Here is a 144,179-nt window from a genome sequence, read left to right as displayed (position 1 = left end):
AATATCACTGATAATGTAGTTATCTGAACTTGATGTATTTTTGATGAGTTCTGCCGCGCTTTTGGAATCGGTAAGTATGACTGCATTAGTAATGTTTGCTTTTATTAAATGGTCTATTGCTTTTGATATTGCTATCAATTCTGCGTTCATAATTGTTATTTGACTTTTCAGTCTTCCACTGTACGAAGTTTTTTCTTGTGTTATATATATATTCCATAGCCTGTTTTTTCTTCGATCTTTGATCCATCAGTATATATACTATACATTCCCGCATACGTTGTATTAAGCAGTTCGTGTACCATTTGTCTTTGTGTATTAGTATTAACTTTAGTTTTAGTTAGTCCTTCAATTTCTGAGTTTACTTTGATTTTGGTGTTTTTCTGGAGTTCAACAAATTTACCCATTTGAAGTATGTGGTAATTATTCAAGTTAGTGATTCTTTCAATAAAAGAGGTGTGCTTTGGTATTTCTTCGCAAAGTAGAATTTCGTGTAGTATGTCAATTATGGGCGTATTCTGGTGAAAGAAGGCTTTCACAATTTCTTTAAACGCCGGATATTCAGCTCTATCTTTTAGAGGTAGTTCACCTGATTCAGCTAGTATAACGTGGTTTGGGGTTGATTTCAAGTACCTCATTGCGATCCTTATATATAAGTGTTGTACCGTTTCTAGTTTAGCAAAGGTCGATTTAGAGGTAGCTGCAATAACTGTCAGTCCATAATCTAAGTGGGGTTGTATAATAGATTTTGATATTTTCATCATAGTTTTTGGATGTACTCCATTCTTCTTTTTGCCTAGCATTTTAAGTATGTTAATTTTACTTTTGCATTTACCAACTGTTGTTTCAATATGTTTGTTGTAGTTTAATTTATAGTCTATGCTTACTCCAAGAAATTTATGGTATGGCTTATTTTCGATTAGGTGGTTGTTAATTGAGATGTTGGTAGTGGGTTGAAATTTATTAGTGAAGACCATTGTTGCACATTTATCTGGATTAATTGCCATTTTTAATAATTGAAAATAACTGTCTATTTGTGACAAAAAGCAATTCATTTCTTGATAGGCTAGTTGTAAATTCGTACTCCTAATTAAAACTGTGAAATCGTCTGCAAACTGTATGAGTATTCTTTTACCGTTGGTTAATGAATGAATGTTTTTAGTATACAAATTGAATAAGATGGGGGAGAGTGGACAGCCTTGAGGTAAACCTTTGTTGGTTGATCTAGTGATTGTTGTTCCGTTATTCATTTCGATAATTATGTTTCGTTGTTTTAGGTAATAGTATATCCAGTTGACTATTACAGATGGAATATTGTTTTCTTTTAGATTTTGTAACAGTATGTTTAAATCAACATTGTCAAAGGCCTTCGATAAGTCAAGAAATGTTGCAACAATTACTTCGCCTTCTCTTTTGGAGTGATGAACATGTGAAATAAGTGTATTGACACAATTAATGGAGGAGATCTTCTTTCTAAAACCAAATGAGTATATAGGAATGAGCTTTGTTCTTTCTAAATAGTCTGATAATCTACATTTTACTGCAAAGTTTATTAGTTTCAGTATGACACTAAGCATGGATAATGGTCGGTAAGATGTTGTTAGGTTGGGGTTTTTTGCTGGTTTTAATGTAGGTATAAGTTTGATGTTTCTCCATTCGTCTGGAATTGATCCATTGTTTACTACCGTGTTAATAATTTCAACAATTTTTATAGTTAGATTAGTATTTATATTTTTGAGAATATAAAAGGATATACCGTCTATTCCTGGTGAAGAGTGATCTTTCTTTGAATGTATTAGTTTATGGATTTCTTCAAATGTAATTTCAATTGTTTGTGTTGTTTCAGTCGGTCTAAATTGAATTAGGTCAATATTTTGAGGGAAGTTATTGTCCATGAACTCGTTAGCCATCTGGTCATCGTTCAGTAACAATAAATTGTTTTTTGACGGAAAGCCTCCGCTGATTCTTTTAACGGTATTCCAAAGTTGTTTCTGATCCATTTCCGGATTTATTGTGTCTACAAGTTTATTCCAGCTGATTCTAGATTGTTTACGGATCATTTGTTTAAGCTTTGCTCTAGATTTTCTGAATTGCAGGTAGTTTTCAACTGTTTGGTTTCTAAAGTAAGCAGTGAGGTATTTGTTTTTTGTTTTCCATTGTTGATGGATTTCTGCAGTCCACCATGGTTTGGGAACATGTTTCTTATTTTTAATTGTATATTTACAACTATCTATTTTTTGTGTTAAGAGTGGTAGTATGTCATGTTGTGTTCTTATTATGTGTGGTGGGATTTCATTTATTTTTTCTATTGCTTTTGTTTTATTTAGGTATATAGTACGTGTTTCAAATTTTGCGGCCGTGTTCTGAATTTCAAATTGTATTAGTTTATGGTTGCTACATATTTCCTCGTTGATTACTTTCCAGTCTACTTTGTGAGATATATCTTTTGATATGAGAGTAAGATCAATTGCTGACGGAATTGTGTTAGGCGCTTTGATAAGTGTTGGACAACCGTCATTCATGATTACAAATTCTGTGTTCTCTATAAGTTTTTCAATCAGTTCTCCTCTGGGACAGTTAGAATGAGATGGGTTCCAGATTAAATTGTGTGCATTGAAGTCTCCGGCCAAAACGGTTGGTAAGTTGGATTTTTCTATAATCTCTAATAATTTAATTAATGGTTCTTTGATGTCTTGATTTCTAATAGGGGAAGGTGGTATGTAAATAGATATAATCAATAGTTCTTTCTCTGTATTTAGGGTCTTGATTGCTATTGTTTCTAATGGGCTTAGTTTTGGGAGCACGAAATCGTCAAATTTAATTCCATTTTTTACTAGTATTCCGACTCCACCGTATCCAGTTGGTCGAAGAGATTTTTGAAATTTGTATCCAGGGAAGCTATAGTGTTCGTTGGATTTAATCCATATTTCCTGTAAGAGTGCAATGTCTATTTGGTTGGTATTAAGGAAGTGATTGAGCATTTTTCGTGTATCAGATGGTCTGAGGCTGGTTATGTTTTGTTGTATGAATTTTAGTGTCCTGTACTTGTTCATGTTAGTTTAGTGTTTTTGGAGGTGGTCGGGATTATTTGGACTTCCGGTTCTATGATAGCTTTAATTTGATCGCTAATATTAATCAAGAGTATATCCGAGTCTATTGAATTTTTTTTGTTTTTATGTTGATTTGCGTGTTTGATTATACTGTTTTGTATTCCTTTGATTTTGTTTATTAGCGTGTCCAGGTTGAGTTGTTGAATAAGTTCGTTTTTTACTGTTTGAATAATTTTATCAATTTCGAACTGTTTCAGATTAGGCGGTTGAGTAAGTAGACTTTTATTGTATGTTGTTTGTGTTTTAATGTTTATATTGTTATCGGTAGTTTCTGGTTTATAAGTTTCAGGAACTGTGTTGTTTTCATTTACTGCTGGTAGGCTCGGAAAGTCTCTGGCTGAATTAATTCGGTACTGAACCGAGTTGTTTCTTGGAAAGCGGGTAGCGGCTTCTAGGAATGTCAGTTTTTCTTCTGCCATTAAGTAGCGTATTTTGTCTTGTCTAACACGTTCTGGGCATTGTCTGTCAGTGATTTTATGTGGACCATGGCAATGGATACATTTTGTAGGGTTCGTACAGTCTTTATTGTCGTGTTCTGATGAGCAGTTTTCACAGCGGTTGGTTGTACTCTTGCATGTTTTTATTTTGTGACCGTATCTCCAACATTTCGTGCAGATTTTGAGCGGGAAAATATAATTATCGACTTTAGCATAAACTCCATATATAGAAATGAAATACGGTAATCTCTGCCCGTCTATAAAAATTTTTATTGTATTTGTGGGTGTAAGTATGTTATTGACCATCCTATTAATTCGTTCTATTTTTGTAACTTTGCTGTTGTTGTCGGGTTTAATATTTTGTAAAATTTCATTTTCTGTTAGAGAGGTTGGCACTCTGCGGACAACTCCGATTGATTCTTTGAGCATGTTGGGTACATAAACTTTGTGTTTGAATTCTTCTGTTAATAGTTTAGAGTTAATCAATAATTCCGCATCTTTTGGACGATTGAAAGTAATTCGATATCTTCCTTGACCTGCTGGTTTTAAATCTTTGTAGTCTTTGATGCCAATGTTCATGAGGATTTTAGCCAATTCCATTGGATGTAGAATTTTTTGTTCATTGTTTTGTCTTTCAATGAAAAAAACAGAATGTGTTGTGTTTTTAGTCCATTCATCGGTCTTTGGTCTCTTGGTTTTCGGTGATTGTGTATTCTTGTTGTTGGTAGATGAAGGTTCATTCCTGTCTGTACTTGTCTGTACCTGTTTTCGTTTGTCTCTACTTGTCTGTTTGTTAGTCGTATCACTCAATGTGTTCGAGTATTGCGTCATATTTTTTTCTGTAATGGCGTCCTCCATGTAACAATCACTCAACTCACCTGATTGTTGCGTCATCCTCTTACTTCTATCTACTCTCTGGTGTAATTTTTCCCAATATTTTGTGTCTGAAAAGCCGTATTCATCATTATCACTGTTAGTTAGTTTATTCGTTATATCAATTTGAGATTGCGATTCCGCTCCCAATAACGAAGCTTCCTCAAATCCCCGAAAGTCTATTTCGTCCTCTACCATAAACTTCAATTATTATTCACACTCTATACTAATAATGAAACATATATATATAAAATTATTAAACCTATCCTTAACCTATCCAAAAATCAAAGAGAAAAAAAAAACAACTATATACTATTTATTCACTGATTATAACGCGGAAAAAAAATTAACTTGCACCCGTATACTTCACCACTCCATAAACCGAAACGTCTAGAATTTTCGAAAACTTCTAACATCTAACTCGCGGACGCGAACGTATACAAGACTTAGCTTGAAGAAACCGATGTTACTGGGCCGATGGCTGATGCGAGAAATGATGTCAAACATTCTTATGTTCAATTGGAACAAGTTTTGACAGTTCGATTGAAACTTTTCAGTGACAGTCGTCCAAACTTTAACTCTACACGCTCCTTTAATTTTACTCTAAATTGAGCAACTTTGACTCAGTTTACAATGTCTATTAAAACGTCAAAAATTGAGTAAGTTTCGTTTACCGAACTGACTAACAGTTACTCAGATTGTCATAATTTTCTGCTTTACTCTTTTTTTTGAGTGGTATTGAAAACATTTAAAAACGTTTCGTTAAAAATAAGTTGTTGTTTGGAAAAACGTGTTGTATTGTTGTTTGAAAAAGTGTTTTTTATCACGTTTTTTATTTGTGTATTAGAGTTCCTCCAGATATGAAAATGGTTATGGATTTTTTGGCATGTGTTATTTAAAACCTCAAGTCACAGTTCCCGGGTAACAGTGAACCGTAATGCTGGGGTTTTTAATGAAGCTGCTAAGGCAGAAGATACACTAATGATTTAATAAGGTTTGTTTTTTTTATTACATATATGTATATGCAAAATACAAAGATTTAAAAAAAACTTGTGATTTTGTTATAACTGTATGCAACAATCCTCTGGCAATTTCATTTATCAAAGAGATCAAAAGTCAAAACGAGCAAACTGAGTAGCTTTTACTCAGTTTCATTTCAAAGCGGAGCTTAGCGATGATCCCGTACCAGCTACACAGCGATTTGGCGCGTTTTACTACCCAACAAACAATTTTGTTGATTTACAGCTTAATAAGCTATTATTCAGTGAACTTTTGCCGGAACTATGGCTTAACAGGGCGTTATACAACAAAATTGTTTGTTGGGTAATGACGGCTTGACGTAAAATTTTTGACATATCAATTCTTTCGCTAGATTCCAGCGAACATTCATTTACTGTTTTTGTTCGGCAAATAGTTTTGCTGTATTTTCGCGAATCACTGAATCGATTACTGGTTTCCAGTAAATTTATCAATGAAATACTGGTTTACAGCAAAAATAAAATTACTGAACGAAATTCAGTAAATTGTAGAACTGAATTACAGCAAACTTTTGAAAAAAATGCTGTGATTCAGTAAACAAATGGTTTGCTGATACACTTTCAGCAATGTACTTTGCTGAACCATAAAGAGAAATTTTGGTGTGAGGTTCACTTTTAACGAAAGTGAGTGACATCTCACTCAGTTTAGAGTTAAATTTGACGAGCGTGTAGGGCTTTACTTGGTATCAGTCCAAAAAATCGAAATACCGGGGCGAAAGTATCGATTTTTTTGATACCGATACAGCATTGCCCAATGTTGCTGTAAACTGTGCTGTGTAAACTAGTTAGTTTTATAAAAACGTTTATCAACATCGTAGTGTCATTTTCAGTTTTTTTTACAAATTCTAATAACTAAACTTAATCATCTGAAATTAATCATGAGTGAAGGTGATAAAACAATGTATGGTACAACATTATCGCTAGAATCAATTAAAGTAATAGCCGAAAGTATTGGAGTCGGAAGCCTTCCGGATGATGCGGCAAAGGAACTCGCCGATGATGTCTCTTTTAAATTGAAACAAATTGTCCAAGATGCGGCAAAGTTTATGTATCATTCGAAACGAATGAAGATGTCAATCGCCGATATTGATCATTCCTTAAAAGTACGTAACATTGAGCCTCAATACGGTTTTGTTTCGCCTGATTATATTCCGTTTCGATTCGCTTCCGGCGGAGGCCGAGAGCTACATTTTATCGAGGAAAAAGAAATTGATCTTGCAGATGTCATACAAACCGCACCTCCGAAAATCCCGCTGGATATTACATTACGCGCTCATTGGCTTTGTGTAGATGGAGTTCAACCGACTATTCCGGAAAATCCACCGCCGCTCTCTAAGGATGTTCAAGCGTTAGATTCAGTTAACCCGGTACATAAACTTGACAAAGCTCACATTAAAGATACAACTGGCAAACCTGCAATATGGAAGGCGCAAAAGCTTAAAAATGTCGAGACGGTTCATGTTAAACAATTAGCTACACATGAACTGTCTGTAGAGCAACAGTTATATTATAAAGAAATTACTGAAGCCTGTGTTGGATCAGATGAGGCTAGGAGAGCAGAAGCACTCACTTCTTTAGCTTGCGATCCAGGATTGCATGAAATGTTACCTAGAATGTGTACGTTCATCGCTGAGGGGGTAAAAGTTAATGTGGTTCAGAATAATCTCGCTTTATTGATCTACTTGATGAGAATGGTTCGAGCTTTACTGGATAATCCTGCTCTATATCTTGAGAAATATGTAAGTTTTCATACATTTTAAAGCAATAAGAAACTCATTTTGTTTTGTATTGCAGCTTCACGAAATGATTCCTTCTGTTTCTACGTGCATCGTTTCTCGGCAACTCTGCATGCGCCCCGAACTAGACAATCACTGGGCTCTTCGTGATTTTGCAGCACGTCTTATGGCACAGATCTGTAAAAATTTCAACACCTCTACAAACAATCTGCAAACGAGGGTAACCAGATTGTTCAGTTCTGCGTTGCAAAATGACAAAACGCCACTATCCTCTCTTTACGGAGCTTTGGAAGGATTGTCTGAGCTCGGAACAGAAGTTATAAAAGTCTTCATCATTCCCCGGCTTAAGTTCATTTCTGAGCGAGTGGAAGTGCATCTACAAGGTAGTAATATCAGTGCTACGGACAAAATTGCTGCTGGACATATAAGAGCAATGTTGCAAAAAGTTTGTTCACCTATCTTAAAAATCCTTCGAAACCCACCAGATATTGTAGAAGAATACAAGTTCGTATAGGTTTCGTTTCTTACATGTTAATTTTCTAATTTGATGCTATCTGCAGAAAAGATTATGGTTTTCTTGGACCAACATTACATCAAGGCGTTATCAAAGCTAGAACAGCTCCTCCATCTGCACCTACATGTACAAGCACTAACACTACTGCCAATGTTTCAATCGTAACAACTACATCAAATGCACCGGCCAGACCACAGACTCCACTTATAAGTGGAAGCGTCAGCAGTGTTGGGAACAAGAGTTCTGGTGTTCAAAGGCAAACTTCCACAGGTGGGCAATCTTCTTCCGGCGGACAACAGCAAAAGTATGTTATCGTTACGCAACGTCAACAGACACCTTCTCCCTCGCAAGGTAAGTTGCTTCAGATGACATCTGATAGGTATACCTGAGATAGATATACCTTATTAAAGAGGGGTTTCAACTGGTTCCCCTCTAGCCCGAGAGATATTTATTTTATTACCCACAATGTTGCGTTGTTTTTGACAGTGTCTGCAAAGCGATGTTACTAAAATATTAATTCAAATTCTTAGGTATTTTCAAACAAACATGTTTAACCAATATGTTAAAAACTACAAAATTCGAACAAATTTACAAAATTTATTGCTGCTTTCAGTGAATTATAAATTATATCAAAGACAAGATAACAAGATAATACGCACACAGACACAGTTGATGTTTCTTGGACGCGTTGAGGGCGTTTCGACCTTGTTATTGTTCGTCTTAGATTAAATAATATTTGTTCGTCTTAGATTAAATAATAATAAATGACGTTCCGCTAGCATCTCTTGCACTGTTCGTTTTTGCTGATTGTAATTCATTGCACTCTAATGCTAGAATAAATTATAACAATAAAACCTGTACTAACCTCGAAACATACGAGTAACTTCCATAACGCCTCAAGCTACCTATGATTCAAATACAGATCTCTTTTCTCTCCCAAATCGACACCAATCGAAAGATGATTTTTTAGGTATCATTCAGCATAGCCAACGGCCTAGTGGTAGCTCAGGAGTATCTGCCCAGCCTCCTATGATTAAAATCGAACCGAACACTCAGAAGTTAGTGTTACCACAAGGTCCAGCAGCGAATGTAATCACAAAACCCATATTTGTCAGTGGCAGCAGTAGTACATCAGGAACGGGCAATACACAACCCCCACCGCCACTAGAGCTTGATGATTTATCACACTTAGCATAAATCGGTATAACGGTATAAACAGTCTGCGTATGCTTTAACATGTTTATTCCTGTGTTAGAACAAATGTATAATATACAAAACTTGCAGGTATCAAGCGAAATCCGTGATCCGAAATATAACAATGTAACTGATTATTTCAAACAACATTATTAACAATTAACGAAATATTAATTTTTTTATTTATCTCTTATTTACCTACACGAACGGATTGTTGTTTAGCGTTGAAAGTGTTGTAGATTGTAACGAATTTCCGGTCTATACGATATCAGTTGACAAATCATGTCTTAACGATCGTACGAAAACATCGTACAAAACATATTTAAACATTTAACCAATAAAACATATTTAAACATTTAAAGCAATATTTTTATGAGTGTATTATTTTTGATAAAATCAGTTGTATTTGTGAGAAAATAGTTAGGTGACAAGATTATTTTTTGTAGATAGTACAAGAGAGATTTGTACAAGCACTCAATAACTCTAAATTTCTATAATGAGGTTTCTACGTGCTTCACATGTAAACACCACGTCGCAAAGTTTTAAGCGTTAACCCATTTTCGATTAAAGTTTGATTACGTTTGAATGCTTGCAAATGCAATTCCAATTCAATGGATATAACTATTGAGGTATTGATCGATCTTTTATTGGAACTCGTTGCACTGTTCTAATAAAGCATTTTATAAAAATCTGCACTGCATTTTGAGAAATATGTTGTCAATCTGAGGATTGCTATAGTACGAACAGTTAATAAAGTGTCAACATTTGACATAGAACTGTTAAAATTAGTGTTTTCTAACAAAATCTTAGTTTGTAGTACATGTATTCATAGATGTAAAGATTTTTGAATTTTAGCATTGATTTTTGATAGGTAGGTAAATTCACTGAAAGCTCCAATCGCGTGTGATTGAAAAGATGCGTATTTTTGCAGAGGTAGAATCCCATTGAAAGTGTTTCGAGGCATACACTGTTTCTTCATTTATTCGATATCGGGCAGTTACTAGAAAAATTAGGTTGTATATAAATAAACAGAAAAACAATTTTGAACATACTTACTAAGTAGTTCCAAAAAATCGCTCAGAGTGTCTTGGTTGCGTTCAGTACACGATAGAACAAACTTGCATTTATTATTCGAAAGCGTAAAAGCATAATTGATCGCTATTAATAGCGGCTCAAACAAAGAATGATCGTATACAATATCAGCCCCAACCACAACTTCCGGCTCAATCAATTGATGCAAATTTGACTCGTTTATGTAGCTCCAGTCAATATCCATCACCGCCACCAACGAATCTCCATTATCGATTAAACAACTCACCAAAGGGTTGTCGCAATCGACCTTAGCACCCTTAGGAAAATTGAGCTCAACGTTTTGCTTCAAGGTGTTTATCACTGAATTGTGGCAGTCTGAGAGAACTAACATCGATGGTTCACAGTACTTGGCAATAAAAATTCCAGTGAGGCCAACACCAGAACCAAGTTCCAGTATATTTTTTCCACGAAAATCTTCCAAGTTATGAATTATGAATTCACATAGTGCCTTCGAGGCCTGCCAACTACAAAGACCGGCGGTACCATCCGAAATAAAGGCACTCGATTCTTTTAACGTAATGACATCGTTTCCAGGTATTTCGTAATGTTTGTAATTGAATCCAGCTTGATCCGTTGAGCCACATTGGTTGTTCAACAATGCACAGTATTTTCCGTAAAGTTGATCGTGTTGTTCAACATTCATTTTATTTAAATGATGAATAATATGCTTCAAAAATGCTATTTGATACCCAAATTTTACAGGATAACGAACAACCAGCGGATTATTTACTGTATATTCTAAGAGCTTCTCTTGCTGTTCCCAACTGATATCATCCAAGAGCCCCTGTCAGTTGAAAGAAAATAAATAGTAATTTCAGACAAAAGTATTTGCTTTGACTTACGTGCCAATCAATTTGAAGTACTGGCAGACAACACAAAAAGTTCCTTCTCACTAGTACAAGAGCATCATCAAAGTTCATGGTTTTATTTTTACATTTTTGAAACATTGCTTTTCGTGTGCTGCTGCGTCACTTCGAAACGACTTCCGATCCCGAGACCTGGATAACTAAATTCACCTGAAGAGTCGCCAAGTGCTAAGGTGCTACTGTTCAAGACAAATCTTAACCAACCACGATGGAACATATCGGCATAAACTATGATTGTTTTGAAAGTTCAAGCACAAAAATGACTGGCTTTTAAATGTCAGCTGTTTGGTAATTGCGAGCACGAATATTTATTTTAACTTTTTTGGCTTAGCCACATATCTGTAAAGAGCACAAAGCTGTTTACCCACAAATTACCGTGATGGTCCTTATTTGCGTTGTCAAAATATTTTGCTTCCAGTGATTTATAGCGAGAGAGATTTGTGGTATTTTTATTTTGTGTGCTCTCTCCCTCTCTTCTTGCCCTTTTGAATTCTGATTCACAGATTTCACAGATCTACAAAACTGTTATTTCTGGGTGTAACGGGATGTAGTTATCATAATCAACCAAAACAGAAGTAATTCGTTCGTTGGGTGATTGTTAGTTGGGAGTTCGCTAGTTCAACATTCAGCGACACTCAAATGCATTTAAGGGGTCCGAAAAATGAAAAAAAAAAATAATAGAATAAAATAATATTCGCTTATTAATAAGTTTATTCCTCAGTGCTATTAGCTTGACACTTCATACAGATCATATCTGACATAATCAATCGCGCAGTTCAGAAAGTACATGTTGTACAATTTAGAGGTTTAGTGTCCGGTTGTTTGTTCTTTTATTTCTTTAACACCTTTATCGGAAATATGTTTTAGGCAAGAGGCAGAAAGTATAGACACTATATATGTTCGCGACTACGAAGTTGGAAGAGGTTTTAAAGGCTGTTCGCACCTAGGCGAACTCTTATATACAATTGTCAAAATGTGTGTGATGACAAAACTGCCCATTATTCAAAAATTGGCTAATATAATTGGGCATCAAATCGAGAAAGACGCATTTTAAAGTTTTTCGTCGGTACAACGTATCTTGACTGCCCATGACAACTTTTTATTGAGTGTATCACCCTTCATATATGCTAGAACCTTGCCGTTGAGTTGAAACAGAGAAATCTGCAGGAAAATTCCAACCGCCAAGTATTTTTCACGCAGAAGCCGTTTTTCAATTATAAACGAAAGGTCAGTTGAAAAACAGGTGTGCAATTTGGCTAATATCCATACGATGTGAATTATATTGTGCTCGTTGGTGATGAAAATGGTTTTAAATTTAATAAAACAACACGGAAGCAAAAGTGAGGATGAAAAGGACGGCGAGACAATTGTTTCGTGCAGCAATATAATAATATAACGAAAATATTATTATTCATGATAATTCCACAATCCCCTTTCCTATTTTTACTTATCAAATCCAAAATGAAATCTGATTTTTTTTGAATATTGCTTTTAATCAAAGAGCTAAATATTTTTTTTTTAAGAATGTAGATTTATGACAAAAGAAAACAGTCACGCGTTTTGATCATTGGGTTTCGCAGCACAACGAATAAATTCTTGTTGCATCTAATATTCTTTGTAAAAAATCAAATTTGATGCAAGGGCCTTACGATCGCTTACCTGTCGCCAGTAACCACCAGGCTATAACACACTTTCGAAAGTTGGACGATACAAATTATAGTTATAATACACTGCTTCGTGAACATGCAACAGGTAGAAACATATTGGATATTAGCCAACTTCTCAATTATTTTGGATATTAGCCAAAATTGTTTCACATTTGCTGCCTTCCCAAATGCATTTTTTGACAATCGGCTTCCGTTAGGGTGTTTACCATCACGAGAAACTGTTTTCTCGATTTCGGTAAAAATGGCATATTAGCCAATTTTTGAATTATGAGCAGAAAAGCAAAAATATTTCCTTCCTTCTTTTTCTCATGCAAAAACCAAACAAATATCAGCAGTTTCGTACTCGCGAATAGTGTCTATAGCAGAAAGGTGTGCTTGCGCTTTATCACTATGCTTTTCGATGAAAGGTCCTTTTTGTAAAAAAAAGTCGAACTTCTTGTGAGACATCGTTCTACGTCAAAATCGAGAACACATTATTGAGCCTTCGTATTTTCACTAAGGGGCCGTTCAATAATTACGTAAGTAAATAGGGGGAGGGGGCTGTGCAATTTTCTTACGCTATTTTACAAGAGAGGGAGGGGGGTGAATTGATTATCTTACGTGAGAAAAACATTGTTAATGCAGCTGTTTAAATAACCATGATCATGAAAGTAAGGACGGTTAAATTCATAAAAAGAAAATTACGGAAGGACGATTAACTCGAATTAAGGACAGAAGAGGAGACGAAGTATTGTGTTTGCTTCAGGATGATAAAACTAAAATAAAAATCTATCCAGCTTTTTACGCACCATAATGGCGGACGCTATAATGAAAAATTCATAATATGTTACCTACCCTTTTGACAACTCTGCTTACGTCAGTTTGAGTCTTCATGTGTTTCGCAAGAATTCCCAGTAAATATGGGTCACTTTTTGGCTTTGGCATCGTACACAAATTACGTAACGCTAAAAACCTAGATTTCAGGCCCCCTCCCCCCTATGTATCGATAAGTAACGTTTGATATGACTCCCCCCCTAAAATTACGAAACGCTGGGCAACCTGTCCCCCCTCCAAATTTGCAATTTTGAGCAAACATCACAGTTACGTAACAAGCTCAACTACCCCTCCCCCCAGACGTATTTTTTTCTGAATCAAAAACGAAGACATTTTTTTAAGAGTTATACCATAGGGTAGGCTACGATAATATAAGAATATTAAATCAATTTCGGTAGTACATTATTTGATTTTGCTCAGGCTTTTTCAAAGTTTTTGCTTTTCTCGTGCTTTGAAGATTCATATATTTTGACAATAGGGGTATTTTAACTCTGTCGGTAAAAGTATAACAGTTCAAGCTGGGAGGCAAGAGTTTCGGGTTGGAAATTCGTTCAGCTGCCTTGAAGCATAAGCGTAATCAATAAACATGGAAATGCTCAAAAAACAATATGCAATATACCTACCTATATGGAAAAGTAAATTTCATAACCAGTATTATGAGCCAATGATTAGCAGCGTCTAGTAGCGAATTTCTCTATTCAACCAGCTCACCTCGTTTTGACCTGGAAGCAACCTAACTGCTGTCAAAACCCTTCTTTATTCTCTCGATTTTGACCCAGTATTGACCTGGGGTGCTGCCGAAGCGCACCGTAAAATTTGTCAGCTTCAACCCACCACCGCAATTATCTGGCATCTCTTTCTTACTTGCGTCGTAAATCGCTATGTCGTTACTTTATTCCTCGGCAGATTTGCCCTAACGCAGTGGAATAAAGAAATTCGCTATGAGAATGGTGAAAATCCGAAATTCAGCGCAGATATTTTGTAATTTGATGAATATATTCCAACTGTCAGTATTCTCATTCATTTTGTTGAACAAGGCGGTATTTTCCACAGATTATAGCCCTATTTTTCACGACTGGCTTTTTACTTCTGCGGCAAAACAACACATTATCAGCTGATGGGATATAAAGAACTGTGAAGGCTGCACACAAGCGTCAAATATTTGTCGTTTTTTGACAGATAAAATTTTGGTCAAAGATAATTGTTTCCTCCGCTCAAACGCGTTCTTTGAAAAAAAAAAGACGTAAAAAACGCGTTATTTGGTAAATTATCGCAAAAAACGTGTAAAAAATACCTTACTGTACATTTTGCTGTCTATCCAACAAAGCGAAATTTCGTACAACACACCATCGCACGGTGACGTCACGCACCTGAGTTTGACAGCTACTGGTAACTTTATTTACCTCCGAGTGATGCAGTTTGGATCCCAATTATAGCAGATCTTTTCAATTGTGATCAGAATGCCCTTTAAATGTTGTGCGTGAGGCGCCAGTACACTAAGAACAATTATAAATTGAGCAGCATATCCACTACGCGCACGATTGCTCCAACAGAAAAAAGTACAAAGTCCAAAACGTAAACAAAGTTACCACTAACTGTCAGAAAAGTGAGGTTAAAGGGATTCGGTGAGATAGTCTACTGACAACACGGTGGTCCCCGTGGCTCTGTAGTTAGCGATGTTGATCGGCTAGCTCCGGCTAGCTAGCACGATGTATCGTTATACTTATCCTACAACATTCAAAATTTACCAAAAACAATATCGATGACGAACTGGGTTGTTTAGCTATTCACGAATTTTTGATTTTTATGTATCAGCTAAAAGAGTGTAATTTTCTGAGCAAAACGTGATTTTTTACTTCGATTTCCAAATGAAGAATTAAAAATTGCTCTAAATCGCTACAAAGACAATTGGTACATGGGCGAACTGTCATTGTAGCGATTTCGAGCCTAAACAACCCAATTCTCTCGACTAATCTAGTTTATAGAGACCGGCGTTAAGCCCCCTCTGGCCTAGCGTGCGATATTGTTGTTGACACTTGACAGCACTTAACCAAAAACATCATATCAAGAAGACTGGGAACTCTGCCTGAGATTGAGCGACAGTTTTGGCAGCACAGTTTTTCGAGTAAAAGTGGAACTGACACATACTAGTGTGTGTGCTGGCGATGTGGATGCAAGCCGAACGCACAGGTTGGACCACCACATAGGGGCCGTTCAATATTTACGTAAGCAAATAGGGGGAGGGGGAGAGGGTGTGTGTGCAATTTTCTGACGTTATGTTACAAGAGAGGGACGGGGGTGAATTGATTATCTTTCGTAAGAATAACATTGTTAATGCAGCTGTTGAAATAACCATGTTCATGAAAGTGTGGACTATAAAATTCATATAAAGAAAATTACGGAAGGACGAATAACTCGAATTAAGGACAGAAGAGAAAACAAAGTATTGTGTTTGCTTCAGGATGATAAAACTAAAATAAAAATTTATATATGGTGCCAGTAAGATCTTACTAGGGGAGAGGAGGGGCTATCCAAAAATCTTACGATGTCTTACAAGGGAGGGAAGGGGGTTAAAAAAGTGGAAAAATATGCTTACGTAATTATTGTACGGCCCCATACGCCCATTCTGTCTTCGCAGCGATGCAAACTTCCACCTTTAATAGGGAGTGCGCTGTTTGATTTGACGCTTGTCATTTCTCGCGTGATTTTTCAAAGGGACCTAAGTAACAATGACAGATTCTCTCCTCTCTCACTTTGTTCCGTTAATTACGTCGTCATTATATATATTTTCTAAGCTTTCTTCCCTTTAATCGAGAGATAGTAATACTGTCTTGCTTACTATGCATTGAATGTTATGAAATATGGAAAAAAATAACATAATTCTGATCAAAGAGAAAGTAAACAGAGAGAGTCTCTCAATGTTAGATAGGTCGCTTTGAAAAATTACGCGAGATTTGTATGGGATCGATCCAGAGATGCCAGTCTTTTTGATATGATGTTTTTTGGCTTAAATGTGGCTTCAGCATACTGAAATTCAACTACTGGAATAATCAGCAATAAAGTGTTTTGCTCTACATTCAGCAAAGCAGAGTATAATTTTACCACTTTTTATCCACCCATATGATCATAATCAAATCACTGTTGAAATAGAGATGTATTTATATACATATATCATATCTACTTTCACGTTCATCTAGCCCAACAGTAATTCAGCTATGATCTCATATCAGCTATCAGGTCCTTAGCTGTGATCCCGTATGAGCTTTGCGGCGATTTGGCGGATTTTACTAATTCGGTTTATTCGCGTTGAAAGAGATTTTGAAGGCTTTTTCGCATGCAAAAAACCAAACAAATATCAGCAACACCGTCAACGCGAATACAGTTTGACGTGAAATTTTTTGACATATGATTTGCTCGCTGATTTCCAGCAAATATTCATTTACTGTTTTTGGGTTCAAAAAATAGTTTTTCTGTATTTTCGTAAATCACTGAATTGCTTGCTAGTTTTCTGTAAATTATCATATTTTGTTTGTTGATATATTGTAAATTCAGTAAATTGTGGAACTGCATTACAAAAATAATGCTGTGAATCAGCAAAAAAGTGGATTGCTGGCAGAGATGCCAGATATACAGACAAATCTGTATTATACAGACTTTCTGTGTTGCGATACAGACACGCATAAGCCTACAGATTTTATACAGACATTTAGTATAATACAGATATTACACAGATATCTGATATTCTACATAATGGTTTTACCAGTATACACAAAAAAACGAACACAAAAACCAAAAGTCACTGTAGCCGTTGCTGGAAAAAGTGAACTAGGAACTGAACACTTTGCTGAACATATTAATCTTGCGTTTTTGAGAGTGAAATCATGACAGCGGGAATCGAGTCAGGCTATCGGGGTTTTTATCGGCCCCGTGGGCACTAATCTGCCTGTTTCGCCCCCAGTAACAAACAGCTGATTGACTCGATCGATTGCCATGCAGGTTATATTGGTGAAAAGACCGTTTGTTCTATTCGGAGCAATATCCAACGTTGAAGAATTGCTTAAAATGTCCCAAACCTTGAAGGTACTATTTTTATAACCGCGAGACTTCTGCCATCATGTATCAGTTTAGCTACATTACGACGAACGACGATTTTTATCACGGGAAAGACTCTTACTTCTATGTGTTACTTAGATTTAAAAGATAAATTAGTTATCGGTTAATCGACCAACTATGATAGACTCGAAAAAGAACAATCAAAACAAGCAATAAAACAAAACAATCTGACAGGTCGACAAATAATTAGGTATCAATGTATCGGTAACTTTTTTTCGCAGCGGTATACAGACTTATACAGACATTTTTATGGATTATACAGACTTGCCAAAAAAAAGTCTGGCATCTCTGATTGCTGGTACCCTTTCAGCAAAATATTTTGCTGAACCGCGAGGAGACGTTTTGGCCAGTCTGTAAACTATACTTTAACCGTACTATACTTTAACCGTATTGTACATATACCATCAATGCGAAGTAATGCGCACAGTACAGTCCATAGTGGACCATTCCTCGTGTTTACATTTCACTATTCGTGTTAGTATGTAGTAGTATTTAAATAATCCAAAACAGATCTTTACTCTTTTACTCTCTTTTCACTTTGAAGATCGTAGCATAGCCAGGGTTGCCACATTTAAATCTGTGTTTTCCTTTGAAAAAATCTGAGTATCTGTATCTGGAATAAAAATATCTGTAAAAAAAAATCTGTATTGTTTAAACATGAAGAACTTTGTATTTTTTAAGTTTTTATGGTACATAAACGAAATTTTTAGCTTAAAATGTTTAAGGAGTTGAAAATATGTTCAATTTGCTTAATATTTAATGAAATAAAATTCGGATTGTTTTTAAAAATTAATGTCAATTTCGAAAAATCTGTAAATCTGCACTTTTCGACGAAAATCTGTATATCTGTATATACAGATTCTGTACCGTTTCTTCGGCCAAAAATCTGTAAAATACAGATTAATCTGTATATGTGGCATCCCTGAGCATAGCCAGCTTGGGAGCTTAACTTGAGAGAAGGCTCTCTGTAGTAGAGATGGTCGGGTACGGGTATTTTTACCCGAAACCCGTACCCGACGGGTTCGGTTCGGGATTCGGGTAACGCCAAAAAATATTCTACGGGTTCGGGTCGGGTACGGGTAATTAAAAAACCAAGGCTTCGGGTTCGGGTCGGGTACGGGTTTGAAAAATTCTCAACTGGTCGGGTACGGGTCGGGTACGGGTAATTCAATTTTCGTGCATTGTGAGAATTCAATTTTTATCATTTCAAGCCTGGGTGTTTTCTTAATGTCGATAATCGGTAAGATCGGAGAGAAAATCGCCCATCATCACTCAACGAGAGATCGCCCAATACCTATTCTGACTAGTGATGGGAAATATCGCCCAAAACGGACATCGATAACAATCGATAATTCCGGGGCTTCTATCGATATTATCGATAAGTATCGATAATTTGACAGCTTATTTTCGGGGTAAAATTTTTTTTTCCAGATGGTGAGAAAAAAGCTATTTCAGATGGTGATGAAAAAAAATACTATGACAGATAATTGAGTTGGATAAATTTCCCATGGAAGATTATCATGTTAGCTTTCTCGCAAAAAAATATTACGCTCTTGCGTGCAGCCTTCCGGCAGTTAACCGGAACATTCGCCATGGCGGACGAAAACATGCGTGTAGCCATGTTTTTAAGCTCTTTCTTCGTTTTTTATTAATTCCTCCTCCGTTTTCGCGACAAAATTGTTGGAATAGATCTTGCGCTTCAAGTTTGCCCAGAAATTCTCGATGGGAAGCAGGTGGGGGACGTTAGGCGGATTCGCCGACTTCGGTACCACATCGATATTCAGCCGCTCCATCTCCTCCAACGATCGCTTCGAGTAGTTGGCCGACGTCAAATCTGGCCAGAACACCGTGTCTTCGCGCTTATGGTATTTCGTTGATGAACGACGCAACTTCTGTCAGGCACTTCGTACTATAAAATTCCCCGTTCACGGCCAGCCCGGAGCGAAAGAAGAGCAACTTTGACATCCCTTTCTCGCTGATTGTCAGCCACAGCCGCACCTTCTTGGGGAACTTGGTCTGTGAAATAAACTTTACCTCGGTGCTCACTTCCTTCGTGGGGGAGGTAAAATACGATGAGCCCTGCTAGTCATTGCCATCCAGGGTAAGATAGTTCTAGTCGTCCAATACCACTGCCACGTCGCGATTCGCCTGGAAAATAGACTTGACCATCTTATTCAACCGCTGTCGCTGCATCATTGCCTGCAGCTCCGAGACCAGTGGACGGGGCTGCCGCTTCTTGTATGTATGTCCATGTGCTCCAGATACTTTTTCACTGTTTTAGAGAATGCATCAACCTCTCGGCCAAGTGCACGCAGCGATTTAGCCACTTTTCCCTCGGTCTTCCTCTTCAGCATCCTTTGAAGCTTCTTTTCGCTCAGGGTCGTTGACCGTCCGGAACCGGGTTTTCTTTCCATGCTCTGATCGTCGTCCAATAGAGTCAAGATGTTGTAGATGCCAGAACCGGCATACCCGGCGTCCACAAAGTGCCGCACGATGTCCGTTTTTGACGCGGCGGGGTACCGTTCTTTGAACGCGCACACTTCTGAACGTAGTAGCTTCACTTTTTTTCGTCATCACAGTTAGAGTTTGACTGATAGAGCTGTCAAATTTTTTTTTGCTAACTCATGGGTTACAATGATTGATAATGCATGAGTAGTTTCGTCAGTGCGATTGAAGGTAAACCCATGAAAAATCGGCAATTTTTGTCCATTTTTTTACCGCAAACGTTATTCGACAAATGCAATTTCGCTATATAAATTTGTTAAAAACAGAGACAGTGATGGCCCAAACAGAATGGATACGTTTGCGTTACGTAGACGTCAATGTGACAGTAAATGTATGGGCTAACTGTCAAATTACCGCAAACGCAGCCGCAACGTATCCATTGTGTTAAGGCCTTGAATGACAAATCTTACGATACTGCAAATGAAAATTCAAACAACCGGACGAGTTAAACAGTTTGTTTTGGAAAGTCTTCGGGTTTTACGCCGGGAGCGCTTTCTACGGAGTAGTTTCAAGCCGAAGTTCATTTTGAAGGTTGTATAATAAGGGAAATAATTGAAGCAGGAAAAATTCTGTCAATTTTAAATGGCCAAAACATCACGAAAAATGAATCAATTCTGACAAAACAGGTTTCATTTTACTGGAAAACTGTCCTAGTTTCCTAGTATTACTTGAGAACTGAACGTGACCAAGGGTCACTGGAAATGTTTCGCATTTCCGGAGTGTGTGCCAAAGTGTACATTTTTGCAACGCTTAGAACTTTTTGTGACATTCTGTTTCACTTAGGTTTATATGTTGTCAATAAATCAGAATTTATTTCGGGTTCATTGGAAGCCAAAGATTGAAAATTCGCCAAGGAATCAACGAGGTATGAATTTATTAAGTATGGGTGTTGACTTTGACGGTTTTTTCCCTGTTGGGTAATAATTTTCTTTGAGCTTACAGCACTCTAACAGAATTCAATCGAACATTGTGGGTGTGTAGGTCTCATTAAATCAAGCTACTTTGCAAACTTGCGTTTGAAAATTTATCTGGATTAACATTTGAAAAGGTCATCCCCATGTATCCCCCGCGTAAGAAAACCTAACTGTTTTTGAACCTTTTTCTTATGAATCAATATTTCTTAGTAAAAATTATCTGAACTTTCCTTTAAAAATATAAAAAAATGAGTTCCTACTCTGAAAAAAAATATAATTTTAAAAACAAAAAATGATTTTAGAAATTATCGGTGATCTCTGATTTTTTCAAACGAAGTATTTTAGATAGACAATTTAGTTGCCTAAAACGTTCTATGCGTTGCAAAAATGTACACTTTGACACACACTCTTGAAATCCGAAACATTTTAGGTGTAGGTTGGTCACAACAAGTACCCAAGTAATACTAATATAATACTGTTTTCCAGTGAAATGAAACCGGTTATCAAAATTGATTCATTTTTCGTAAAGTTCTGGCCATTTAAAATTCGAGAGAATTTTATTTATCTCAATTATTTTGTCCCTGTATAAATCAGGATACTTTTTTGGCGCAACAATTTCGTTGATTTGGGTTTTTTTTGGAACTAAAAATTGTTTGTTGGGTAACAGATACTTTAAACTTAAACAGTTCCAAGTTAAACTAAACAATTACCAGAGAATTACCAATAGACTGCCGCTATGCATGTCCATCATATTTTAAGAGTTGGCAAGCCAAAGAAAATGCATTTTATTACAATTTCGTATCATTGCTTTTTATGAGATGGTGCGAAAAGTTTGGATATTTTTTTAAAGTTCTCCAGTACTAACTGTTCTTAGGAAACTAAAAACTATAAATACCTTTTTAGTTACCATTATTGCTCAGAAACTCAGTGACACCCGGGGCGAACCTTCACACCACCCCCAACAATGCTAAATCTTGTCGAATAGCAGCAACCAACAAATACCTAGCGGCAAAAGCAACTCCTGGGGTAGGGTAGGTGAGGTCTCCTTCTTTTGGGTCTCCTCCAGTAACCAGCCGCATTGACTTGTGCTCACCCTTATAATATCGATAATTATCGTTAACGTCAAAAAATTAACGATAATATCGATGTCCGGCATTTATCGATATTATCGATAAGTATCGATAAGTTTCCCATCACTAATTCTGACAGTTGTCGGCAGTCTACACGCTCGTGAAAAGTAACACGGCGAATGAATTAGTTTTAATTCAATTTCATAAGTTGCATGGAAACGTCAAAAAATGAATACCGCATTTGGTGATTCTGTGTAATTTTTACACTGATGTCAGATTAATCTTGAATAACTCATTTTTGAATTTACCACTAAAACTCAATTTTGAGTACTAAGCATGAAGAAACGACGCCATTATTTGACACGAGTGAAAAGGCGGCACCATGATTCAACATTTGTGCGCCATTATTTAGCCTTTGCGGCCGTGTTATCTGTTCTTGTGGCTGTTTGAGTGATTCCAAGAAATGAGAAAATCGCTGAGAAGGTGGTCACGGACATTTTAAAAAGCTTTAAGGTACACATATAAACTTTTTTCATTATTCATTCTAAGGAACCAAAAGTTTTCAGGTTGTTCGTGTCATCAGGAAATTTGTGGGAGAGTGAAATATCAAGTGATTATACATCACAAAAAAAGAGCAAAATATACTTAAAAAATAAATATAATTAGACACCGTTCAGATAGAATGTAACCTAAGTTTTGTTTTGTTCTAACTGTTACTGGCACAAACCTCCCTTTCTACGCTAACATCGCATTTAAAACTGAGTGGTTTTCCATTCTTAAACTGAGTACTTTTAAATTCTGAAAATGGTTAGTCTTAAATTCAAAAATGAATATTTTTCTATTCAAAAACTTGATAGTTTCAAAATCTAAATCTGTGTAGGTTTTAATTTTAAAACTGAGTAGTTTTAAATTCAATAAATGGATAATTTTGTACACATAAACTGATATTTTTTAAGAACTAAATGAGTTTTATTAAACACAAAAAATGAGTTCAATTGTATACATCATTCTGAATAATAAATACACAGTATTTGCCCATACTATGGTTACACAATTTTGAATAACAACAGAGTTACTCAATTTTCGTGTTGTTCCACTTTTTATGGAAATGAATTGTTTTCTAATCATTTTTGAATTCATTTTAGGGAGCGTGTATGCACCAAGGGAATGACATCATGCTATCGCTTTCTAATGTTAGATTGAATAGTTCTTCCTGCAACGGTTTTGATTTAAATGGAGTTTTTGTCGGGCTTTTTTAATAACTGTCAGGAAACCGCGGAGCATTGCACAGTGGGGCGACTTAATACAAATGCTTGCCAAGTAAAAAAAAGTGTCGATGAATACGACAAAAATATGGTATATACTTAATTTTGGGGTGCTGAACACGAATCTCCATTCCACTTTTTATTTGGAGACGTTCATAAAGCACGTGACTTAATTTTTCATGATTTTTTAGCACTTCTCCCCTAACTTTTTTATTAAACAGAATTATATGATCTTCAACCACAAGCAACGCCACAGGGCGTCCTCTTTACAAAAACAGCTTACGTAGTTTTTGCACAACTCCTCAAATCAACCAAATTTCGCCAAAAAAAATTGTTTTTATAAAAATTAAAACAATATTATATATTATAATAGGTAATAAAAACTAACTACAAATCAACTTTTTCTTCGAGGCCGAAAAAAATCAAGCTATCATTGAAGCTGCAGAGCGTTTCAAAGTAATGATATATTTTTTTTTAAACATGTCGAAAAACGTCAGTATACCGAGTTTTGAAAAATTATAAAAAAATCAAATTTTATGATATTGCACCCCAATTTTGGACTTAAGCACTTAAATATTTATTTATTTATTTATTTGATATCTGTTTTTTACAGATTTTTAGAATTTATCAATGACACCGAATCTATACTCAAAATTACAGGTTTTTGGCAAATGCAGTGAATTATCAAATTTTTCTCAAGTTATAAACTATATTAATTTTGACCTTTTAAAATTCGTTTGACCCTTTAATGTGTTTATAAAACTCGTCGTTTATTTTAAACTTTACCAGACATGCACTTTTCATAGTGGACCGATTCCTTATAGTGGACTACCCGCCTGAAACTCTGGGTTCATTATCATTCGTTCACACGCACACTCGGTTCTAGCCTGGCTCCGGCCATCGTCTCGAGAAACCACATATGACAATCAGTGCATAAAATGTACGAGGTACCCAGGCATGTTGAACAAATAAAAAATTTAAAAAAAAAACCAGGACGGGTCGGGTACCGGCAATTTCGGCGTTTTTTTTCTATCGGGTACGGGTCGGGTACGGGTAGTTAGAATAGATATTTTTCGGGTTCGGGTCGGGTACGGGTATTTTAAACAAACCAGACTTCGGGTTCGGGTCGGGTACGGGTTTGAAAATTTTCGATGAGTCGGGTACGGGTAATAAATTTCCCATACCCGACCATCTCTACTCTGTAGCCAGGTGCTGGTACATATGTATGTACATACTTTAAAGCGTAAGATTCATATGGCTACGGCTAGCGTCACCTTCATTTACCAACCAGTCAGTTTATTATTTGCAGTAGTAATAACTCGCGAACATTGTTTTTGAACGTAGTAGATACTGTTTCTACCGTTTTTGCAGTTACTTCGTGTTAAAATCAAAACAGTGAGTTAGTTTTATTCGTGCGTCGCGTAGAAAAGGTTGTTGATAAATTTGACTTCTCGTTGATTTATTCATGCATTAATTTAACGCTATTAACTTACGGTATACAGCGTAATACTTTAATGCTCGATGTGGTGACCGCAGCTGGTATAATTTTCTCCTCTACTTGAATTCCTACAATATCATTGAGAAACTAACGGGTTCAAATGCTTAATCTTATGATAAATAATCCAACAGTAGCGAGTGGGTAAGAATCAGATGAATGAAGAACAGAGTGAATGAAGAACTTTGATCATTTTTTTTGCTAAGGCTGACATGATGTTTTATTTTTTTTACTAAGGTTACAAAATTGTCATAACTAATCATAATTTAATAATACATAATTGTGATTTGTTCGGAGTTAGACATGATATTGTGAGGGGTCTGGGTATTGCAGAGATTTAGCAGAAATTCAACCTTCGGTCAGCCTAGTGTCCAACTTATACCACAAGCAATCTATTGGTGAATCATCGTCATCGTCACCAGTTTAAAGCCAGTACAAGCTTGAACTCGTTAATGTCGGAATCATACGCTCAATATAGTTTGTTTCAATTAGAACGTAAGAAGAAACCTTAATTGGGCATAAGTGTGATACATTGCTTTTCGTGGTCGCTGACAGTAGATTAAAAAAATGTGATAACAAGTAAAAATGTATGTTTTTATTCGACTAGCGCCATTGAAGAGAGGACCATTCTCTTTTTCACGCGTATATCATACACACGACGAAAAAGAACGTATTATTAGAAAATACACAAGTGTCTTGAGTGGTGCTTTAGTAAGTCTGTAGTGGTTAGCATTTGTTGTTGTTTTTGCTGGTCGTTCGTCGTACATTGATGGACCTTAACCACTCGTTCGACTGGGAGCACAAATCAAGCTAGTAGTCCTACTTTCACGTCAGTTATCGTACGGTCGTTAAATGCCATTAACTTCCGGTGGTCGTTGTTAATTTCAGTACCTTGCAGATATGATTTTCTCAGTTTCCTTGTATCCATAGCATGTTCATGCTATAGAGTTATCATGAAGTATAGTGGAGAAACAAACATAAACGCCTAAGAAAAGCTGAAACAACACAACAATTGTGAACGAATGTTTATGATTTTATGCACATGAGAAACCATTTTGTGTAACAAAGTACGTGTTGCAGTGCGCCGTCAGTTCGAGTGTTGTTTAGTCGGTGTTATTAAGGTAGCGGCTTCGAAGCGGAGATAAAACAAGAAATATAAAGGCAGTAGAAAATTGAAACGATCTGGTGCCAAGCAGAAAACAAGGCGAAAGTCACCGAACCGACCATTTTCCATTCACATGTTACTGGCCAGCAGTTCGCAGTAAAGAAAAAGTTGATGTTGACTTATATTGTATTAGGTGAGTGGAATTATTCAATTCATAACTTCTGGCCATTGGCCATGTTCAAAGTTATGTTCATCATGCCGTAGATATAGATTTGTCTGGTGCTACCTGGTTCTCTTTGAATTATTTATACCTAGAAAGCAAAGCAATGTCTTGGTGCTACATTCCGTTTAGGAACTTGACCTTCTGTTTATTATACCCAGACTTTGCAGCCAACTGTTCAATGGTTAGTACAAATGCGGGGCTGTCACTACGATCCTACCGACACTTACAGTATCCCTCGAGCCGCCACTCGAACCTACGACGACTGGCTTGTTACTTACGGCAGTATCGCCAGCATTGTACCAACTAGAAGATTATTTATACCTATATTCGCATATATGAAGTATATCAAAAACTGAAACCAAAACTATGTCTAAAATCGCTATGATGTTTTCAGTTTGTTATTTTTTTAGGTAAAAATTCTAATTTTGTTACAAATAAATGTGGCTTTAAAAAAATGATTGATGATAGTTTCACCTAATTGGTTTGACAGGGTGGCGAAAAAAATTTAAAAATCAAATTCCCTGATATTCCCTGAAATATAACATTAATATCCCTGATATTTTTCAGCATTCGGCACAAAAAGGGCAACGTAGAATTGCAACGCAACTTTGAAATCCCAGTGAAAAAAGTATTCAATTGGATATGAAACCGAACCGTAGTGGTCCCGAATTAGCTTTTTATATTAGAAAAATCAGTTTTTTCGCTAGAGAGTCGTTTAAAAAAAAGTCGCCTCTCGGTTAAAATTTTTTCCCTAATTTTTCAGTTTCCCTTATTTTCCTGATCGAAAAATTAATTCCCTGACATTCCCTGATTTTTCAGATTTCCGACACCGTGTTTGAGCGATTTATTGCGACATTTCGCTCTTACGATCTTTCTCTGTAACGACATACCAACAGTCATACTTGTCATTCTTCATTACGACAATAGTAGCTCGGTCAGCAGAATTATAAAGCTTTTTGTTTAAAGTTTGTGTGAAATTAGAAAAAAAAATTGCTATTATTTCGCAACAATGTCATCATGCCGTAAGTTTGGTCGTCAAGTATAATATATTTATAGTTCATAAGCGAAATTTCATCTCAAGAAGAGAATAAAGTTACAGTATGTTAAGGCTGACCAGTTTACATGAAAATCAACATGGGCTGCTATAATATCGAACAGCACTGTATATGTATTTATACATCATTTTAAAGTGAATGATACTCTCTCAGACTACGTGACTCTTCACGATAACCTAATATTTGTTTATGGTTAACTGCTTTCAACTGATTTTTATTTTATTTTGTAAGGAATAAAACTGTACGCTCCATTTGGCCATTTCTGAATCAATAAATTTTTGTTGTTTTTTGCAGGATTTTTCGTTTGTTCTTTTTTTTTCAACAAAATTAAGTTAACATGAGATCGTTTTCATACTTTCGTTTGACATCATCAGAATAAAAATGATTGATTCTATGAAGGACAAAATTATTTATGTTTTAACTTTGAAAAAGGTCAAAAACACAATGGTCGCAGTGGTCCAAATCTTACAAAAAAACCTTGAAAAATGAAAATAACGAGTTAACCAAGTGTGTGCGCTTGATTTTGCGATTGACTGTACGTCGCTATACTTAGGAAAAATGATTTATCAAACGATAATTTTTCAAAATATTTTGATTCAAAAAAGGCCTTTGTTTCCTAAATAAATTGAATATTTGTTCGTATTGATGAATTTAGCTATAAGGCTTAATTTTGAAGACCAAGTTGAAAAAAAAGTTGACATGAAACTACGTGTCTCTTCATGACGACAGAAAATTCCTGTTTAATAGCGACATTTCTCTATAACGAAGGTCCTTTGTGATGTCGCTATAAAGGGATTCGACTACATTACAGAAAGTTGTAAAATGAATTACCAGTTTTTCAGCTGGTTAGGGAAACTAAATAAAAAAAACATGTTTATTGTTACAAACATGACTATTTTTTAAAAAGAAATAACTGAGTAAATTTACATGCATAAAAAAATCGATCATATTTTTTGCCTTTCTCCTAGAAAGGTATAGCAATCACTGCAAAAACTAAAGGTATAAAAGTGCTCAAAAGGGCCGAATATCGTACATCACTCGACGAGCTGAGCATTTTCTGTATGTGTGTGTAACACTCTCCCAATCTCACTTGATTTTCTTTAAAATGGCTTGACCGATTTCAATGAAATTAATTGCAAATGAAAAGTCTAGTTGCTCCTTAAGACCCTATTGAATTTTATTGTAATCGGATTTTTGGTTTAGAGGTTATGTATCAAAATGTGAAAAACACGAAACATCAATATCTCAGAAACTACACAACCGATTTGAACAAAATTAATTTAAGATGAACGGGCTACCTAAAAAACCCTTAACTTTTGAATTTTATGAACATTTAACAAGTGGTTCACAGGTTATTCGAAGAAACGTGTTCTGGAGACTATTAAATCTCACTCATGTTTCTCAGAGATGGCTAGACCGATTGTCATAAAATCAGTGTCATATGAAAGGTCTCATTGCCCCATAAGACCCTATTGATTTTTTTTTGCAAACGGATTATTACTTTGCCTGTTATGTTTGAAAATGTGAAATCCAGCTATGAAAAAAAATATTCCGAAGACTACATAAACTCACTCACTTTTCTCAGAGATTTCCACAAAATTAGTGTCAAATGAAAGGTCTAGGTGCCTCATAACACCCTATTGAGTTTTTCTGTAATCGGGCTGTAAATTCGTCTGTAATGTATCGAAATGTGAAAATCACGAAACTTCATTATCTTAGAAACTACACAACCAATTTGAACAATGTTGATATCAGATGAACGGGCTAGTTAAGGGTTAACTGATGAATTATGATTGAACACGTGGTTTCAAAGTTTGGCTGCCCTATACGTTCCCTTTTCATTTGATTATAATCGAACTCAAGCAACCGCTATGTATTAAATTGGTAAAAAAACGAAAGTCTTTTATCTCAAGTATTACACGACTTATTTGAACATAACTAATGTCATACGAACGGGTCATCTCTCAAACTAACAAATAACAAACTTCATAACAATTTGATATGTGGTTCAGAAGTTATGGAAAGAAAAGAAATTCAGAGACTATTTAAAACTATAGTACCTGTCTTGATCAATATATGTGGCCTCAACGTAATTTAAATATGGTATCGTACTATTTAAACGTTCCTGGTATTGCTGGTGATTAAATTTTTCGAAATTAAGAGTCATTTCATTTATTTCGCTATTTCTTAAGCACTAACATTACGTCAAATTTCAAATTTTATACTTCAATTACATCAATATTTATGTACCCAAAGAGTGAATATTCCTTTATTGGATTGCAGCGTTCATGTAAATCTATTTTTACGAATAATAAGTTTGAATGAGAAAGGCTGAGTCTGACCGCTAGGTGGATTAATTTAGGTTTTCAATGAATGAGCACAGGTATTTGCTCTGAATTTATTTTTTTTAATTGGATTTCAGAGCTTATTTTTGATTTCAAAGTTTTTAAGAATGTGTATACATATATTCAATCAATATATTCTATTGAGTATGTGATACCATTTTTTTGTTGGGTTTTAGCTACCGTGACCATAAATTAGATCTATTGTAGCATGTTATACCATACAAAGTGTTGAAAACAATTGTCGCAATTATACAAAAAGAGTAATAATTCTAATAACTCAATCAAAAATCAAAAATCAAACGTTAAAGTTATGGGTACCTTCTATGCACTTTCTAACCGGAACTTGTGTGATTAGTTATCTCACTTCATTTATGCACAACTTTCATAACATGCATAACAAATAATAAAATACTTTGTTTTTCTACTGTTCGATTTAATTCCAACCAGTTCCCCACATAACGTATGTCTCGTTAATAATTGTTAATTTTAAGCCGTGATAAACCAAACACTGTAATTGGTAAATAAATTGATATCGTGAAACCGAAAAACTCACTTCATGTCATTAATATAAATTATAGACAATATGAGCCTCAAAATTCATTCTTGTGGTACACTAAGTGTATTAGTAAGGGAAACCGATTTAGAGTCATTGTACAAAGTTCAGCAATTCAATGCCGACAACATGTGTCACGAAAAGTCGGGAGGATTATTGTTAATAATTCGATTAATTATTCTCAGATTCACATGACTTACATGAATTGACCAGTTTTTTCTATGAATTGATTCATAAAGAAAGTAGTATTATCAAAACAAATGAATCAGCGACAGAGAACTCAACTGTACATCAATATGTCCACTGTAATATCATTTATTTTTGTGTTGGTAGAAATGATATAGCCTCCCGAAGAGCCGACGCGTTTTAGCATTCGATAATTCGTGCTCAAATTGGTACAAAAACCCTTGGTCTTTCCAAAACACACACATTTACAATAAGTTTTGTAATACATGCCCCGTTCGATTTTGGCAACACGTCCACCTTTTTTATGTTGCCAGAATCGATGACTTAGATTCTAGATACGGCTACCAATGGACCAGTTTTTGGATTCCAAGCGTTATGACCACCGAAGTAATTAGAGGCCAGTTGACCGATTCCGGCTATCCTTCTCGGCAACACTCAGGACCATAATACCTTTCTTTTGGCGGTTTTTTAACTCAAATTTGTTACAGTAAAAATGAGAACACTTAAAAATATGTTAAAAAAAAACGTTCGCTTTTGGCACATGAGTCAAAATCTGTGAACTGTGCCAAAAACGAAACGTGCCAAAGTCGAACAGGGTCTGTATTCGAAACAGCTTAAAATCATCTCAAGTTGTTAAAAAATGATAAAATAGCAGACTTTCGAAACCTGTTTGTGTTGTCCCATGTCGTAAATATTCGCACGTTCATTTTATTTACTGATTTCTTGAAGTGTTCATTTTTGAGCCGTAGGTTGCAATGCAAATGCAGGGTTGTTACAGTCGGCGCGGATTTCGCGTTTTTTGCGGATTTTTCGTTTTTTGCGGATTTGGCGCGTTTTTGCTACTCCATGGCGCGGAATTTGCGGAAAGCCTTGCAACCCTGCTTCCAATTACCTAAAAATCAGGATATCGACTGAGGGGCTGGCAGCACCCTTTCAGAGTTCAATGAAACATGGTGGGTGTGTAGTAGGGTGCCAATCACTTGTATGAGAAAAAAGTAATCAAAGAATTTATGGAAAAAAAAAACCTATACAAAATGTTTACCTGTCCGAAAAACACCCTGTGCAAAATTTCAGGTCAGTTGGATTCAAAATAGGGTGGCGCAAAACGAAGTTAGACCTTGAGAAATCCGAAAAATCACAAAAATCATGATTTTTTGCCTTTCTCCTAGAAAGGTATAGCAATCACTTGCAAAACCGAAAGTATAAAAGTGCTCCAGAGGGCCGAATGGCATATATCACTCGACTCAGCTCGACGAGCTGAGCATTTTCTGTATGTATGTGTGTGTGTGTATGTGTGTGTGTATGTGCAGATTCTTATTCTCACTCACTTTTCTCAGAGACGGCTGGATCGATTTTCATGAAATTAATTGCAAATGAAAGGTCTTGTTGTTCCATAAGACCCTATTGAATTTTATTGTAATCGGATTTTTAGTTTAGAGGTTATGTTTAAAAATGTGAAAATCATGAAACATCAATATCTCAGAAACTACACAACCGATTTGAACAAAATTGATCTCAAAAGAACGGGCTAGAAAACCTAGAAAACCCCTAAGTTTTGAATTTCATAAAGATTGAATTGTGATTCAAAAGTTATGACAAGAAACGTGTTCTGAAGACTGTTTAATCTCACTCATGTTTCTCAGAGATGGCTGTACCGATTTTCATAAAATCAGTGTCAAATGGAAGGTCTAATTACCCCATAAGACCCTATTGATTTGTTTTGCAATCGGACTATTACTTTGCCTGTTATGTTTAAAACTCTGAAATCCAGCTGTGCAAAGGAACATATTCCGAAGACTACTTGGACTCGCTCACTTTTCTCAGAGATGACCGACCCGATTTCCACAAAATTAGTGTCAAATGAATGGTCTAGCTGCCTCAGAAGACCCTATTGAATATTACTGTAATCGAACCGTAACTTCATTTGTAATGTGCCGACTTGTGAAAATCACGAAACTTCATTGTCTCAGAAACTACACAACCGATTTGATTATTATTATCAGATGAGCGATGAGTGTTAACTGATGAATTATGATTGAACACGTGGTTTCAAAGTTTGGCTGCCCTATACGTTCCCTTTTCATTTGATTATAATCGAACTTAAGCAACCGTTATGTATTAAATTGTTAATAAAACAACGAAAGTCTATTATCTCAAAGATTACATGACTTATTTGAACATAACTAGTGTCATACGAACGAGTCATCTCTCAAACTTACAAATAACAAACTTCATAACAATTCGATATGTGGTTCAAAAGTCATGGAAAGAAGAGAAATTCAAAGACTATTTAAAACTATACCTGCTTTGATCGATATATGTGGCCTCAACATAATTTTAATGTGGTGTCGTACTATTTGAACGTTCCAAGTTCATTGATTCCTTGCGGTTTGTTTGAAGTCTGCAAATGCACGACGAATCGGCCATAGTATATGATCAAAGTCAAATAACAAATCGTTTGAAATGATTGGTTTTATCGAAATGACAACATCCTCGTCTTTTGGCTTTTGTACATCGCCTTAATTCTGAATATATTCATATTGGGTGGTATTCTGTCATCATCAGCAGACTTTCTGGCATCACTCTGACACCGGAAATACCCATATTGGGAGGTATTTTTGGTTGTTTTCCAGAAACTAAAAGTGGTCGTCTTCAAATTCAAAATAGTGTCCAGGGTCAATGTTTGGTTTCTATGCATCATCACGTTTACGGAAATATCCATATTGAGTATTATTCGGTCATTTCCGACTGTTGACTGGCCTATAAGTTGCCATTTAGCAATTCAAAATGGTTCCTGAGGTCAATTGTTAGCTCCTTGCATCATTCTGGTTCCAGAGATACTCATATTGGATAGTATTTGTTTATTTTAGGCTGTTTTTCACAAACCGGTAGTCGCCATCTTGGATTTCAAAAGGGTATTTAGGATACTGGTTAAAGAAAAACTTATATTGGGTGATATTTGGTCACTTTGGACTGTTTTTCAGAAGCCGAAAGTCGTCATTTTGGACTTTAAAATTGCCTGTGAAATCAATTTCTGTCATCTGGGCGTAATTCTGGTTCCGAAAACATTCATATTGAATGGTATTTGGTCATTTCCGGCTGTTTGCCAGACACCGGAAGTCACCATCTTAAAATTCAAGATTGTGTCTGTGATCAATTTTTAGCTTCTGTGCATCTTTCTGGTTCCAGAAATACTAATATTTAATGGGAATCGTCCATTTCAGGCTGTTTTCCAGAAACCGGAAGTTGCCATCTTACAATTCAAAATGTTGTCTGAAGTCGATTTGTGGCTCCAGTGCATCATTACGGTTTCGGAAATACCCATATTGGGTGGTATTTGGTCATTTTCTGCTGTTTTTCAGAAACCGGAAGTCGCCATCTTAGAATTTAAAAAGCTATCTGTGGTCGATTTTAGCTCCTGTGTATTATTCTAGATCCGGATATTATTGTATTGGGTGGAAATCGGCCATTTTCGGCTGTTTTCCAGAAACCGGAAGTTGCCATCTTACAATCCAAAATGTTGTCTGAGGTCGATTATGGAACATATTTGTTACCACTAAAAACATTCACCTGCCAATATGGATCCATTTAGTTGATTAGTTCGCGAGATGTGCAGAAATTTGTGAAGAAACATGTACTACCAGAAGAGGGAGGGGCGTCAAACCATAATGGACATATTTGTTACCTCTAAAAACATTCACATACCAAATTTGGTTGTATTTTCTTGATTGGTTCTTGAGCTGTGCGAAATTTGTGTTTCATTTTCAAGGGATACCTCCCTTATAGAGGAGGGAGTCGGGTTTCAAACCATCTACTATATAAAAATGGAATTCAGTAACGCTTGATCTTATTGATATTATTCCCTCCGTCTCTGTGGTGTACAGTAATCATCATCATTTGAAATCGTTCTAAATCAGAAAAATAAGCGGTGACATAAAGGTTTTTTAACCGGAAAATGTTCGCTGATATTCAGGAAAGACATTCGAGGAAAAATAATTAGTATCTGATTACTAAACCTTGAGATATTATTCACAAAACTACGTAAAACATGCAAAATTATGACTTTTCAAGCTGAATTTGCCTCTAAATCAAAATTCAAAGCGATGACATGTGATTCTTTTTTCATTGAAATGTTTGTTACGTTCAGGAAAGACATTCTAGGAAAAATAATTAGTATCTGATTACTAAACCTTGAGATATTATTCACAAAACTACGTAAAACATGCAAAATTATGACTTTTCAAGCTGAATTTGCCTCTAAATCAAAATTCAAAGCGATGATATGTGATTCTTTTTTCATGAAAATGTTTGTTAATGTTCAGGAATGACATTTGAGGAAAAATAATTAGTATCTGATTACTACAATTTGAGATATTATTCACAAAACTACGTAAAACATGCAAAATTATGACTTTTCAAGCTAAATTTGCCTCTAAATCAAAATTCAAAGCGATGACATGTGATTCTTTTTTCATTAAAATGTTTGTTACGTTCAGGAAAGACACTCGAGAAAAAATAATTGTTATCTGATTACTAAAACTGGAGATATTATTCACAAAACTACGTGAAACATGCAAAATTGTGACTTTTTATACTGAATTTACCTCTAAATCAAAATTCGAAGCGATGACATGTGATTCTTTATTCATTGAAATGTTTGTAATGTTAAGGAAAGACATTCGAGAAAAAAAATTAGTATCTGATTACTAAAACTTGAGATATTATTCACCAAATTACGTAAAACATGCAAAATTGTGACTTTTTGTGCTAAATTTACCTCTAAACCAAAATTCAAAGCGATGACATGAGATCCTTTTTTCATTAAAATGTTTGTTAATGTTCAGGAAACGACATTCGAGGGAAAATAATTAATAGCTAATTACTAAAACTTGGAATATTAATCACAAAACTACGTAAGACATGCAAAATTATGACTTTTTATACTCAATTCGTCTCCAAAACTCAAAGAGAAGACATATAATTTTTTTTTCATTAAAAAGTTCGTTGATGTTCAAGAAAAACATTCGAGTAAAAATAATAGGTATTTGATTACTACAATTCGAGATAATGATCACAAAACTACGTGAAACATGCGAAATCATGACTTTTCATACTGAATTTGCTTCTAAATCAAAATTCGAATCTATGATCTGTGATTTTTTTAAAATGAGATTAAGGGAAAATAATAAGTACCTGATCATTTGAAATTTAAATAATTTTAATAAATCTACGTGAAAAATGCAAAACCAAGATTTTTAGGCTTAATTTGTCTCTAAATCATAATTCAAAGCGATGACATGTGTTTTTTTTTCAATGAAATGATTGTTAATGTTCAGGAATGAAATTTGAGAAGAAATGTTGGGTATCTGATTACTGAAAATGTAGATATCATTCACAAAACTAAGTAAAACGTGCAAAATCATGAATATTTAGGCTTAATTTGTCTGCAAATCAAAATTCAAAGCTATGATATGCAGTGGTGGGCACCATTCCGCTAATTCGCTAATTCGCTAATTAGCGACGCTAAATTTCAGTTAGCGATTTAGCGATTTCGCTAATTTTTGAGCTGGTTAGCGAAACTGTTAGCGTCGCTAAAATTTTGGCCTTCGAAACGCTAATCGCTAATTCGCTAAATTTTGTAGAAAAGCGACAGTAGAAATATTTCGAAAAACTGTGAATTGCTGATGGCGTACGTAAATTGCTTCAAAAGATGAACATACTTTACTGCGAAAGTTACTTTTGCCAGTTTTTTTTACCCTAGAATGCACAGTGGTCGGAAAAGGCAATTTGACGAACTTAATTCATTTGTGCTTAAACGGTTGATGTTAGCCAAAGACAATGTTCAAAAGAATTGTTCACAAAAATATAACGGAAATGTTGATGAGAAATTTTTTTTATCATGGCCTACTATCATAAAAATCAAAAATCTAACTTTTGATACAGCGAATATACATGAATAGATTCTTTAGCAAAGTTGTAGAACTTTACAAAATATGAAACTTTGAGGAAGATATCAAATTTCTATGACGTCTATTTACTGAAATACAAAGTATTTTCGCTGTCAACCCCCTCAAATTTAGTTTTTCTAGCATAACTTTTTAAATATTGTTTTTTAAAGAACATAATGTTCTAGACAAATATGACCAACATAAAAACACAGGTTTATTTTGAAAACAGCATGTTGCTACAATCGTTTTATACTGAGTTAGAGCGTTTTTTCATTAAATTATTTCCCAGATTTAATGCGTATAGGGGAGAAAGAGGCAAACCGGTGCACATCATCAAATACTCTTTTTAAAGCTTGTACCTTGTACTATAAGCTAGTTAAACTTTGAAACTTGACAATTCATAAATGAATGAGTAGAGTGATGTTTTAGGTATGTATGTTTTTGGGGTTTTCTATACAAAAATGCACTAACTACCTGATTAATGAACGATGATTTGTGAATTTATGAAACAGATAACTCGCAATGCTTTAAAAATCAGTCTTTTAGACTTTTGCGCTTCTTCAGATAATTGGCCTGATGGAATATTGAAATAGTTAATAATGTCCGCACCGTGAAATAATACTTCATGGCAAGTAAAGCCAAGGATATATGGACATCAACAAACGAGCAGTTTCCAACAATAGTGTTTGAATTTTGATGCGGTAATTTCCCGGCCAGATAAAATAATCTGTAGTATTGTAGCGCAACGTTGAATTGCATGCAGATCATTTGCTGGTTTCCATATATCCTTGGTTACTTACCAGCTACAGTCCATATGTTGTAATACATAACTGGAATGGTCAGTGGATTAAGACTGTATTTTCCTATTGAAATTTGGATAGTGGGCGCGAGAGCACCATTCCAATCAAAAGGAAGACAGCGGCACTTCGATCCCGCGGATATTGGATGCACCTATCAACAACTAAATAAACCTAAGAAGTGTTCTCACTAATTTTGAAAGTATTGCGAGTTATCTGTTTCATAAATTCACAAATCATCGTTCATTATATAGGGAGTTTGTGCATTTTTGTATAGAAAACCCCAAAAACATACATTCTTAAAACACCCCTCTACTCATTCATTTATGAATTGTTAGGTATCGAAGTTTAACTAGCTTATAGTACAAGGTCTAAGCTCTAAAAAAATATTTGATGATGTGCACCGGTTCGCCTCTTTCTCCCCTATACGCATTTAAATCTGGGCTATAATTTCATGAAAAAACGCTCTAACTCAGTATAGAACGATTGTAGAGAGCGGGGGCCTAGTGTGGTTGGTAACGTCTCCGCCAACCACGCTCGACGCCTGGGTTCGAATCCCACCGCCGACATAGGTGTCGATGGTTGTGAGGTGGCGTGATCCACTCACAACCAACCAAACTGGTCTAGATTCAATCCTAGCCGACACCGGGAGATTTTCTGAGGCAAAAAATCTCTGGGATCACGCCTTCCATCGCATGAGGAAGTAAAGCCGTTGGCGCCGGTCCGTTAATAAACGGGTCGTGAGTTAGGGTCCTGGGTGTGGAGTCGCCTCCCTGGGCGTCGGTGATTGGCCACAACAGTGGCGGAACAAGACCGACGGAAAATAAGCGAGAATAAAAAAAAAATAGAACGATTGTAGCAACATGCTGTTTTCGAAAGAAACCTGTGTTTTTATGTTGGTCATATTTGTCTAGAACATTATGTTCTTGAAAAAGCAATTTTTAAAAAGTTATGCTAGAAAAACTAAATTTGGGGGGGTTACTAGTGAAAATGCTTTGTATTTCAGTAAATAGACGTTATAGAAATTTGATATCTTCTGCAAAGTTTCAAAATTTGTAAAGTTCTACAACTTTGCTAAAGAAACTATTCATGTATCTTCGCTGTATCAAAAGTTAGATTTTTTATTTTTATGATAGTAGGCCATGATAAAAAAAAATCTCATCAAGATTTCCGTTATATTTTTGTGAACAATTCTTTTGAACATTGTCTTTGGCTAACATCAACCGTTTAAGCACAAATGAATTAAGTTCGTCAAATTGCCTTTTCCGACCACTGTGGAATGGAGTTCCGGCTATCGTACAAGCCACAGGAGCATTTTGAAGAACAAGCACAAGGTCTAGATTGAATTTTCGCCACACCAAGAACTTTGATAAATTGCAATGCGCTTGAAATTATGACAACTTTGGTTCTACTTTTTCGATTCAGATAATAATTGAATTTCTATGAAAACATTCCAAGAAGTATCTATTTTCAATGCAAGCTAAATAACTTTTGTTATTCTTGTAAGTAATTGTTTTCGTTTGTTTAACCAAAACAGATCAAAGTGGTCCAAATCTTACAAAACACAAGCAATAAATATAGCGATATGACTATTTACAAATTAAAAAGTTAGCGATTAGCGAAAGTTCCGCTAATGTGGGTTTAGCGTTTAGCGTTTAGCGATTATCGAGCTAAATTTTCCGGTTAGCGACTTAGCGATTAGCGTCGCTAAATTTTCGGTTAGCGGTGCCCACCACTGATGATATGTGATTGTTTTCCAATAAAATGTTAGTTTATGTTCAGGAAAGACATTTGAGAAAAAATAACACGTCTCTTATTGCTAAAAGCTGACATATTACTCAAAAAACTACGTATGTTCGAAGCATTTTTGAAGATGATTTTCTGCATACAAAGAAACACCTTAAAATACTCTCTGTGATTTTTGTTTTTGAAAAACATATAATACATGCAAAACTTTGACTTTTTAAGCATAAGCTCAAGTCGCATCTAAATCAAAATTCAAACGATGACATGTGATTTTTCTTTCAATAAAATGTTCGTTGTTTCTTTAATATTTCCAAATATTTTTTTGTTGAAAATCCATGTTTTGAATCAGTGCGAGTCGAGCATAGAAAATTTACATTTCTGATATATTCGTAGATTTGTGAAAAGTAACACATTACGGGATTCGATTTACTTTTTTTCCTTTGCCCAAACTAGATCTTGGAACATTTAGCTGGAGGAAAGGTCCCATTTCATTGGTTTGAACATAGATTAAGAGGCGACTTAAGCATTGAAAGTCATTTTTTATTTTCTACATAGTTTTGTGGATTAAAGCACAATTGTTAGTTATCAGAAAACTTTCACTTCTTCTCAGACGTGTTCCTTGGACACCAACAAACATTTTCGTTTTGAAAAAAATCACAAGCATCTCTTCAGATTTCATTATAGAGGAGAAATAAGCATGAATGGTCATACTCAATTCTTCTTACTTACTCGAATTTCCTAAACAGAGCTTTTACTGTAAACGATTGTCAAATAGCCCGAATATCACCCAGTATAGGTATATTCGAAACTGGGACGACTCCACACAACATTTTCCAAAACGGCGGCTTCCGGCTTCAGAAAAATGACTTAAAGTGGTATTTGGCCAACTATTTCAATAATTCCGAAAGTGGAACTCCATACGTCGTTTGGAAATCCGATATGGCGACTTCCAGTTTATGTGTGTTCTGTTCTCAAAATAATGAAGTATTTAAACTGATGATGAACGTATATGATGTGAAATATTTTTTAAGTAAGTTGTGCTAAAGCAGTAATAAATAATAAAAAATGATTCTTAAATTTAAAACCTTTGATCCCGAGCATCGCCGGGAACGTTCAACTAGTTATGTACATATTTGTTACCACTAAAAACATTTACCTGCCAAATTTTGTTCCATTTGGTTGATTAGTTCTCGAGATGTGCACAAATTTGTGTTTCATCCAACTATTATGGACATATTAGTTACCCCTTAAAACATCCACATGCCAAATTCGGTTTCATTTGCTTGGTTTGTTCTTGAGTTGTGTAGAAATTTATGTTTCATTTGTATGGGACCCCTCCCTTCCAGAAGAGGGAGGGGTCTCAAACTATCATAGGAACCTTTATCGGCACCAAAAACCCCTACATACAAATTTTCACGTCGATCGGTTCGGTAGTTTTCGGGCCTATATGGATCAGACAGACAGACTTCACTGCATTTTTATATGTGTAGATTACAACATCAATATTTTAGAACCTAAAGAGTGAATATACATTTATTGGATTGAAGCGTTCATGTAAATCTAGTTTTACAAATAAAAAATTGAATGAGAAAGGCTGGGTCTGATCGCTAGGTGGATTAATTTAGGTTTTTTCAGATGATACCGGATCTCGACGTTTCATGCATTTTTAAGCTATCTGACACCAAAATTTTTTTTCGAAAACCGAAATTTCATGCAGCCAACCCCCGCTTTGGGTGAATTATTGGATTTTTAAAGACCACTCATATTGGGTGGTATTTTGCCAATTTTGGCTGATTTTCATGAACTGTAAGTTGCCACCTTGGATTTCAAAACGACGTCTAGAGTCGATTTCAGGTCATCCTGATTTCGGAAATACCCATAACCGTATATATTACTTTTTATTTTAACGAGTTCTGAAAACACATGCGTCTCATCGACGTCAGTAATGACAAGAATTAGAGAAAAGTTGTCAAGTGCTGGCGTATAGAAAACCGTCTCAAATTCATTGATTATTCATTGAAACTCTTCTGAACATTTCAACATGGTCACTCTTAAAAAAAAATTTATAACAAAAACTTCTATATTTGAAAATCTCAAATTTGTTCAAAATGCAAATATCCAATATTGTTGATGTTTTATTTTTTTGTTATTTTCAAACTGTTTGTTTAGGTACAAAAGTAAACAAAGCTACCAAAGTAAAGCAAAGCAAAGCCTTGGTGCTACAATCCGATTCAGAAATTGACCTTCTGTTTATTATACACAGACTCCGCTGCCGACTGTTAAGTGTACAGGACAATTGCGGGGCTAGCGTTACGATCCTACTGACACTAACAGTCTTTCCCGTGCCGAGACTCGAACCTACGACGATTGGCTTGTTAGGCCAGCATCGTACCTTGAGACGCCTACTTAGCAGTTGCATCAAATTGTCGTTTGAATCTTTGTTTACAAAAATGTTTACGTACATTAATAATCAGGGTGGCCACTCTACCGTGAAAAGCGGGAAAAAGACGGGAATTTTAAATCACCGGAGAAAAGACGGGAAAAGCGGGAAATTAGGCTTCACATCAGGAAAATCATCCTCCTGTCTGTCTTCTACTAATGTTGCCAATGAAAAAGTGGTAGCAAATTGATTCCTAGATCTGGATAATATATATACATTGGATTAAAAAAGAATATTATTCATTTTTTAATAATTATTCTTTTTTTTCCAAATTATAACGATCTAAAATTGTTGTGATTAAAAAACTATTTTGGCAATATTAAAAAATTGTTTAATATATCTTAGAATTTTCAAGACGATTTCGTTAGGATGTGTTGTATACTGTTTAAAAAAGGAGCTCAAATTTATCGAATTCCTGAAAAACTGTCATGCTTTCGTTTAGAAATGTATTAAAATTGCTTTTTACGTAGTTTTTGGTTTGGTTTTTCACGCCATTTTTAATGCGAATTTCGGAATTTCCGTGATTTATCATGCGGATTTTAAGGAAAAGTCGCGTTTTACACCGATTGTTTTGAATGAAATTCTTTTCAAATTGCTTATTCAGAGTGTCGGTTGAATGTATTTTACGGATTTTAGAGAATTTCTCAAACATTTCATTGGTCCCAGAATCGAAACTTTTCAAAAAAAAAAAATGTTTCGAGATGACAGATCTCAACGTTTTATGAATTTCAAACACATTCACCATAAAAAAATAATTTTAACAGTTCCATGTGAATTTTTCCATTGGTCACTTTGAGGCTCTTCTTCCCGAAGTTCGCTTGAGAATAAATTTTGCATGAGAAGACAAAACTTCTAAGCGCTACTGTAAAATGATCGATGTTTCATTTTTTTTTTCATACATTCCATTGGCATTCAAGAGCAGGTTGACAGAGAGAAAAAGCAGAAGAAAGATTGTCAACGATGTTTCGATTAAAATGGCGAAAATTGTGCAGGAGGTCTCCATGAAGGTACTTGCTAAAGTCGATAAACAGTTAGAGGAAAAAAAATTTTTGAAGGAGAAATATTTTTCGTAGTTTTAATAACACTATTCTCGCAAGGATATAATTAGACATGTAAAATTGATGTTATTCACATAATTTTTTTTTAAATAAAGCACCGAGAAAATTTTAAATCTATCATCGGGAAAACCGGGAAAAAAGCGGGAATTCGAAAATTGATTTTGAGTGGTCACCCTTCATTAAAAAACTCTTACTTGAGTCTATTCCATGTTTCTACAGAGGATGTTGTTTAGACTTTCCGAAAACATTTTTAATGGCATTCAACTTATGTTTGAATGTTAGACCTGAATTCGAGTTGAGGGATTTTTCTACTTTTTGGCGCTATACGTGAGTTACATATACTTAATCGAATTAATAACCTTTTTTTTCTACCTAAAACCTATCTCGTCCTTTTTAATTATTTTCAACAAGATTTTTTGCAAATTTTAGTGAAACTTCCTATGATTTGCAACTCACGAAGATTATTAATTCCTTGTTGAATGTTCCGCAATATACGGGATTAAATGGTTATCCATCACTTTTCATATCTTAAGTATTTATCGAACCTCTCAACCCACATTTCTAAAATCTCGTCATTCAATTCTCACTTTTTATGTCTAACTTATGTCTCACAGGAATTTTACTCGTCATAATCATACTCTTTTCAACGAGAAAAAATCGCGAGAGAAAAAATCAGTGCTACGGACATTTTACATTTGTATATAAGAATTTCCAAACAACATTTTTGGTCAGCATCATTCCTAAACATGGCCGCAGTAAGTCAACTGTCCTGCGTTTTAAGCTGAATACAAACAAGTTATACATATCAGCATGACATTTTAAAGATGGTATTAATTTTACCATGTTGAATCATAAGTTTTGATTACTTTTTTTTTCGGCGCGGATTTAGTTTTCACGGCGTGGATCAAAAACCTGTGGCGCGGATTTTGCGGATTCAAAATTAAGGTTTCTGTAACAACCCTGCAAATGCTTATTATTCTAAATTAAACTCTAATCATAGTTATATTACACAATCTATTTAATAAATTACTTGTATGCCGCACTATTGCGCATACTGCTTACTTGTATCATACATGTTTCCCTAAAATGTGAACGTAATTTTTCAACGAAATAATATTACCATACCCTTTTGTTACGCACTTTTCTTATTAACCATCTCCCCGCGGAGAGAAATTAGTTTTTACTTTGAGAAATGAATCTTTGAGCTCTCATTATTAAGGGGAACTCGTAGCCTCCAGGTTGGACTGAAAATAAATGCGTCTAAAACCAAGTACCTATATGAAAAAAAGAGGCTCGAAAGAAACCAACATTCGCCTCCCATGGACGGTGATCATGGACGGCGACGAACTCGAAGTGGTAAAGGAGTTCGTATACTTGGGATCTCTGGTAACCGCCGACAATAACACAAGTAAGGAGGTCCAACGACGTATTCAAACTGAAAATCGAGCTTACCTTGCCCTTTGCAGGACGCTTCGATCCAGGAGCATACGCCGCCGCACGAAACTGTATAAAACCGGTCTCTGACCACGGCGAAAAAAGTAGCTTCTTTTTTGTTGTAGTCGTTAGAGATGCAGAGGTAAATTCGGTCTCTGGCAACAACGGGCTGTAACACTTCCTTTTTTCTTTCCCTAACGTCCGTAAGGACATGGCCGGCGCCGTAATCGATCTTTTACAAAAATGAATCCCGAATAGCCATCTATATGTGGTTCTTTGTGCAACTTCACTAGCTGGGATCCAATACGGAGGAGCAAGTAGAAAATGTGCGGTCGTCAAACTCAAGTTCAAAAAAGATCTTTACACTCTCATTACTTCAATCAAATACATGCACGATTGGCACCAACTGTATTGCATATTGAAGATCAATCTGTGCTCTAATCATATTTAGATATAACCATAAGTTTCAAGTATACCTAGTTATTGAACTGTAATTAAAGTTTGGATATCTGGTTGCGGGGGTTAATAAATATATGATAATTATGACCCCGTGGCTCTGTGGTTAGCGATGTCGGTCGGCTAGCTCTCCCACACGGTTGTGATATCGGGTTCGAATCCCGATCGAGTCGAGGAACTTTTCGAGCTGGAAATTTTCTCTGCTCAGCACTGGGGCACGGTGTATCATTGTACTTATCCTACACATGCAAAATGTGCCAAAAACAATATCGATAACGAATTTTCTCAACTAATCTAGTTGATCGAGACCGCTATTAACCCCAAGGCTAAGCGTGCGATATTGTTATAACAAAAAAAAAAATAGTATCGGACTATTTCGGTTTCTTCGACAGGTTTTGCATTAAAATGCTGTAGAAAACATGCCGAAGAGAACCGCTGCCGAAGTTGTCCGATATCCTAATGCAAAACCTTTCCTTACATAATGATGGGAAGCATTATAAAATAGTTGAAAGCATGATTTGTTTTGAATCTGCAATATTTACAACTTCCAATATGGCGGCGTGCGACCATGTGTTTCCAAATTGAGTTATTAACACCAGTAGATGTGAAAATTAATCATCTATCTTTCTTAAAAATACGATATTATTTGAACAGTTCATAATGATATTAAAAAAATCTTGATAGCAGTTTGCAGAAAACATACGGGGTGGTTAAACTTTGAACGTCGATTACTCGAAATAATGTTCCTGGCTCTTGGTTCGGTTTGGCTGCGCACCGACCGTATGATGTTTGTTTATCACATTTTTTCATGAGTAGGGAAAATCTAGGATTTTTTCCAGGACTGAATTGTTTCTTCAACAAACCCTTAAAAGCGATTAAAGAGCATTTCAACCTATTGAAGATGTATGAATTAAAACGGTGCCGAACTAGTCGATGTCGGTTTAAAATATCGTGCATAAGGAATTCGTGTTATTTAAAAAAACCGAGTAAAATCATTTTAGCGACCGATTGTTTCTGCACGGTTTCCTCGAAATAACACGAATTGTATTGCATTTTTTTAGAATAGTGCTGTAGGGTAGGGAACATATTCTAAGCAGCTTTAGGAACCGCCTGTGTATTCAGATGAAATACTCGAAATGTGTTGGGTGTTATTCAGACAGTAGGATATCAATCTGTTCTTTATCGTTTTCTCTGTCAGAACTTGTTTTCAGATTCTAGAACTAAGTTAGCAAACTTAAACAATAATCAATTGAAGTTACCAATCGAGGGACACTATTCCAATCACCCCGAACCTATTTCAAGCAGTTTCCATCTGTTTTGCAGGCGTTTTTTGCAGCACCCAAAGTTGCTCCTGAATGGCTGCAATATAGGTCGATTTGTTTCAAATGATATTTGTTCGTAGATTTCTTTGTGATTAACGGTATTTCTTATATTCGTAAGACCATCTATCATTGAAATTGTCGATATTGATAAAAAAGCAGGCGTTTGAGGCCTGTTTTCTGCGACTGATTAAAATAGGCGCTACTGCTTAGGCCGTTCCTTTTTTTCTGTGTGGACTCATCACTGCGACCAGAGCTTAGATCTATTGTGATATTACCCAGGTGTTTTCTGTACTCCGCACTTCATATTATTAGCAGTAACACTATTGATGTAAGTGATACGCTTATCATTCATATCAGTGCTTGTGTGTAATTACCTTTCCGTTTCAAGCTAACTGCTATACTATACCGAGCCTCTGTCCACATCCTGACAATATCGCCTAGTTACAATTCCCTGGAGAGAACTTTCATATGTTACTCACACCAGTTTTTTTATAATAGGGACTTATTTTTGTTAGGAGGAGAGTAAACAGGGGTACTGTAGAATCCAGATTGAAGGAAGGGTACGTGGTGGGGAGCCTGAGAATAAACCCATGCTCAAAGTCCTTTGATAACCAAATGGCCTGATTCTACTTAGATTCGAACCCACGACCACCCGCTTACAAAAGCGGACTCGGTAACATTGCGGCTACGGAGCTCCCCTAGGCCGTTCCTTACCCTATAAATGATTTTTGGAAAAGCACCCGTGCACCTCATTAATCATGCTGTGAGAGAAGGAGATTCATTTACCTAAAATTCGTAGAGAGATATGAAAAATTGCATATATTTCAATTTTTATTGTTTTACAACCGCAACGTGAATGTCAATGCGTGAAGAGGTCAAAACGCAAATTAAGATTTTATTCGTAATGAAGATCATCACTCGAAAAGTATGCAAACTGTGAAGTTAAGTGAAACAGACACAGAAGTAGTGTTCGACTTCGGAACGAAAACGTTGGGTCCGCGTTCCGGTCCGGTCCGGTCCGGTGAAAAATCGGAACTAGCTCGTTCCGGTCCGATTTGGGTCCGGTCCGATTGGCTTCGTTCCGGTCCGGGAACAAAAGTTGCCAGTTTTTTCGAAAGCGTTATTTTTGTGAAAAAATTATCATAAAGACTTTTATGCATGTTGGAAAGTGTTTGACTAAATCAGAACAATAAAAACTATATTTTGCAATTTGTTTTTCTATTTATTTTAATTATATTTTTTTCTAATTGAAAAATTTGGAGTGTAGTAACAAAAAAAGCTGGTTGTACAATTTTCCTAGTTTTGGAACATTTATTTGAGCAGAGCTGGTAGCGACTGAGTGACTCGAAAATAGGAATTTTAGAGACCAGATGTCTGAAAAAAGGAGAGCAGAAAGAAACCGAAAAGAGACCAAAATGTGACCATAAAATAAATTAATAAAGAAGAAATTCAGACTTAGAAGCGACAAATAAAACTATAAAAACTAGTATTATAGAACTGTGAAAACTATTTCACCTTTATCGCTTTTAGTTGTTCGTCGACTTGAGCAAGTTCCTGCATAAAGTTCTGCACAACTTTCGCTCTTTTTAATTCCAACTTTCGCCTTCTCTCGATTTCTTGCTTCTATAAATTAATCCGACACTTTGAATAAATGAATTACAGAAAGTATTACTCAAAATATTTCGAGAAAACCTGAAAATCCGCGTGATAAACCACAAAAATTTCAATATTCGCGTTAAAAAGGCGCGTAAAAATCACGTCAAAATTTCGTTAAAAGGAAACGAGATGAGGGTTTTTTCAAGAGCTCGCTAAATCTGAGAAGGATTGCGCGTCAACTCGACTGAGGGGGTGCTAGTTGCCTCTCAAACGTCAATGAAACATTGTAGGTGTGAAGCCTAACTACCCGAAGTAATTTCAGAAAATGTTTGCTGTACTAACATTTGTAAAGAGCTGATGTTTTTTAATAAATGGATATTTCTGAATTACAACAAGAGATATAGAAAAGTTGTCAAGGGATGACTTCTAGAAAAGTAACTAAACTTTTAAAGAAATATATCGTTAAAATTGAATTCAAGATTTTATGCGATTTTTTTAAATCATAAAGTTATGTTAAAAAACTGGTTTTTTAGATTTATTTCAAAATAAGTTTTTTTAAGATTGACAATTAAATTGCCCAAAATTCATTTGAGCAAAGAAAAAAGTTTTTCTAGCATTTTTTTTTTGTGTCCATCTGGAAGTACGGTAAGGTACACGGAGGCAATCTGAAATCCAGGCAAGATGAAATAAGAGCCATAATTTCGGTCGTTGATGGTGTATCCAACTGTCCAACGTTCAAAGACATTGAAGTTACTATGCGCAAGTTGTGTTTTTGTTTACTCTTAGCTCTTAGTTAATTCAGTGAAAACATTTTTACAAAAGGTTGAATTTGCTGGAGAAAGTATTATGTTATACATTTTTACCGACAACCTGGTTGTCAGTTGAACATTCTGTGTTGATTGAGTGTAATTATATAAAAAAAGCGCAATAAGTCTTTATTTCGGCAAGAATTTTCATCATTTCAGTTAGCCCCTTACATCTTCGCCTCTGGGGCAAGTTTAAACGAAGATTCGATTCTACATCGTAGTTGGTTATCTTTATCTAGAATCCATCATGGTCCGAATCGATTTGCGAGATTTACCACTTCAAAATTTAGTGTTGCTGTTTGCCCTACTATATTTTCGATAACTAAAAAGCATCATTAATGTTTAGAACCAATAAATTAAACTTCCTTTTTCTGGTATTTTTTAAGTAACCTTCAAGTTGAACATTGAAAATTGTTTCAACTAGTCCCGTGTTACTTTGATGACTTAGGTATAAGTTGTTCAGGAATGATTTCTAACTAATTGCCCGAAAGTTCTTTTGGCAAATATTAAAAAAAAAATTAAAATTCTACACAGAAAAAAAATTAACACAAAAAGTGACCTCAAAAAATTGGTCATGTCATATTTTTTCAAAATAAGTTTTTGAATAGAAAATTCAGTTGCCCAAAACACTTCTGAAAAAGCAACAGTGGGCACTTTCGAAAAGAAAAAAATCTCTGACAATTTTTTTTTTCCTTTTTTTTGCGGTTTCACGGTTTTTGCCTCTAAAACCAAATCCGTTCTGTATAACAAGAGTTTCTAGGGAATTTCTGAATTTTTATTTTAAAACATTGGAAAAATAAATTTTGAGATTTTTTTTCAAAAACAAAAAGTAGGATTAAAAAAATATTCGGCCATAACAGATTTTTTTTAAAAATAAGTTTTTTCAATTAGATAGACAATTTCGTAGCTTACTTTTTTTTGCACAAACCAAAGCGGGCTATAAAACAGTTTTCTTCCTTTCCGTGTGGCTACTGTTGGTTTTTGTTATAGAAAAATCTGAATTGACGAGAAGTGCTTGGTTGTAAAATGATACGTTAAAAAATTATTGGGAGGAGGAAGGGTAAAAAGTGCTTGATTGAAGCAAAAACAAAAATCTGATCATGAGAAAGGTCTAACGGCACTTTAGGTGCATAAATTGCTATTTTCAACATTTTCTGACATCAGAAATGAGTTCACCGCTCCAAAATTGTAATAATATGTAATTTACAATCATATAAAAAAGACTTTTAGGTTTTTTCCGACTTTTGTATAAAGACCTGCCACTGTGCGCTGTTGTATGTTCGAATCCTGATTCTGGAGAGAGAGACTGTTAGAGTCAATAGGATCGCTAGCCTCGCAATCGTTCTGTACACTATAACGGTTGGCTGCGCAGTCTGAGCCGAATAAAAACAGATGGTCAAGTTCCGAAACGGAGTGTATTACCTGGGCTTTGCTTTTGCTTTATAAAAGCAATGCACTCCTGGCCACCGGCAACTACTTTTTTGATCGCTACGAAAAAAAAAATTGTGATGCGAGAGTCTGCCGTTTTTTTCCCGATGTCATTTTCTGTGGCACAACAGATACCTCTTCCAACATTGCCTGACTATTTGAACGAGAAATGGAAAAAGAGACTTTTAGGTGAAAAGAGACTTTAAAGACCTTTCGTTGATAAAAGAGATTTTTTAGAGACTAGCTTAAAAATAGTGACTAAGTCTCTAAACAAAAAACCTGCTACCAATCCTCTTTGAGCTAATATTTTAGTAAATGTAGCTGCCGAATTCTTTTCCTACTCAGTCTGTTTCTGCGTGATGTGACGACATCCCGTCCCGAAGAAAATTTGTTTCCGAGTGGAACACTCGACGCAGAAACACACAGGATGTCTGATAAACTGATTGAGCATGTATGCCGATGGCATTCAATTAAGCACAAACTCAGAATAAGTTGCGCGAGTCTATCAGTTGTTCACTAATTTCGAAGTGATAGCAGGAGCAAAATTGAAATAGCGAAAAAATGTAACAATCAATGTCTTTCTAGTTATATAAGAACCATGTGAATAATTAAAGCATGTTACAGGTTGAAAAGGCGAACAAGGCCATATGGGTTGACTTTAATAAAAGCAGCGAAGAAAATCAAAAAGAATGAACAACTTGCTGCGTTCCATGACCTAAATTGAATAATTCTTTTTTCACCGAAAATGTCCGGGGTCCGGAAAGCATTACCCGGTCCGTTCCGAAGTCCGGATGGCTCCGTTCCGGTCCGGTCCGGGAAATAATCGGACTTTAAAGGTTCCGGTCCGATCGGACTTCGGACCGGACTGGACCGGACTTTTACCGGACCCTACCCGGTCCGATGTCGAACACTACACAGAAGAGATGAAGTCAATGTGTTACACTGTCATTTATTCGAAGGCTGGCCTTCAGCTGTATTCAGTAGCCAAGATGAACCGCAATGGAAAAAATATCCTCATTCGGAAAGGTAATGTACAAGCATCGAACAGAACGGTTTATTTTCTTTTCAAGCCTTGATCCTATTTATTGGCATCGGTGAATGCAAGCTTGGCCAAGTTTACGGATCATGTGTTTCCGTGGCTATGAAAGGCCATTTTAAACGCAATGTGCAGATATAATGGATGTAAATAATGACGTACAATGGTGAAATACATGCTTGCAAATTTATGTTGCTTTGTTTGTTTTCTGCCATTAACACGTAAAAACATCTTACAGTCGCTCTAGGATTTGGCTGTTGCTAACAACAAGAACACCAAATATAAATTCTGGACCTAAATGGCGGAAATTCATATCAATAATTTGCATCGTTTTTGATAAATGTATAAAACAAGTTATTGTGTTGTAAAGTCACTTCCGTGTTTTTTTTTTGTTTTGAAAAACTCATTATAAATTTTATGCACAAAATTAAAACACACTTTTCAAATAATACAAGCAAGTAAATAATAAATAGTTAAGCTATACGTAGCGCGTGTCTGCTTAGAAGTAACACTTTTTGTTTCCGAGTGATTAAGCCATGCGATGCAAGCATAACATACTAAACAAGACGAAATTCTGATCAGTAAGGTAACTGCAAGTTCTACTAGGCGATTACGCTTTTTTGTATGCCAAAGCATGTTGAATATATAACCTTCTTTCTTATATTGAGTTGTGTTGATATATCGTGAATCATCTGGGTATATAATCGACTAGAAGAGGTGAAGAGCGAAGACAAGGTCACTACCCCTTACTCGTGTTGTTCCATAAGCTTCGAAATTACTAGAAATACATGTTGCAATATTTTTTTTATTATTTCGCACCACAGAATATGATTTCTTGTCAGTTTTCATTCTTCTGAATGATTCAGAAGTATTGAAAGTGATCAATAGGTTGAAATGGATCGCTTAAACGCTGTGTTAGCATAAACTCATGCAAAGTTAAAGTTCCAGTTTTGATTTCAGTTTGAATTTGCTTCATTGCAATAGTTTTAGTTTTAACTGCACCGCATATTCTGATCGATGTGCGTAAAAGGATAATCATGCGTCAAATTGACTCCCGCCATTTAAATAATTGAAAAAAAAAACACAATATTTTTGATAATGTGAATTGTCATTGCGGTGTTAATACATCGATGAACAACAAACACTACTATTCAGCTCTTATTTTTTCTTTATTGATTAAGAAAAAACGAGAAAAAAACCAACGCACTGTTAGCAAAAACATGAGCAATACCGCTGAAAGCGAGGAGTGAAATTGACGCAGACTATCTTTTCAGGGTTAAACTCTGCAACTTTTTCTAGTGCATGCGCGATGTACACGATGTATTTAACGATGCGATTAAACACATGTTGAGTTTTTTTTCTTTATTAGAGAGGCTTTCAGCTTTTGGCTGGTCCGCCTCTAAGAGAGTTTATGCTGTTCTGTTGAATTTGAACTGTTGCAGCTAACACATCACGAATTTCATGTACAAGCATCGAACAGAACGGTTTATTTTCTTTTCAAGCCTTGATCCTATTTATTGGCATCGGTGAATGCAAGCTTGGCCAAGTTTACGGATCATGTGTTTCCGTGGCTATGAAAGGCCATTTTAAACGCAATGTGCAGATATAATGGATGTAAATAATGACGTACAATGGTGAAATACATGCTTGCAAATTTATGTTGCTTTGTTTGTTTTCTGCCATTAACACGTAAAAACATCTTACAGTCGCTCTAGGATTTGGCTGTTGCTAACAACAAGAACACCAAATATAAATTCTGGACCTAAATGGCGGAAATTCATATCAATAATTTGCATCGTTTTTGATAAATGTATAAAACAAGTTATTGTGTTGTAAAGTCACTTCCGTGTTTTTTTTTGTTTTGAAAAACTCATTATAAATTTTATGCACAAAATTAAAACACACTTTTCAAATAATACAAGCAAGTAAATAATAAATAGTTAAGCTATACGTAGCGCGTGTCTGCTCAGAAGTAACACTTTTTGTTTCCGAGTGATTAAGCCATGCGATGCAAGCATAACATACTAAACAAGACGAAATTCTGATCAGTAAGGTAACTGCAAGTTCTACTAGGCGATTACGCTTTTTTGTATGCCAAAGCATGTTGAATATATAACCTTCTTTCTTATATTGAGTTGTGTTGATATATCGTGAATCATCTGGGTATATAATCGACTAGAAGAGGTGAAGAGCGAAGACAAGGTCACTACCCCTTACTCGTGTTGTTCCATAAGCTTCGAAATTACTAGAAATACATGTTGCAATATTTTTTTTATTATTTCGCACCACAGAATATGATTTCTTGTCAGTTTTCATTCTTCTGAATGATTCAGAAGTATTGAAAGTGATCAATAGGTTGAAATGGATCGCTTAAACGCTGTGTTAGCATAAACTCATGCAAAGTTAAAGCTCCAGTTTTGATTTCAGTTTGAATTTGCTTCATTGCAATAGTTTTAGTTTTAACTGCACCGCATATTCTGATCGATGTGCGTAAAAGGATAATCATGCGTCAAATTGACTCCCGCCATTTAAATAATTGAAAAAAAAACACAATATTTTTGATAATGTGAATTGTCATTGCGGTGTTAATACATCGATGAACAACAAACACTACTATTCAGCTCTTATTTTTTCTTTATTGATTAAGAAAAAACGAGAAAAAAACCAACGCACTGTTAGCAAAAACATGAGCAATACCGCTGAAAGCGAGGAGTGAAATTGACGCAGACTATCTTTTCAGGGTTAAACTCTGCAACTTTTTCTAGTGCATGCGCGATGTACACGATGTATTTAACGATGCGATTAAACACATGTTGAGTTTTTTTTTCTTTATTAGAGAGGCTTTCAGCTTTTGGCTGGTTCGCCTCTAAGAGAGTTTATGCTGTTCTGTTGAATTTGAACTGTTGCAGCTAACACATCACGAATTTCATCACAATTCAATTTTTAGACATGTGTTTTTACGCAGAATTTAAACTCAAATCCAACTCAAGTTTACTGCACTGTTAGTAGGGTTTCTGTGCAAACGAGGAACATATGTGCAAGCAAATGTTAAAACTCATTTGAATGTGAGTGCAAAGTCACATCACCTACTCTCTTAAAAAGTTCGCGATGTAAAGAGCTTTTGAAAACCTAAATTTATCCACCTAGCGGTCAGACCCAGCCTTTCTCATTCAAACTTTTATTTGTAAAAATAAATTTACATGAACGCTTCAATCCAATAAATGTATATTCACTCTTTAGGTTCTAAAATATTGATGTTGTAATCTATACATATAAAAATGTAGTTCGGTCTGTCTGTCAGTCTGCCTGTCTGTTTGATCCATATAGGCTCGAAAACTACCGAACCGATCGACGTGAAAATTTGTATGTAGGGGTTTTTGGTCCCGATAAAGGTTCCTATGATAGTTTGAGACCCCTCCCTCTTCTGGAAAGGAGGGGTCCAATACAAATGAAACATAAATTTCTGCACAATTCAAGAACAAACACAGCAAATGAAACCGAATTTGGCATGTGGATGTTTTAAAGGGTAACAAATATGTCCATAATGGTTCGACGCCCCTCCCTCTTCTGGAAGCACATGTTTCTGCACAAATTTCTGAACATCTCGCGAACTAATCAACTAAATGGAACCATATTTGGCAGGTGAATGTGGTAACAAATATGTTCCATAATCGACCTCAGGCAACACTTTTGATTGTAAAATGGCAACTTCCGGTTTCTGGAAAACAGCCAAAAATTGCCGATTTTCACCCAATATAATAATAATCGGATAAAGAATGATACACAGGAGCTAAATTCGACCACAGATACCATTTTGAATTCTAAGATGGCGACTTCCGGTTTCGGAAAAACAGCGGCAAACGACCAAATACCACCCAATATGGGTATTTTCGGAATCGTAATGATGCACTGGAGCCACAAATCGACTTCAGACACCATTATGAATTGTAGGATGGCAACTTGTGGTTTCTGCAAAACAGCCAAAAATCGCCGATTTCCGTCCAACATGAGTATCTCCGAAACTAGAATGATACACAGCAGCTGAAATCGACCACAGACCTCATTTTGGATTCTAGGTTGGCGACTTCCGGTTCCTGGGAAACAGCGGAAAATGATCGAATTACACCCAATATGGGTGTTTCTTCAACCAGTATGACGCTCAGAGGCCAGAAATTATCCTAAATACCATTTTGAAATCCAAGATGGCGACTTTTGGTTTGTGAGAAACAGCCTAAAATAACCAAATACCATCCAATATGAGTATCTCTGGAACCAGAATAATGCAATGAGCTAACAATTGACCTCAGGCACCATTGTGAATCGCTAAATGGCAACTTATAGGAAACAGTCGAAAATGACCAAATAATACTCAATATGGACATTTCCGTAATCGAGATGATGCATAGAAACCAAACATTGACCCTGAACACCATTTTGAATTTAAAGACGACCACTTTTAGTTTCTGGAAAACAACCAAAATAACTAAGTACCTCCCAATATGGGTATTTCCGGTGTCAGATTGATGCCAGAAAATCCGCTGAAAATGACCGAATACCACCCAATATGAATATATTCAGAATTAAGGTGATGTACAGAAGCCAAAAGTCGAGGATGTTGTCATTTCGACAAAACCAATCATTTCAAACCTTTTGTTATTTGACTTTGATCATATACTATGGCCGTTTCGTCGTGCATTTGCAGATTTTAAACACATCGCAAGGAATCAATGAATTTGAAACGTTCAAATAGTACGATACCACATTTAATTTATGTTATTTTTTTTTTTTATTCTAATTATTATTAATAAAATAAAGGCCCAATCGCAGAGAGCATAACGGGGCCGGAATTTCTGTTGGAGTAGGGAAAAGCCTGTTTGAGTAGAATCAATAAATATTTCTGCTCAAACAGGCATAAAAACCCTCTCATCTTTTCATATATAACAATACAATTACAAATAAATAACAAATCACAGCACTTAAAACTAGAAAATCTTCAAAAATATGATTCTTGCAGCTTTAAGAGTCCAAAATAATGAATTCAGGAGCGTTCACATTCGAACAGGGACATTAGGTTGCTTATTCCGAGCTTTAAGAGAATTTTCTAAATTCGATCTAGCTTCACGATATAACGGACATGACCAAACAACATGTTCAATATCGTGGTAACCCTCGCCACAGGTGCAAAGGTGATCCTCTGTGAGTCCTATACGACGAAGGTGAGCATTGAACCAGTAATGATTGGACATAAGCTGAGACATCACACAAATGAAATCATGACCTACGTCCAATTTCTAGAACCAAGGTCTTAAAGAAACTTTAGGAATAATGGAATGACACCATCTTCCTAGTTCCCCATTGTCCCAAGAATTTTGCCAGTTCATGAGCGACCCTCGACGTATAGAACCAAAAAATTCATTAAATTGAATAGGTCTTTCATATATGTCACCATGTACCGTGCCGAACTTAGCTAATGAATCTGCCATCTCATTGCCCTCAATTAAAGAGTGAGAAGGGATCCATACTAATGTAACTTGTGATGCAATTTCGGATAAAGTACTCAAATGGTCGCGTATTCTATTTAAAAAATACGAAGAGTTCTTTAAACTTTTTATCGATCGGAGAGCTTCAACAGCACTGAGGCTGTCCGTGAAGATGAAGTAATTGTCCATAGGCAAATTTTCAACAATACTCAATGTGTATTGAATAGCAGCCAGTTCTGCGACGTAAACAGAAGCAGGGCTTTCGAGTTTGAAAGCGACGGATAAATTATTGTTATAAACACCGAAACCGGTAGATCCATTAAGAAAAGATCCATCAGTATAAAATGAATTATTACAGTTTATATTTTGATATTTTTCACGAAATAGATTTGGAATCTGTTGTATACGTAGTTGATCTGGGATACTACGAATTTCATTCAACATGGATGTATCAAAAATAAGTTAGAATCAAAAGTATCTAATGAGTAAATATTATTTGAAGAATGTGATGCAGGGTTAAAATTTTGAGACTTGTAATTGAAATATACAGTCATGAAACGAGTTTGAGATTGAAGTTCCACAAGTCTCTCAAAGTTATTTATTATCATTGGGTTTAAAACTTCACTTTTCACAAGAATGCGAGAAGCGATAATCAAGAAACGTTCCTTTAAGGGGAGAACGCCCGTTAATACTTCTAAACTCATTGTATGAGTTGAGTGCATACAACGTAAAGCAATGCGCAAACAGCGATACTGTATTCGTTCCAGTTTTATTATATGAGTTTTTGCGGCAGAACAAAAACAAAAACATCCGTATTCCAGTACTGTTAGAATTTTAGTTTGATAAAGTTTAATAAGGTCCCCTGGGTGCGCTCCCCACCATGAACCAGTTATTGTGCGCAAAAAGTTAACTGTTTGTTGACATTTTTGAATTAAATATCGAATATGACTTTTCCAAGTGCATTTTGAGTCAAACCAAACACCAAGATATTTGTGAACTAAAACTTGAGCTATGGGTTCTCCCACTAACATAAGTTGGAGCTGAGCTGGTTCATGTTTTCTAGAAAAAACCACGAATTCAGTTTTTTCAACTGAAAATTCTATACCTAATTGTATCGCCCAATTGGTTAAGTTGTTCAAGGTATCTTGTAAAGGTCTTTGTAAATCGGATGCCCTGGGACCTGTGGCAGAAATCACACTATCATCAGCAAATTGTCTAATAGTACATGAATTTGCCAAACAGGCATCAATATCATTAACATAAAAATTGTAAAGTAGTGGACTTAAACATAAACCCTGTGGAAGACCCATGTAACTTAATCTAAACGCTGACAAACTACCATGAGAAAAGTGCATATGTTTTTCTGATAATAGATTGTATAAAAAATTATTGAATTTGGGAGGAAGTCCTTTTTAATGAAGTTTATCAGAAAGGACATTTATAGAAACAGAATCAAAGGCTCCTTTAATGTCTAGGAATACAGAAGCCATTTGTTCTTTTTGAGCAAATGCAAGCTGGATTTCTGTTGAAAGTAATGCAAGACAGTCATTTGTTCCTTTAGTTCTACGAAAGCCAAACTGGGTATGTGATAATAAATTATTACTTTCGACCCAATGGTGTAAACGATATAAAATCATTTTTTCAAATAATTTACGAATACAGGAAAGCATCGCAATCGGACGATATGAATCATGATTAGAAGCAGGTTTTCCAGGTTTTTGGATAGCAATTACCTTTACTTGTCTCCAGTCATGTGAAATGATGTTTAATTCAAAAAAATTGTTGTATAAATCTAACAACAGTTTTTTAGCATTGTCAGGTAAATTTTTCAGTAAATGAAATTTAATTTTATCTAGACCAGGGGCATTATTATTGCAAGTAAGGAGGGCAGTAGATAGTTCGGTAATTGAAAATGGTAGTTCCATTACTGATTGTTCAGAAAAAACATCACGAGTAATTTTTTGAGCAGAAACAGTGTCTGGACAAACTTTTTTTGCGAAATTTAATATCCATTGATTTGAATATTCTTCATTTTCATTAGCCACAACTCGATTTCTCATTCTCCTAGCAGTGTTCCAAAGAGTACTCATGGATGTTTCTCTAGAAAGCTCATTAACAAAACGTCGCCAATAACTACGTTTTTTGGCTTTGATCAAGTTTTTGAACATGGATTCTAGCTTTGTATATCGTACAAAGTCTTCGATTTTTCCTTTTTTCCGAAAAACCTTATACACCCTAGATTTTTTAATGTAAATTTTTGAGCACTCTTTGTCCCACCAAGGAGTAGGAGGTCGTCTTTTGGTTGAAACGCCAAGATATTGTTTCTTTTGGGCTAGTATTGCGGAATTCAAAATTAAACCCGCAAATAAATCATATTTTTCAAGTAGCGGAAGGTGTTGTACTGCCTCTAGAGCTTCCGTAATTTTTGTTTTATAAATTTCCCAATTAATATTTAATGTAAGGTCATACGGAATGTCGACTGATGGAGTAATTTTTGGCCCTTTGTTAATTGAAATTAAAATTGGTAAATGATCACTACCATGAGGATCGCAAACAACCTTCCAGGTGCAATCTAATCGCAATGACGTTGAACATAATGATAAATCTAATGCGCTTGGATGAGTCGGTGGTTTCGGAACACGTGTCATGTCTCCATTGTTTAAAACAGTCATATTGAAATTGTCACAAAGATTATATATCAAGGTGGAGCGATTATCGTTGTAAGATGAACCCCTAGCTACACCATGTGAGTTAAAATCTCCCAATATTAAACGCGGTGAGGGTAGAAGTTCAAAAATGTCAGAGAGCATTCGTTGTCTGATTAGTGCTTTAGGAGGGATATATACAGAAGCAATGCAGAGATCTTTGTCATGTATTTTAATTTGACAAGCAACAGACTCGATGCCTTGAATTGAAGGTAAGTTAATTTTATAAAAAGAATAACATTTTTTTATCCCTAAAAGTACACCTCCATAAGGAGCATCTCGGTCTAATCGTATGATATTGTGATTATTGAAATTGAGATTGATAACTGAAGTGAGCCATGTTTCACAAATAGAAAACACATCATATTTCAAATTATTAATCATAGCTTTAAACGAATCTAGTTTTGGTATGATACTCCTGCAATTCCATTGTAAAACATGTATAAAATCATTAGTTTCGGACGATAAGTTAGTCATCGAAGGATATTAATGTTGAAATGAGGGGCCATTGAAAGGTAAGCTGCTTTAAAAATGTTTTGAAAACAGGGAGTAGTGAAAGAATAATTTTTTTTAGAGGGTCCGGTATGTTTAATGATTCAAGGATCCAATTTATTACAGTAGAAAATTTCAGAATTCCTGATTTTGTTTGATTAACTGAAGGTGTGAATGAGTTATTACAGTTTTTGGGTGATAGTGGTGGGAATTCTTGTGTTGAATTTAGGTTTAAAATTTTAGGAGGAGTTTGATTCAAATTTTCAACATCATGATTGGATATGGGAATATTACCTTTTTTATTATGTGTTATTTTAGGACCTTTGTTGGGAAGTTTTGGAGGAGAAAGATTTTTTCTTTTTCTAGACCCACCAGGATTAGAAAAAGAAGGACCAGCAAGAGGAATGTCACAGTCTGTCTCATCAGAGGACAATAAATCATAAATATTTGAAGAAATGAGAGTACTTGCTTCGGATTTTTTGAGGAGATAAGAATAATTACGTTTAGAGTGGTCTTTAAGGGACCGTTTAATTTTATTTTTATGATGAATGTATAATGAACATTTCGTTAGTTCATGTTGATTTTCACCACAATAATAACAATTATTATTCTCTTGATTGCAAGATTCATCAAGATGATTCCCCCCACATTTGCCGCATCGGCTTCTATTGCAACAGTAGGCAGAAGTATGGCCTAGCTGTTTGCAATTGATGCAGTTCATGACTCGTGGAATATATAGGCGAATAGGCACGAGGACATTGTGAATGGAGATGTGAGATGGTAAAGCAGATCCGGCAAAAGTGACACGGAATGAATCTGAAGGGGAATATATTTTCTTTCCTTCTACAAAGGATACGGATCTCAATTGTTGACAATCGAGAATTTTAACCGATGGAATTGAAGAGTTTTTGAAATACCCAAGTCCGTCTTTTAAAAGACATTCACTGGATAAGCTGGAATCGGTTACAACACCGTCAATTTCTACATCTCGTGCGGGAACATAAACATGATATTCCCTGGTAAAAAATTCTGATGTAGCAATTTTATTAGCTTGAATAAGGTCCGTAGCCACAACTCTCAACTTGTTGGGCCTGACCTTAGAAATTTCAGTGATGGACTTGAAATGAGACTCTAAGTCCTTGGATATCTGAATAATGTTTAAGGGCTTTGATTTAGGCCCTATTTTAGGTCAGAAATAAATAATGAATGAACCAGTCGATCCGTCTGGATAAAGTTTAACGCGCGGGGGAATTGAGGCAACAGAGGATAGAGGGTCAGGAGGTTTTGGAGTGGCGGGAACAGGATCGTTCAAATTTTTCTCATCCACTTCCATTGTGTGTAATGCACACTATGGCAGGGCAACAAAATATGGAAATAGATTATAAATAAATGAATTAAGTCTAATACTTAGCTGTTATAAAGTTACAGAATTCTTGATTTCTATATAGCTTGATGAACTTGAGTTGTTCCTAATCTCTTGTAATCATCAGACCCCTGGAGAACTTTGAACAGGGTATCCTGAAGAGCTGTGAAACTTGAATTGTTCAGGATCACTTGAAATATTCAAACTCCTCAAAAACTCTGGTCACGGTATCCTGCAGAACTGCAAATCCTGTTATTTCCGATATTGAATAATACTTTAGATCTGAAATTATAAGAAAATTTAATGACGGTAGCAGCTGTAAATAAATGCGACACTTCCCAAGCGAAGGTTGCTGAGCTTATGATTTTATGTTATAGCAGGTATATTTTTAAATAGTTTTTGAATTTCTTTTCTTTCCATAACTTTTGAGCCACATATCAAATTGTTATGAAGTTTGTTATTTGTGAGTTTGAGAGATGACTCGTTCGTATGATACTAGTTATGTTCAAATAAGTCATGTAACCTTTGAGCTAATAGACTTTCGTTGTTTTATTAACAATTTAATACATAACGGTTGCTTAAGTTCGATTATAATCAAATGAAAAGGGAACGTATAGGGCAGCCAAACTTTGAAATCACGTGTTCAACCATAATTCATTAGTTAACCCTTAACTACCCCGCTTATCTCATAATAATATTGATCAAATCGGTTGTGTATTTACTGAGATAATGAAGTTTCGTGATTTTCACATTTTGGTACTTTACAGACGAAGTTACAGTCCGATTACAGTAAAATTCAATAGGGTGTTACGAGGCAGCTAGACTTATTAGTTGACATTAATTTTGTGGAAATCGGGTCAGCCATCTCTGAGAAAAGTGAGTGAGTTCAAGTAGTCTTCGGAATATGTTCTTTTTCATAGCTGGATTTCACATTTTTAAACATAACAGGCAAAGTAATAGTCTGATTGCAAAACAAATCAATAGGGTCTTATGGGGCAACTAGACCTTCCATTTGACACTGATTCCATGAAAATCGGTTCAGCCATCTCTGAGAAACATGAGTGAGATTAAGTAGTCTTCAAAACACGTTTCTTGTCTTAACAACAAGTTCAATCTTTATGAAATTCGAAAGTTAAGGGTATTTCAGGTAGCCCGTTCATTTGAAACCAATTTTGTTCAAATCGGTTGTGTAGTTTTTGAGATAATGATGTTTCATGATTTTTACATTTTGATACATAACCACTAAACTAAAAATCCGATTACAATGAAATTCAATAGGGTCTTATGGGACAACGAGACCTTTCATTTGCAATTAATTTCATGAAAATCGGTCCAGCCATCTCTGAGAAAAGTGAGTGAGAATAAAAATCTGCACATATACACACACACACACATACAGAAAATGCTCAGCTCGTCGAGCTGAGTCGAGTGATATATGCCATTCGGCCCTTTGAAGCACTTTTATATCTTCGGTTTTGCAAGTGATTGCTATACCTTTCTAGGAAAAAGGCAAAAAGAGGTTTTCTTATTTACATCTAAAACTTTTAACCTGATTATCGTGCATATTTGTGTACAAATATTTCATTCATTGCATGGGGGAAAACCCATGAAAAATGTTCCAATTTTATTATTTTTCAATTATCATTTTTGATTTGACTGAAATTTTACGCCATGGGTTAAAGATGTTATTTTTTGCTATTAGTATTTTTTCTAATCACAACTTTAAAATAATATTTTAGAAAAAAACTAAGATAAAATAAAATTATCATAAAGAGGTCATTTTTTTCAAACATCTTTTTTTTTGTAAAAACTACACAAGGTTAACTAACTAACATCATGGTTGTCTGATAATGGAGAAAAAAAGAAGAATGTTCCAAAAACGAAACGAAAACTCCTTTTTACAGTGTATATTTTGATTCGAAAGACAAAATTATTACAGGTCGGACTTGATTATCCGGGGCTCGATTACCTGAATTTTTAGGCTCGATTATTCGGAGTAATTTTTTTGCTGTTCGTATTTAATTTTTATTTTGACTTTTTTTTCTATTCCTTCCGGTAAATTTGTTATTATTTCTGTCCCTTCCAGCATGTTTGGAACATGTCCGTGTTGAGTAGAACCAATAAACGTCTAATGTCCTCAAAATTTCATTTCTTTTCCACAGAAATAACTGAGTCGAGTATTTGATAATGCTAAAACTATTTGAGAGCCAGAACGGTTCATTTGATCAGGATTGTTTTTTTTTTCTTTGCAATATTCTAAGACACTTTTTTTTTCATTCAAAAAACATACCAAGTAAAATGAAAATTCAAAAAGAATATTTTTGGGAAACCTTCTGCTTTTGTATTTTTTCATGTTCAATCAACTATAAATAGTTAGCTAACATTGTGTAGTTTTCGTGAGAAAAAATCAAGGAATTTTTGAGACATTGAATTTACAAAAATATCTTTTTTTTTTTTACTTAAATTTTCTTTTTTGTGTTACGGTGATTTCTTTTTTTTTTTTTGTATGGACTTCCTCACTGTAACATATTGCTAGTTTTATTTTCAAATTGGTTGTTCCTCAAACCTAAAACCACTCCGTGGACATCGTTCCGAGCCAATTTAGCAGATTCAAATTGAATCGAAGACAACTCTGGAATGATATATGGTGTCAATCGTGAATTCGACAATCAATTTAGTAAAATCGCTAAGAATCAATCTCACATAACATAACTAAAATTAAACACGTAACGGTATCTCTTAATTTTAAAATATCAAGACTCAATGAACGAAACCGACGACGGCGCTGCTATCGGTGATGTTTACACGCCTTATCGTTTCTAAAAAAACTTGTCTGTCCAGGTGATGATTCCATTTGATAATAATTATAATCTGCATCATGTTCGTATATGATAAAATAGAATACAAAGGTAAAGTGGCAGGTATCACAATGTCCATCATACAGCCCTATATAACCTATAATGACAACTATAATTTAGAATTTTAGCATATCTGCTAACACATATGCACTACTCTCATATATACGGCTAGTTAAATTATTTCAGGTATACAAGAAGGGTTAACAAAAAACACGAATTAATCCACCTAGCAGTGAGACCTAGCCTTTCTCATTCGCGCTTTATTATTTGTTGAAACAAATTTGTCAAAAAAAGTATATCTTGATAATTTCTGCTGGATGATATGCTGCTGTATGATTGTCTCGTAACTGTGGGATTTTTAGGTAGGGGACTGGAATCAACTTCAGATTTCATTTTGAAATCCGGAATTGTGGTTTCCTTCTTTTGGATTACATCCCAGAATTGCCAAAGACGATCCAATAGAGGAATTTCCACTTTTCACATTCCAAGAATAGCGATGCATTTCAAGTGAATGTATTTCATGATGATAAAAGTCTAATGTATGAAATTTGACTTAATATTTCAGAAATGAGTTGTGCTGAAGAGGTAGTAAAATGAAAGAAATGATTCATAATTTCGAACAATTTCATTTCTAGCCACGCCGACAATGTTCAACTTAAATAGAAATGATGTTAATGCCACATTTTTTATTCATTTCTAATTATTTGGTTTTAAATAGCCTTTGGGTTACGTTTCCTTCCAAATCTTTTGAACCACATAATCAATTAATATGAAATAAATTACGTGTTAGAGACAACTCGTTCGTATGACACTTGTATTATTCAAATGAGTTATGCAATCTTTGAGATAAGAGACTTCCGTTATTTTTACAATTTGATGCAATGTAATAAAATAATTTAGAATCTTTATGACTCGACTCTAACAACCCCCGAACCTCCCGAGCCGAGACTCGAACCAACGACGGCTGGCTTGTTAGGCCAGCATCGTACCTCGAGACAAGCTGGGATCCCTCTGTACGTAACAATAATATATCGAAATAATAAGATTTTCTATACTAATCTCTATTATTTTCAGCAACCGCATATGAAAAAATAGGTTACTGAAATTCTTGTTTAATCATAATATTCTGCAACTCAAAACTTGTTTCTAAATAAATTTTGTTTTTTTTTTCAGATTCCTTAGTATGTCAGAACGCCGTGGTACGAAGGCTTTAGAACTATGGTGTCGGCGGGTCACCGAGGGCTATAAGGATGTTTGCGTTACGAACATGAGCACCTCCTGGCGAAACGGACTTGCATTTTGTGCGATTATTCATAACTTTCGCCCAGATTTGATGTAAGTTTTGAAATTATCATTAAGAAAATATCATTCCTTTCGCCATATTCGAAAATTGTGTTGTTGAACGCAATGCACGTTTCACTATCCGGTGTATTTGATTTATGTTCAGTTTTGGCCAACAACTTTCAAAATGTTAAAACAATGGTGAGCAGCATTCTTTAAATAGGGTAATAATAAGTAAAAACCAGATTAATCATATTTCTAACAAGATTAATCATATTTCTGATTAAATGAGTATGAGGGTTTAATCATCATGTGATGTGATTCTTCAAATCTTCGATTCACGAGCAAAGAAAAAGTAAGTTACCATTGGTATTTATTACCATCGCACTTTTAATTGAGGTTATTGAGGTTATTTTTAAAAATAGTACCTGCATATAACTAAACTCAAACTTCTTTGAGTTCTGTCGACCGATCGACTTTGTATTTGTCGATTTGTACTAAATTGTAAATGAAAGAGCAGGCCATTCTACCGATAGTTGTCCCATGTTTACAAAAAAAAACCCCATACAAACAAGGATAACTAGCGTGAAACTTCAGTTCAAAGCTTCAAAACATCTGAATGAATACTGAATTGATAATCGGAGTTGGTTGGGGCAATAGTTTTTTTCAGGAAATTCTGCATTAGACTGATGCAGTCAGGCGACGAAATGCATTTGTAAAATATACATGCCAATGTAATAATCTCAAGCATATTTTTAATAAACACTTTCTTGAGAATATGATAAAGCGAATGTTGTTGCAGGTAACTGGCATACACCGTGACATAAAATTCAATTTCCATAACGTTAATTTAATAACAATCTGATTGATACGAATTACAAATGAGTGAAGACGGATCTAATTTGTTCAGTTTGTTGCTGGTATATTCGAATTTTTTATCCTTTTATCCTTTAGCACACATGTGACATTGTTTTAATACCACTCTAGTGCATTCTTAGAGTAACGGCTGGAAACAAGATTGGGCCAAAAGATTGTAGGATTGTTATGCTATTTAATCAAGGGTAACAACCTTCTTTGTAAACACTCTTCCACGTAGATTTTGCCATTCATTGTTTCAGTCGTAATGAATGGACGTAACATTTTCCCATCTTCGCAATTAGCTTGCCGAACCATAACCTAATCGCCGAGTTTTTCGGTGTAAATCGTGTGAATGGCTTTCACTGATTTAGGGACATTCATTTCCTTCAGTGCGGTATAAAATTGCAGTCCTGGCAGAGTTTTATGGTCTAATTTTATGTAGTTTTTTTTTGACGTGGGACTACGTCTTTGTTTACTGTCTGTAAAATTGGAAATGAAACTGGCAAATGTTGCGTCAGATTTCAAACGTTAATAACAGCATAACTACATGATGGATAACATTAACCAATATGTTGTTGGATAGATAAAATGTGTAACAATTTTTTTAACACGCTAGTTATCATTATTATTTCACTGCTCAACGGTGAAAATTGATAAAAAGTTACAGGGAAACTTACGCGAACAATGAACCAATTACATGCGAGCATTCCTAGCACAGACGACGTGAATGGACACCATCCGTTCCCCGTGTTATTCTCTGTATCGATATCGATATAAAAATTGACAGAGTCTCCCCGTCCCAATAGGTCAATTAATTTTTGCTTCCATGAGCTTAGACTAAAATGATGTCTCGAAGATAAAAGTTTTCCGAAAAGTTTGAAACAATCCCCATTCTTGAACAATTTTTAAACCTGCTTTCTAAACCTAATAAAAACTGATGCCTTGAATGAAAACATGCCGGTAAAAGCAGTACCAGTACCAGTGGAGTAAAGAACCGCAGGTCTCTCGTCGTTTATGATTGCAGCGGTACTCTTCATTCGTACATATCAGCGGTACACTTCTATTCATACTGCAGCGGTACTATTCGTATTGCAGTGGTACACTTTTGTTCGTACATTTCTATTCGTGTGCGATCGAGGAAAAACTGCAATGCTGCTGTTGATTTTTTTTCTTCATCTATAGTTTATTTGACACGGCACAAATACAATTCAATGTTTAACGGCGCCAATTTTATCTGGTAGCTTACTTTCTAAAGTATCTTAATAACTAAAAGCAAATTTTTTATCCTCGCTGCCGACTGCGAGCTGAAACTAAATCTAACTTAAAGCTAGAATATTTTGCATTAAAAGCACAGGTTTGCTGTTTGATGGTTTTCATTGCCATAGATAAGCAGCATATTAAATTTGTTCCGCTGCTGGGCCAAGATATTACGGACTGGCATATTGGGTTGTTTCCATCGGGCCTTGAGAGTATCGTGCGGGTCTGATTGCTGTTTCCGGATCCGGGGTCTTAACGTGTTCTTGTCGTTTGGTTGAATGTAGGCGGAAGGGGATAGGACTAAACTGGGGCGTGGATGGATTTCAGGAAAACGTATATAAGGGACATGTAGGATAGGTCACGGCTCGCCAAGACATCATGAACAGGAACAGCCGGCTGCCTACCTTCGGCCTGCAGGGAAGCTATTAATCTAGACCTGGCGTCACGGTGTACAGGGCATGACCAAACAACGTGCTCTATGTCGTGATAACCTTCACCACAGGCACAGATACCACTCTCCCCGAGCCCAACACGACGGAGATGCGCGTCAAATCTATAGTGATTGGACCTAAGCCGGGACATCACGCAAATGAAATCCCGACCTACATCCAACCCCTTGAACGACGGGTTCGTCGATACCTTGGGGATTATGGAATGTAACCACCTTCCCAGTTCCCCCTTGGTCCAAGAATTTTGCCAACTGATGATCGTATTCTGACGTACAAATGCGAAAAATTCATTAAAGGCAATTGGTCTTTCATAAATATCACCGTTTGTTGCGCCCACCTTAGCCAAAGAGTCCGCTTTCTCATTACCCGGTATCGAGCAGTGAGAAGGGACCCACGCTAAGGTAATCTGAGTAGATTTTTCGGATAAAGCACTCAGATGTTCCCGTGTTTTCCCCAGGAAATACGGAGAATGCTTAACATCTTTCATCGATCGGAGAGCCTCAATGGAACTGAGACTGTCCGTAAAGATGAAATAATGGTCCGTGGGCATTCTTTCGATAATCCCTAGGGTGTACTGAATTGCAGCTAATTCTGCGACGTAAACAGGAGCAGGATTATCGAGCTTATGGGAGACGGTTAAATTGTTATTGAAGATACCGAAGCCAGTGGACCCATCAAGAAGTGATCCGTCAGTGTAGTACATATTGTCGCAGTTGATGGTTCGATATTTATTGGAAAAAATTTTAGGGATCTGCTGCACGCGTAAATGATCCGGGATTCCACGAGTTTCTTCTATCATGGATGTATCGAAAAACACAGTAGAATCAGAAGTATTTGATAAGTCGACACGATTTGGAATATTCGAAGAAGGGTTAATATTTTGGGACATGTGATTGAAATACAATGTCATAAAACGGGTTTGAGAATTAAGTTCGATTAACCTTTCAAAATTTTCAATCACGGGACGGTTCAAGACCTCACATTTGATTAGAATACGAGAAGACAGGCTCCAGAAGCGGTTTTTCAATGATAGTACTCCAGCTAAGATCTCCAAACTCATCGTATGGGTCGACTGCATGCAACCCAAGGCGATACGCAAACAACGATATTGTATTCGCTCCAGTTTGATCAAATGTGTGTTTGCTGCGGAGCGGAAGCAGAAACACCCGTACAAAATAACAGACAGTATCGTTGTTTGGTGAAGCCTTATAAGGTCTCCTGGGTGGGCTCCCCACCATTGTCCGGTTATTGTACGAAGAAAATTCACTCTTTGTTGACATTTTTTCATCAGATACCTCACGTGACAACCCCAGGTGCTTTTAGAGTCGAACCAGACACCAAGATATTTGTGTACCAAAACCTGAGAAATCGTTTTACCCATTAATTGTGTTTGAAGCTGAGCAGGTTCATGCTTCCTAGAAAAAACTACTATCTCAGTCTTCTCCGGAGAGAATTCGATACCTAGCTGTAAAGCCCAAGCAGACAAATTGTCCTCGGTATCTTGCAATGGTCCTTGCAAATCGGCAGCTTTGGCTCCTGTAACAGAGATTACACTGTCGTCTGCAAGTTGTCTTATCGTGCATGAATTTGCCAGACATTCGTCGATGTCATTTACATAAAAGTTGTAAAGAAGGGGGCTTAAACATGAGCCCTGGGGAAGACCCATGTAGCTAATGCGAAAAGTTGCCAAATCGCCGTGCGTAAAATGCATGTGCTTTTCGGACAACAAATTGTGCAAAAAATTGTTCAAAATTGGAGGAAATCCTTGTCGGTGAAGTTTACCCGAAAGAATGTCAATAGAAACGGAATCAAAAGCCCCCTTAATGTCCAAGAACGCAAACGCCATTTGTTCTTTGCGAGCATACGCCAGCTGAATATCTGTTGAAAGCAACGCAAGACAATCATTCGTCCCTTTGGCACGGCGGAAGCCAAATTGAGTATCTGATAGTAGACCATTTGATTCGACCCAATGGTCTAAACGACGGAGTATCATTTTTTCCATCAATTTCCGGATACAGGATAGCATTGCAATCGGCATATAAGAGTTGTGATCAGAAGCTGGTTTCCCTGGTTTTTGGATGGCGATCACCTTCACTTGCCTCCAATCCTGCGGTACAATGTTTTGCTCCAGGAACTTATTGAACAAGTTCAACAAGCGCCTCTTGGCATTGCCGGGTAGATTCTTCAACAAGTTGAAGGGCAACTGAAAATTCTGCCATCGTAAAAGGTGATTCTATCGCGTCGTGGCCCGGAGACGCATCGCGAACAATGTTTTGCTCAGGAACAGAGTCCGGACATACTTTCCTGGCAAAATCAAATATCCACCGACTTGAAGACTCCTCGCTTTCGTTGACCGTTACGCGATTCCGCATTCTTCGGGCTGTGTTCCAAAGAGTGCTCATCGATGTCTCCCTCGACGTCTCGTTCACGAACCGACGCCAATATCTGCGTTTCTTTGCTTTAGCCAGGCTTTTAAGCTTGGTATTAAGCTCCGAATACCGTATATAGTCGTCGGGTATACCTCCCTTCTGGAAGGCCAAAAACGCGTCGGATCTTTGCGTGTAGACATCGGAGCACTCTTGGTCCCACCACGGAGTGGGAGGCCGTTCTTTGATCGTTACGCCGGGATATTTCTTCGTTTGGGCTTGCAACGCGGCGTCGAGAATCAAGCCCGCGAGGAGGTTGTATTCTTCAAGTGGTGGATGATGTTGAATCGACTCGACCGCTTTTGAAATCATTTCCTCGTATAACTTCCAATCGACATTCCGTGTGAGGTCATACGGAATGTCAATTGGTCGCATGCGAGTTGACCCGTTATAAATTGAAATAAGAATAGGCAAATGGTCGCTACCGTGAGGATCAAGGATTACCTTCCATGTGCAATCCAACCGTAGCGACGTCGAACATAAGGATAGATCCAAAGCGCTTGGGCGTGCTGGAGGTTTCGGGATACGTGTCATTTCACCGTTGTTTAAAGTAGTCATGTCGAAGTCATCGCAAAGGTTATAGATTAAAGAGGAGCGGTTATCATTGTAAGGGGAACCCCAAGCCACACCATGAGAGTTGAAGTCTCCCAAAATCAAACGTGGCGAGGGAAGAAGTTCTATTAAATCAAAGAGTAGCCGTTGCCCAACCTGTGCTCTGGGAGGAATATATAATGAGGCAATACAAAGCTCTTTACCTTGTATTGTCATTTGACATGCGATAACTTCGATGCCTGGAATCGAGGGGAGGTTAATACGATAGAAAGAATAGCACTTCTTAATCCCTAGAAGTACTCCTCCATATGGGGTGCCTCGATCAAGGCGAATAATATTAAAATCATGGAAGTTTAGATCAGTATTCGAAGTTAGCCAAGTTTCACAAAGGGAGAATGCATCGCATTTGATTTTATTTATCAAAACTTTAAACGAATCAATTTTTGGTAAAATACTTCTACAATTCCACTGTAAGACAGAGATAGAATCCTTCACATAAGCAGATGAATTAGGCATCGAAGGATACGATCGCTGCAAGGAGGGGCCATTGAGCAGTCAACTGCTTCAAAAATGTTCTAACTGTTGGGAGGAATGCTGTAAGAAAATCTTTTATTGGATCGGGTACATTGAAAGTTTCAAAAATCCAGTCCACAATGTCAGAAAATTTCACTAATCCAGAGTTTGTTTCATCAACTGGATGTGCAAAAGGAACAACTGGGGTTTTAGATGTTCCTGGTAGTGCTGGAACTCCTTCTGGGACTTTAAATTTGCAAGCCCAGGAGGAGTTTGCTTCGGTTTTTCCGCAGCACTGTTTGGTTTGTTCGTACTTTTCATTACACTTTGGGAAATCTTAGGACCTTTACGGGGAAGTTTAGGAGAAGAAACATTTTTCCTCTTCCTAGACTCCCCAGGATTGGCATAAGATGTTCCCGCTGATGAATCGTCAGAATCGGTTTCATCAGAGGACAACAGATCAAAGGGGTTCGATGTTATGGTAGAAGTGGTCACGGTCTTCTTAAGCATCTCAGCATAAGAACGCTTTGAACGCTCCTTAAGTGACCGCTTGATTTTATCTCTGCGCTGCATGTACACCGGGCATGTGGAGAGCTCATGCTGGTTTTCCCCACAGTGAATACATTTTTCAGCATTAACACTGCAAGAATCTTCCGCATGAGTCTCCCCACACTTGCTACATCGTGCCTTATTGCAGCAGTAGGCGGCTGTGTGGCCTAACTGCTTGCAATTGGTGCAATTCATAACACGGGGTACATACAATCGCACAGGCAGACGAACCCGGTCGATCGAGACGTGGCTAGGGAGTGCAGATCCGCAAACGTAACGCGAAACGAGTCTGACGGAGTGTAAACTTTTTTACCGCCGACGAGAGACATGGACCGCAATTGCTTACAATCCAAAATCTTCGCCTGTGTTTCGGTATTTTTGAAGCAACCGGTTGCGCTTTTTAGGATACACTCGACAGACAGACTCGAATCTGTTATGACACCGTCGATCTCCACGTCTCGTGCGGGTATGTAAACGCGATACTCGCGTGTGAGGAGCTCAGAGCAAGCGATAGCATTGGCCTGTGCCAGATCACTGACCACGACACGGAGCTTGTTAGGTCGGACCTTGGAAATTTCGGTCACGGCCTTGTACCCCTTCGTCAGGTCTTTAGAAATTTGCAGTATGTTTAATCGCTTTGAATTCACTCCTGCCTTTGGACGAAAATAAACAGTATAGCTGCCCTGTTGAGATCCGTCCGGGTAAAGCCTGGGGCGAGGGGGGACTGGAGAATGAACAGGGGAGGGGGTAACAGAAGGGTCAGGGTCAGGGGGGTTCGGGGATGGTGGCACGGGAGGCGAGGGATCTATATCCATCGCGCTAAATGTAGCGCACTAGCGCCGACAAGAACACGTACCTATTTACTTCTTCCTTCCAGCAGTGGTTGTCCGATCGTTCGAAGCTGCACCCAAAGCAGCCAGCAGCACCAGTACAGCAGCACCAATACAGCCACCAGCAGTGAGCCGGGTGTGAGATCACTCAGCACAGCGACACGACTCGACTGTCAACTGATGGCCTTGAATTAGAAAGATCTATTCACTGTGCACATATCAAAACTGCAGCTGGTATTTTGCACTAATACAGCCAAAGTTGCGAGCCGGGTACAGAACGTAGCGACACAACTCACAATCTAGTTGGCCTTTAGCGGGAATAATACACACTTTTGTTTGGCTATTCGTACACACGGACCGGATTGTAATAGAACGACCACTTTGCACGTCCGTTTCTGTCGAGTGTTCGACGCGGAATGAATGCTGCTGTTGATGGTGATTGAAAATTTATCTCATGAATATGATTACCATAAACTATTCAACAAGAATTGTAAATTTTTGCAACGGATATTTATTCAATTTTATCTTCGATATTCACTAAATAATCGTGACCGGATAGTATCGAAAGAGTAAATTCCAAATATACACATTTATAGAAGAGAAGAGCCTGCGAATGCTTGTGAATTTTTGGTTTATTTACTAAGATTCATTAGAATCTCTTTTAACATTTCAAAATTGTTAGATGATATAATATGATTCAAAGCTTTACCATAATAAACGTATGTTTATTAGCAGTCTTCGTAATACAGCGAATGTAGTTGTAGGTAAATGAAAAAAATTGTCAAGCAAAAAACAAAAATGGAATTGTTGATTGTTACGGTTTTTTGCTGGAACTTGTTAATAATTTTGTTAGACATATCTTCTCATGATTGCCAATTAATGAACCTTTGTGAGGGCTTCTATATTATTTTGAAAGTAAGAACCATATTATAGATTTGATTTAATCAGAGTTAAATAAGACAAAATTATTTATTATAATAACGTAAGTATTAGTGGATTTGGTTTTAGAGGATATAGAGTTAATTCTGACTTTGACGCATTACGAGAAATTCTTGGTGCATTTTCATCAAGAATGATATGCTTGTGCCTTGTCAAATACATGTTGTTTGCACAAAAAAATACTACAGGCTAATACTAATATCGCCAAATATATACGATATTCTTTCGAGTGTGGTTGAATATATTTAAAAAAAATTGATTTCTAGGGGAAAATAAAAATACGTACAGTCGCTGAGCAAACACCTTGATTCTGTCTGCAGGCTCTGTTACAAAAAATAACAAAAAATCCCCTAATTACAGTGTTTAGTCCCACGTCACCATTTCATACAACCCTAGGGCTGTATATCATGTAGTATTTTCTGTTTGAGTTGTTTGCGTTGGCATACTATATGCTCAACTGCAATTGTTTTTTGACATGTAGGCGGCGTTGTATTTTTTTGCTTTAATCATCGAGGTGTAGAGGTAGATTGATACAGATCTGTTTCGTATGTTTTTTTTATTGAGGGTAGAGAAAAAATAAACTAATTATTTACTAAAATGTTCGTAAATAAACAGAGGATGTCTTGTTCATACGAATGCGTCACTTAGCACATATTTTAGAGCTTCGGGTTTATGTTTCGGAGAACATTGGACTTTGTTCGCGAATGTCTTATTTGACGATGTTCAACTAAGAGGTGAAGCCCCTTTAGGCTGACTGACTAAAGATTGATTTGCTACTAAAGAAAGTTACGTCAAACCGGTGGATAAAATAAGCGTATAACTAAATTAATAAGAGTCTAAACTCTACGTATTCATTCACCCATAACTACAGAACATAAAACAGTAAAATTGCTATATAAATAATCTAAAAATTCAACTGATAAAATGCAAATTAAACTAAAAAGTCGGTAAATCACAATAGCTTCAGCTCTTCGTAGCTCTCAAAATTTATACCTTTAATATAATCAATTATCGACCCGCAACATCCAACAGTTGTATCCCAGGGTCTCCCTTTCCTACTAAAATTTCCCATCTCACGTAATATTTATGAGGGCACGTAAAGTTCTCTGCGGTTCTCTTGAGTAAATATTGGACTAACATTCCTTTTCCGTTCCCGAACAGTTGCAAGGACGTGGCCAGGGCGGTAACAATTCTCTGGAAATATCTGACTTTTGTTTAGCTACATTTGATTAGATCCCAAATTTCATGTTGCTGCTCACAAACGAGGGTAATTTGTACTCGTAACCAGAGTATTGTTGCTGACACCACCTACGAAGTTGTGCAGCTGTTTATGCTATGCTATTGCTTTCTGAATCACTCGGAGGAGAAGCCTCACGTTTCCTCGCATCAAAGCAACCTTTTTTGGTTCGTCCTGGCATTTCAAAACAAATTTTCTTTTACACAAATTTTGTCAACACAAATTTACACATTAATCACTCGTTAAACGTTGAAAACAAATTCAATAATTTGCGATTCAACAGATACTCTTCTAAGAAGTTTAAGCGGAAAATTTTCTATATCTCTCGGTAGTCTGAGACAAGCCTCGAGCTGTTGGTAGAATACGACCGTTCTGCAAAGCAGTTCAAGTCGTACTGATGTAACTTTCATTATTCGTAAAAAAAACAGCCTGATTTCTTGGTCAGAAGTTTGTCATAAACCTTCCTATCTCTCGTTTCCACAGATTCAGTATATCTGGTGCTTCGTTTTGGCTACTTCTGCTGTCTGATGTTGGGGAATGGCTCTTGTAGTGATCTCATATCATGTGGGGTCACCAGACCTGGATTTTCTTCCCGGTCTCGGAACATTTGTAAGCGTACACTCTTCAGCATACTTCGTGGTGCGGTTTGAACTGCTCCGACATTCACATCTTGTTATTTGACTTAGGCCGTTACAAATTTTATTTTCGTTTTATGTCGACCCCCCCCCCCCCCCCCTTCAAAAATCTTGAATATTGGAATGGGAAGAACAAAAAAGCTCAAACCGTTTTGTTCATTTTATTGGTTTTCCGACAGTATAAATGCTTCATTCAGCAACAAACAAGTGCAGTGACAAAGGCAATCGAAATAAATAATAATAATAATTAAGTGTTATTTTTCAACATTTATTTGAGTGCCAGTTACAAACGTCATAACTTGCACACAAACTTTGATTAAAGATATTTCTTTTTTTTTCGTCTCGGTGTTATTTATTTTTTGCCACCCCCTTTGTAAACTTTGATAACCTTGGACATAAAAAGAATTCGAAATTTGTATCAGCCTCATTGTCTGATCGAAATACATCTTATGGTGCCCCGTTTGCGTACAATTCGTTTTCTTTGGTTGGGAGTAAGGCCACGTATCTTGAAACTTCCGCGCAAAATGTTTAAAGGAAATGACAACTTCTCTTCGATGTGGGTGTAAACAACAGGACGCAATCACAGTTCAACTGAATTCTGCACGTTGTTTGAAATGGCTCGTTCCTTGTTGGGGACACTATACCACTGCGATCAGTACTTAGATCTATTGTGGTGTTAATCGTTAGTGTGTTTACAACTATCGGAACAATCTGTTTAAAATATAACTTTAACGAATATACGTTTGCATATTCTAAAATTTACTGCTTTTGCAGCTTTTCTAGTATACTGCATCGAGTTAAATAGTACATGTCATTATACATTTACTTTTAAAAATCGATGTTATATGTGTAAAAATTTAAAAATTTAACCATTGCAAGAAAACATTTTTGGTTTAGGCTATTTTTGGTCAATCTGAAATTTTAAAATGTTATTTCTAAAGCAGACAACAGACGAAGCAAATGTTTTCTAATTTTGGTACGAATTTTATTTGCACAAAAATAAAATCTCATTAGTGCTGGGTTTATGGATATAGTAACAAAAAACGCTATGAATACCTTATTCAAACAAAACGCTTTATTAACTACTATAAATATTTACAACATCTCGAAAGTTAGATAAACCGACAATGTTAAAACAGTTAATTAAGACATACTTAATGAACTTTTAATATAAGTGACATTTTTTCCGATTGTTTCAATAGATAATTTAATATGTTATATCGTTTGGGTTAGCTAATCAAGTTAATTTAAAACAACACTTTTAGAATTGTAATGCGTGTAACATCGTAACATTTTTAAATAATTTTAATGTAGTCATGTTTTGTATTTTCTATTTATCTTCTTGCTTGTTGAATGGAATCACAGATTAATGTAGTAATATAGAGTAAGTTTAAGCATAAAACAAACACACCACACTTTTTGTAGATTGAAATACTACAGCAATTGACTAATCTTTCAACAGAGACTTCAGCACATTGAGCAAAGAAAATATATACGACAATAATGAACTAGCATTTACTATTGCGGAGAAACATCTTGGAATTCCGTCTCTGTTGGATCCTGTTGATATGGTAAAATATGAAGTGCCTGACCGATTTTCAATACTAACCTATTTATCGCAATATTATCGTGTGTTTAGTAATCAAGGTATGTATTTGAGTGTTGTTGAAACATTGTCTTGTGTAACAGAGTAATATTTTCATACAACTATTTTGTTCATTTTTGTGTTTTTTCTAGAATCTGCTAACAATAACAAAAAGACAGTAACTAAGGAACCGAAATCTGATGACTTGGTAAGTTATTGTATGTTCTCACCGACGAAGAAAGCAAGCTTACTACTTAGTTATTAAGCACACATGCCTTTACCGTTCACAAATCTCAAGGAAATACTAACTGTACGTGATCAAAATACTAACCTGCTGAATGCTTACTTACTCTGTACAAACTTCCTAGAACAACAATCCTTCCTGTCATCATCATCACCAGAGTCATTATCATTGCTGCATATATTCATTTTTTATGTGTGGAAGAGCGATGCATTGTTCATTTCATATAAACGAATGTTCCTTAGAGTGAAACGTAGACAGTAGTAAGGTATTAACATAGGACTAACAAATAGATTACCTCGACTCGAATGGGATACAAAATAGAAAATATACACTGCGAATAGTATTCTTTGGTATTAACATTAATATTGCTCTTTTTTGGCTCGCGGAATAACTACTTAACATCAGTACAAGTATAGAAATTCTTAGGTTATCATTTTTTTTTTAAACTTGGACCACTGGTACCATTGTTTTGATCTTTTGTGATATACCTCTTTCGTCTAGGTACTCGTGGCCAACTATTGATAGAAGTGATCGTTATTATCATATCGCACCCTTTAAGTAACCGTTTCATTGAACATTCGAATTTGTAACGTTCTGATTTGACATATGTTTTATTTTGATTTCATCTTTTAAGTATGTGTTTTTTGTGACATTATGAGATAGACAAGTTTTCTTAGACTATTCTTACTCACTTGCTTCTAAGAAAATTCTTCTAGCGTTTAAATTAAAAAAATATACCTTAGTTCGAACTTAATCGGGTTTTGGTGTATTACTCAATGAGAATAACACTAGTTTCAATTTGTGTTGACTAACTAAATTAATTTATTAGCAATGTATTTTACTGGGTTGGTATCGTTGGTATTCTTGCAAGATGCAATACATTTACCTTTAGTATATTTTGATAAATTAACAGTATAAAACAACAGGTATAAAAACATGGTTGTAATGGTTAGACCTTCTTAACTCTATGATCGCACCAATTCTAAAATGCAAAGTAACCTTCTTCTGTCACCGTAATGTCACTTACCCGTGTTTATTTCTCTTTCTCCTTTTTATTTTTTTTTGCCATATGTAGGATGAAAATAGTTTGGATATTGTGGGTCAATATAAACCAGAAATTTTCTGCTAAAACAGCGAAAATAAATCCCACAACATCAAACAAGCCAACCAACCAAGAACAAAGTTTTAGTCATTTTTGATTTCGATTACGATCGATCATATCAGCGGTGTATTAACAACTTAGATAACAAAAAACTCATCCAGAAAGAAAAAGCCAAGCATTTCGGCGAAACGTCAAATCGTCGTTATTTAGTAGAAAATTTGGGCAGCGGGCTGAAACATATGGTGAATATACAGGTAATTGTTCTTCATAAATATGTTTGGAGGGTACCCTACTGATAGAATACCTGATAAATAGATACGTCGAGATTATAACACAATAAAAGTATTTTTTGTACATTTCACGGCTATATTAAAAAAAAAAACAAACTAGATGCTTCATAGTTTTTTTATTCTCTTGTGCTTTCATTCTTTTCATGCTGTGCATTCGATTGATATGTTTGAAGCCATTGTTTTAACCTCTAGTCAATTATATTAGCCAACATCATGAAGTATCGTGTTCATCATTTTTATTTATAAAGCCTATGAATGACTGTGTATGTCAGTGCGTATCTCTCGTATCAATAATATAGGCTATTTTCGAGATATGAATAGTTTGTTAAGGTATTTTTTGTAGATTGCATTAATCAGTTTGCAATCAAATTTTACCGGATTTCATCGGACTTGCTCTCTTACGCGATTAATAACTTCATTTGTTCTGACAGTTCTTATATCTTTCTGAAGTCTTCTTATATATCAATGCAGACCATATATATCGATGAACTATCGTAAAATTTTAAAGCAAATCATAGGGAGAGTTTTGTGGAATTGAGCTCGATACTCAGGAATCTTCGTCGTTGATTTACAAATAAGATATTACAAGTACAACAAAACCTGGCATTATAGTATTACACATTTTAGATCAAGAAGAAATGAAGTTTTTTTTCATAGGCTTCGTTTAAAGTTAAAGTTCTCGTTCTTTTGTTTACCGTATTTCCGGAAAGGCTGCTTCCTGAATAGAATGAATGCGTACTTTAGTTTAGTTATAGACCCGACATTTTCACTACCGAGTCTCATATTCTTTACTTCCTTTCTATTGCTTAGATGCTTAGGATTATGTGATTCCATATTTCTGTTCAATTGTTCGTCATAGTTATAGTTCACTATGTTGCCTTATTTAGCGGTCTTGGGTATATAATTAAGCCATACTTGACGCTACTAGCAATATGATTTGTTTTATTTTCCCAGATGGCAAACCCCAGTGCTTTCGTCGGTGTCCCAAAACGCGAGCCGTGCCGTAAATGTGGCAATCCGGTGTTCTTCGCTGAGAGGATAAGCTTCGAAAAAAAGCTTTATCATAGATCCTGTCTGAAATGCGCTCGCTGTGGAACCCAGCTGACACTGGGTAGCTTTTACGAAACAGAAACCGATGGAGAATATTGTTGTGAAACGTGCCCAGATGAAGAAATACAGTTAGCGGAACGACGTTGCTCGATATCTTCGCCTGAAAAACGTAGTATTGTAGTGGCAACTAGTGATGACAGCAGCAATGACAGCGCAAGGCTTACGCGTAGTAGTAGAGTATTGGAACGGATATCATTTTTTGAATCAGCACCATTGAGCGATGAAGAAAAAACATCTAATTTAGTAAGGCGCGCTAGAATGACCAGTTTTCTGAAGGACTCACTAAATAAATCTGACGAACATAATAATAGCGAACTAGAAACTAATGCTAAAGAGCCACTAAGCGCTTCGGAGAGTGAAGAGGATTCTAGTGATGTTGAAGACAATAGAGATTTGCCTGCGCTTGCACCTATTGAGCCTCCATATTTACAAGATTCTGTCCCAGCGGGGAAAATTTTACCTCTGTTAGAAGTATTGCCAGAATTAAATGGAAGTGAAGGAACTTCTCATGATGAATTCTACGAAAATAAAGATCAATTTGTGCCCCATTTAGAAAAGGATAGCGGAGAATTAAGTGTACTACCACAACTATCAATTTGTAATGGCAGTATTGTTGACAGTTCAGAAAATATTAAAACAGATGCAGTTGTACAGGAAAATGGTTGCGAAGATAAATTGCAACAGTCTGAAAAAATAAGTGACGATCAATCATGTAATCAAGAATCAACGGATCATACCGAAAACGACGTAGTTTTATTTGAAAGTATGGAATCCGAATCAGCACAAGTAAATTCTTTTGAAATAGCAGAAGCATTAAATAAGGCTGTTGTTAATGATAATATCGTATTATCAGAAGTGCCTAATATAAAGATAGAAGAAGCCCCAACGCATGAAAAATGTACTGAAAACAATGTCAATGAAACTGAACAAATATCAACCAGCATAGACATTGTTCATGACAAGCCATTGAAATCACTTACAACAGCAAACGTAGTAAATCAAAATAGCGATGAATCTAAAGAAGAATACCCATCGGATTTGAATCCGTTTTCAGATGAATCTGATGAAGATCCTTCGCAAATCAACACAAAACCTGTTCCTTCCGCACGAAGAGTTAGCACAAATCCGTTCGGCAGCGACGATGAAGAAGAATCTCAGCATCAAAACATAAAACCACCAAGACCACCGCTACCAAAAATCAAACCAACAGTGCCTGCCAATCCCTTTGATGATACAAACGATGATGAACCAGAGAAAGAGATTGTGCCTGTAATTGTAAAGCCTTCGCCCCGAAGAACACCTGTTCCTACGCCTAGAAAACAGCACAATCATAACGATTCGATTAGTTCGATGGAAACATCATTGCTTTCAAGTCAATTTGGTGGTTCCACTATCTCACTTGCTTCCTCTATGGATAGTGGGCCTTCGTCAACCACAATAAGCCGTCGTAAAAAATCCAAAGCTCCTGACATACCAAATGTTGCCATAACGAAGGTTTCCAATGAAAATCTATCCTCCATGCAAACAACACCCCGTAAAAAAAGGCCCGCACCTGCTCCGCCAACCATATCCTCTACTTCTTTACAAGAAAACTCCAAGCTTTCACCAAATCCATCGCAACGATTAATAACAATTGATGCTAGTTTGTTCACCAATGAGGGCGAATCAAAGGATGTTCCTTCTGTAGTGTCAAGCAGTGAATCTGTAGTATATCGACGTACAATCGTCCCACTGAAAGTCGATGACGATAGTCCAACTCTAGAAGCTACTACCAGTGAACGACAATGGGAAAAAATGAAAGATAATAAGGAAGCTCAGAACCGAAATCGGCAGTCTCAGACATCACCAATCGGCAGTTTTCAGCAAGAGTCGTTCAATGGAATTATGTCCAATAAATCTCAGCAGGGTAAGTGGAAACGTCGAAAAGGACCGGCACCTGCACTTCCAATGCCATTACCCGAACGTAAAACTATCAAAATGTTGCCATTGAAGGAGATTCGGCAAGAGATGGACATTATCGAAACACAACAACAAGGCCTGGAAAAACAAGGTGTTGTGCTTGAGCAGATGATTCGAGAACGGTGCGAAGGTATTGGGCCAGAGATGGATATTACCGGTATTCAAACAAACTCAAAGGAAGTGGAAGACTTGATCATGCAACTATTCGAATTGGTGAACGAGAAAAATGAATTGTTTAGAAGGCAGGCAGAGCTGATGTATTTGTAAGTTAATTGAATTTTGCCATATTAATGATTAGGTTTATTGTTTTAAATTGACTTTCCTATCAACGTTAATGAAATCTAGTTATGAAATACTACATCAGTTTAATATAAGAATAATAGCCTCAAAAAACCTTATTTTTATCGTTTTCGCAAATACTAAACATGTAGACGTCGGCAGCATCGTCTTGAGCAAGAGCAGGCAGATTTGGAGTATGAAATTCGTATCCTAATGGCCCAACCAGAACGTAATAAAACAGATTCCGACAAAGAGAAAGAAGAAACATTGATTGCACGATTAGTTGAGGTAGGTTTTTGTTTATTTTGAATCACTGAGAACAAATGTTTTACTACCAACTTTATTTGATTTCTATAGATTGTACAAATGCGTAACGAAGTAATAGATTGCCTTGAGATGGATCGCTTACGTGAAGCTGAGGAGGATATGGTGTGTTAAATATTAGGCGAAAATTAACAAATAATAAGTTCAATTTTTTTTTCATATAATCGAGTAGAGTATAAAACAAAGTATTGAGGAAAGAACAGCCAATCAACAAAAACATGGAAAAAAAGACTCGGATACAGAAAAACCCGTCACCGGCGACGTATCTATCAAACTTTCCAAAAAGGAAAAGAAAAAATTAAAGGACGCAAAGAAGCTACTTAAATTGAAAAAAATTGATTCTGAAAAGGTAAATAGATATTTAGCTTTAGGAAGTTTTCGAAATGAAATCAAATCGTCTTGTATGTTTGCAGGATGCTGATGAGACCGAAAACAGTATCAAAGAGAAGAAAAAGAAAAAAAAGTTCTTTGCCGACTTTTTACATCACAAGTGATCAATCGCTGTTGATAAAAGATTTTAGTCCATCCGATCATATACATATAGAGAGCACTATTTATTAGCATACGTATCATAAATTACCAGCAGATCAAATAGAATATAAATGAACAAGTAATTGACCATTGTTTAATAGAAAATGAATTCAGATCTTGCAGAAGCGAAGCTTCTGCAAAAGCCCAAGCAAGAAATAACACATTCCAGTTCAACGTTGAATTCAGCAATGATTCCCAAACGATCTTAAAAATATTTAGTTAACTAGCTGTATAGTCATACTTTCCGACGTCACATCTGTTTCCTTTGAATATCGTTATTAAGTTTTGTTTGTTCTTCGTGAGTAACTCATTTGTCATTTCAAATAGCATTTATCTAGATACAAGTTTTGCGCGCCAACTACAGATGTATAAAATGCCTTTTTCTAGTTTATTCAATTTCTATCAATTGCTTTTTTAATGTGTACAACAACGTAATTTATAATATTTTCTTTGGCGATATGTGAAATAGTTATCAATTATACGAAATGCTTATATAAAGTTGTGGTTTTCCATGTATGTGTACTTAAAGGAACTCTCCTATGTGTCGTAATCAGTTTCGGATTGGAAGCATTCATGACATTAAGCTTGCTTGACAATCCCAGACTCCTGCTACTTTTGCTTGATTGTCCGTTCTGCTGCTTGTTCGGTCCTGTTCATTCGAAATTCGTCGCGTAAATGATTTACAAAATTAAGAACGCCAGCTAAATCAACATTTACTATTATATTACCTCTATAAAGTACTGTTTTTCCCGGAGGGCCTCAATAGCCATGTAGCATCGACAACGAAAAGGCTGATCGGCGACCTCTTGATGTTTTTGAGCGTAGAATATTGCGTTCAGTCCTCGGCGGCAAACTGGAAAATGGTGTTTGGTGCAGACACATGAACAATGAAGTGTAGCAAATTTACTATGAAGTGTAGCAAATTTACTATGAAGTGTAGCAAATTTACAAATCGACGGACATAGTCAAGCGGATAAAACACGACATGCTTTAGTGGGCTGGGTATGTAGCTAGAATGCCGGAGAAGCGACCTGCAAAAACTATTTTTAGTGGAAATCCCGATAGTAGCAGTCGATTTCGAGGTAGACCGCTTACTCGTTGGATGTGTGCTGTCGACGAAGATGCCCGCTTAATAGGTGTTAGAGGTGACTGGAGGTTATCAGCCCAAACCCAAGACAAAGTGACATAATGAAGCATTCTGGATTCGGTACTGGATCGATAATCGGTCTGTCGCCGCAAAAGTAAAGTAAGTAAGGTTGACTGCCACATATACATATTTAGTGAACCCAGCTGGTCTCGAGGTACGATGCTGGCCTTACAAGCCAGTCGTCGTAGGTTCGACGCTCGGCTCGGGAGAGACTGTTAGTGTCAGTAGAATCGTAGCGCGCTAGCCCCACAATTGTCCTGTACTCTAACAGTTGGCTGCGATGTCTGTGTATGATAATCAGAAGGTCGAGTTCCGAATCGTAATGTGTAGCATCAAGGCGTTGCCCTTTTTTATGTAAAATATGCTGAGGAATCTAAAAAATATTAAATTGAACTCACCAAAATGGCAAAATACGGTTTGTTTCATTCTTGAGGCATAACGTTTGCGGTAAAAAAATGGAGATGGTGATGAAAAAAAAAATTAAGACAGATAATTGAGTTGGATAAATTTCCCATTAATGGTAATTATATTATCTTATTTGCAAAAAAAATCTACGCCCTTCCGGTAGTTAACCGGAACATTCGCCATGGCGGATGAAAACATGCGTGTAGGCATGTTTTTAAGCTCTTTCTTCGTTTTTTTATTATTTCCTCCTTCGTTTTCGCGCCAAAATTGCTGGAATAGATCTTGCGTTTCAAAAATTCTCGATGCTGCGTCCCGGGGACGTTGGGCAGATTCGCCGACTTTGGTATCACATCGATATTCAGCCGCTCCATCTCCTTTAACGATCGCTTCGAGTAGTGGGCCGACGCCAAATCTGGCCAGAACACCGTGTCTTCGCCCTTATGGTATTTCTCGATGAACGACGCAACTTCTGGCAGGCACTTCGTACTATAAATTCCCCCGTTCACGGCCAGCCCGGAGCGAAAGAAGAGCGGCTTTGACATCCCCTTCTCGCTGATTGTCAGCCTCAGCAGCACTTTCTTGTGGAACTTGGTGTGACTTTTTCTTTGTTTTACTGCATGCACCAACCTCCTGGCCAAGTGCACGCAGCGATTTAGCCACTTTTCCCTCGATCATCCTCTTCAGCATCCTTTGAAGTTTTATGTCGCTTAGCTTTCTTTAGATGTTCTGATCGTTGTCCAATAGTGTCAAGATGTTGTAGATGCCGGAACGGACAAACCCGGCATCCACAAAGTGCCGCACGATGTCCATTTTTGACGCGGTGGGGTACCGTTCTTTGAACGCGCACACTTCTGAACAGAGTAGCTTCACTTTTTTCGCCATCACAGTTAGAGTTTGATTGATGTAGCTGTCGTTTTTTTTCGCTAACTCATGGGTTAGCAGTACCTTTAATCGCACTGAGTAGTTTCGTCAGTGCGATTAAAGGTAAACCCATGAAAAATTGGCAATTTTTGTCCATTTTTTACCGCAAACGTTAGTTATAGTTATTAAAAGTTCCGTTTGTTATTTTAGAGATCCACTAATTATTTTCAATTCAAACAGCAAAAAATTGAGAATCGGTCAAACGGTTCAAAAGTACCTACCATTTTTATGAAAACTGCAAATTTTGGAAAAAATTGATTTTGTGGACTTAATTTTTAGAAAGTGTCGCTTTACCATAGAATCAGAAAGTGTAATCCTCAGGGCCATACAAAAAAATACGAGTCTAAATTTTTTCGAAAAAACCACAAGGGTAATATGCGAAGCCACGACCACACGGTTGACGTAGAACTACATAAGGTTGTTTGTTCATTAGGGACCATCCACATTCCACGTGGACAGCTTTGGCAAGGGGGGGAGGAGGGGGGGGGTCTGTGGAATGTCCACGGTCCATACAAATTTTTTGATTTTATATGGGCTGTTGTCCACGGAGGGGGAGGGGGGGGTCAATTCGTTAAAAATCTGTCCACATGGAATGTGGATGGCCCCTTACTTGTATTGAATATCTCCATAATTGTGTGCAAAAGAGAAGTTTAAGCGCTACCGAATTTTAGTTTGCACATACAGCACTATACAGGAATGGAACAAACACTATACAACGCAAACTAGTTTTAAGTGCATGCAGATTAAAATAACATTTTACTTTTAATTCTAGCGCAAAACGAGAATTCAAATCTTCAATAATTTGTTTGTTGTCCTTACAAAGACAATTGTTGTTCAATTTCATATCGCATATAATGTTATTCGCATCTGTTGCCTACCCCGATAGAGGGTTATTGAGCAATTTTTCTGATAACACAGTTGCAATCTGTTTTCATATTGAAAATGTAACGGCTCATATATTTTGAATGCCAACTTTCCAAAAGGTTTGTGTGTTGTCAAAATACATCAACTTTTCATTAGAGAAAGTGCCGGCTCATGTAGCTACTACTGATGCTACCCAAAGGCAGCAAAAAAAGGCAGAGTCAGCAAAAAGGCAGTTTATTACTAGAGGAAGTGCCGCTGCACCAGCTGGCCCTGCTACTATCGCTGCTGATACTGCTGCTGCTATCCGTTGCCACAGCTGCTGCTACTATCCGCTGACATTGCTATTCGCTGCACTGCTGCTGCTAAGTCCTTACTTTAGCAGTTGTAGTCTTTATCTAGAACTAATCTGAGCAGTTTCGCATAAAACATGCTCTTATATAGGGCAAATAGTACATTACAAATTACTAGGTTTATAATTCTGTCGACGTTGCTTGGGAAAGCAATTACACTGTGCTACAGCGATTTAGAACTTCTGGAGTGACCTAGTGTAGATTGTAGGTCTTGTTGAGTGTGACATTCGCTCATACTAGAAATTTTCCAAACACTCCCAAAATCTGAAGTTATGGTCGAAATACGATTTTTTGGACTTCAGCGCATATAATATTTTCTAACTCAGTCATTTGTCAACCGATTTTCAACATTAAAGCAGTTTTGGAAAGAGGACAAACAGAGCTTTCAAAATATATACAGGTTTGTTCTAATATCAATATGTTTATATATCAATATGTTTTATTGTTGTTATTGATGTTGAGTTATTTGAGCTTAAATTTAATTTTTTAGATTTTTTCACGCAATTTTTCAATTTAATTTTCAATTTTTCGTCTATTTTTGTGAGAAACATACCACACATATACTACAAAGACTAAGATGATTTATATTCAATAAAATAAGATGCTTTATTTTTTTTTTCAAATTTTACCTATATGTGATGAATAGTTTTAAAATAAATAAAATAGTTTATGTTATTTTTAAATTTTTCCAAATTTATTCGCAATTTTTTACACATTTTTGTAATGAACGAGCTTTAATTGCTGTAGAATTTGAAAAGTACATTTAGTGCAAAACGAAAACAGTAAGTTTTGTTTATGAAAATCGGTTACAATTTGGCTGAGATATGACTTGATGTTTTCCACCATATACTTAGATTTGATCAAATCATTTCTCAGCATAATTATAACAGATTCTCATTAACAACACTTATTGTTTTCGTTTGGTATTAAAAAATACTTTCCAAATTTTACAGCTCCATCATTACAAAAATGTGTGAAAAATTTGAAAATAACGTAAACCATCTTCTTTATTTTAAAACTATTCATCACATATAGGTTAACTTTTTAGACATATTTATATGTTTCAAATGCTCTATTTTTCGCCTTCCCAAAACAGCCAAAATATAAAAAATCGGTTGAAAAATAACCGTATTAAACATAAAAATGTGAGCTAAGATAAATAACAGGGTTTTGAACATAACTTATAATTTTCGGGGTATTTGAAAAACTTCAAGTAAATGAGCAAGTAACATTTGACTAAAGCTACAACCCACACTAAGTCACATCAAAAGTTCTTGCATTTTTTCATCATTTATAGCACCGTGAAATAAATGTGCGATAGAAGCCAAAAATTTTGGTTTTCTTTATTAAATGTATAACTTATCCAAATATCAACCGATTTCCACAAAACTGCTTTCATTTGATTCGGAATTGAATATACTTCCGAAATTATAGTGTATTTGTGGTATGTTTCTTACAAAAATAGACGGCAAATTTAAAATTAAATTGAAAAAATGCCTGAAAAAGTTTATAAAATTAGATATAAACTCAAATAACTCAACATGTTTCATTGATATTAGAACAAACCTGTATACATTTCGAAAGCTCTATTTGTCCTCTTTCTAGAACTGCTTTAATATTGAAAATCGGCTGACAAATGACTGAGTTAGAAAATATTATATGCGCCGAGGTGCAAAAAACCGTGTTTTGACCATAACTTCAGATTTTGGGGGTGTTTGAAAAATTTCTAGTATGAGCGAATGTCACACTCAACAAGACCTACAACCTACACTAGGTCACTTCAGATGTTCTTGCATTTTTTTTCATTGTAGCACAGTGTTATATAATGACCAATCAGAGGTCGGATTTTGCGTTTTGACAAGGCTTGACAATTTTCAAGAGTACAATAGTTCGAACAATAAAATTACAATTTTCTGCATTTGGGAGCAATCTTAGAAGATTTTCCAATCGATTGCTGCAAGAACGAAGGAAATCCATCGAGAAGTAACTGATTTATTAGCATTTGAAATTGGACATATTTTTCACTTTTTCCGGTATTATATTTTCATTTTTTATCCCTATGTAGCCGAACTTCCTGCGAGACGTAGTTCTACGTCAAAAAAAAAAAAAAACAATAAAATAGCATTGGGTATTCTGTTTTTTGTATGATGTACTGAAGATGTTCGGATTCAAGGAATAATCAGTTTTCTTCTATCCAGTCACACAAAGACGATATATTGTTTGATCACTTCATCGGTTGATATTGAGACACAATTCATTGCGATTCACATTTTGGTTTAACAGCGCTTATTGAGATTTTCAATTACCAAGGACTACATGTAGAAATTTGATTTGGTTGCCTATGGGTTTAAAAAATTTATCTATATTTGGAACATTCTTTGTTTTATCCTTTTGCAAGAACTATCGCATTACCCAGCTTTGCACTAAAATCTATGCTTATCTTTATTCTCTATTGCAAACTCTATTGCATAAAACACACTATCATCTAGAGGATATAAAATATATGATCTTGTTCTAAAGAAGATGCAGTTTCAAATCGTATGTAGATTTATGTAAAACAGGTTTCGCACTAAATTCCACCATTTGCACTCAATTATCATTAAAATAATTTTCACTTAAAAACTATACAACAATTGGCTATAAACGTGCGTTTGCTTTTTTACTTCAATCTTCGGCAACAGGAAAGTTCAACGTTAGAATTGATTCTGTTTTGTTTACTTGCCTTTGCTAGTTAGGTAAGTTGTTTTAAGTTTTGAATTTTATTGCTTGGCTAAATGTTCTATAATCTGCACGTATTTGTAGTGAGTTCATTTCCACACATTCAAAACAGCTCGCTAGATTCTCTAACACTTATGGTGTTTTAGTATGCAACATCGTTATAACAAATTTTACACCTATAGTAGACACTTACGGTTCTGCTTTTTCCTCTTTGAGTTATATCTATCATCGTTGATTTTCCTTTGAGTTAAGATTTTGTATCCAAATAAGATGTGTTTTGGTAGAAATATGCAAACCATGTGATCTTATGCAGAAGTGTAAGCGATGTGGAAGTTTTGGGTAAAACGTTAAATTCACATAGGTATTTCAAACACATTCTTGGAGTTTGAAGGCAACATTGATTTCAGCGGTTCTATGGTGATATTTGTAAAATTATCGTTGTAAATATCTCGAGTTAATGGTTGAAATATAAAGCAGGGACCGTCTGAATATATTTCCAATTACATCGGTACAAAAGAACGGAAATATTCCAAAGTGTCTCTTATCCTAATAACTGTTTGAAATTTTGATTCACATTTGATTACTACAAACCCGACAAACAGTTTATGTATTTTAATTACTAGATATCGTTGGAAAAAGTGTCAATTTATATGCAATGTAGTACTGTCAAAGTTTTGGGTCCCGCGAAGGATATTTATATATAGTTTGAACAGGTGCCAGCAATATGCTTTCGTATATTCCTTTGTTGCTCCGGTTTTTCTTACTGCTGAATGCACATACATATGCGGTAAATATACTCTACTGTGATAAATAACAATATAGTGCAACGACTGGTTGTATTTCTACTAGTTTTTTGTTGTACGAGACGGTATTGTAACAATGATTATTTCCATTCATAAGGTCTATACAATCCGATACCTATTGGTCAGTCTAAAACACTGCTGAAACTACAGAAAATCAAAAAGGCACGCAATGTATAGTATATGTTCAATTCACAAAAAGTGAAAAATGAATTCTTTTTTGTTACTCATTTGATCAACTTAACTATTGAACACATCAAAAATAATTCATCTGCTTGGATTTTGTTCGTTATTTTAGGTAGGTATCTTATGCAATAGTGCTTTCAGGTGTTGGTATTTGGCTAAAAATCACAGTGCAATATATCAAATGAAATATTAAATCTGTCTATAAAGTAGTGAAGATAGAAACTGAAGTAAAATACTAACTTCATTTATTGACCAAAAAATGTTCAAACAGTAAAATATATCTATTACTTGTAAAAACTTCAAAATTTCAGCTCAATCGCAATGCAAAATTGAGGAGTCGCGTTTTTTAGCGAATGCCGAAAATAATTACTAAAGGCTTCTCATCTTTTACATGAACTTCAATATGTCATGAAAGAATTTCATGTTTGTCTCTAGTTGGATAATAATACATTAGTTAATAAATAAACGGTTGGCTGCAATGATCTAAAAATATGGAAAGTTACCATAGATATCATAGATCCCAATGATGACGTAAGACTTCGGAAATTTATTATGTGTGTGTATCTATAAACGTATATTGGGAAAGCAATGTTATATGGCAGTGAAAAATAACTTATTAACCGTTTGAAGGCATGGGAAAAAAGTTGCAGTTGCAGAAACATAGCTAGAGCATTTTTCTCGGTAGTGACAAAGTAAAAATAGATTATTTCCGCAATTGAAATCTAATATCGTTACCAGTTGCTGCAGATAGGGCATTGGCAACCTTATCACATTCAACAGAATTTTACAGTAGCCAATCGATTATGAACCTTATTCGAACTTGGCCCGTTTACGTTTATTACTTGCCTATTGTTTTTACTCTCATGAAATATTCATATAATCCTATTTCTTTCGTAATCACACTATCATAACTAAACGGCGCCATATTGCTTTTCATATAATAAACAAAATAGTACATCGCAACGCACCCAAGTTCCAAAATTCATAACATTTGAACTGTCATATTAACCAAAGAAGTGGGAATTAGGTACAAAAATGCTTTTGCTAAAAAAACAGTGAAACTCAAAATTAAAGTTATATTGCATATTGCATATTTGGACAAAGTAAAAAAAAAAAGAAAAATAGATTAAAGCTTTAAAATTTGCACAAAAACGCTACAAAAGATCTATTTGTGAGATCTTTACTAGATGTCTAATTGTTAATCTTGAAGTTGAAACAAGCAAACTTGCATTAAAAACAGACTTAATAATACTCCTTCAGCCATAATACACCTCAATATTCGAAACAGGATGTTAGATTCGATTTAAAGCTTCAGTTACATAGTACAAGTTATCAAAGAAATAGGCGTTACCATTAGTATGTTAAACCTTGTTTGGAAACGGTATACCATGTTTTTACCTTGACCAACGTAGGAAGCTCCCGTTGCTGGTGATAACCGAGTTCCACTGGTTGGTACTGACCCGTGGCGAGTGGAGTGATAGTGGCAATTCCACTAGTCATTTGTGGTGGATGGTATTCGCTACCAACGGACGTGTATGATCTGCGGGGATAATATGCAGGACGCGACGGTTGCTGTTGCTGATACGTATCAACAGGAATGTGGTAGTGTTTGAGCTGTTGTTGATAATGAAGATGATTATGATGATGATGGTAACGAAGGCTGCTCGGTTTTTGCTTCGTCCTACCATTCATCAGAATCGATTGCTTACGATTGCTTGTACGGATGGACTTACTCGGCGGGATGCTAGCCGACGTTTGTATTTTTGGAGCGGTGGCAGTCTTTTGCGTTTCCTCTGTCCTTGGTCCGTAGGATGTGTCTGATTTATATACTGAAAAAACTTAAATTTTATATTGAAAAGATGTAAACCTTTGTATTTACGTACAATCAGTCTGCAGACTATTGCCATTTAGGCTCTCGGTGGTATCAACATTGTCGCTGTGGCCCACAACAAACGCTGGTAGCGAGTGCAACTTCTCCAAAGGTCATATAGTCGAATCGAAAACACCCATTGAATCCGAGATTAGTTGGTCTTTGCGGCAACAGTCCAAAAATTCTTCTATTGTTATCACGCCATCACAGTTGGTGTCCATTTTCTGCAAAACAATACAATACAGTACAATTTATATATAATGAAAGAAAAATCTAGGTGCTGCTACATTGCGCTATCGGAAACTTGACCTTCTGTTGTTTTTGAAACACAAACTTCGCTGTTCACTGTTAGTATACATGACAATTGCTGGCCATGCGATGCAGATCATACTGACACTAACAGTCTCTCCCGAGTCGGAATTCGAGCATACGATGACTGGCTTATTAGATCAGTATTGAAACTCGAGTCCTCACAAACGCACACACACTTAACAATATTTAACAGTGAACAAACATTAAGAAATCATACCTGGAACACTTTCTCAACTTTGCTTTTAATCTGTGCATCATCAGAACCGCCATCTTCACGAGCCCCCATCAGTTCGTAGATAGCAATAACGATGTCAGTCATTTCTTCTCGAGTAATTTTTCCGTCATGGTTGATATCATACAACGAGAATGTCCAACAAAGTTTTTCCTCCAGCGATCCACGAGAAAGTATAGACAGACCTTGCACAAAATTCTAAAAAAATGAAAGAATTGTTCACTGGTAAGCCATATATGTTCAATTTTTGAATAGAATGCCAATCAATTTACAATACAACACAGAATGATTTATACTGAAAAATATATTCTGTCTAAGTCATAGAGAATGATTATTGAATTCCAATTCACTTGATAATTTGCGATCAAATCAACTTTGCACTCAGTAATGCATTTAAAGCATTTAATGCATAACGTGAGCATGAAATTAAGTCCTACTCAAAGGATTTATTTAATTTGGTTAAAACAAAACTGCAATCATATAAGATTCCATTAATAATGCAACTTGACGAACATGTTTGCGATAACTCGGTAAAACATTCAGTATTTAAGCAAACTTATTCCAAAGAATCTATGCTACATTTCCGTAAGAAGATTGCGACCGCGGATATTATGCATTTTGTCCAGAATATCCGTGGATTATAATAATATAATAATTATAATAATTATTGGTGTCAACCAACTGCAAGTACGTGTAACCGCTTTTATCTCTTGCAACCAACTGCAAGTACATGGATTCGCTATTCTCTCTTGCGTTCCCAAACTTTTTACGGTAGTAGTCAATGACAGGTAAAAAACACTGTTATTTTTAATGTTGCTTGACGTTGCGTGACTTCAGCAAGGCATTTGACCGTATTGACATATCAATGCTACTTTTAGGTTGCTATTCCAGGTGTCCCCCGAGGCTCCCATTTAGGACTACTTTTTATTTCGCGCGTAAACGACATTTCTCTCGTCCTCAAAAATCTGAAAGTACTAATATATGCCGTCGACATGTAGTTGAATCTGGAAATGAAAATCCATGAAGACGTCTCTATGTATTTCAGAATCCCCACATTCTACATCTGGTGTAAAAAAAACTTACTAAAATTGAAAGTAGAAAAATGTAATTCGATATCCTTTAGCAAAAAATAAATAACACACAACATCGTTTTCGCATCAGGAAATCATTTCGCATCAGGAAATCACAACTGAACTAAAGTTCATTACCCACTTCATCGCTACCGTACACAAGACAAGTATCATATTAGGTATAGATGAAAAAAGATAAGAATCAGTTCAAAAGCAATTTCTATTATATGAGTTAAGAACGCAAATAAATAAAATTCAAATATATCGACGCATAGCATTCTGTTCACTCTGCTTATCGATGCAATGGCACCGAAACTGCAGTGTGACAGAATGCGCGTTAACGACCTTTGTTGTCGATCGTTTTCGAACCACATAATAGATCAGTTCAGTTTGGGCCTTCAGCTCACCAACATGTAGCTTTTTTTTAATTCATGAACATACCGAATAATCCGGAATCGTAACTTATGTTCTTCGTACGCAAGGCGGAGCATCACATCGTCTTTTATCATATGAAGCTCGCTGCATGATGATTGACGGGCTCAAACGGTGTGTTGTCAACCTGGAAGGAGCATCAAACTTAGCTTCGGCTCTCGCAAATTCCTATCTCATGTCTCCAAGAGTCATACGATCATAATAGGCTGCCAGCTGAAACATGGACACAGCTGGTTGGCATTAGCTGGACGGTGGTAGATGAAATTCGTTCGTCTGTTCACCAAGATGGTGCGACTCAAAACCGTGCCTAATCTGCATGTTAGGAGCGGCTGATCAGCGTCCTGGTATCATTATAAACGTATAAACAGTACCGACACGATGGTTCCCAGGCGAGACAGGGGTTCGGGGAAGGCCCAATTAGCCGAGTCGGCAAACAATATGTTACAAATAACATGAGAGATAATATGATTCGGAACAATCGACATGGACCTAGGCAACTGCCAGGATGCGAAAGGATAATCTACGATGAGGAGGAGTTCTTCGCGCAGCTGCAGCAGGTCTACGATAGCTGCGCCAGACGGGATGTTAAAATAGTCATCGGGGACATGAATGCTCAAATAGGACGGAAGACGATGTACAGAACCTACCCGCCGCATCTAGTGATAACGGCCATCGGTGCGTGAACTTTGCATCCTCCCGTGGTATGGAAGTCCGAAGTAACTTTTTCCTTTGCAAAGATATCTTAGAAAACCTGCAGATCACCCGATCAACAGACAGAGAATCAAAACGACCACGTTCTAATCGACGGCTCAACGTTCGGTAACTACGGGACGCCGGGGTTGCACAGGAATACGCGCAGTAACTGAAGGCAAAGGGAAAGATAAATTTATCTCGCTCATATCAAATGAAAGCTTGATAGAGCTTTTCTTGAGTTGCTCTTCAAACGTATTTTTAAATTTTGAACCTATATCTGTTGGCAAGAGAAAAAATCTCCTAACATCACCATTTTTTGAAGCAACTAACCTCGACAGCAAATTCAAATAGCCAGCTTGTACCCTTTATGGCGTAGAATAATCATGCCAATTTTAAGCGAAATCAGTTTACTCAAAGCCATAGAAAGTTTATGTTTTTGGGCTTTATATTTTAGAGGGAATTTTACCCTACTAACCCTTTTCAAAAAATCTGAGATTATGTTATAAATATTGTTTAGATAAACCAACCCTGGAAGTTAATCTCGGTCGGAGATCCTCGATACAAGATCAATTTACGGTCCTCGCGAACTGACTTTTAGTAGGCATTTGGCCCAGCAAATTAGATTAGAACTCTTAATTTTTAACATTATGTAATTTTCATGAAAAAAATTAGATTTTTAAGTAGTGGGCTTTTTGAAATATTTAACTATAAATAGTTTTTGTGTGTTACTAAAAAATGTTTCGTGCTTGCTGCTACAACGTTGCCGAAGACATCACTTCAATTAAGTAAACCATTCTGGCTCTGAGCTTTCATATTTAAGAAAAATATAATTTCCTAAGTGTTTATTTCTCCATGATCAAATAACTATCAAAGTTTAGTAAACCTTTTATAGATTAGGGTCGAATCTTAGCAGAATCAGGCCAGTTGGTTGTCCAAAAACTTTAACATGGGTTCATTCTCAGGCTCTTCACTACATACCCTTCCTTCAAGCTGAATTCTATAGTAGATGCCTCTATTGACTTTCCTCCCAACAAAAATAAGTCCCTTCTTACAATGAAACTGATCTCAGTAACGTACAATATTACTCTTCCGGGAATTGTGATCAAGGCGTGATATTGGCTGGAGGAACGAAGTTTCGATGTTTCGATAAGTCTGCTTCCTTTTGATAAAATATAAGTCCTACTTATAATAAAACTGTCCAGAGGTAAATCATTAAGAGCCTCTTCGGGGAATTGTGATTGTGACGCAGTGTTGGTAGGAGGAACTGGGTTTCGATAAGGCTTCTTCCTCTTCCACACACAAGCACGTATATAAAATGAAAAGGCGTATCATTTACTTCAGTAGTGATACTGCCAATTATATGAAGTGCGGAGTACAGAAAACACCTGGGCAATATCACAATAGATCAAATGTCTATGGTGGCCAGGGTTGCCAATGTTCCAGTTAAAACTGGATTCCTCCAGTTTTTTTTCAAGTGATCCAGTCAAACAGTTTTTTTCCCAAAATCTTCCAGTTTTTTCAGATATATGCCAGTTTTATCCAGTTATTTATTCACTCAAGATCCGATTGGTTTTCAGAAATATTTTTAAAACGGAAATTTTATATTAGTTAATATATTAATATAATTATATATTAATATATTATATTAATTATTATGACAACCCGCATAATCCTGGATCTCGCCTTCGTCAAGCAGCCAGATCATCTCGACCTCGTTTTGCCTCCGATTCCGTTGCTTCCAGTTGATACTGTACTGGGTATTGGCTCTGTCGATAACTTGCTTCGCAGATTTCACGGTGAACTTCAGAGGATTCTTAGCGACATTGTGGCAAAGAAAAGACGAACATTCAGCACTAATTCAAAAAACCCATGGTGGACTTACGAGCTGCGCAATCTTCGTAATATCCTCAGGAAGACCCGGAAACGCTGTTTTCTCTCAAAGTCAGACCGCGATCGCATCGAGCTATATGAAGTAGGGCCGCATACAAAGCTCTGCTAAAATCTACCTACGGTGACTATATCGCCAAAATCCAGTTGAGCATCAAGCAAAATCCCAAACGATTTTGGGACTTCAACAGACAGCAAAAATCAAACAACCGTATTCCGAATATCATGAATCTCGACGGTGTGGAAGCTCGGAATAGCAGTACAATCGCCAATCTCTTCGCGACCTTTTTCGAAAACGTGCTCAGCAAAGTGTCACCAGTTCAAAATCATAATGCATTCGCTCACGTGCCAGTGTATGACCTGAATCTGCCCACCATCCAGTTTTCCACGAACGACGTACGAAAGTCTCTGGAAGATTTAGATGTCAATAAAGGACCAGGCGTTGACGAGATACCCCCTTTACTACTGAAAAACTGTGCTATTGCTTTCGCGTCACCAATCGCTCTTATTTTCAATAGCTCGCTAAGAGATCGAGTCTTCTCAACGGTTTGGAAATCAGCGTACATTATTCCTGTTTATAAGTCTGGAAACCGCAACTGTATAACTAACTATCGCGGAATCTCCATTCAGCTGTCTGAGCAAAATTTTTGGTTCACAACGTGCTACATAGTGTTGTGTCACCATTCTTATCTGAATTCCAGCATGGTTTCATGACACACTAATCAACGACGACGAATCTGATTTAATACGTATCCACCCTATCCAGAGAAGTTGAAGCAAAACGCCAAGTTGACTCTGTGTACATAGATTTTGCCAAGGCCTTCGACACTGTGCCACATGTTTTAATCATTGCTAAGATGAGGCGTTTTAATCATTGCATCCGGTGTACCTCAAGGCAGCGTGCTCGGGCCCCTATTATTCAACATATTCGTAAATGATCTGTATGCACTGATCTCGTCAAGAAAACTATCTTTCGCTGATGATTTGAACTCTTTCGTGTCATCTCATCCTTGGCAGACTGTGAAGCGTTGCAAGAAGATTTGAATACTATGATGATTTGGTGCGATACAACGGCATGCGTGTAAATTGCAAAAAATGCAAAATTATATCCTTGACTCGCTGCAACGACCCAGTTGAAAATCGATATTTACTGGGTTTTGAGTGCCTCGACCGAGTACAATCCATCTGTCACAATTGATTCAAAACTCGAGTTTAACGAGCACATTGGAATCATCACAGCAAAAACATTTTCTGTGTTGGGATTTATTCGCCGCCATACCTCCAATTTTACTGATATTTAGGCTCTCAATACTCTATATTGCTCGTTAGTGCGCAGCATTCCGGAGTACGCCTCTCCTGTTTGGTGCCCGTTTCAAATGACACAGATTTTTAAAATAGAGCGGATACAAAAAAGTTCTTACGATTTGGTTTACGCGGTCTCCCGTGGAATGATTCAAATAATCTCCCGCCCTACACCGATCGGTGTCAACTTATTCAATTAGAGAATGTTCATCTTCGACCTAATCAACGGAACCATCGACTGTCCTGCACTATTTGAACAAGTTCATTTCACGACGACTCCGTAGCACATCATTGCTAGTTATTCCTCACCACCGGACTTGCTGAGTGCGTCTTGAACTGTCCTACAGATCAGACGTTTTTTCGGTTGCTTGTGGACTGGTCTTTGACTGCCTATAGCTTCAAAGTTTGTGTTTTGTCAGTGTGTCTTTTAAAGACTACCTGAAAGTTATTTCCCATCAGTCTTTCTCAAGACTACATACTTTTGAATTTAACATTTGTTTTAAGTTTTTTCGTATCACCTGAAATGGCTGGACGGAAAAAGAAACCTCGCATCGCTGCGGGGAGGAAAAGAGAGGCATCTCTTTCTGACACTTCGAGTGTCTGTAGTGAAAATCCTTTTGATATTTTGCCTGAGCAAGAAGCTGGTGAAATGGAAGTTATGAGTAATGAAACTATACAAAATGTCAATTCTTTAAAAAAGGAAAAAGTTCCACCTATTGTGGTAACTATTCCTTCTGAATTCAATATTTTCAAAAAGGAACTTTCAACGTTTGTTTCTGACGTTAAAGTTACCTATCAAATTGGTCGTAGAGGCGAATGCCGCTTATTAGCCGACTCTATAAAGGTCGTAATCGTCTTATTCAGTATTTAACTGAAAAGATGTATAAATTTTTTACATATGACACGAAGAGCGCCAACCCGTTCAAGGTCGTATTGAAAGGTCTCACCAACGATCAAACCGTTGATGAGATCAAACTTACTTTAACAGAATTACTTGGCATAGCCCCTACCCAAGTAATTCTAATGAAACAAAAATCACGAGGCGATAACAGTAAGTGGGAAATTTATAGGAAGTATGGCGGAGGTGAAAAGCATATCACCCAATGCCCTACTTGCCAACGTTATGGCCATGGTTCCAAATTCTGTAACATGGACCAAAAATGTCTTAATTGTGGTGACTCTTCTCACAAAAAGGACACATGTCCTGTGAAAGAGAGTAAAAATTTTCGCTGTGTGTGCTTACTTACTCCTTTGCATACCCGTTTCACTTATGCACAGGTTACAGGTAGTTCGAACATTATACCGCCTAGTGTTGGTAGTTCGAAAATGACCGTTAATATGGGTAAGCAAAACACGCTAGAAAATAATTGTACACCTATTACTCCAGCTAATATTGCTGCCGAAAATATTTTTTCTAATGTCAACTGCCTGGGGCCTATTACGGCAGGTAAACTTTCTTTTTTGCAACAGGCAATGTTCGATCCTATGAACGCCATGTTGCAGGCAAAATCAATGTTTGAGGCATTCAAACAGGCACAAATTTTACTATTAAAATTGTTTCTAATTTAAAATTTAGCAATGATTTTAAATAAAACAAATAAAAGATTAAATTGGAATGCTCGCTCATTGAAGGCCAATGAGAATGAGCTTTTTAATTTTTTAACAGTAAATAATGTGCATATTGCAATTATTGCTGAAACATTTTTGAAACCTAACATAAAATTAAAATATGATCCCAATTACGTGGTTCATAGATATGACAGGATTCAGGGTTCCGGCGGTGGAGTTGCAATTGTTATTCATCGCCGAATCAAACATCGTGCTCTTCCCCATCTTGAGACGAAAGTTATTGAAACTTTGGGAATTGAAGTTCAAACTGAACTTGGGATTTTATTTATTGCCGCAGCATATTTACCATTTCAATGCACACGCGAGCACAAAAAATATTTTAAAGGTGATTTACAAAAACTCACCAGAAATCGTTCGAATTTTTTTATAATTGGCGGTTTTAACGCTAAACATCGTTCATGGAATAATTCTCAAAGTAATTCCAATGGCAAAATTTTATTCAATGATTGTTCTTCAGGATACTATTCTTTTGTCTCCGAATAGTCCTACATGCTTTTCTTCTGTAAAAAACCCTTCAACAATTGATTTGGTGCTAACAGATCAAAGTCATGTATGTAGTGATTTGATCACACATGCTGACTTTGATTCTGACCATCTTCCAATAACTTTTTCTTTATCACATGAATCAGTTTTAAACCCTATGAGCTCTGTTTTTAATTATCACAATGCTAATTGGGAAAGATACAAAACTCATATTGAGAGAAATTTCAATAATGAGCTTGATTTGCAAAACGAAGTGAATATTGATTCCGCTTTGGAAGCATTAAAATGTGCAATTGTTGATGCCAGGAATTATTCTGTTCCAAAGGCTGAAGTGAAATTTGATTCACCAATAGTTGACGAAAATCTTCAACTTCTAATTCGTTTGAAAAATGTCCGCAGACGTCAATATCAACGTTCTCGTGACCCTGTTTTAAAAACTATTTATAAAGATTTACAGAAAGAGATTAAACATAGATTTACTCTTCTGAGAAATCAAAATTTTGAGACTAAAGTTGAAAATTGAAACCATATTCAAAACCCTTTTGGAAGCTGTCGAAAATTCTTAAGAAACCTTCAAAGCCTATTCCAGTTTTAAAAGATGGTGAACGTTTTCTTGTATCAATGAACAAAAGGCTCAAAGACTTGCTCAGCAGTTTGAGAGTGTTCATAACTCAAATTTGAATTTTGTGAGTCCAATTGAAAATGAAGTCACCCGTCAATTTGATTTAATTTCTTCCCAGAATTTTTTACCTGCAGAAATAATTGAAACTAACTTGAATGAGATTAAATCAATTATTAAAAATTTCAAAAATATGGAAGCACCTGGTGACGATGGAATGTTTAATATACTAATCAAACATCTCCCTGAGAGCACAATGGAATTTTTAGTGAAAATTTTCAATTGCTGCTTCAAAATTGCATATTTTCCCAAATTATGGAAAAATGCAAAAATCACTCCAATTTTAAAACCGGATAAGAACCCAGCTGAAGTTTCAAGTTATCGACCAATCAGTTTGCTTTCTTCAATAAGTAAACTGTTTGAGAAAATTATTATTAACAGAATGATGTCACACATCAACGAAAATTCAATTTTTGCAAATGAACAGTTTGGATTTCGCCATGGGCATTCCACTACTCATCAATTGCTCAAAGTTACTAATATGATACGAGCTAACAAATCTGAAGGTTATTCCACTGGAGCTGCTCTTTTAGACATAGAAAAAGCATTCGACAGTGTTTGGCATAAAGGTTTGATTGCGAAATTGCAAACTTTTAATTTTCCAATTTTCCTAATCAAAATTTTAAAAAATTATCTTACTGATCGAACTCTGCAGGTTGTCTATCAGAATTCAAAATCTGATAGATTTCCTGTCAGAGCAGGTGTACCTAAAGGTTCATTCTTAGGTCCAGTCCTGTACAACATATTCACTTCAGATCTTCCCGATTTGCCTCCAGGATGCACAAAGTCATTGTTCTGCGATGACACAAGCATTTCCGCAAAAGGAAAAAGTCTTCGTGTCATATGCAGTCGATTGCAGAAAAGTTTAGATATTTTTTCTTCCTACTTGCAAAAGTGGAAAATCTCTCCCAATGCTTCTATAACTCAAATGATAATTTTTCCGCATAAGCCTAGGGCTTCTTTCCTCAAGCCAAACAATAATCACATTGTCAAAATGAATGGGGTTATTTTAAGTTGGTCTGACAAGGTTAAGTACTTGGGACTAATTTATGATAAAAAACTTATTTTCAAAGAGCACATTGAGAGTATGCAAGCCAAGTGCATCAAATATACGAGATGTTTATATCCTCTCATTAACAGGAGTTCTAAACTTTGTTTAAAGAACAAACTTTTGATTTACAAACAAATTTTTAGACCAGCAATACTTTATGCTGTACCGATCTGGTCAAGTTGCTGTTCAACAAGGAAGAAAACGCTCCAAAGGATTCAGAATAAAATTCTAAAAATGATTTTGAAGCGTCCTCCTTGGTTTGGTACACCCGAATTACATCGACTTACTGGTGTTGAACCATTAGAAGCTATGTCAAACAAAATTATTAACAATTTTCGACAAAAATCGTTGCAATCCTCAATTGCTACGATAAGCTCTCTTTATAGCCAATAAGTTAGCATTTAAGTTAGTTGTAAGTTTACTTTCCTTTCTTGACAAGTAGGTTTAAATCCCTACGAATGATAAGTCCTAATTGCGAAAGCAAACAAATCCTAACAGTTAAAATTACAAATTTCTAACAGTGTTGAGAAGTCACCATTTGTGATTGGACACACATACTCATTAATTACTAATATTTATCATAAATACTTAAGCTACTAACAAATTTCCCCCTTAAAAAAAACACCGGACTTGCTACGGTTATCATAACTCACTAGACGCGTGCCTCCGTGTATTTAACGACATGGGTTATTTGCTCGATTTTATGTTGTCAAGTACCGTTTTTGCAAATAGAATTAAGAATAGTTGAAAATTATGTATAAGTTATTCAGTCTGTATGACTTGTTCAAAGACGGTGTAGAATAAAATAATCAATAACAAGTTTTCCCTGATTTCCCTAATCGAAAAATGAATTCCCTGACATTCCTTGATTTTTCAGTTTTTCCCAGGTTTTCGACACCCTGTAACAGCATTTTCAGTATACCATCTTCTCGCACGAAACACGGTCAAATTAAAGACGGCATGACATGGTTGTGATAGAACCAAACGAATAGATATTACCAGACCATAAAAAGATCCTCTATTTATTTTCTGTTGCGTAGCAGTTAAAAAATTGTTAGAGGAATACCAAAAGATAGCGTGGTCAGAAATAATTGAAATTTAGAATTCACTGATGTAACGGAAGGAAATGTTGCGTTGATAATTTTGTTAAATATAAAAGTAAATGGAAAAGCTCTATATCTTAATTTTGAGACAGATTGATTGCGTTTGCGTTTGCGTTAATTTTAAAATTTTGCTGCTGTTAGAGGAAATTTTTCAGTCCATAATTTTAACAAAATGTAAGCCCAAAACAAAACAGTTCTGATTAAAATTAGTATTTTTTTGCGAAGAGTTATCTCTTCAGTTGCTGTATCCAAAACTGACACTGGATTCAATCCCCATAACATAAAAGCTCTCTCACAATCTTTTTTTTTACTTTTTTTAAATTTATTTGGGATCCAGTTTTTCCCATTTTTTTCTTCAGCCTTTTTCCAGTTCAATCGAAAATTTTATTGGCAACTCTGATGGTGGCAGTGATGAGTCCACACAGGCAAAAAATTGTACAAGGGGTAAATGATGCCCTAGAGTGTTAATTTCTTGCATGCTGGTTTCTCATATTGCAGAGCATCTTGCTGCAAAAGATTAGTTTTCTATGACTTCATTAACCCCCCAGACGATAATAGGACGAACCTGACGATAATAAAGGCGATGCCCTATATTTTTTGTATTTTTATCCTTAAAAATAAAGAAAATAAAACGTACATTAGGAATATTAAAAAACAACTGTTAATGAAAATTAACTCCAAAAAATAGGTAAACTAATTTGAATAGTTTGGACGTTTTTTTAATGCATGGGAAAATCTGCAAAATCCTATAATATCAAATCCTATATCATTAAAAATGTTCATATCGATCGAAACCTTCACCTTTAAAGTTAGTGTTTGCTTTCTGGGCTCTCAAACGACTGACGTTCATGAATATTGATCATATGAATATAAATTATGGCTGTGATTTAAAAATATATTTATAAAAGTGACCTACCTCGAAGCTAAGAATTCCGGTGTGATCCTTGTCTAAGGTATTGAACACATAATGAGCGTAAAGACCTGTATTAGCTGCAAAAAAAGGACAGTTGTTGATAGCTGGAGCACTCTAGTATATTTTACATAAACAGTCTGATTATAAAAAAATACCTAAACAGAAAAAATATACATGATTCACTGCAAGCAGCTTTCTACGTTAAGCATAGTTTACAGTTCCAAGCGAAGTGAAAAATTTGACAAGTGAAAAAGCGCAAATTTTCGCTTGCGAAATCTGTCGTGAAAACCCGTTTGTGGAACACGCAGGTATTTCACCAGCCTGCAGTTTACAGTTTAAGTGAAGCGAAATTCACGAGTTTACATTCCGAGCGAAGTGAAAATTGGCTGCAACTGACAGAATATAAACGCACGCAAATTTTCGCTTGCTGCTGCTTTTTTCACTAGCGTTTGCATGCGTGAAAAAAGTAAACCCAAGTGAAAAAGATGAGATCCACAACCTTCGATTTCACTAGATCGAATTTGTTTACAGTTCCACGTGAAGTGAAATTTTTGCAGGTTGCATTTTTCACGAGCGTGAAAAAATGAACATTTTGTATGAGATTTTCACTTCGCTTGGAACTCTAAATAGGGCTTTAGATAATAAATTCAATTCCTCATTATTTTGAGTTCACCTACCTCCCTGCGGGAAAAACTGCGAATAGATGAACTTGAACGTTTCTTCTCGTATGATACCGGCTGGACATTCTGCCTTGAAGCCTCGGTAAATCCGTTTAATTTCCGCCTCGGTGAAACGTGTTGCTGCGCATAGGGCAGCAATCGATTCAGGTCTGTACTTAGGTGGTGTCACGATCTCTTCCAGCTCACAGTCGAGATATGTAAACGTAAATAATATGAAACCACATTAATAAAATCCGGGATACGATAGAAGGGCATTCGATGTGTTAGGAAGATAAACTACACCTCAATTAAATCAGGTGTTCTCGATGTAACAAAAACTGTGATAATATCTATTAAATATATAAAAACGAATAAAAGTAATCTCGAAATGATACTATAAAGCATTAATTGGTTATGTCTAGATCAACAGGAAAAGTAATAGATAAAGAGTTCAAGTGACCGGAATATTCTCTATAAATTATCTATTTTTTTGTTTATTATTTCCGTTGTTTCGTGTTGTTATGATAACGACTTTTCATGACAACGATTTCATGAACGAGATGTCACCACTTATCATCCTTAAACATTTGAAGAGTAAAAATATAGTGTACCTTTCACGTTGGCCGATTTCCTGCGAAATTTGTTCATCATTCCGGACAAGAAAAAATGAGAAAAATTACTTGCGCTCGAAACCGCGTCGATCGGTTATTTTTACTATTTTAATTAATAAGAATGAATAGTGTTGATGTTTCGTTCTCGGAATTGTTATCTAATTTTTGTTTAGTTACGTTTGACTGAATTATTTAATTTAATTACTTTCCATTCTACATTATTGTTTTCCTTTTCAAATAAATTGAAGATATTCAATCTATATACTGTTTTATATGATTCACGACCTTGTTCTTTTCAAACCGAATTCAACTCACCAAAATTACATATAGTACCCATGACGCAAGGAAACAATTACTACAACCTTATATATTGAAATACTATTTTTCCTTGGAAGTTTGAATTGTTGATACTGGAAGAACTTAACGAAAAATTCAAACATCTTCTACAAAAAAGATGAGCCAATAAGCGCTAAGCTATTTTTGAAAGTCAGATGAAAGATAATTAATAGATAATAAAGTTGTTAAGTAAAATTACTACAATACGCTGCAGAGGTTAACCTTGATAAATAAAATGCAGTTGATTGTATTATTTTTGTGTGCATGTTCGAAAGTTCACGATATAGCTGGTGAGTAAGGCATGTTTTCAAAAATTGGAGTTGTTATTGAAAGTATGCCATATTCTTTCAAATTTTCAGTTTTGCGTATCTATGTAATCTCTTAATTTGAACGGACAAATGGAAACCGTTTTCTTTCGGAGAATAAAAAATGTTCCTCAAATCTACTTGATGATTTTTTCTCTCACAAACTGTATTTTTCAAGATAGCATAGCAGACATTGTATGGAAAACTAACAAAGATAACTGCTGGTTGATGTGCTACGCCAAATTGTGAAAACGTACATTTCAATCGATTTTTATTATTTTTCCAAAGTATGAAACTGTCCGGAATGTGTCGAGTACACTCAACGCAATTGCGTTCATTTATGGAGTATCTTGTATTTGCAAATAGAATGACTGATTTAGGTAAACACGCGAGATGGCAAGTTTTATTACAAGTGTGCCGAGCTATAAAGGAGAAACATAAACTTTAGACAAACAGCACAAACAAACACATCTGCTGCTTCACGTCTCAATCGTAGAGTGCTAGAAATATATTTGAGGATTTTTGTTTTTATATTTTTATTAAACAAACTTTGTATTCAGCGGACAGCTGTTGTGCTCACTTTTGCAGGTGTTTCAATTATAGAACAGTACTAATACATATTTTTCAACGCAATCAAGCAAAGGGTAGCAAAAGGGCCATTAAATACCTTTTGGTATTTGTCCCGCCCATTCTTCCTCTATTTAATTAATTTTGACAATTCATTTTTAATATCCGTGGTTTTTCGGGTATAATTTAGTAAATAATTTTTTTTTTCAAATTTGTTCGTTTTGTTGATAGATTACGATTTTCGTTCCGTCTTCCGGGGCGAAAATAAATAAATAAAGATAAAAGCTTTTCATCATGGAAGATAATTGACCGTGTGATGGGCGTGGGAATCAACCGTAAACTATGAGGTGGCATTTCTAGCAGACCTTAAGAGTTGAAGTTTGGATAGTTGGTTAGGCGTCGTACACAAATTACGTAACGCATGAAGGGGGGAAGAGGGGGGGGGGGGGGCAGTTGAGATCGTTAAATAGCTGTGATGTGATGTTTCCAATGCTTTATTTTTTCCAATGCTTCATTTTTGGACAGCGAGAGTCAACTGACTCTCGCACAAGTTAAGTATCCATCATCGTTTCACGCCCCTGACAACGAATGCCAACATTCCGATACGTGTTCTAGCTTACTCAACTCAACACCCGCGCCGCCAGCTCCGCTGCCTACCAGTCCCAGGACGACACGATCTTGCAACCCGGATTTAATGGTTCAGCTCTACTACCAGAATACCTGCGGCATGAATTCAAATATCGACGACTATGTGCTCGTTTTTTCAGAGGAGTGTTATGATATCGCGCTAACTGAAACTTGGCTGGACGATCGTACCCTGTCAGGCTATTTGTTAGGTAACGAGTATGAAGGTTTTCGCTGTGATCGGAGCTCTCTCAACAGCCAAAAAAAGACCGGTGGAGGTGTACTCATTGCCGTTCGCCGACGCTTAAAAGCTCACGTTATTTGTGACCCCACGTGGAATACGATCGAACAGATTTGGGTATCTGTCAAGTTGGCAGATAGAAAATTGTTCATCTGCGTTGTGTACTTTCCACCGGACCGCACCCGCGATAAGCAGCTGATTGATACTCATCTTCAGTCTGTTTCTTCGATTACTGCTAGAGCAAATCCGCGCGACGAAATAATAATTATTGATGACTACAATCTACCTAGTGTGTTCTGGCGCTCTTCTTGTGACGGCTTTTACTACCCCGACCCAGATCAGTCATCATTCCACGTTTGCGCTATGGATCTTCTTGACGGGTACAATGCCGCTGGCCTACAGCAAATTAATTGTAATTCCAACGAGACCGGACGATGCCTAGACCTTTGCTTTGTCAGCATCTGTGACACGGCTCCTATGATGGCATATGCACCCGACCCTCTTGTCAAAACCGTACGTCACCACCCGGCTCTTGTTCTGTCTCTCGACAATCATTATAGAATTGATCCACCGATTTCATTAAACTTGTTTCGATTCAGTTTTCGTCGAGCTGACTACGATGGCTTGTCTAGCGCGCTACGCAACGTAGATTGGACCACCGTTTTGAATCACACCGATATCGACTTGGCCGTTAATGATTTTTCTTTCGTTTGTACCGACCTGTTGGAACGATTTGTTCCCAAAGCACGAAATCGAAAGCATCTCCCCTGGCAATCTTCGGCACTACGTCGTCTAAAATCAATTAAAAAAGCTGCATTGCGAAGGTTTGCAGCAAACGGTACGCTTTGTTTGCGTGAACACTATCGGCAATTAAATTATGAGTATAAAAGACTACGACGACGCTGCTACTCTAATTATAGGCGGCTCATGGAGATTAAATTGAAGACTGATCCAAAAAAGTTCTGGAATTTTGTCAACATGCAGCGGAAGCAATCGGGCCTGCCCTCTAGTATGGAGCTGGCGGACGAGAAAGCAGATAACTGCACCGCAATATGCAGACTGTTTGCCGATAAATTCTCAAGTGTATTCAACAATGAAACTCTTACCAATGACCAAGTTCTTGAGGCCGCTAACAACGTTCCTTCTAACGGACAATCAATCGCCTCGATTAACATCGATGACTCTATGATTCTAACTGCTGCTAGTAAACTGAAACATTCCTATTCTCCTGGTCCCGATGGTATCCCGGCCACGTTGCTAAAAAAGTGCATCACTGGTTTAATTATACCGCTGAGTTTTTTGTTTCAGTTGTCGCTCTCTACAGGAACATTTCCTACAGGTTGGAAGCACGCATTTTTGTTTCCGGTGTACAAAAAGGGCGACCGTAAAAAAATTGACAACTACCGTGGTATATCCGCATTGTGTGCTATATCGAAACTGTTCGAGCTAATCGTTCTACAACCAATTTTCGCGCACTGCCAAAATATCATTGCTGGCGAACAACACGGGTTTCTTCCGAAACGCTCATGTACGACGAATTTACTCTGCCTAACAAGTTTCGTAATCGACAGCTTCATTGACCGATCTCAAACGGACACGATCTATACGGACCTCTCAGCCGCCTTCGACAAAATAAATCATCGAGTTGCCGTGGCGAAATTTGACCGTTATGGCTTTAGCAGCAGCCTGCTGTGTTGGTTAGAGTCGTATTAAGTGGGACGAACTCTGAGTGTGAAAATTAACAACGAAATCTCAAAATCGTTCTCGGCTTCTTCCGGGATCGCGCAAGGCAGTCATCTTGGCCCACTAGTGTTCCTGATTTACTTCAACGACGTTCACTATTCTTCAAAATGCCCCCGTCTTGCATTTGCCGACGATTTGAAGCTATTCAACAAAATCAAACATTCTGCCGATGCCGCTTTTCTTCAGGAACAACTCAACATGTTCGCTTCCTGGTGCGAGATTAATCGTATGGTACTAAACCCGTCTAAATGCTCCGTTATAACATTTACGAGAAAACACAGGCCACTACAAGTTGACTACTTCCTAAACGGTTCTCCAGTACAGCGAGTCGTCTTCATTAAGGATCTCGGAGTACTTCTGGACGAAAAACTCACCTTCAAGCAACACATATCTTTCATCGTAGCGAAGGCTTCTAGACGACTAGGACTCATTTTCCGAATGACACGTGATTTCAAAAACATCCACTGCCTAGTCACGCTTTACTGTTCGCTTGTTCGGTCTTCATTGGAGTACTGTTCTACAGTCTGGGTGCCTCATTATAATAATGCTATCTACCGAATCGAACATATCCAGCGCCGGTTTGTACGTTATGCCCTTCGAATGCTTCCCTGGCAACCGCCCATGCGTAATACCAGGTATGAGGACCGATGCCAGCTGCTCCAGACCGATACTCTTCAACTACGTCGGGAAACAGCACGCGCTATGCTCGTCTCCGATATTCTGACATCACGGGTCGACTGTCCTGCCATTCTGCGTCAAATGAACCTGCATGCTCCAACTAGAACCCTGCGAAGCCGAACCAACTATAGCTCAAACAGTGCTATCACAGGTATTCAACGCGCTTTCAACAGAGTGTCGCTAGTTTTCGACTTCCATTTATCATACCGAGTTATACGTTCTAAATTTTTGTCAATGTTCCGGAGATATTTGTATTAGTATTAGTAGCCATTAGGACAATTTATTTTATGTCTGTTGGTAATATTAAATAAATAACTAAATAACTAAAATGTTCGCTCAAAATTGCAAATTTAGAGGGAGGGGGGGACAGGTTGTCCAGCGTTACGTAATTTTAGGAGGGGGAGTCAAATCGAACGTTACTTATCGTTACATAAGGGGGGGAGGGGGTCTGAAATCTAGGTTTTGGCGTTACGTAATTTATGTACGACGCCTCACTGGGAGGAAGAAACGGATACGGAGCTGTGGGAGTGTCAAAATGAACTAGCATGAGCTATCAATTTGAACCAGGTAAACAAAGCATCTTTTAGTATTACGTAAGTATTGTTATAACTGAGAAGTATCGCACTGCTTGAAAAATTTACAAAAAATATTTTGGTTTGTTCTTACCTAAAATTATAAATTTCAAAACCTTTCAGTAATAAACATGTCAGCGTACTTTGATCATTAAACTTGCGCTTTCTGGATTTACGGCTTGGACCAGGTTTCATTTTAAGTTCAAAGAATCTATTAACTAACTTCTGTTTTATGTAAACACAATTTTTCAGTTGCAAATGCGGTAACGTCATCAGTGATATTGTTGAAGAATGATTGCATTTTTCTTGACCGTGGACTTATCCGAAAAATTTTCATTTTGATAAAATCCATGCACGCAACACAATGGAATTCAAAATATTTTCTGAAACAGAATATCCTTCGGTGCTTGCCACCGAAAACATTTTCGTTGTTTAAATGTGTAAGCGAAAATTTGCAAGTAATCACTTTTCGGAATATCGTCTGCCGGGGTTAGGTTGAGCCACGGGGGTGAGATTGAGCCAAAACGGGAAATGTTTGTATGTGAAATTACTTGAGATTTTCAGAACCTATTGACTTAAATTCAATACTATATCAAATACTAGTTGGCCCGTAGTGGCTAGCCACTTTCAAATGCGTTTTGAACTATTAAAAGTTGGTATTTAATCTAAAATGGAAATTTTTTATTGAAATATCGAGTTGAAGTGCAAGATGTAACTATGACACTATCGACAATTCGATGCAGATAGCCAGCGCGCTGGTTTAAAACATAATTAATTATCTAAACTGCGATAAATCCTTCGTTCAGTAGATCGTGGATTGATTGCTTACTCGAAAACGAATCTGCATCTCGCTTCTTATACGAATCCACAGCACAGCTGTTTTCTCCAATATCTAAAGACTTTTTCTCCATTATTTGATTATTTTCGAAAAATTGTTTGCTAATGATTTATTTTTTTTTAAATTTCATAACTTGAATAATAGTTGATTTTCTCTATTTTTTGATGTTACATATGTTACATTCAAACTAAACTTACAAAATAACTAAAAATGAATGTGATTGAAAAAAAAAACAATTTACAAAAACCATTGCTCATGAAAAAATACTGGATTGCTCAAGAAAATATTCACACATGTAAAAGTTTGTCTCTGCAATTTGTTATTTACAATAGCAAAGCTTGGAACAACGAAGTACTGCCCTCTTTTAATCATTGATGGGTAGTTCAAATCCCTCTCTAATACTCCGATATAACTTCACACATGATAAATGACGCGCAAGAAACATCTGTCATCTGCGTTCCATCACAGAAACCTTTTATAGTGTTGCGTAACAACATAACAATCCTCATCCCATCACCACCACCTTTGCCTACTTCTTTGTTTTCGTCTTCTTCCTCATAAGCAAACAAAGATTATTTGATAAAAAATAAAAATAGTTGGCTTACTGTAACGCATTTGCGGGATAGTAGATAAACCTATGTTTAGTTTTTTAAATTTTGAAACTTTTATGTCGATATATCAAAGTATCTTAAATCAAAACTGTTGATCAGATTTTACATAATGTTCAAAAATAATGGCCAATAGCTTAACCCGATACCGACGCAGAGAAATCAGTTTTTACATCAAAATATGAACTTCAACCTCTTATTACTTATCAACTATAAACATAATTAACACAAACTGTATTGCAAATTAAAGATCAATCTGTACTTTACTGAATAATTTCATTGTGAAAATTTTCAACTCTAATTGTTGAACTTGAATCAAAGTTTGAATGTCACTCGTCGGTAATGGGTTTATCTTATACTCAAATTTTTTTTTGAAACAGCTAAAATTTTCACGTATCAGCAAAACAAGTATCCCTTTCTCCGTACATCTTGAACGTCGTAGTATACTTAAAGAATTAATTTGAGGTACAATGGGGTAGCATGTCTTGTGTAGGTTAAATGTCTTTTCTATTTTTAAGAATATCGTATAAAAATTATATTGCTTTATCCTTGAGTACAACTTCTTGAGAACATTTTAGTAAATTTTTTTAGAGCTTTGAGTAATAGGTAGTAAGTTGGATAGATTTCAAGTGCGGCTTGTCACGCTCCATAAGCTAAACTTGAAGATCGATATGATGTTTTGCATAAAATGGCTTTGACGAGTTACAGCGGGTTTTCTTCAATTTGTTATAAATGTTCGTTATTGACGTCTTCGGTCATAATTGATATTTTTAATAAACAAACAACTTCTTGCTATCGAATAACTGTACTATTGAAAAATTACAATTTCAATGCATATAAACACACGTACACAACACACACATGCATATTGCTACACACTTAAAAAAACCAAACTGCTTATTTTCTCGAGCAAAAAGGTTTGTTTTCTTGACTTTATCATAGTCTATCCTCAATGAACTACAACAGGTACTGCCTTATTCCATCACTTGACAACCTAATTTTGATGGTAATGCCATGACATTACAGAACTTATTGGACATGTAACTTTAAAGTAACGTTCTAATCAACTGACAGTGGTTTGGCTAACTTTAAATTTCATTTACATGCTTGATATCTTTGATACTATGTCTTTCTTACATCTTAAAACTGCCCTCCGCCCTTTATAACGTTTTTGGCGGTTTTTGCCGATGCACCTGCATCAGGACCTATAGCCATGTGCTAATTTAACACGTGTGCCGAATATTAGTTAAGACGCAGTTAGCTTTGATTTCCTTACGACTGGCTTCATACCAGGCGAGAGGAGGTGAGTGGAGGACTAAAAGCAAAGGTAACTTGGAGTCAGAACAGGAGTGTTTGCGTTGCTACCCACAAAAAAATAACAAACTTTAGTGTACCACAGCTCCAGAGTTTGCTAGGCAAAAAGGCAATTTGAGTAACTTTCGTTTGTCGTGCGCGTGACTGAAAGACAAGCAAACTATATATATTCCGATGACATACTTATTAGGGTATGTCGTTATTTGAAAAAAAAAAACGAAATTTGATAGCAGAAAGCCAGAACCAAGTTTTTATTGTTCTATTTGGGGCCCCAAACAATCCTGAATTTATTGGGAGTCGATTGGTTTTGTCTCCGCTTGGCGCATTGCATTTTAAATTCATATGGAGATTTGTATGGAAAAACCAACTTTTTTGCATTTTCCATTCTAAAGATCTCAAAATGGCTTCATATGGTAGGTTTTTTGATGCCCAACAACTTGGCCGAAGACACTAAAGAGCTAGGGTGTGCCAAAAAAATACTAGAGCTGTTCAAAGTTGAGTATGTCGAAATTTATGTTGCAAATCATTTTTCCTGCCAACACTGCCAGTGTACCGGCGTAAGTCCGATTTCCATCAGAAGTTACCTCTGAAACATGTTGAAGATTCTATTTACGCCTAGAATATTGACCTTAATTTGTTTTCTTGGTCCAGCTGAGTGTATAAACTCGTTACGACAGGTAACTTCTGATGGGAATCCAACCGACTCCGGTACATTGGTAATGTTGGCAGAAAACAAGATTTTTTGCATTTAAATCGACATACTCAACTTTGAACAGCTATGGCCCTTCTTAGGGACATTCTAGCTCAACTTACTGCTAACTTACTGCTCAGTTGGTATGTTAGGATATTGTCTCTAATGTGTTGCGGAAATATTATGCATTGAACTTGTGTTGATTCAGAAAAAAATTTTCACTTCTCGAGCTATTTCGGGGTGACTTTGTGCCAAGCTATAATAAACAGTGCAGTGTGCGGAACTCACATTCACGACAAAATTACATCAGTGTACACCAAAGCACTTGCATTATTTACTAGGGTGTGTTTTCTAGCTATAGAATTATTTAAAATAATGACTAGCTCGAGAACTATAGGCTAACAACTGCTGGATGGAACATTACGATGACTGATATTACTTATGGAATGTACCAAAATTTTGTACACCCATTCTATATAAACTGATGACTTTCTAAGCAAGGAATAAGGTTTGTGGCTATGTGACCAGCGGCTTTGAGATCTCCAATGGACTATACAGTGGTCAATGATAATTAATAATTGAAACGAAAAGTCTTCTGAGGTTTTATGCCCTAACGTTATCCCTTTCTAAGCTACCTGGAGACGCCACTTGTGTATAGAGGTTGTCTATAAATTACGTTTTCATAACTGGTTATTCCAGATATCGATATGATCCATTCATACTTTTTTATAATTCGTATGAAACGTAGTTTCTGGTCAACCCTCTACAGTCCCTTAATAGTCCACGTTGTTTATGGTCGTCCCTATACTTACTGTTTTATAATGTTATTCATGTGAATTATTCGTAGATACACTACTGTTCATTTTTCATGTATTGAACTAAACTTTTTGTTTTCGGCACAATGTCACCATATAGAAGTGGTGATATTACACCAAAGTTCATTGAATTTTAACAAAATTGTTGTTTTTGCCTTTCTCCTAGAAAGGTATAGAAATAGAAATCACTTGCAAAACCGAAGATATAAAAGTGCTCCAAAGGGCCGAATGGCATATATCACTCGACTCATTTTCTGTATATATATATATATATATATATATATATATATATATATATATATATATATATATATATATATATATATATATATATATATATATATATATATATATATATATATATATATATATATATATATATATATATATATATATATATATATATATATATATATATATATATATATATATATATATATATATATATATATATATATATATATATATATATATATATATATATATATATATATATATATATATATATATATATATATATATATGTGTGTGTGTGTGTGTGTGTGTGTGTGTGTGTGAGTTTGTGTGTGTGTGTGTTTGTGTGTGTGTGTGTTTGTGTTTGTGTGTGTTTGTGTGTTTATGTGGTTGTGTGTTTATGTGTTTGTGTGTCTGTGTTTGTGTGTGTGAGTTTGTGTGTGTATGTGTTTGTGTGTGTGCGTGTGTGTGTGTGTGTGCGTGTGTGTGTGCGTGTGTGTGTGCGTATGTGTGTGCGTGTGTGTGCGTGTGTGTGTGCAGATTTTTATTCTCACTCACTTTTCTCAGAGATGGCTGAACCGATTTTCTGAAATCAATTGCAAATGAAAGGTCTTGTTGTCCCATAAGACCCTATTCAATTTTATTGTAATCAAAAATCCGATTACGTGTGTGTATGTGTGTGGAACGCTCTTTCAATCTCGCTCGATTTTCTCAGAGATGGCTGGACCATGGCTGGATTTTCATGAAATTATTCCTAAATCAAAGATCTTGTTGCCCCTTAAGACCCTATTGAATTTCATTGTAATCGGATTTTTAGTTTAGAGGTTATGCATTAAAATGTAAAAATCATGAAACATCATTATCTCGAAAACTACACAAAATTGGTTTCAAATGAACGGGCTACCGGAAATACGCTTATCTTTTAAATTTTATAAAGATTGAACTTGTGGTTCAAAAGTTATGAAATGAAACGTGTTCTGAAGACTGTTTAATCTCACTCATGTTTCTCAGAGATGGCTGGACCGATTTCCATAAAATCAGTGTCAAATGGAAGGTCTGGTTGCCCCATAAGACTCTATTAATTTGTTTAGAAATCGGACTATTACTTTGCCTGTTATGTTTAAAAATGTAAAATCCAGCTATGAAAAGTGACGTATTCCGAACACTACTGGGACCCACTCACTTTCTCAGAGATGACTAAACCGATTTCCACAAAATTAATGTCAAATGGAAAGTCTAGCTGCCTCATAACACCCAATTGAATTTTACTGTAATCGAACTGTAATTTCGTCTGTAATGTACCGAAATGTGAAAATCACGAAACTTCATTATCTCAGAAACTACCCAACCGATTTGATCAATATTATTATCAGATGAGCGGGCTAGTTAAGGGTTAACTGATGAATTATGATTGAACACGTGGTTTCAAAGTTTGGCTGCCCTATACGTTCCCATTTCATTTGATTATAATTAAACTTAAGCCACCGTTATGTATTAGATTGTTAATAAAACAATGAAACAATGTATGACTAGTATCATACGAACTAGTCATCTCTCAAACTTACAAATAACAAACTTCATAACAATTTGATATGTGGCCCAAAAGTTATGGAAACAAAAGAAATTCAAAGACTATTTGAAACTATACCTGCTTTGATCGATATATGTGGCCTCAACGTAATTTAAATGTGGTATCGTACTATTTGAACGTTCCCGGTATCGCTCGTAATTGAATTGTTCGAAATTAAGAGTCACTTCGCTATTTCTTAAGCACTAACATTACGTGAAATTTCATTTTTTATACTAGAGATGCACCGAATAATAGGACTGGGAAAAAGTTATTTTTGAAAATTACCGAATATTCGGATTATCGAATAATGATTTTAACTAGACCTTGCCAAGGGTAATCCATTTTAATTCATGAGTAATTTGGTTTTAAATTTTTCTCATTTAATCATCATGTTCTGTTGAATATTCGGCCGACCGTTCGGCCGAATATTCAACGAAACATGATGATAAGATGAGAAAAATAAAAACCAAATTATTCTTGACTTAATGTGACTTACCCTAGACAAGCTCAAACCACTATTCAGTAAACTGAAAATTCGATACTTTTCACAAAAAACTTTTTCCCAGCCCTATTATTCGGTGCAACCCTGTTTCATCCTTCAATTACAACATCAATATTTTAGAACCCAAAGAGTGAATATACATTTATTGGATTGAAGCGTACATGTAAATCTATTTTTACAAATAAAAGTTTGAATGAGAAAGGCTGGGTCTGACCGCTAGGTAGATTCATTTAGGTTTTTAAACTTAATCATATTCGCGGCAGTCGTTAACAAAACATTTAAGTGTGCATTGAAGTTATTTGGATCGAATACATTGCCTAAATGTGTGCATTGCGAGCTAAGGAACAAAAACGTATTTTTTTGGCACAATCTCACCCCGGCAGACGATACTCGGATAACATTTAGTATTCCTGATGTTATATATCCCAGTCAATTGCTATACGTGTCCTCTTGCAAAATACAATGACCACTATTGTTGAGTGATAAAATACTTGCTCCCAGTCAGGTAAAATATGTTTTATGAAGCCAATCACCTTCCGAAGAATTCAAAGACCAAATCTCTTTAAACAGCCACTGCCAAGAACCCCTGATCTGCGTTTAAATAATGCACCACAACTACACAGCAAACGTCCGATGTCTCACTTTTCATATTACAAAAGCGACAGATATCATCTTGAACCCGGCCAATGTTCTTTATATGATATCTATTCGGACAGTGCCCCATTACTAGGGAATACTTTTTGGTATCCAACTAATTGGTTATCACCTTTTGTTCGTTCCAACGATAAGGCTACAATTACACCGCGCAGTTTGATATACCGCAGAAAGGTTCTGGGCCGATAAACTGTGAGTTAGATCCTTGTTTTGCAAGTTCGCCTGCCCTTTTATTCCCACCTATGCAAATATGTCCTGGAACCCAATACAAATTTGCTGAGTTTGTTTGACACAGCTGTCGCAATATGAGAATACATTCCCAGATAATCGTGGATGTACATTTAAAAGCACCAAGTGCTTTTAACGCTGCTAGACTGTCAGAGAAAATACAAATATTTGTTTGTATTTTCTAGTCAGACAAACATTCGCACATTCAAAGATTGCAAAAATCTCTGCTTAAAACACTGTTGACCAGTGTCTCATTGGAATATTAATTCCAGGGCCGAAGATCCCTGCACCAGTTTTTGAAGCTATTTTTGAGCCATCTGTGAAAAAGGACATCAAGAACTCCGACCTCTCAGTCTGTACGCCACGTTTCGCATACCTTGTAGGGAATATCATAGTTATCCTGAGGTGCCGTCTCCATTAACATTCATCACTAGCCCTCTTTAGAAATAGCTCAGTATAGTCAGGTGACCCATAAAACCACCTGACAAGATGGTTTTCGTTCTTTTGTACCTTCTCTAAACTATACTTTAGAATGGTGCAGACAAGAGGGGCTGACCATTAACCCCTCTAAAACAACCATTATTCTCTACACCCGGAAAAGAAGGTACAACTTGGAGAGCCTGAAGCTGGGCGAGACTACACTGCAGCTTTCCACTGAGACTAAACATCTTGGAGTAGTTTTAGATCAGAAACTCAGCTGGAATGCACATATTGAATATGTCATCGGTAAAGCTACGAGTGCCCTCTGGGCCAGGGTTGCCTGTATCTGTATTTTTCTTTGAAAATATCTGTATATCTGTATGTCGGGCCAAAAAATCTGTATTAAAAATCTGTATCGAGCAAACTCAGAATGTTGGATGGAAAAATTTTTACTTGCAGAACATATTTAAACAAATTCATTCTTCTCTACGTGATGTTTATACAGGTTTTTATTGAATTTATTTTTTCAAGTTTTCGTTAATTTAATATTAGTATTATGCATTAAGTTGAAAATTGAAGTTGTCGACTAGCGACATTCGATTTTTATCTCATACCGTACATTATACCTAACATCGGAAGTAATGCGCTGTATAGCAAATCAGATGCGTTATACAGCGCACTACTTCCGACGTTAAGTAAAATGTACGGTATGAGAGTAAAATCGAATGTCGCTAGTCGACAACTCCAATTTTCAACTTAATGCATAATATCTCCTCGGTCTGCAACGTTGCTTTCAGCTTTTAAAATTGAGATCATTAGCTTAGGGGCCATGCAATTTCTGATTTAAACTATATATTAAAAGTTTGCGTTCTAAACAAGCAGAAGAGTATGGATTTATTTAAAAAAATCTCATAAATGATCTGTAATGGAAACTTGAAATTACCATCCCCCCTATCGGTGTTCAACAGCTCAGACCAAGTTAAGTCATTTGTTTCAATGAATCTTCCGGTCATAAAGTTTTTTTCATGCGTGCGAAATTCGTTAGACAGCCCTTGTCAGTCAGATACTGTTACGAATTTGGGGAATTGTCGCATCAAATCGTTTAAATTTTCCCATCTCACGAACGATTCAAGATTACTAAAAGCTGCCATTGTTACAACAAGATCGGTGAAATCGTTCAATGTACATTCCACTTCTTCTTCATCGATACCTACATAATCCTGATGTTGTTTTTTTTACAAAACTTTGAAAATCGTATAATCGAATTTTACCTTTAAAATTGATTTCAGTTCGTCAGTATAACAAAAAAAAATCTGTAAAATCTGTATTTTTGGCAATATTCTGTAATTCTGTAATACAGATTCTGTATTGCTTTTTCAGTTAAAAAATCTGTAAAATACAGAAAAATCTGTATATGTGGCATCCCTGCTCTGGGCATGTAGCAAAGCTATTGGCAGAACATGGGGTCTAAGGCCAAGTATGATCTATGGGTTGTACCAGGCAATAATAAGACCAAGAATAACGTATGCCTCGCTAGTGTGGTGGCCTAAAACAAAAGAAAGGTCAACGCAGAACAAGCTTGGCAAGTTGCAAAGGCTAATTTGCAATGCAATTACAGGAGTAATGAAAAGTGCTCCGTCGAAAGCCTTAGATGCAATTCTGCATCTATTACCACTCCACCAGGTAGTACAACTAGAGGCGGAAAAAAGTGCATTGAGACTAACACGCCTTAAAAAAGTACCTGATGGAAATCAGACAGGCCAGCTGTCAATCCTCAAACATTTTCAGCTGAGCAAACATATACCAGGTATCGAAGATTGGATGAATACAGAAGCAAACTTCGGAATACCTTTCAAAATCATAGAGACCGAACGAGAAGTTTGGGAACAAGGTGGCCCGAATATCCGACAAGGCTCTGTCGTCTTTTACACAGATGGCTCAAAAATGAATGATTCAACCGGATCAGGTATAAATGGTCCTGGGATAAGTATCTCGATACCAATGGGCCGTTGGCCTACAGTGTTCCAGGCCGAAATATTTGCAATTTATGAATGTGCACATGTCTGTTTGGCTAGAAAATACAGGCATGCTAACATATGCATTTTTTCTGATAGCCAAGCAGCACTTAAAGCACTAAAAGCCTTCACATGTACCTCTAAGCTAGTATGGGAGTGCATCCTTTCACTGAAACAACTGGCAGAAAGGAACTAAGTATGGTTATACTGGGTTCCTGGTCACTGCGGAGTGGAAGGCAATGAAAATGCCGATACGTTAGCTAGACAGGGGTCATGTACCGATTTCATTGGCCCAGAACCGTTCTGTGGGGTGTCATCAAGCGCCTTGAAAGCAGAATTGAAAACCTGGGAACATAGGACAATACAAGAGAACTGGATATGCTCAGTAGGGCTACGCCAGTCTAAACGCTTTATAAAACCAAGCGTCAAGAAAAGCCAGCAATTGCTTAGTTTAAATAAAAAGGGACTAAGGACAATTACCGGACTGTTTACAGGACACTGTCCAAGTAAGCATCACCTGAAACAAATTGGTCAGTCAGATGACGAAATTTGTCGTCTCTGCGGGTTCGAATGTGAAACCGCAGAACATTTGCTCTGCCACTGCAGTGCACTAATACAGCGCAGAATAAGAGCCTTTGGAAAAGGAACTTTGGAGCCTTTTGAGGTCTGGCCTGCGAATCCTAATGAGGTAATACATTTCATACGAAATTCAGTGCCTAATTGGGAGAAAGGGTGCGATAGGACAACGACGATCACTTCCATCAATAGTGATATGTCTGCCACGAGTACCTAGACTAAAGAAGAGGTATACCACAAAAGATCAAAATAATGGTCGCAGTGGTCCAAATCTTACAAAAAAAAACTCTTCTCTTCTTCTAGTTGCACGTATTCGTACAACAGCAGCAGATGAATAATTGCATCAAGAGCTTTTGATGGGGTGCTGTTCATTGCTCGTGTTATAGCAATGCACGCAAGTCGTTGAACTTCACCTAGCTTCGTTCTAGCGGTGGTTTCTTTGGTGTTCGGCCACCATAGTAACGAAGCGTAGGTTAGTTTTGGACGTATAATCGATGCGAATATCCACATCACCATTTTGGTCTCAAGCCCCAAATTCTACCAACGGTTTTGGAGCACAACCGTAATGCACTGACCGCCTTGTTGATTGCATGGTCAATATATGCATTCCAGTTCAGCTTGGCATCAAAGATAACTCCCAAGTATTTAGCCCGATCACTAAATGGAATGTACGATTACAGCTTTTGTCGGATTAATGCTGAGACCCTCCTTTATAAACCAAGACTGGGTATACTTTAGAGCCTCCTGCATTTTTTCTCAAACTATGTTGTCGAACTTTCTTCTTACGAAGATGACAGTGTCATCTGCAAAGCCCACAACTTCGAAGCCTTTTGCTTCTAAGCTTTACGACCAAAGATCACATAAGTGGCGAAAGAACACATCTTTGCGGACATTCTTTCGTTGTCCTCACCATGATAGACGATTCAATTCAGAAGTGATTTCTCTTCTTGCAAGCATTGTATGAATCCAGTCAATAATATTCGTGTGAAATCCTTTTTTTTCTTTTTGCACATTTAAGAATAGGACAGCGCCATCAATCAGAGCAATTTCTTTAGCTGAAAGTGACTTTCCAATTTTCATAACCAGCGTATGAAGCACTGTGATAGTGGATTTTCCAGCTTGATAAGCAAACTGGAACTTTGAAAGTGGTTTTGTTTGCATGTAAGATGAATGAATGAAATAATTTAGCACTTTCTTCATTGTCTTCAACAAAACCGAAGAAAGACTAATGGGTTTGGGATGCGTCCCATCACGCTTCCCGGTGAATATTACTCTTACTACCATCCATTTTGCCCTCCCAGCTGGTCTCGAGGTACGATGCTGGCCAGTTGTCGTAGGTTCGAGTCTCGGCTCGGGAGAGACTGTTAGTGTTAGTAGGATCGTAGCGCTGGCCCCGAAATTGTCCTGTACACTTAACAGTTGGCTGCGAAGTCTGTGTATAATAAACAGAAGGTCGAGTTCCGAATCGGAATGTAGCACCAAGGCTTTGCTTTGCTTTGCTTTTTTCACCATCCATTTTGATAGAATATCATTCAACCTTAAACTGGCCTTTAAAAACTCAATAGGAGAAGGAATTACTATTGCTTCACCTTTTCGGAGCAATGCTGGAAATATTCCATCTGCACTTGCAGATTTGAAAGGCTCGAAGGATCTCATAGCACTTTCCACCCTGGTTTCCGTAATTTTTTTTTGTAAAACTTTGAAGTTTTTTGTTTCACGATACGTCCCTACTTGATGACGACTGCTTGTCGGGACAACTATTATTGTATGCATTTATTATTATTTCATTTAGCTGAATGGCCATAGTTTCCAATTCTGAAACTGTTCCAATTCTGCCACAATTTGAAGGTAAATCTCTTCGCAAATGTTATGCATATTGATCCGAGTCTGTTTTTAGAATCTCTATAAGTATCATATTATGGTTTTCCACTAATCCCTTCAAACAAAAGGTGCTTGTGATCAGATAATGTGGTTTCATCAGACACATGCCAATTAGCAGAAATTGCTGGACTGCATAGCGTTACATCCAAAACTTCACCTCTGATAGCGTTTGTAAATGTTAGTTTGTTACCTTTGTTGCAAATATCTATATTATTCGACGCAAGAAACTCCAATAGGCGTTTACACATCATTTATTTCACCTGGGAAATAAACCGAAGCAACAATGATCGCAGTATTCCCCCTAATGGTTGGTACCTGAACCATAACCGCTACAATTAATCACGTTTTACAATTTCTAATAGCAGCAAAGATTGTTAACTGGTAAACAACCCAACTTCAAACCTTCCAGCACGCCAAATCCGCACGAGAGTCACAAATGAAATAAGGCTTTCGTCTCCATATTGTCCCTCAAACGTTTTTAAAAACATGTGGAAACAATTTTTGTAATCGAGTAATCATTACTTTTTATACAAAACTTGTGGGAGTTTTCTCACAAAAGACGCTAAAGCTACTATTAAAAAACAAATATTTCTTTTTTTAATCTCTGCGACAATTGAATTACAATTTATCAGTTTTTCTTTAATGAATCACAGACCAAATTATTTCACTTTGGAAGCAAAGAGGACGGGACACGAGGCATATGGACGCTAGACGTATGGATGCTTGGCATAGTATGCTAGGCATGTAGACGCGAGGCATAATAAATACGAGGCATACTGCCACAAGATATAACAGACGCGAGGCAGGATGGACGACTCGCAATGACAATTCAAAAAATAAGAAACCTTTCCGGTTTCTCCTAGAAATATCACCAAGCAAGAATATTTCTAACTAACCACTTTGTAACAATTACTAAAAGTTTGTATGAGGCTCTAAGCCCTGCCTTTTTAATGCTTTTTCAGCATTCCTGACCGTTTACAGAATAAATTCTTCGTACGAATATGAATTTTCTCTGGTCTCTAACTACGCTTTTCTGTGAAAATTCGGTATCCCGCTAAAAATTCGTCCCAAATGTCGACACGAAAAGATTCAATGCGTGTATAGTCTTTCGATTACTATACAAGCAAATCGAAAAATATATACGGTATACTGGGGTCGCTTTTAACGCGGGTTGTTTTTATGCGTTTTTTTAAACGGGATATTTTTAAAATAACGCGGATTACTTTTACTCAATTCGGAAGATTATTTGTATGCAGTATCAAATAGGTTTAGTATAAACTAATCTTTTAAATGCGGTACAACCAACCGCGTAAAAAGCGACCCCAGTGTAGTCTGAGTTTAATGCTATTTTTAAAGACTTGGTTTAGGCAGAAAACCATTAACAAAAATGTCGGAAGAGACATCGTTTGGAACAACGCCAAAGAATACGTAATCGCAAAACAGCCAACGAAAGCGAAGAACCTTCAAGTCAGTGGATATTTGATTTTGCCAGGAAAGCATGTCCTGTGCAAACATTGTTTGTGATGCGTGTCCGGGCCACGGCGCGATAGAATCACCTTTTTCGATGCCAGAGTTTTTAGTTGCTTTCCTGCCACAATAACGCGCCTGGGTCATATAGAAATAAATTCAGTTAGTTTAAATATCTACCCGATTGCCAAGAGGCGGTTATTAAACTTATTCAATAAGTTCCAGAAGCAACATTGTATCGCAGGATCGTAGGCAAGCGGAAGTGATCGGTTGCCATCCAAAAACCGGGAATACCAGCTCTATAGGTCGATATCAATGCTATCCTGTATCCGGAAATTGATGGAAAAAAGATACTCCGTCGTCCAATGGGTCGATTCCAGTGGACTATCAGATACTAAGTTGAGTTTCTGCTAGGCCAAAGGGACGAATGTCTTGTGTTGCTTTCGACAGAAATTTAACTGGCATATGCTCAGCTAGAAAGTATTCGATCCAAGCTTATGAAAAAGACTGCATATCCATGACAGCAAGTTTTCAACTGATTCGGCTATCATTGCATTGCACAGCTCTCCCTGCTCCTCGTACATTCGGTACATAACTCGACAGTAACTGATGACAGCACACACATACAATGCCAAACGGGCTGTTATTTTTCATCTCCGTATGTCTGTTGGTTCTTCCATGTTGTCGCAAATGACTACACTCGGACTACATTTTTGACACCGTAAATGTTTTATTTCACTTTCCGGACTACAATTTTTCTTTCTCTGACTACACTTTTTCTGTCACGAACTACATCAGAACAAGAAAAATTTTGTGGAGAAGCGACAATAGAAATATTTAGAAAAACTGTGAATTGCTGATGGCGTACGTTAATTGCTTCGAAAGATGAACATACTTTACTGCGAAAGTTACTTTTGTCAGTTTTTTTACCCTAGAATGGAGTTCCAGTTATCGTACAAGCCACAGGAGCATTTTGAAGAACAAGCACAAGGTCTAGATTGAATTTTTGGCACACCAAGAACTTTGGTAAATTGCAATGCGCTTGAAATTATGACAACTTTGGTTCTACTTTTTCGATTCAGATAATAATTGAATTTTCATGAAAACATTCCTAAGAGTATCTATTTTCAATGCAAGCTAAATAACTTTTGTTATTCTTGTTTCTACAAAATCAAATATGAATACCGTTTCGTGAACCTCTTACTGTAAATAGCTTTAAAAAGTAATTGTTTTCGTTTGTTTAACCAAAAGAGATCAAAGTGATCCAAATCTTACAAAACACGAGCAATAAATATAGCGATATGACTATTTACATATTAAAAAGTTAGCGATTAGCGAAAGTTCCGCTAATGTGGGTTTAGCGTTTAGCGTCTAGCGATTTCGAGCTAAATTTTCCGGTTAGCGACTTAGCGATTAGCGTCGCTAAATTTTCGGTTAGCGGTGCCCACCACTGGCTATCCCTATTATTACGCATACCAATGAAACTACACTGAAAATGTTTTATTTCTAGCTACAAAGTGTAATCCGGAAAAGTAAGGCTACACCGCCAAAACAAATTCGACATATGATTCACGGCAGTAAGGCCGATGAAAGAATGAAAGAGAGATGGTGCGAAGCACGTTTTTTCTTACGTGGGGAATAATATCAACAATGGAAACGCTGTCATGTCCGAACGAACAAAATACACGCGCAAGAATAAGCTGTCGTGTGCAACACAAGACAGTTTCGTTGCCTTGTGTAAGCTGTAGCTGTATGTGAGCTCTCATGAATAGCTTATTCATGATGCTGTTAGAGTGAAAAGGGAGAAAAGTCGTCAGTATTGTGTCGCTCTCCAGTCTTTTTCCTAAGCCTGATTCGATCACAAAGGTATTCTGTATGAGTACACCATTGAAATTCGCCAAGTGAGAATGAAATAATGAACTTTCAAATTTATTAGAATTGAATCCCTAACATCAGTGAATCGGGTTTTCGATAATTCATCAAATCTACGTTTCTTTGTTTAAAATGTTTTACTTGTTTTTCCTGTACTCTCTATAAAAAATACAGGTGAACATACACTGCAAATTACTTATTATGCTTCAGACAACATGTTAGCACAGACTAACAGACGTAACACTGGAACCTAGCTCCATCTCCACAAAAAACGATCATTTCAAATTTCTAATCAGCTAACAGTCATCGCGCGACAACGCCGCTAGGGTCGCTATCATGCAATCTCATACATATTGTGTTGTTCCCCGTTTGACACATGCAGTAACGCTAGTGCTAATGTCGAAACACATGACACAGCGCGAACACGGCAGCAGATGGTGCTAGTGTTACCAACGTAAAGTACTGGAATCATCCGAACGATGATTTTATTGAAAATTTGTTCGAAGTGTTATGTCTGTTAGTCTGTAATGTTAGCTTCCTTGAATGAAAGTTGAACTCAGATTATTATTTTTAATTGATGCGGAATATGAACAATCAAATCTATGCATATTCTTCTTTCATTAGGCTTTGTCAATTTTGAGCTCTGCTTGTTCAATAGTCATCTTATATAAAGTAGCTTCTAGTGTAAGTAATAGGACGTTTTTAATAGGCATATGAAGTTTTGAAAGCGAATTCTCGTATACAAAACACAGCAACAAAATTAAAAAATAGATCTACATCGCTTTAGATTCATGGCTATTTTTATTTTTCAATAATAACAATTCTAATAATCGTCATCACAAATGAAAACAATCAATACATTAATATAGAAAATAATCAATATAGTTACTAAAAAGAGTCTACAACAGAATGACCAGTAGTTGAATGAAAAATATAGATACCAGTTTTGGATGTAAACTTGGCTCCCATCCATGCGGTGCGCAGATAATTTAGCACTCGTCGACATAGCGGCCGTTGTTTGTGGCTCAAATATTTTGACACATCGTTTTCTAAATCCTTGTGCTTTAGGTGGGATATAAAGTCGTCTATAGTACATATCGAACTGTCGTAGTTGGTTGGTCGCGAAAGGCTCAAAGACGTAGTGTTGACCACCACGCCTCCAGTTAACGATGGCGTCGTAACGGTGGATTCATCCAAGTTGGGCCCGGCCATACTCTTTCTTAAAGCCTCCGCCTTGTCAGTCGAAATATTAGTTGGATTTATATATATAGTTATAATATGAGGTTTAACTTTCACTCTGGATATACCGTTAACTTTGCGAGTTTTTTATTCACTCTCTAGCTGTGACAAAAGTGGACGAACTACATCCTTAGATCCTTTGAGCTAAATCACTTCTATTACACCAGACGTTCTGAATTATTCTTAAATGCAGTAGTGACTTTGCCACTATAAAAACGATACCAGAAAGGTCAAATCTTGTCATATATTGATGTCGAATGAATAATAGTAGAATGATTTTCTGTTTGCGCTGACTAAAAGTATGATTCTCTAAGTAATGTCCTTTCTCTATGTATTGTGCTAATGGTGTTCCACTGATCATCATATGCTATAAAACCTGTAAATGTCAGAAACTTGAATATCATTGTTGGACTAAGGTTTTTTTTTCAATTTTAAGGGTGGACTTCTCATACAAATTTATTGAAAATCTTCAATAAGACTATCAGACCGAACATAAATCGTATGTGGTCTTGATTTTACTTGCAGCATATGCCCATTAGCGACTATTTTAGAAGTTGAGCTGTGTTGGAAACATACAGAGAATATTATGGACCACATGAGTCTGAAAGAAACGACTAGTTTTCGACTTGAACCAAAACGCATTGGGACTTATTACGGGAGTCACTTCACGGTGAGATGACAACCGTAATAGGCACGGTGAAAGTGATTCCCATTTGATTTGCACGCGTCTTTTTTCACCGTGAGATTTTTTCACTTCATTCTTACCGTGAGTTGACATCCGTAATAAGCCCCATTATGTGATACCTTAATTCACATTAGCATTCAAAAACTAGATTAAAGGAACCAAAATCAACTTCATATCTATGTCCATAAAGATATGGGCTAGATATGTTCCAGAGATCTTCAAGTATCCACAGAAAAGTTGCACGAACAGAAAAAATCTCACCTTGCTGTTTTGGATAATTAAATCATGTTTTATATTTTTTTACACTGGAACCATATCCGGAACCGACCGGTTGGCTTCCATTTAACTTTCTTTAACCGCTCCCGGCTGGTCCAAAGTGACGACGCTGGTTTTGCACGCCAATCATCGTATGTTCGAGTCGCGACTCGGGAAATACTGTGAGTGTCAATAGTTCATATGTTCAATTCATATTTAATCATAAAAAACATTCTTTAACAATAGATTTATAAAGATGGTGAGTGGTCACAGGACAGAGGTTGATCAAAAAACTACGATTAGCAACGCAGGGGAAGGGGAAGTATAAAAATTAACCAAAATATGATCACGTGCTTTAAGAACGGTCTCTTATTAGAAATTTTCCGGTAGCTTTTGCTTGCTTTGTAGCTCTGGGAATAACGAAAATTAATGCGTAAATCGTGTTGGTAAATGTGAATTCTGTATGTGAAAGGAACGCCAGGAAGAATCGATGGCTATTAGAATGGGGCAGCCGTTTTTTATCACGATTGCGTCGATAATAAAGCAACGAAAGCTACAGGGTAGAAAATCAATTATACAAACACAATATATACTATGCATAATCGTAAGGTTACCTCAGCCCATTTTGTATGTTTGACCTACAATATGGATATGGAGTGTTTGTGAAAAGAGAGGTGTTACGGTTGGTGAAATATAGACTGAGAAAAATTAACTCGCCTTACGTTTGTATCTTTGTTATCATTACCAAAAGAATCAAGGTCAGAACGGATACAATACTTTTTTATTCTTCAGATTCAGCTTGATTATAATGAATGGCCAAATAAAAACTCAGACTACGTATTTCCTCTGATCATCAACGTTTGTTAGTTGGGGGATACAGGTCGAACTCGATTAATCGGAGTTTTGAATTCTTCGGATAATCGAACCGTTAATTCATTTTCATTTATTTTTTCGCTTGTTAAGAGCAGCTAGTTTGTTAATAAAAATTATTGTACTCGGTAAATTATCTGATATAAAAATCTAATGACTGTATGTCGATGTTTGCTTATATGGTAATGAATTAGATAACGGCTTCCAATTCATTTATCTCGGACATGCCTAAACTTTATTATTCGCAATAGGTTTCATTTGAAAAGTATAGCCACCTTCAAGTCCTCATGAACTTTTTCATGATGTTGTTTTCGCAGAGTGGGAGAGAGTAGTGACAGATCATATTGTGGTAGTCTTCAAGTTTGAAATTGAATTGAATTGATTCGTTTGCTTGCTACAGTCATGTTTTAAAAGCAAGTTTGAACAACAAATGAAGTATTAGAAAAAAATCTGAACAAATGTCCACGATTATTGATTTTTCTTTCGCGTACGCCTAGGGTTACGCGTACCCCAGGTTGAGAATCGCTGAATTAACAGATTCCGAAACAAGTTCCGGAATACTGAAGGAACATGAAGCCACTTAAACACCATGATACCCTTCAGGATAGTAAGGTCAACACATCCACGAAGTTTTATAGAGTTGAGAGGGTGTTGTCAACACCTGGTTGAATTGAACAGGGTTTATCATAATCAATCGTGCCACCTATGTTTATGCATCATTGAGTTAAATACGCAGCATATAACACAAAATACTTATTCGAAATCGGTGTTTCTATTAATATAGAATCGACAAGAACGCAAATGTTGCAAATGTTAACAAAATCCGAAATTGGAGAAAAAATGGGTCCGGATAATCGAAACATCCGCATGATCGAGCCCTGGATAATCGAGTCTCTGGATGATCATGCCTCCGGATAATCGAACCCGACCTGTATTGCTTTCGGAGAAGAACTGTCTGGTAGTATTTTATCATATATTTTTAGCTATAGTAATGCAAATTGTTAAGCTCAACTTCTTACTAGCAGGTCATTCAAATATTTATTCAAACTCGTCACAAAACAACAGCTATGGCATGCAGAGATATTCTCTTCGATATCAATTCAAGCAGATAATTAAAAATTACGCAATCATTATTAAATGCTTTCATACGAATTTCAGACCAATTTTTTTCTGCCGCTAGCCGAAACATAACGTCGGGAATCGATACACGGTAAGCGCTTAAAATGGTTACTGAAATTTAATTTTTTTAAGTGCGCATAAAAAATTTATTGTAAGTTATTTCCAAGGCTTCGTCGACAGTACTACATGCTGATATGTATTAGGTATATGTACATATCAATCATAATTGTTTAAACCATAGTACATATGCGATTGAAAACGATTTGTGATTTTTCAATATATCTTATCATGAAAATACAAAAATACATAAAGCAAAAACACACTTCAAACCGCTACACAACAGTTGCAATGTATCCTAGAAACCATAAAGCTTTGGATAAAGCTTTGTATAAGAAATATGTAATTTTTAGCCCATTCGATATAAAAATTTATTTCTCACTGCATCGGTCAGGGAATCATTTAAATTACTCCAGTACTTGGTCCCTCATTTGAATATAACACGATGATTTCCGACATGAGATGATAGTTCTATAGTCTTCAACGTGCAAATACTTCATTATAGCAGCTTGTTCCTATGCACACTTTACTGTCTTATTCATTTGCTAACCATCCGATGCACATTTTATGCCATCTCATAAACAACAGAATGCAAGAAAAACCGTAAATAGACAATCCTGTAAACAAGTAGAGACTCCTACAACTTTTCTTTTATGCAAACGTTTTCATGCATACGCCATTCATCACGTTCACGGGTATTTTCTAATACTCTTTTTACGGAGCCCCTTCTGTCACAAGACTCTTGACTTTAATTTTTCCTGTTTTGTTTAACCACTTCACTTTGCGCATATCGTTTACTAGACGAGGGACGACGATGATGCTGTTATATAATGTTGATAAGCGACACACGACACTCGTACATTTTACGGATGAATAAACTGCATCTTTTATGGACCCAACCCATTGCTTAATTTACGCGAACCTCTTCGAAACACAGTCCCAACAATTTCTGGCATTGATTGGTTGAATATGGTTCATTATACAAATGTTGTACCGACAAACACTTTTTGTTTTCAACCCATCAATTCTTGTCACTTTAGAAGGGTGTGCAAATAGTAATTGAGTTAGTGAAAAACTGACCCTGAAAAGTAACTGAGTGCTGAACCAAATAATCCAAAACTTTCTGCCGACCCAGACACACTGTGGGTGAAAATGGAACTGATAAAACAGGAACATAACATATGATTGCATCCTATGTCTGCATGTAAACAGGCAACTGTATCAGCAACGTGGAAAACAGTTCCGATGTCGGGTGTTTTCCGAGAGAGCGGAGGAGAGAACAGTTCGGTTCAATCGTTGCAGAGAGAGCATGCGTATTTAGAAGGCGGCAACTTGCTCAAGTTTCAGAATACAGACCTAACAATCCAGCAAAAGTGTGCGACGATTTTGAAGCGCTTCGTTACAATAAAGATTTTACGACATCCCGTACTACAAAGGTAGTTCTAGTTTAGTTTCTGGTATGTAAAAGTTTTCAGGTGGCTGATAACGATTCTAAATAGTAGACTCCAATATCGTATAGGTATCCTAAAATTTTAATTTGCTTTCAGTTGCAATAACAACGCGTGAAGTATTTACATTCCAGGGTGGGATGCCTTGCGAGTAACAATATTCACGATATAACTTGCATATGAACACATATCAAAACTTGTTTGTGTGTAATAATTATGTTTTAAGTCTTCCATATAAATCTCAGGTCGGGAATCAACAAATAACACACAATTATTGTCGACTTTCTTCGTTCCGTTAAACATTTTTATACATTGTGCCGTGTCAAATAAATGTTGAGTACGTATAATAAAAACAAATCATTTCTGATGCGATTGAAGCACCAAGTAACATCGATTTGAAAGCTAATATTACCAACAAACTCATAATTATCTGAAATTTCCTTGAGTGTATGTCAAATTTGTTGCCAAATTTTCTACATTTATATACACACACATGTAAAAGCACCAAAGCATCTTCTGATCAACTCTGCTCATTAAGCAGATAAGCAGATTAATCTTTCACTTTTCGTTTCATACCAGCCATAATCTCTTTTTTATGTATCCTAACTTTTTGCATCAGGGTCACTTAACCGTGGAACAACTCCAAGCCTTATGACTTTGGCCATAATGGTCGCTATCCTGTCATTGACAGGTCAGCTATGTTTAACCCGTAAAGACCCGGGACGGAACTTGTTTTTTGAAAATGCTCGTTCTCAGCACTGGAACGGCCGATTTGAGAAAACTTGGAATTTTATTCAAGGGGAATAGTTGTTCTAAGTTTTGGTAAAGGTGCCACCCCTCTGGACCCCTCCCCGTTTTCGTGAGACGCAAATATGTCTGTGTTTTTTTTTTCTAATTTTTCAAACAGATTGAGCAAACACTGGGAATTTTTGATACGTATCAATTGCTCCATGTATCAAATCATGTCAGGTAGATGAAATATGGTATGTAAGAGTGAATTTTGGAGTTCCAAATTATTTCAGTACAAAGTCACAAAAATACTTATTTTCATTAAAATTCAAATAAGAAAATCGTTCTTCAAATTTTAAGCTCTATATTTTTGAAATAAGGTCTCCTTAATCAATACGCGATGAGATATTTATTTTAGCATGCAAATAATTTGAGAAAAACGAGTTTAAATTCACTAAAGTACGTATTTTCATGGAAATCTGATTTTCTCAGTCTCCCACAGTAGGTGTCAACTTAGCTCTTCAATTTTCAAGCTCTGTATTTCTAGAGGAACGTCTTCTGAATCCAAAGATGCTGAAAGATTCTAGCATGCACAGATTTGGAGAAAAACGAGTTTGAATTCACTAAAGTACGAGTTCTTATGAAAACTTGAGCGGAGTGAAAATTGACTGCAACTGACAGATTATAAACGCACGCATGTTTTCGCTTGCTGCTGCTTTTTTCACTAGCGTTTGAATGCGTGAAAAAAGTGAACCAAAGTGAAAAAGATGAGACCCACAACTTTCGATTTCGCTGGATCGAATTTGTTTACAGTTCCAAGCGAAATGAAATTTTTGCAGGTTGAATTTTTCACGAGCGTGAAAATATGAACATTTTGTATGAGATTTTCACTTCGCTTGGAACTCTAAATAGGGCTTTACAATGAAATTCAATAGCAACCTATGGCGCAACTAGACCTTTCATTTGCAATTAATTTCATGAAAATCGGTCCAGCCATCTCTGAGAAAAGTGAGTGAGAAAAATTAGTTGCATATACACACACATACATACATACATACGGAAAATGTTCAGTTCGTCGAACTAAGTCGAGTGGTATATGACATTCGACCATTGGGACCACTTTTATACCTTTGGTTTTTCCAGTGCTTGCTATACCTTTCTAGGAGAAAGGCAAAACAGATTTTAAAAAAATGAGCTATTTTAGATAATTAATTTTTACTTCTTATTTTAACTTCTTTTCACAAAAAAATATATTCTGTTTCTAGAGTGTACCTATTTTTCGGAAAGACAAAAATTGTTATCTACAACTTTGCCGAAACCGTTTGAAACATCAATATCTCAGAAACCACACAACCGATTTCAATAAAACTGGTTGCAAATGATCGGGCTGTCTCCAAAATCCTGAACTTTTAAATTTCGTAATGATTGAACATATGGTTCAAAAGTTATGTAAAGAAAAGTTATCCTGAGGTTGTTTAAACTCACTCATTTTTCTCAGAGATGGCTGAACCGATTTTAACAAATTAGTGTAAAATGAAAGGTCTAGTTGCCCCATAGGTTGCTATTGAATTTCATTGTAATCGGATTGTAACTTTGTCCGTTGTTAATAAAAATGTGAAATCACATAATGAAAGTAAACATATTGACTTTCTCCTAACGATCACTGGCTAATTAAAAGGTAGAAAAGTGATCCAAATGGCCGAATGTCATATACTACTCGACAAAGTTCGACGAACCGAGCATTTTCTGCATGTATGCATGTATAGGTATACATGTGTGTGTGTATGTGTGTGTGTGTACGTGTGTATGGGCGCTTTTTTTTTGCGCTCACTTTTCTCAGAGATGGTCTGACCGATTCTTCCTATTTTGGTGTCAAATGAAGGGTCTATTTGCCTCTTAGGTTACTATTGAATTTCATTGTAATCAAACTTTCAATTCTGGCGCTGCGGCAAAATGTGAAAATCGCTTCTATATCTCAAAAGCTATGAACATAGTTGAATTCAAATTAATGGGCTTTAAAACTCTTAAACAATGAATTTCATAATGTTTAAACATGTGGTTTAAAAGTTATAGGAAGAGACGTAACCCGGAGACTGTTTAAAACTATAGCTACGATCAAAATATGTGACCTCAACATCATTTAAATTTGGTATTGTACAATTTCAATGTTTGCGGCCTTGCTCGGGATTGAAGTTGAAATTAAAAGTCATTTCTATCATTTCATTTTTTCTTTAGCACAAATATTACGTCAAATATCACATACTATACCTAAATTATCACTCTATATATAACATCAATATTCTAGTACCCAAAGAGTGGATATACCTTCATTGAATCGTATTTGACAATTTGAGGATGTTTTCCAGAAACCGGAAACTGCAAAACCGGGTTTCAAAGTGAAATATGGAGTTTACTCCCGGCTTACGGGCCCGTGATAATTTTCCTAAAAAACTTGGGTAATGTTTGTCCCTTTAAGGTTGTTTTCCGGAAATCGGAAGCTACTATGTATCTAGAAATTGCGTCCTAAGCTGATTTCTGGCCTCTGGGAGTAACGCTTCCGCAATACTCATAATAGATAAATAAAAATAAATAAATAAATAAATAAATAAATAAATACTCATAATGGATGATATTTGGTCATTTTAATTTGTTTTTCAGAAACTGAAAGTCGGCATCTTCGCCATTGAAATACCCGGCCATTGGCCATTTTAGGATGTATAACGGCAACCAGAAGTAGTCATCTGGATTTTTCGCGTGATGTATTTAAAACATATTTATTTCATGGTATTTGCATATGTATGTTTTAATGTATGCTCATATGCGTGTGAATGTTAGGTTTTGAAAGTTCGGTATAGTTGTGCTGTTGGCTATCCGAAATTCCTTATTTAGAGTGAAAAATGAAACCAGCAGAAATTTTCAAGGAGTATTTTTTCTCATGAATCGTGTAAATCTATTTTAACATATAATAAGGCTGGGTCTCACCGCTAGGTGGATTGATTTGGGTTATTTTTTAACTACAAAAGATTACCTAAACAATGAACCCTTTCCGACAATGGTGAAATCAAGGAAAAAAAAGTTGTGATTTTTTGAAAAAAAAAAAAATTGTCAATTTTTTTTCAATTTTGCCGAAGATAGAAATATTTTTAATTTTCCGTAGAGCACTCTATGGGGAATTAAAAATATTTGCATGGTCAAAACGGTTTGTTTGATTGGCATAGTATCTTTAACAAAGATGTAGATAATAATTTTGTCCTTCTATAAAAAATATACCCTGTGAAAAAAAAATCCAAATTGTTTTTCAAAATGTTTTACCTTTTTTTCTTGATACCTCCATGAACCCGGTTTTATTGTTTAGGTAATCTTTTGAAATATTTATAAAAAATGAGCTTTTTTAGATAATCAATTTTTAATTTTTAGTTGAACTATATTTTCACAAAAAAAAAAAAAATTTTAGAGTGTATATTTTTTTCGGAATAACAAAACTGTTATCTTCCACTTTGACGATCATACCGATCGAACAAACTGTTTTGGCCCTAAGAATATTTGTATTCATCAATACCTTCCCAATAAGGCGGGGGCCTAGCGTGGTTGGTAACGTCTACGCTAAACACGCTCGACGCCTGGGTTCGAATCCCAACGCCGACATAGGTGACGATGGTTGTGGTGATCCTCTCACAACCAACCCAACTGATCTAGATTCAATCCTAGCCGACACCGGGAGATTTTCTGAAGCAAAAAATTTCTGGGATCACGCCTTCCATCACATGAGGAAGTAAAGCCGTTGGCGCCAGTCCATTAATCAACGGGTCGTAAATTAGGGTCCTGCGTGGGGTCGCCTCCCCGGGCGTTGGTAATTGGCACAACAATAGTGGCGGAACTAGATCGACGGAAAATAAGCGAGGATAAAAAAACTACCTTCTCAAAACAGCATTTTTCAATAGCTTCTCAAAAATAAGTCGTATTCCAAAAAATAAACTAATAGCACAAAATAGCATCTTCTGCCTATAGAAACGTCTATGCAAAGTTTCAGTCAAATCAATGACAATTTTAAAAAAATATTAAAACTGGGACATTTTTTGTGGAACTGCTCACTTTATAGAATGGCTTAAGTTTGCTTTATATCTGGAAACCTTCGCTTCGCACTCACCAGTCAAATAAAAGCTTATGGTGTAAGAAATAACCAACTGTACCACTCGCACTAAAGTAAGGTTTTCTGAGTACAAAGTTACAAAAAAGAACTAGCAGTTCAAAGTTTTATTAAACCTGCTACACATTTTCTACAGATTCCTTATAATTCAACTTTGAGTCATACCGTCTGCCGGGGTGAGATTAGGCCACGGGGGTCAGAATGGGCCGAAACGGGAAATGTTTGTATGTTAAATTACTTAAATTTCTAGAACCTAATGCCTCAGACTCAATACTGTATGAAACATGACATATTTATTCACAACTTGAAATAGAATATAGATAATATTAGTGAACTGTTTTACTTAAAAAATGTTCCAAAGTACAGGCTGAAAAACACGCGCAAATAACGTTACCAAAAAATGTCCCATGCAAACCAACCCGATCAAGAAATTACATCAACTTACTGCTCAGATGGTACGTTAGGATGTCGTCTCCAATGTGTTGAGGAAATATTATGCGTTGAACCTGTAATGGCTCAGAAAATAATGTTTTTCCAAACTGTACACTTTTCGAGCCCTTTTGGGGTGAGATTGTGCCAAGCTATAATGACCGGTACAGTGTGCGGAATTCACATTCACGACAAAATTATATCAGTATACACCAAAACACTTACATTGTTCACATAGGGTATGTTGTCTAGCTATGGTATTATTTGAAATAATGACTAAATGCTTGAGAGCAGTAAGCTAACAACTATGAGATGGAAATTTACAATGACTGATATTACTTATGAAATGTAACAAAATTTTGTACACCTATTCTATATAAACTGATGACTTTTAAAGCAAGGAAGGAGGGTTGTGGGTACGTTTCCAGCAGTTTTGAGATCTCCAATGGAATATACAGTGGCCAATGACACATAATAATTGAAACGAAAAGTCTTCTCAGGCTTTATGTCCTAACGTTTTCCCTTTCTAAGCTACCTGGAGACGCCACTATGTGTTTAGAGACTGTCCATGAGCCACGTTCTGTGAGTAACCGATGTTGATTTGATCCAGTCATACATTCTTCTATAATTCATATGAAACGTAATTTCTGGTCAACCCCCTACAGCCCTTAATAGTCCACGTTGTTTATGGTCGTCCCTATACTTACTGTTTTATCATGTTATTCATGTGAATTATTCGTAGATACACTACTGTTCATTAAACAGGTATTAAATGCAAATTTTTGTTTTTGGCACAATCTCACCCCATAGAAGGGGTAAGATTAGGCCAAAGTTCATTCAATTATAGCAAAATCATAGTTTATGGTAACTTGACCATATTTGCGGCAGTCGTTGACTTAACATTTAAGTGTGCATTGACGTGATTTGGAACAAACTCATTGCCTAAATGTGTGCATTACAAACTAAGGAACAAAAACGTGTCTTTTTTTGGCACAATCTCACCCCGGCAGACGCTATCAAGTTTTATCCCGTTGCACAGTGGTTCAATTAGGAAAAGAGCAGAACTTAATTCCATAGCGCCTTTCACCTTCATCCTAGCTTAATAGTGTCTTCGGAACAATTGATTGTATGAATAACCCGCATAATCGCAAATTGTCAAAAACTATGAATAGTTTACTATACTAAAAATAAGAAGAACTAACTTTTATATTATATGGAACTTGCCTAAAATTTAGTTTTTTGTACTTAACCTTTGACAGTTCTTAGCAATTAAGTGTTCATGTAGACAATAATGTCCGATGAATGTAAATAAACAAAATGTAAATGTAAATGTAAATGTAGACAGTTGCATTTAACACGAAGTTAGTGCATACAAAAACACAAAGTTACAGAGTATTTCATATAAAAGTTAGTTTTTTGTACTTAAATTTTTTTAGTTATTTTACAAGAAAACGTTGTTCTAATGAAGCATTTAGGCATACAAAACACACGTTTTTGTTGAAGACCACACATCTCCAGGACTTTTCCTTACAAAGTTATAGCATATTTTAGGTTTTCACGAAGTAGTCGTAACTGAAAATGAGCTATCAATAGCACAAAAAGACATCTTTAAGCCATAGAAACATCTGTGCAATGTTTCAGACAGATAAAAAATGGTCGATTAAAATGTTTTGTGGAATTTTTCAGTAGTAAATCACGAGGGGGTGACACCCATGAGGAAATGCGTGTTCAAAAGAGTGACATCCGTGAGAAATATTATCAATTATGTGGAGGTCGGGGTGAAACCTTCGAAAATTATATAGATTTGCTTCTAGAAATATAACCTCAACCAATTTTTCAAAAATGAATAGATTTAGTGCAATTTAAAATAAACATGCTAACTCTCACAATTTTTGATAACAAGGTCACTGCAACGTGGTTACTTAGGAAGAAAGGGGTGACACCCAAATTTTCCCCGGTCACGCTACGCCACTGTGTGGTTCAATATGCGATCTGAAACTGAACCAACAAATTTCTGAAAAAGTTAGATTTAACATAACATAGCAGATCATGTTTATCGAAAATAATCCAAGTACATGACTTATTCAACAAAATTATATTAAATTATACTGAATTACATCTATCTGTACTATAAATGTATACATAGCTCTGTACTATCGTGAAGATGATTTATTTCACCGTTACCTTATGACTATGACTAAACACACTAGCCATTATATAACTACGTAGGTCGACGAAAATCTCTGCGGCGGTATTGACATTGGTGAATATATCTACTAAGTTATTTAGGATTGTTTTTATTGTATAGACAGATACATTTTTCCTTCTGCTCATGTTTATGGTTTTCGTTATAGACAGTGCCCATCTGGCATATTTCTGTGGAACCGCATGCAAGTAAGTGTTTTAAATATAGAAAACGTTTATATACAACAATATGAATCGGTGACAAACTCTAGTTCATATGAATATTTTGATACCAGAAATTACACGACCATGATTGCTTAATGGTAGAGCAATAAATATGTAGGATGAAAATTCTGTTAGTGACAGCCCTAGTCACTCACATCAGTATTTTCCTTCATCCTCTATCCGATGCCCCAAATATCATTCTAAATTCGTTATCACCGCATAAAGACCTTTTCATTTTGCAACTTTAATGTAACTTATATATTTTAATGAACCTAATGCTTAAATCAAAACTTTTTTGTGAGAAGAAATGTGAGAAACAGGTATGATTGAAATTGTTGATGTATCTCTCAAGAACATTTTGTAGAATATATAAACTGCTTCTCAATACATAACAACAAGGCAGAAACAAACGGTTATTTTATCTCATTCACATATACCTTGGGTTGCCACGGTGTGTATGGTAGAACGACTTTATTTTAAAAAAGTGGGCATCGCCAAAATCTTCATCATTTAAAAATATAGCGTTTTACCTTTCATTTGGATCCCTCATTTTTTTTTTAAGAAATATTTACAACAGCAAAACGTATAACTACGGTACTACGAAGAAAAAAGAAAGCACTTTTAAAGTGACGTAGTGTAAGTTGTAGGTTCTAGTTTTCAAGTTTTCCAAACATCCCTAAAATTTCAAAATACTGTAGGGCATTTATTTTTAATTCAGTTGTTTCTCAACCGATTATGAATGTTTTAGCCTTTTATCCTTTTTCGGAAAAGAGAAAGATAGAGCCTTTAAAGTATATACCAGTTTGCATGGGCGTAGCCAGAATTACGAATAGAGGGGGGCAATTTCTTAAAAATTTTAGAAGTAAAAAAATGGTATTTTGAAAAATAAAAATAAATACTAGTGGTTAGTGATTGTTACATCAAGGCAACCAGTGAAAAGTTGTCCTTGACATCAGAGTGGAAAATTTGATTATTATTTGTCCAACCTCGAATATAAATAGATGTTGCGACGAGGATCTCTAGAACCCACGAACATGGCAGAAGATAAAGTTGATCAGCAGCCGCAACCGGGAATTCAAGATATGATTCTCAAGATGGCCCATCTTTTACAGCAGATGGTGGCCCAGTAGCAGTAGCCTCAGTATCAAACCCCAGAGCAGATTTTCCCTCTCATGGAACATCACCGACTTTGTCTTCGACTAAGAAAACAGAGTTACGTTCGGACGCTGGTTTAACCGGTACCAGGACCTCTTCGAGAACGATGCAGGCCAGCTGAATGATGCGGCAAAGGTACGTCTACTCCTCCGGAAGCTGGACACCCTTTCGCACAGCCGCTATCTCAACTACATCCTGTCAAAGCTTCCCAAGGACGTGAAGTTTGAAGACACAGTCAGGTTTTCAATAAAATATTCGGGTATCAAACGTCAACGTTCCGGAAGCGGTTCATGTAACTTTTCACGATTGTTGTTGACCATCTGCCGATGAACATACAGCAAGCAGAGAGCACTCAACGGCTGTTCAACCATTGTTGACCTCAGCCAGGTTTTCACCCGACGTAATGTGCTGAACGGGCTTCCGGCTAGCAGGTCTATAAGATCCAGCACTTCCAAGTTCTTAAGGTCTGCTCTCATGCTGCTGCAATGTTGATACGAAACTTCCACCTCTCCAACAAAATTGTCAACTTCGTAAAAAATTACGAAACTTTCGGTTTTGCGCTTGAATTCTTCCAACGACATGCGTATTACGTTAGCGGGATGCAGCAAGGACAACGCGTAGGCAGATGCACTATCTTCACCGAACCGTGTTTCTAGTGAGGTTACAAGAGAATCAAGGTGAGGAATTGTCATAGCTCGGTTCCATTACTCCAATACTAGTTGATGCAGGCGGAACCCGGTACTTTTGCCGCTGCAATGTCCTTGGTGGATCAACTGAAAAACCTGTGCAATTCCACCTAACATAGGGCAAACATTCCAATCAATTATTTTTGATCTGGCTCATACTTTACACAGATGTTTCTATAGGCTAAAGATGTCGTTTTGTGCTATTAGAGATATTGAAAACAAAATTCTGCACCAATGTCAACAACTAGGGGGTTTAACTTGAAACTTACCAGGTATTTTTTGTCTTTCTTCGCACAATTTTATTTGGACCCCTTATTTCAGGGTGCGAAAAAAGGGAATCTTAAAACTTATGAAAGAAAAAAAGCTATATTTTCAAATGGTGAAGACTTTGGCGATGCCAATTTTTTGAAAATAAAGTGGTTCTACCTTACACACCGTGTTGCGCTTATAAAATTGTATTAAGTAAAAAAACGTCAACTTACTTTCAAGTTCATTTTCCTCACCGTCAGATAGCTGGTTTGCTCTTTCCGTACCTGTTGCATGAGATAAACATGTGTATCAAAAAGAAAGTCTTTATTCACTGAAATAAGACGTAAGATTTACAAACCATTTTTGTTACAGCATTTACACAGCAGACAGTCTCTGAAGCGAGAGCTCTTTACGTTCTGTGACTGACTTCGGGGACCAATACCACGCGGTAGTTGTGGCCTCCGCCGTCGGCATTCACTCATGTGCTCTCTGCTAACATCATTGTTGGTACCGTTATTATTCAACGTTATATTATACACTGGTTCAGTATTGCGTCTATTAGTGCAGGAAGTGTCCTCCAACTCTACATCGATGGCAGTAAAGCCATGAGGACTGCGACAATCTGATCGGCTGGTCAAGGCCATCACGGGTCCTCGATTGTATTCGGCCACATCTAACCGTTTTTCAAGACTTTGCATTGCATCCAATTGCATTGGATAATACCAATGAAATGCACAGACATATACACAAACAATTTTTGTTTTGTATGATTAACCAACAATGGATACTTTTTACAATCACTTAAGCGGCCGTTTTTTTCTAATAAGCTCACCAAACTAATTTCATTTTTTTCGCTTGATGTTTATGTCTAGTTTTTACTTATTCATATCCGAAAGTTTTTATTCAACAAGATTGTGAAGAGTGATTAGAACATTTTAGCGCAAACGAATATTAACCCACTTCCGCCGTGTGACCACTTGACAAATAAACTTAAAGTACAAACATTTGGAACAGATAGAGAACAGATCGATCTCACGAACGTAATGTAGTTTGTGTCAATTGTGCTCTTAGCTGATGCACTGGCGTAGCGTGGGGGGCGGCTAGAGCAGTCCGCCCCGGGTGTCACCCTCTAAGGCGGTGACACCCATGAGGAAAATTTTAATACGTGTCACCTTCAAAAGAGTGACATCCGTGAGTTTATTAATCAATTAGGTGGAGGTCGAGCTGAAATCCTCGAAAATTGCATATTTTATTCGAAAATGAGTAGATTCAGTGCAAATGAAAACGAGGGTGCTAACCCTCACAATTTTCGATAACAAGATGATCATTTTTTGAGATAAAAATTGATTTCTCTTATTGGGGATTGGATTAATCAGTAAAATGTCGTGTCTTTACAACTGGTTTGACAATGGTTTAAACCAGTCGTAAAATCGAATCTCGGTTAGAAGAATCTGCGGGAATCAGTAGGATCGCCGAGCCCAGTCCTGTTATTGTCCAATTGGCTGTGAAATCTTTATGGACAAAAAGGTCATGTTACTGCCTGTGATCGCATAACTCTAACATTCGACATTTTATGGGTTGGGTTTTTTATGGGGACATGCTTCAAATAGTATGTACTTTTTACATCTGTAAAAATATGGTTATGTTTGTTCGGAAAAAGTCGTAAAAAACAAGTCACACTACTTTATTTTTTCAAATTTTCTATCAAAAAAGCTGCCATCTAAATCCACATCAGCATCTACTGGAACTCGAAAGTTATTCTGGTACGATAACCAACCACCGGTGATCCGTTTCTAGTGTTCAGCTCACGCTCGTATAATCCTAGAAAATTTTCATTTCCGCTATGATATATTCCAAAAGCAGCTTGAAAGTGCCGGCATAAAGATATTGTTGTAAAAATTTCAGTTCAAAAGTAATGTTCAATATATGCATAGTAAAAAGTAGTGCTTTCTTCATAATACTACATTTAGTTGAACTATTTGCAAGATATATTGGGGTACAATGCATGTAAGGTCAAAAAATAAAAGTGTCGTTTGCTCGAACAACCAATTTTGCAAATGTTACAATTGCGATTAAGGCAGTGTTTTTGGAAGTGAATCTATCACCTAAATTTTACTTTTTGCATTGTGAGCAAACATAAATCACTGCTCTTACAGTAACCTATTTGACAATTCATTCTGGCAATCATTTATGATTGTGAGAGTTGTAAATTGTTATTTGTATATAACAATACAATGTGGCTCCAAAAATTATAGTAAAGTCAATCAAATAGGTAAATATGTAGGTAGCAATATAATTTAACGTTTTTTTTCGGGCATTATGTCATGCGTAGATGATAATCAAATAATTTTGTTGTAATGTGTATTTCTATGTGTTTCCCATTACTTAAATTCAGTTTTATCTTCAGGTAAGAAGCTTCATCAAGACATTTTGTAGTATAAATTGTCTATTAAACGTAAAATATACTGAACAAGTCGTATGTTCGAAACTGGGATGAGTGAATCAGTTAGATGTAATAATAGTGTTGACCTTAAAATAGCCCTGTACTTAATTGCGAATTATGTCATATTCCAAGACGAGATGCTGCACCTCTACTTTTAAAGGGTATGATCAAGTTCTTAATCGTACAAAGCAAACACATTACACATATTGTAACTGAATATTTAAACAAAGATGTATTAATGATCAAGTTGATTCTGAATGTCATTCTTCGGAAGAAACACAAATAATATTCATCTAGCAACGAAGTGAAAGCGACGATAACCTACATTGTATTATAATTTTATTTTTGCATTATCCACCATATCAGGTCGAAAAATATAATCTTGCTAAAAATTTCAACACTCTATAAATATACACTAAAACACCGCCAACACCGCTGGTGGTGAAACATATTCGGATCCACAAACCATAACATCAAAAAGCATTTCACCGAATAAGATATTCGCGAGAAAAACCCAACCGCATCCAGCAGCGCTTGAACGAGACTGATCGCAACACCCAATCGCCTACCGTTTTACGCAAATGCTTTCGTTTTTTTATTGGCTTTAAATTGCTGTTATATTACCAACAATGTACCAACACCCGTTCAACACAGAATCTTTCCCTAAAAATGCGTTTCCTATTTTTGCACTAAGTAAGACAATAACAGAAAAACTATTTCAAAAGAAAAACTGCACTCTCGAAAATTGACGATCAAATAATCAATCACGAACCGAAAGCACTCCAAGACGATTCAAAACTACACAAAACGGATTACAGGGGATACGTAGAGTAGCAAATTATCTACTTGAAGAATTTCTCTCAAAGTTCGTGCACTCGCTCTAAACCGAGTATTGCTCTCTTACCACATGACTGGTACGATCGACTTCGTTTGTAAAACTTAGGGTTGCCTTTATAAATTCCTGGCTATGAAAAAAATGTATTTTTTGACTTACTAAGTTGTTATTGACTATGGAAATATGAGAACACAGAGCACAAACAATTTTGACGTAGAACTACATCTCTCAGGAAGTTCGACTACACGCTCGGCTACGTAGGGATGTAAAATGAAA

At 36.3% G+C, this 144,179-nt stretch overlaps 4 protein-coding genes across 23 annotated transcripts; 2 read left to right on the top strand and 2 right to left on the bottom strand.

The window, feature by feature from the left end:
• Positions 1 to 5,171: 5,171 nt before the first annotated feature.
• LOC129727935 (transcription initiation factor TFIID subunit 6-like) lies at positions 5,172 to 9,265 on the top strand. Of its 2 annotated transcripts, none has more exons than XM_055686225.1 (4): positions 5,172 to 7,193; positions 7,249 to 7,694; positions 7,751 to 8,055; positions 8,663 to 9,265. In XM_055686225.1, exons 1-4 carry the CDS (start codon positions 6,333 to 6,335, stop codon positions 8,899 to 8,901), a joined length of 1,851 nt encoding a protein of 616 aa, XP_055542200.1. In that variant the 5' UTR covers positions 5,172 to 6,332; the 3' UTR covers positions 8,902 to 9,265. The 2 variants fall into 2 exon arrangements, with proteins under 2 accessions (XP_055542200.1, XP_055542199.1); XM_055686224.1 differs by having other exon boundaries at positions 6,285 to 7,193; positions 8,675 to 9,265.
• Positions 9,266 to 9,704: 439 nt separating this feature from the next.
• On the bottom strand, positions 9,705 to 11,492 carry LOC129727936 (protein-lysine N-methyltransferase EEF2KMT). The gene is made up of 3 exons (XM_055686227.1): positions 10,833 to 11,492; positions 9,955 to 10,774; positions 9,705 to 9,898 (listed from the first exon to the last, which is right to left on the bottom strand). Exons 1-3 carry the CDS (start codon positions 10,935 to 10,937, stop codon positions 9,780 to 9,782), a joined length of 1,044 nt encoding a protein of 347 aa, XP_055542202.1. The 5' UTR covers positions 10,938 to 11,492; the 3' UTR covers positions 9,705 to 9,779.
• A 12,964-nt stretch (positions 11,493 to 24,456) lies between these two features.
• Positions 24,457 to 82,578, top strand: LOC129726696 (MICAL-like protein 1). Of its 13 annotated transcripts, none has more exons than XM_055683688.1 (10): positions 24,457 to 24,598; positions 25,587 to 25,996; positions 64,304 to 64,465; positions 76,119 to 76,303; positions 76,394 to 76,449; positions 78,832 to 81,209; positions 81,378 to 81,513; positions 81,583 to 81,654; positions 81,722 to 81,898; positions 81,963 to 82,578. In XM_055683688.1, exons 3-10 carry the CDS (start codon positions 64,314 to 64,316, stop codon positions 82,041 to 82,043), a joined length of 3,237 nt encoding a protein of 1,078 aa, XP_055539663.1. In that variant the 5' UTR covers positions 24,457 to 24,598; positions 25,587 to 25,996; positions 64,304 to 64,313; the 3' UTR covers positions 82,044 to 82,578. The 13 variants fall into 13 exon arrangements, with proteins under 13 accessions (XP_055539663.1, XP_055539665.1, XP_055539668.1 ...); XM_055683690.1 differs by having other exon boundaries at positions 24,459 to 24,598; positions 25,597 to 25,996; XM_055683693.1 differs by having other exon boundaries at positions 24,481 to 24,598; positions 25,629 to 25,996.
• A 7,506-nt stretch (positions 82,579 to 90,084) lies between these two features.
• On the bottom strand, positions 90,085 to 143,852 carry LOC129733002 (Kv channel-interacting protein 4-like). Of its 7 annotated transcripts, none has more exons than XM_055694530.1 (8): positions 143,638 to 143,852; positions 140,984 to 141,493; positions 140,859 to 140,909; positions 103,805 to 104,002; positions 103,131 to 103,204; positions 91,871 to 92,083; positions 91,355 to 91,565; positions 90,085 to 91,300 (listed from the first exon to the last, which is right to left on the bottom strand). In XM_055694530.1, exons 2-7 carry the CDS (start codon positions 141,336 to 141,338, stop codon positions 91,455 to 91,457), a joined length of 1,002 nt encoding a protein of 333 aa, XP_055550505.1. In that variant the 5' UTR covers positions 141,339 to 141,493; positions 143,638 to 143,852; the 3' UTR covers positions 90,085 to 91,300; positions 91,355 to 91,454. The 7 variants fall into 7 exon arrangements, with proteins under 7 accessions (XP_055550505.1, XP_055550506.1, XP_055550507.1 ...); XM_055694531.1 differs by having other exon boundaries at positions 140,984 to 141,503; positions 143,693 to 143,848; XM_055694532.1 differs by lacking the exon at positions 143,638 to 143,852 and having other exon boundaries at positions 90,085 to 91,309; positions 140,984 to 141,578.
• Positions 143,853 to 144,179: the final 327 nt, after the last annotated feature.

Source organism: Wyeomyia smithii, chromosome 3, assembly GCF_029784165.1.
Source record: "Wyeomyia smithii strain HCP4-BCI-WySm-NY-G18 chromosome 3, ASM2978416v1, whole genome shotgun sequence".
Classification (NCBI taxonomy): domain Eukaryota; kingdom Metazoa; phylum Arthropoda; class Insecta; order Diptera; family Culicidae; genus Wyeomyia; species Wyeomyia smithii.
The sequence above is the reverse complement of the archived record's forward strand: the minus strand, read 5'-3'. Positions and strand labels throughout refer to the sequence as shown.

Coding starts and splice junctions, on each gene's coding strand:
- LOC129727935 (XM_055686225.1), top strand. CDS start 6,333: ATGAGTGAAGGTGATAAAACAATGTATGGTACAACATTATCGCTAGAA. Junction 7,194..7,248: donor CTCTATATCTTGAGAAATAT/GTAAGTTTTCAT, acceptor TTTGTATTGCAG/CTTCACGAAATGATTCCTTC. Junction 8,056..8,662: donor GACACCTTCTCCCTCGCAAG/GTAAGTTGCTTC, acceptor ACCAATCGAAAG/ATGATTTTTTAGGTATCATT.
- LOC129727936 (XM_055686227.1), bottom strand. CDS start 10,937: ATGTTTCAAAAATGTAAAAATAAAACCATGAACTTTGATGATGCTCTT. Junction 10,775..10,832: donor TACTTCAAATTGATTGGCAC/GTAAGTCAAAGC, acceptor TTCAACTGACAG/GGGCTCTTGGATGATATCAG. Junction 9,899..9,954: donor CGATTTTTTGGAACTACTTA/GTAAGTATGTTC, acceptor TAATTTTTCTAG/TAACTGCCCGATATCGAATA.
- LOC129726696 (XM_055683688.1), top strand. CDS start 64,314: ATGTCAGAACGCCGTGGTACGAAGGCTTTAGAACTATGGTGTCGGCGG. Junction 64,466..76,118: donor AACTTTCGCCCAGATTTGAT/GTAAGTTTTGAA, acceptor ATCTTTCAACAG/AGACTTCAGCACATTGAGCA. Junction 76,450..78,831: donor AACCGAAATCTGATGACTTG/GTAAGTTATTGT, acceptor TTATTTTCCCAG/ATGGCAAACCCCAGTGCTTT.
- LOC129733002 (XM_055694530.1), bottom strand. CDS start 141,338: ATGCAATTGGATGCAATGCAAAGTCTTGAAAAACGGTTAGATGTGGCC. Junction 104,003..140,858: donor TGAGGAAAATGAACTTGAAA/GTAAGTTGACGT, acceptor TTACGTTTACAT/ATCTCGACTGTGAGCTGGAA. Junction 92,084..103,130: donor CCGGAATTCTTAGCTTCGAG/GTAGGTCACTTT, acceptor TCATTTTTTTAG/AATTTTGTGCAAGGTCTGTC.